This window comes from Thermobia domestica, chromosome 16 (genome assembly GCF_964235325.1).
Source record: "Thermobia domestica chromosome 16, izTheDome1.hap1.1, whole genome shotgun sequence".
NCBI lineage: Eukaryota > Metazoa > Arthropoda > Insecta > Zygentoma > Lepismatidae > Thermobia > Thermobia domestica.
The window spans coordinates 1,583,984-1,728,162 of NC_137469.1; the positions used below are offsets into that span (position 1 = coordinate 1,583,984).

The 144,179-nt window shown below is 36.4% G+C and overlaps 3 protein-coding genes across 5 annotated transcripts; 2 read left to right on the forward strand and 1 right to left on the reverse strand.

Moving 5' to 3' along the window:
- Positions 1 to 10,190: 10,190 nt before the first annotated feature.
- On the forward strand, positions 10,191 to 24,312 carry LOC145672871 (uncharacterized). 3 transcript variants are annotated; one of them, XM_081742047.1, is made up of 4 exons: positions 10,191 to 10,275; positions 14,015 to 14,206; positions 14,830 to 15,268; positions 21,172 to 24,312. In XM_081742047.1, the coding sequence occupies exons 3-4, from the start codon at positions 14,940 to 14,942 to the stop codon at positions 22,145 to 22,147; spliced, it is 1,305 nt and encodes a 434-aa protein (XP_081598173.1). In that variant the 5' UTR covers positions 10,191 to 10,275; positions 14,015 to 14,206; positions 14,830 to 14,939; the 3' UTR covers positions 22,148 to 24,312. The 3 variants fall into 3 exon arrangements, with proteins under 3 accessions (XP_081598173.1, XP_081598172.1, XP_081598175.1); XM_081742046.1 differs by lacking the exon at positions 14,015 to 14,206 and having other exon boundaries at positions 10,220 to 10,275; XM_081742049.1 differs by lacking the exons at positions 10,191 to 10,275; positions 14,015 to 14,206 and adding an exon at positions 10,297 to 10,456.
- Positions 24,313 to 24,534: 222 nt separating this feature from the next.
- Positions 24,535 to 99,588, reverse strand: LOC145673328 (pickpocket protein 28-like). The gene is made up of 11 exons (XM_081742927.1): positions 99,526 to 99,588; positions 95,397 to 95,593; positions 94,033 to 94,239; positions 79,476 to 79,581; positions 72,588 to 72,736; positions 53,225 to 53,417; positions 52,087 to 52,357; positions 50,222 to 50,281; positions 41,766 to 41,946; positions 28,846 to 28,937; positions 24,535 to 25,308 (listed from the first exon to the last, which is right to left on the reverse strand). Exons 1-11 carry the CDS (start codon positions 99,586 to 99,588, stop codon positions 25,157 to 25,159), a joined length of 1,671 nt encoding a protein of 556 aa, XP_081599053.1. The 3' UTR covers positions 24,535 to 25,156.
- LOC145672872 (uncharacterized) lies at positions 86,021 to 89,996 on the forward strand. Its single transcript, XM_081742050.1, has 2 exons — positions 86,021 to 86,699; positions 89,747 to 89,996. The coding sequence occupies exon 1, from the start codon at positions 86,111 to 86,113 to the stop codon at positions 86,564 to 86,566; it is 456 nt and encodes a 151-aa protein (XP_081598176.1). The 5' UTR covers positions 86,021 to 86,110; the 3' UTR covers positions 86,567 to 86,699; positions 89,747 to 89,996.
- Positions 99,589 to 144,179: the final 44,591 nt, after the last annotated feature.

Genomic DNA, 144,179 nt, shown 5'->3' on the forward strand with positions numbered 1-144,179 from the left:
AGGAAATCCCTGCTGGAGATTATAACACTTTTACAACAGGACCTGCAAAAATTCAAATTGAAGACGACAAACTTAAAGAGCATAGTAGTGAAAGGCCTATTGATAATTTTACATAGAATGGATATACGGACACAAATAATGGGCATAGAAGGTGGGAGACTACCTCTAAAAAGAACACATGCAAAATCCAGCTTTATAACTACATTTCTCCTTTCCGGACTCAAAATAGGTTTAAGTTACTACAAGATGCAGTAGACGTGGATAATATAGTTACAGTTCCGAAACAAAATGAGGTTAGCAGAGAGCAGGACGGACTTAGTAGAAACAGAATTTATAATTATGAAATGTGTGGAGATGTAGTAAGTAATTAGTGTCAAAAGAAACCTAAAATTCAACTGTTCGCTGATAGCCAAGTCAGAAATATTGCCACGGAATTGACAAGTAGAGGATTCAATGCTACCGGTGTTGTAAAACCGGGGGCAAAATTTATGGCGGTAACTGCAAATTGCAGGAGAATGTGTTCAAACATAGGTGCAAATGATGTCGTGGTCTTGATGGCGGGAACAAATGATGTGGCGAAAAACGAAACAAATGAATTGAGGTTGTCTCTTAAGCGTAGATTGATAGAACTTCGGAATACAAATGTAGTGGTTCTTTCTGCTCCCCATCGTTATGATTTACCAAGTTGGTCATGTGTTAATAATAAGGTTGACAGTGCGAACCAAGAACTCTCCATCCTTTGCAAACACTATACTAATGTGAAGTTTGTAGATACAAGTATAATTGGTAGTAATTTTCATACAACTCATGGTCTGCATTTAAATAGTTTGGGTAAATCCTATGTATGTGATAAAATAGTAGAAATAATCCTAAACCAAGATTTTTGTAAAAGTACATTAGGTAGTGTTATACCGGTACTTCCAAAAAACGAGTAGTAGTAACAGAGGTCGATCGGGCAAGAATGGTACACCCTATCGTGAATAGTAAATCTAATGTGTCCAAGAGTATACTAGGTTTAAGAGATAACTACAATTATAGTATAGGATATATTAATATACAAGGTCTTGATACGAAAACTTTGGTCATAAATGAAGTGGCCAATGAGAATAATATCGATGTTATCTGTTTGTCTGAACATTGGTGTCACGAAGATAATATTAAATTTAACAAATTGGATAATTATCACTTAGTAAATAGTTACTGTAGAAAGCGTTACATACGAGGAGGGGTAGCTATATATCTAAGTACCGAGATTAGAAGAAATTGTAATTCGTTAAATCTTGAACACTTTTCTGACGAACTAAACTTTGAATTTTCAGGAATCGTCATTGGTGATATAAAACTAATTATAGTATCTCTGATAGATCCCCTAATGGAGACTCATATAAATTCTTAGACAAACTTGAAAATTTATTGAATTATCTTAGCAAGCCTAATTTTAATAACTATAAGATTATTATTGGGGGAGACCTTAATGCAGAGTTTGATGTAACCACCAATAAACAGACAGTTACTGAGTTCAAAAATCTTTTAAGACAATTTAACTTTTACTACGTAAATAGTAAGCCCACAAGAGGTACTGCATGCTTAGATAACATAATAACAAATATTAATAGAGCTTATGCTACTAGTACAGTTATAGTCTTTGCCTTTTCCGATCATAATTTGGTTTTACTTAAGATAGATAAGAAGAATTTCGAAACTCTCAATATTACAGATGTAAGATATGTTACCACTAGGCCATTAACTGAAGATAAACTTAAATTTTAAAAGTGCCTTATCTTATGCAAATTGGGTCGATTACCTGGGCGGCTCCAACAATGTTTATGGAAATACTATCAGCCAATGAGGTATTCAAATGTTTTCTTGATGTGTTCCTTCATATCTTCAACTCACAAATTCCAGAAAGGAAATGTAAAGTTATTACTAAAAACAATAGAAAGGGAAACAGAAACAACAAAATGGAATGGTATACTTCAAAATTAGCTAATATGAAATGTAAACTAATGATACTGTATAATCGATATAATAATGTAAAGTCTAAAACAAATAAAGATGCATATATAAGTGCTAAGAAGGAATACAAGCTTGCTATAATTACAGCTAAGAAAACACACATCATGAACAACATTGAAGCATCAAGTAATAAATGTAAAGCCGCATGGAAGGTAATAAATTCTGTTGGAAACGAGAATAAGAAAGAAACAATTTCTATAACATCCGATGAATTAAATATTTTTTTATTGAATCTGTTGACAGAATACGTAGCAATGTAGCATGCTTAACTACACCAGGGTCAAACACCACTATACCAAACGTGTATAGCATACCAGCTATAGATTTAGTTTTGTAAGTGTTACTCCTAAGGAAATATATGATATAGTCAACAAAATGAAGTATTCTGAAAATACAGATATATTGATTTGTCAAGTAATATAATTAAAAAGTAATAGATCATATATCATTTCCACTCACTTTTTGTATCAATAAATGCTTAATTGAGGGATATTTTCCAAGTTTGCTCAAAGTAAGTAAAGTAGTTCCAATCCATAAAAAAGGTGATAAGAGTGATCCAAGTAATCACCGACCAATTTCTCTAGTCCCTATTTTCTCAAAAATAATAGAGGCAGCTATATATTCTCAGCTAAGTAATTTTTTTAATAACTTATTAAGTAAATTTCAATTTGGTTTTAGGGCAGGCCTATCAAGAGTTAACGCCCTTGACGTGCTGGTGAGAGAGGTTACACAAGCTTTTGAAAATAGGTTCTTTGCTCATGCTACATAGGTTCTTTGTGTTCTGAGCAAAGGTTTTGACTGCGTGTTGAATAAATTAACTAGTTATGGCATAAATGGCACTGGACTGACCTTAATTAAGACCGAAAGCAAGTTGTCTTTACAAACGGTATACAGTCTCAAATGAAAAATCTAAAGTGTGGCGTTCCTCAAGGGTCGGTGCTTGGTCCACTATTGTTTACCATAACGATTAACGATCTACCAAGTTGTGTACAAGCTCAATCAATATTGTATGCTGATGACCCCACTTTTGTGAACATAAACCACGATGTAGATAACCTTGTACAATTGGCAAATAGCCTTTTAACTGAAGCAAGTAAGTGATTTGAAGCTAATTGTTTTCATCTGAATAGAAGTAAAATACAACACATGTTATTTGGCTTGAGAGAAGTTTCAAATATTAACATCACAAATAGTGTAAATTTCTGGGTACTTGTGTCGATAGTAGGTTATCATGGGAACCACATATTCATTATATGGCTAATAAATTATCTAGAGTTGTCTACCTTCTGAAAAGACTGAAATATTATGTATCGGATGGTTACGTAAGAACTGCATATTTTGGCATCTTTCAAAGTGTTCTCTCATACGGTATACTCTTTTGGGGAAATGCTACACGTATCAATGATATCCTATTAATACAAAAAAGTAATTAGAATTATGACAAATTCTCATCAAACAGCGCATTGTAAACCTTTATTTAGAAATTTGATAATATTAACACATTCGAGACAGAGCCCGCCTTGAAGGCGGGCTATTTTTATTCTTCAGTGGACGGAGCCCGCCTACCCGGCGGGACTACGGTTTCGTTACTTTGAATGGCAAACGCATGTCCGTAGCTGGGTTTCGACTTCTTAGTAACACTTTCTGATGCCTCCAGGACAGGAGCGTCATTTCAGATTTTGCTTCTGGGGGAGAAAGACCCCTTGATATAAGTAAAATTTCGCGTCTTTCACTGATTTACTATTATTCTATTGATAAAATATATATACATCTCAAACTCAGGGGGAGGGGCAAATGCCCTTCCCTTCCCCCCTAAATGACGCCCCTGCTCCAGGACTTGTAAAAAATCGAGATGGTAGTGCGACCAGTCCAGAATAAGGGAGGATCGTTGGCCTTGAGAGACTGTTTCCGCGCGAATTTGTCAATTGTGCTTCAACCGAAACAGCTGTGAATGATTGCTCTTGCTGTTTAGTAGCTTCTTTTCATTCATAATGGACAATTTGGGCGAAGAAGAGATACGAAATATACTATATCAGATGGATTTAGATTATGGATCTGAAATCGATGACTCGGACAATGACCCGGATTACGTGGACGATGATAATATGCGAGGTAAGTTCTTTTTTTATTTACTTGGCAATAATTGGAGCAATAAAGTTTTGGCATGGGGACAAAAGTCTGTCTTTGTAATATTCCACAATATACAGCGATGGTGTGTTCAAATGTGGCACTATCCACAGGGATAGACAGTGGCGTATTTAGAAAAATATTTGGGGGGTTGAATTAGAAATGTTATAGAAGTCGCGGATATTTTGTCGTACCAATGTTTCGAGTTTACAGGCATTGATAGAGTTTCGTGCATCTGGTTGTTTATAGCATTTTCTCTACATAGTTACTGGCGTATTTAGAAAAATATTTTGGGGAGAAATATATTTACCGCGAATTAAAATCTGTGCAGATAAAGGCAAAGTGTCCACAGGTAAAAGAGTACGAAAAGAAAGAAGCAGGGACTGTGCTCAATGTTGTGTAGCACTATGTATGCCAGATTGTTTCAACAAATACCATCAGAGAACCTGATATGAAAAGTAAAATGACATCAGTTTATAAGCAGCCAATTTTGTGCATGTAATGCGTGTAGCAATCAAGTGCAAGGGTAATAACTAAACTTTGAAAATAAATGCCTTGTACATGAAATCTTTTCAACCTCCAAATTTATATAGGATGTACGGTATCGGTTTTGATTGATTACTAATAGGATAAAAATAAGTATACTCCAAATAAATAATTATCCTTGTATTTGTAAAGGCAATGAATGTAATATTATAGTGCAAGACGAATTCCTGGTTTGTTATAAGGAAAACATTTTAAATTTTATATACAGAATGGACCTTATCAACATGCAGTAGGGTATATAGAGATTCGACGACAATAACATACATAACTTCTTTATCTTAGTTGTATCCGCTTGATTGATTTGCAGCACAAATCAGCCTTGCACTAAATTCTTAGTGTAAACTAATATTTTGCAATTTCATGATATCCAATCACTGTAAGGTTCTTGTATTTCATTATCAATGATGTAACTGCTTGTAAAAGTTATTATATGTACTTCAGTATTCAATTGTATTGTTCGTCGGATTCTTTTTATAATTGCAAAAAGGCTCATTTATAACAAATAAAAATATATAGAAGTGAACAAATGATTTGAGATTTGTGTATTAAATAGTCCTAAGTGTATATGCTCAGAAATAGAAGATTTTGTAATTGTATTCTTTATAGCAGATTTTTTACAAAATTCCAAAACCATGGTAAAACTGCCGTCCTGAGGGAGAAACCACGCAAAGAGGGCCTCCGACTCGAATGTGTTAACTGTGATATATATATATATATATATATATATATATATATATATATATATATATATACAGCTATTTTGTTTGTGAAAAACAGACTACCTGAATTACAGTGCAGATACAACTTGCATTCGTACAATACAAAGTACAATAAATTCATAGATGTATCATATAAGAGACTAAATAAGTCGAAGAATAACTATGATGTACTAGGCATAAAATTGTATAATGGGTTACCAAGCGAATTATCTTCAAGTCCCATGAGTGTGTTTAAACATAAATTATACAATTGGCTACTAGAAAGACCGTTTTATACATTAGATGAATACTTTACGCAAATTAAATGTGAAAGTTAACATATTGTAATTTTGATGTATATTTTGACGTTGTCTATTGCCATAATTGGTTCAAGGACAATAAAATTATTATTATTCAGGTATTCAGAAGAGACTTTTTTTTTAAAAAAAATCCCGAACCTTCTATGTTCCTTGCAGTAGTGGTTCACTAAACATTGTCGTTAACGATGCAGCCACAGCATCTCAGTATGTTGTTTCTTTCTTTTCTTTCTTTTTTCTTTGTATATTTAATGATTTTTTTCTACGTCAGTTCAACGTTGGGCTATACTAAAGGAACGTAGTAACAGTTTTACTTTAAAACCATTAAGCACCACAAGGTGGGAGAGCCGAAATTGATGCTCTGACTCCACTTAGATATGAAATAGGGAAGGTTTATGATACCTTACCTCAAATAAGTAACGGCAATATACAGATAGAATGGTCGCCAAAAATGCTCTGTGTATAGCAAATCAGCTGCGTGACTTTCCTTTCCTTTGCTCACTCGTTATCTGGTATGACTTTTTACTCCACATAAACATAGTAAGCAAAAGTCTCCAAAACATTGATTTTCATGTGTTGGATGCAATCGGATTTTTTGAAAATATATCTGAGTATTTTGAGATGAACAGAAATGATTTGAGATTTGTGTATTAAATAGTCCTAAGTGTATATGCTCAGAAATGAAGATTTTGTAATTGTATTCTTTATAGCAGTATAGGTGCAAAGTTTCGATCTTATTTAATTGATGTGTACTAATTTAGATGATGTGTGCTTACTTAGTTGGCATCAGCATTAGATATGGATGATCCACGAATAGATACTACAGTCGAAGCTCGAAGTCGAAAGAAGAAGAGAGAGTTTCAGTGCGGGGCAGATGATGAAGCTATTGAAGATCCACAAACAAGATCGATTTTTATTACAAAATTCTAGACGTTATTGTGTTAGCATTAAGAGAAAGGTTTGAGCAACTTAAACGCCACAGCGGGTATTTCGATTTTCTTTACAATATAAGTAATCTTAAAGATATACCACCTGAACTTTTGTGTGATGACATCATTTTAACACTCAAAGAATCGGATGATATTAACCCTTGTGATTTGAAAGACAAACTGAAAGTGTTATCCGCTATAATTAAGCCTAAAAGTTCACCAAAAGAGACTTTAAAATTAATTAAGGAACATGCTTTTGCTTCCAATATTAGTGTTGAACTTAGGGTTTTGTTAACCTTACCAAATGCCTGAAACACACTTGAGTAGTGTAGCGGTATCAGTGGAACACGAATTGGCTGAAACATTGAACTATGCGAATGTGATAAATGAATTTGCTCATATCATAGCAAGAAAAGTTTCTTTCAATTAAAATAAGTTAAATATATATGTATCTCTATTGTATTAGTACATTATAAGGCTTAGGCTAATCTCTTCAATATTATCTTCACACTCCATTGGAAACACCTTTTGATATAAAATAAGCTTAACCTTTTAATTACGGAGCCTTTTAAAAAATAAAGCCTGGGATACGGCGCCAATTTTGAAAAATATGTAGGGTCATTTTCAAATGGCTGTGGATCAGGCCCTAATAGTCGTAGCCTCACGAAAGTTGAAGCATTTTACAGAAAATACATGAAAGTTTCATAATTAGAATGGTTTACCCCCCGACCACTCTAATCTAGGATTACGGGGTGGGGGAAAACAGAATTTTTACAACTTTGCTAACAAAAATTTTGAGTTCCGTCGCCCCTCTGCCGCTCTAGAAATTGACGATGCGTATAAAGTGTACATCAAAATGTTCTTTGGTATATTCTCAATAACATATGACAACAGTGTTAACATAAGATACATACAGCATAATTAGGAAATTTCTCAAAATTATAATGTAACTACGCCACTGATTAGGGCAAAATGACAAAATGCAGGGTTATTTTCAAATGATCGTAGCTCAGACTCTAATAGCAGTAGACTCACAAAAGTTGAAGCATTTTACGGACAATACATGAAAGTTTCATAATTAACATGGTTCTCGCCCAACCACTGTAACCAAGAATTAGGGAGTGGGGGAAAACAAAATTTTTACAATTTTTCTTATAGAAATTTTGGGTTCCGCCCCCCTCCGCCGCCTTAGAAGTTAACGAAGAAGATAAAATTTACATCAAAATGTTCTTTGATATATTCTCAATAACATGTAACAGCATTGTTAACATACAGTATAATTAGAAAATTCCTCAAAATTATAATGTAACTACACCACTGATTAGGACAAAAATGACAAAATGCAGGGTTATTTTCAAATGATCGTAGCTCAGGCTCTAATAGCAGTAGACTCACAAAAGTTGAAGCATTTCACGGAGAATGCATGAAAGTTTTATAATTAATATAGTTTTCGCCCAACCACTGTAACCAAGGATTAGGGGTGAGGGAAAACAATTTTATTTACAATTTTTCTTATAAAAATTTTGCGTTCCGTCCCCTCCGCCGCCCTAGAAGTTGACGAAGATAAAATTTATATCAAAATGTTCTTTGATATATTCTCAATAACATACAACAGCATTGTTAATATAAGATACATACAACATGATTAGGAAATTCCTCAAAATTATGTATCTACGCCACTGATTAGGACAGAAATGACAAAATGCAGGGTTATTTTCAAATGATCATAGCTCAGGCTCTAATAGCAGTAGACTCACGAAAGTTGATGCATTTTACGGAGAATACATGGAAGTTTAATAATTAGTATGGTTTGCGCCCGATCACTGTAATCAAGGATTAGAGGGGTGGGAGAATCATCATCAAAGTCATCAAAATTAAATTCGTCTGTCTCTGAGGAAGGAAATTCAATTTGTTCTTCATCCCACTCCGAATCTGTGTCCATTGCTTCCAACTCGTCTCGAATGTCTTCTGAACGGAGAACATCTCTCGATGCCATTTCTACTAATACACGCAACACCAAAGTCTCACAAGTAAAACCAACGGTAAAGGCGGATTTTCATGCATGCGTCCGTTGCGTTCTTTGCTTGCGATTTGGCTGAATAGCCAATCGAAAAAGTTGTTTAAATACAGTTCTACGTACAACATAACTTTCTGTTGGCTAGATATAGAAATCGCAAACAACGCAAGCAATGGACGCTTGCATAAAAACCGCCCTTTAACAAATTTTCAAATTTTAGGGTCCGTAAAGGTAGATTCTACTGTATGTTAAATTAAAATTTGTCTGCAGGAAAGAATGCGCTCACAACACTTAGTTCAGACTAACAACACACATATGAAAAGAGGAACAACCTCTACGTCCTACAAGGGCTGTAGAAGCCCAGAAACCCAAACAAACTCTCTTATCACTCTAGGTTGTTACCACGTACAGAAATAAATCTTTCTTTCTCAGCCAGGTCAAGACCTCTCCCCACACCCTCTATTCCCAATTACGTCCGTGGCACCAAGATTGGAAGGGAAAGGTCTCCTGACAGATTATTTATATTTTCTTTCACAACAATTAACTTATTGTTGTGTTAAACCTCTGAGAACAAAACTGCGAACTTTAAAAAATTAAATGCGTTTTAAAGAGCATGTATGACAAATACAAACAGTCACGTTCGTTCACTTTAAAAAGCAATAACAACATAATTTCTGTATTCAGCAGTTGCCTAGTATGTCTCCTGAATAAAACACATGCAAGTGCATATATTTGATACCCAGAAAGTTAAAAAACAATTAGGTTTAATGGGCAAACTGCAAGGTATCTATAAATAGTTACTTCGTATCCCAAGCCTTATTTTAAGGTAACTAAATATAGTTACTTCGTGTCCTAAAGGTTAAAAATTAAAATTCTTAGTCGTGACTAAAACTTAAGGAGCCGTTTAAATATTACTACTTAAGCATTTGAGAGAGGCAGTTTCTTTTTTTTCTATCTTTTAATTTTACTTTTCCATTTTATACATACTTTTAAATGGGGCATCTTACTTTTTCGTGACACTTGAACGTCTTTTGTCAAAAGACGGTTTGTAGATTAAAGGGGCGACATGTGAAAGTACCGCCCAGGGCGGCAAAACTGCTAGCGCCGGCCCTGTGTGTAATATTCGTAATTTGAGCTATAACGGGAAACAAATGACGCTAGATTGACAATTTCTTCCTCGTTTTAATTTTTTTTTTCATATATGGCTATTATACTATTTTGGTTTATTGATCACCTTGAAATAGAGGCGCGTTTTGTTTCCTCACAATACATACCGAGGATGATAACTGTTTTCCTTTTTAATTTGCAGTCTCTGTTGTACTACGTGCGAGAGAAGTTTCATCTACTTCACGGTCGTTCGGGGTTCTATTTAGGATGTTCTTAGAAAGTAATTTTTAAAAAGAGCACGTTCTTGTTTTCGACTCTTGAAAGAGGGGGGTGAGAAGTGTTCTAGGACTTTACCCTTTTTAGTTTCATGTTATAGAGCTATGTATTATAATGGTAAAAAAATAATGAATTCAGCCCTTTTTGTTTCAATTTGGTAATATTTTTCAACCCACTCCAGAGCTAGGACAGGCAACACTGTAAAACACTAAGAATAATTGCATCTTTACAGGTCAATATATGTACGTTTCTGTATGGTTTAACAGTTACTTCATTATTGTATTTGGTGGAGATTTTTTTGCCATACATGAATTTACTGCATAAATGCTTATTTTTAAATATATTCACCCTCTCTGTATCGTAATAACTTTTCGAGTGTGGACTTGCTCCCTATGTGCGTATTCACTTCAGGAAAGCTTCAGTGTGTGTACACTATTTGAAATATTGGGCAAGTTTTCACTATGGTCATTTCATTCCTTATACGTAAAGGTTTACTTTCGGCGAACTACTAGAAAGAGTCGTTGAAAGATAATTGTTTGACTAGTTTCTGTCTTATTGCCCTTTATAATGTTTCCACTGGGCGACATGAAAATATCTCACTTGGCATAGATAAAATTCAAGGGGCCCATCAGAAGTAATTGATGAAAAATCAGAATTCTTTCACAATTTACCTATTAATAGAGCTTGCGGATGTGTAGCATAAAAACTACAATGAAAAGATCAATTCAACTTCTGCTAGGTAGTCACTAAAAGCACGAATGCTATCTAAGCAAGCCAGGGCATGGCGAAGCCTATGGTGCAGCTAGTGATGGGTGAATTCCCGGGAAAACATTTTTCGGGAAGATTCCCAAAAATGGGAATTTATGTACAATCACAAATAAAATTGCATTCTATTACTATATTATGATTTCAAAGTTAAATTCGTTTTTATATCACAGTATATTATTACTTTTGTCCCCAGACGAGTGTTTAAAATGTATATTCTCAAACGTGTTATGTTATTTTATTATATTTAGAGAGTACGCATAAATGGATATTTATTTACAATGTCTTCTATGAAAGTAAATATGTTTCAAAAATGGTATAGTAAGTCCACATACGTTTAAACTGCTAAAAATTTTAAATTTACATGTAAGTGGATTTTCTAAACTTGACTCTACTACTGATATAAACATTTTAAATTTTATAAACAAATTAGGTTGGGTAACTAGCAGAAGACACATGTCCCAGCATTTTGTCAGCATATGCGCCTAAATATGTATGTTCGCAATATTTGCAAGATACTTTCTTATCTTTATGATTTTGCATGTAATATGGCCATACACGACCTTTCTTCCTGCCCACTTCTCGAAATTTCATGCGTTAATTCACATGTAAGAGAAGTCCGAGTACTTAAGAAATTCGAGTCAGAGACAGGAGAAAGACCGACGTCTATTACTAACGGTGGTTCAGTGTTTATTAATAGTACTTCGTCTCTATTTCTACGTAACTTTACATTACTTTACAAAATGGTTCCTTTTCATCTTTGTAAATGAGTACTTCGCTACTTTTGTCTATTGTTTAGCTTTTGGGGGGGGGCACCTAATTTTTTGCGATATTCTATTCCGATGCGGTTGTTTTATGGTTTCTTAAGTTAAATTACGTTACCAACATTAAATTTAGCCAGCACTGCACAGCGAGCGTTAGCGAGTGAAGGCGGGTTAGAGCCCTGCAGGGCACGTTGTTTTCTATCTTCGTTACCAGCAATTCACTTTCTTTTCTCATATAAATCACTTCCACTTAGCTTTACGGTTTGTACAAATCCCCTACTGCGCTAAAAAAAAAAAAAAAAAAAAAAAAAAGTGTTCGATACTTTCTTTACTGCTTGAAAACCACTATCAACTCGATTGTTCCGTAAATCATCCTACTTTTTGCTAGTTTTGGGCCTCCAATACTAAACAATTACCCTACGTTTTAGCGCAGTAGGGGATTAGTGCAAATCGAAATGCAACTTAAAAACTCATGTTATTAGTTATATAAAGTACAGTCAAAGAATTTTAAATTTATTAACCTCCAAATTCTTTAAAACTTAGAAGTAAATCATAATATATTAATGTAATTAGTCATACGGTTCTTATAATTTGGAACATAAAGTAAGAAAATGAAAATAAATCCCTTCCCGGGAATTTATAGGCCAAAGAAAAACCCGGGAATATTCACATTTTTTAAATTCCTTCCCACCGGGAATATTCCCACTGCCCATCACTAGGTGCAGCGCGTCCGAAAGTTGCAGGTGTGTCACCGGCTGTGAGTATGCCCCCAAGTGATGGTAGTGGAAAGAAGTGGGTTTTGACATGGAAAATAGCATCTAATAGAGCCATCTTTCATATGTACTTATTTATTTTATCCGTTGCGAAGCACTTGTTATGATTTTACATTAGTAACCCTACACTTGTGAACCTAAAATACAACTCTATTATTTTTTATTTAATTCTACTGCCTGCAGAAATTTGTTCCTTAGAAGCATGTATTTCCTCCAAGGTATTAAATTTTACCTGTAAGGTTTCCAAAATGTGGCGCGTCAAAACTACACCTGCACTACATTTTATTTGATTTCGATCTTTTGGTTCCGGTTTTGACAACTTATCTATTTCTCTAGGTTCGTTTCTAGTATCGAGTCACATGGTGACTTATTGTTGATGTTGTTGCTTGTCTGTTTGAGCGGAAGTGTGGTTGATATGACTTTACGTCATGTTCTGATATTTTTCTTCTCGATTTGGTCTTGCTTGTGTTTTGACTTTAAGTGCTGTGCTTCCTTGTTACAAGAACATTTCGCTTGAGTTGCTTTCTATTGTGTGTTAAACTGTTTCCTGGTGGCACATGTTTGATGTGGATGTTTGTTTTGAAAAAGAACAAATTGAAAATTTGAATATAGATCGTTTGTCGACATTAGTATCTGTCAATGAACTCTTTTTCAGTGGTTGTTCGTCCGTATTGGTTAATGGAGACATTTATGTGTGATATATTCCTCTAACTTGGTCAATCTTATTAGTGGGGTATACGTACAAAATATTGACAATGTTTGGTGCCATTCCAGGAGTTTGAGGTTTGCGCATGATTCAGAAGGAATGATGCAATTCTATTATTTATGGAGCAGGAATTTTTGGTCTCGTTATAATATTGGGGAGGAATATTTATTCATAAATCAATTGCCGAATTATATTGGGTGCAATTTTACTGTATGGATCCATACATCTGCAATTTTATTACATATATATTTTATTTTCAGTAAATCGACCTTTTGTAGCTCAATCATTTGTGGGGTGTGGTTCGACTTGCATTTCTCTCTACTTATTTTTTAAGGAGAGCTTCAGTTTGCATACATGATAAGAAGTATTGTGCAAACCGACCAACTTGTGGTAAATGTCCACTAATAGGCACGAATGCTATCTAACTGAGTTGGAACAGGGGCCCAGCGGCAGCGAGGGACTGCGTCCGTAGGTATTCTCGTCAGCGATGGTGCGTACATGTATAAACGAGGCTAGAGCTGACTACTGCTATAGCATAAGATTACTTACATTAGTGTGAATTATGTATTTGCTCGTTACTAAAGACATAATAGGTAACATTTCGATATGTTTTCATTGCTTGCATATTTGTGTTTCAAAGTAACATCACATTACTAACGTAAGTTTCACAATTATGTGGATCCTTTATACCTCCGAAATTTCTATGGTTACCCATCCCGAGCTACTACGCTCACTTCAAATACTTCACTGTACTTTGCATACTGTGCTTACTAGCCACTTTATGGTGAAATTCATGGATAATATGTTTGACTTTCAGTAATGTATTTTTACGTATATGTGCATCTCACAGGCAAGAACACAACATATTTCGACCTTTTACACGCAACTTTATTAAAATTTTATTACAAATATGTTCTGTAAATTTTACAAATCTGTGAAACTGCACTGTATTTTTACCACACTATAATTTCAGATATTTCCACAAGAAAATGTCGAATCCTTAAAGGAAGTATCCGCTCTTCTACATGAGCAGCCAATCACGCTTGGTAAAGAATAATTTGTGCGAATAGATTCCCGATACTCAATCTCCTCAAGGGCACTTCATCTTGGCGATTAGCACGCGAGGATGTCTGTTAATGTCACAAGACTAGCTTCACAGCAGAAGGTTGGCATTATTCTTATAGTACTAGACTTCTTGCTTTCAAGTTTTCCACTAGAACAGTCAAATTCTCTACAGTCTGCACACAGCAGCTCAATACACAACTGAATATTCCTCAATGTAGCAGTAAGCAGACTAGAGCAGGTTTGAACTAGTTCACACCAGCTGACGGCTTAGTACTACAGAGCGACGATATCTTAATGGCTCTCAACCTGGAAAACAATATGTAATTTGAGTGAAATGTACCACACTGCGCAGTATGAAGTCACTTGTGAAAATAGAATGTATTTAGATTACAAAATAGTAATTTTATACTTACATTTAACATCAGATTTCATATGTATTTTTCTCTAGTCTTCTCATTGATATCTGAAATGCAGAGACTTTAGTCTTATTAGAGTGTCGCAAATTAATATACCTTATCATGAAGTAAGTCATACTTTCTTTAAGCTTCTTTCGTAATGTATAGTTTATCTCGATAATGTGTTTTTCGCCTGTTTTAGCTTCGAGGCTGTAGGAGCTCTTAGTTCCCATTAATCAAAATTATTTTCAACAAACTAATTAAGTCTTTTTTTATTGTAGAGTATAATGACTAAAACATATTGATTATAATATTTTTATGGTTTCAGAACTGTTCTCCTCTCAAATAAGTGGTGAAAATTCAATTCCACATTGTAATCAACTATTGAGTGAAATAATTACATTTGATCGTTCTAACATTACTTCGACTAACGTTGAAATGGAACCAGAAAATGGAGAGGTTGTTTGGATCAAAACTGAGAAGGAAACAGAAGATGAACTTCTTGTTGAAGATTACCAATATGAGCTATATAATAGTAATTCCAGTGAATCTAAAATTATGGATCCTTTCTCAGTATGTTCAGTGTCATTGGAATGTAAGAAAGAAGAAGAAAATGAAACGGAGACACAGAGTGTCATTAGTCAGCGCTCTTTTAAAAGCAAAGAGAACAATGCAATATCCGAATCAACCAATCAAGTATCTGGTGTTATTGGGGATCGGACAGACGAAACCTTCAAAGAAATGGATAGAAATTCTCAGAAACTCAGGTACGTTTACACGCATATACTATTTCTTCAGAGTTATGCTTTATATGATTTTCTAAAACTCAATATTCTCTTAACTATCCGAGAATACTGAAATTAGTCTCATTTTCTTGAAATTAGTCTAATGAAATCACAAATAGTTGCATAAATGCAAGAAAATAATCTAGTGCTTATTTTTAGGTATTTCTCTTGTGCTTCATGATGATACTTTACATTCACGTTTAACCTTTTAAGGACTAGTCTCTGGCAAGGCTATTATTTGTCGTACAGGAAAAAATAATTTCACATGTACGCCAGACATTGAGGACAGTCATAGAAATGAAGGGCTTAGGTACAGTAACAAGAAGGAGAAAATTTCGGAACGTCGTACCTACGATAATCACCCTATATATTCATATTTTTCGATGGACTGTAGTCTACCCTCTTGTTGGAAGGCCTACACATGCCCCTAATGTTCACAGGGACATGAACGATACCTCGTTGGAAAGCTAACGAAACGCAGATTCCAAAGAGGTAACTTTTATGCCCCTATACCTAAACCGTAAAAGACGAAGAAGAAAGTAAAAAAAAAAAATGAAAAACCCACATGTACGCCAGACATTGGGGAGAATCATAAAAAATGAAGGTCGTAGATGCAAGAGCAAGGGAGATATAAATTCTGAACCTGGTACCTACGAGAGCAAATGTGATGCATTTGTTCTTCAGCTAATATTGTACATGGAAAGATTATTTCATGAAAGTAAGATTTTCTGCCCTTTGTGGCTTCGAAACAGGAGGATTTCACGTTCTAGAAATATATAACTTATCAATAAAGCGAGACAGAGTTAAGATTTTGCATCCTTTATGGTCTGGTCCATTGCTGGTGTGTAGGTACTATTAGCAGCAAAAATAGAACACTAGGGGAGCGCGATGTCTTCTCACTTATGAATATTTGACATTGTGAGTCAAATTTCAGGGAGGTTGAAATACAAGGGTGACAGAACGTGTGGCCTACAACTTACTTTCAAACTCGTGAAACCAGCAATCTATCCCTCTCTTGAAATCGCTTTTCAGGTTGTGTACGGGTCGCACAAAAATTACCTCTTTGGAATCTGTATCCCATAAGCTTTTCAACGAGTAATCGTTTATATCCCTGTGACAATTAGATGCTTCTCTAGGGCTGCAACCTGAGTGTAGACCACAGTTCATTGAAAGATATAGTATGACTACTTACGACGTTCTGAATTTTTATCCATCGTGCTATTGTACGTTCGCCCTCCATATTTATATGATTATTCCCAATGTCTGGCGTACATCTGCGGCTATATTTTCCTGCGTACAACAAATAATAGTGTTGCCAGAGTAGTACAAAGGACAAATCAATCTCCGGGGCCCAAGGTTACCTCGTTGAAATCTATGCCCCATAATTTTTTCAACGAGGTATCGTTCATGTCTCTGTGACAATTAGGTGCATCCCTTGGGCTACTAACCTGAAAGTAGATAACAGCAGTTCATCAAAAAATATGCATGGACATATCGTTGGTACGATATTCTGATTCTTGAATATATCTTTTGATATTGTATCTTTGCCCTTCATTTCTGATATGATTTTTTCCAATGTGTGGTGTACATGTGAGACTATTTTTTCCTGCGTATGGCAAAAAATAGCAGTATCTCTATTATATTATAGTATCAAATAATAGTGTCTCTATTGATACTAATTTTTATGCTTGTAGCTCCTTTGTAGGGGAGTTTTTCCCAAACGCTATAGAGAGGAGAGGGAACTGAAAAGAAATCTGGTCCTATTAACAGGCCAAACCCTTTTTGCCAGTCGATGGAGCAAACTACAACTTTTGCTTTACCTCAAAAACTCGTTATATAATCCTCATCAACCCAATAGTATATGTGGTGTTTCTTCCTTTACGGAATGCAACGGTGTCACGGTGGCTCAGTGGTAAAGCGTTCATCTCTGTTGCATGAGGTCCCCGGTTCGATCCTAGCTCGCGCCAAGTGAACTTTGTCGTGGACAAAGCGTGTGCGTGTGTTTCCTGTGGATTCTCCCGTTTGCTCCCACTTTCATTCCACCATTTCATTCATTTCTCATCATCGCCGTCTCCTTTAGCCTAGCCGGCGTAACCATTGGACGTAAACTCAAAAATTTCATTTTCTTTTCCTTTCCGGAATCCAAATTGATAACTCCATTATCTCTTTAATCGTGCTTTTTAATTGCTTATTCAACATAATCTTTCGATTGTGGAAAATGAAGTTAATAGTATTTGTGATTGCTGCACTTCTTTACGTGTTTTTTCTTAGATAATGCAACCATTGTAACACCTAGAAAATTTCTCACCGTTCTCTGCTCAGGTAGATCTTCTTAGTAAGTGAAGTCTGTACTTTCATTGAATCCTATTGCATAGTCTCCTATTTTGTTGACCCAATACACTAGTATTTCGTTGTCTTCAGTGGCTTTCCTCCTTCTTTGATGGCTTGTACTACTTCACTTTTCAGTATACTAGGAGTCCTTTGTCTTCTTCATCCACTTCTTCTTTTCAATTTTCATGAATTTAAAGCAGTAAATAATAATGAAACCACTTTCTTCAGTAATAAATTTTTCTCAAGTTTTTCAGTGGGGTAATTAATATTACGGACGGACTGGTTTTGTCCCGTTAGACGGGCCATGCTCACACTGCACCATTCTTTTTTATTGCTTTGCAACGACGAGTGACGCTCGCACCTCGTTTTGTGTTTGTAAATTGTGATTGCGTAGTTTAGACTGCAAGCGCTACATGGCGTGGGTTTTGAGTTATTCGGAACAGTCTGTAAAATGTAAGGGGAATCAACAGCAAACAGTAAAGCCCGATGCTGTACTAGATTATAATTTCAATAAGAGTGCTGTTGATCGGAATGACCAACTAGTGAGCTACTAACCTTTCAAACGAAAGACATTGAAATGGGTTAAGAATGTTTTTTTTTCACCTCTTCATAAGGTCAGTGGTGAATGCATATATAATTTTCAAGAAACTATAACCAGATAACAGTAGCATGCCTCTTGAGTAATTTATCATTAAAGTGTGTGAAGCTCTTGTTATAAAAGAAGGTGAAGATCTCCAAAAATCAACCTTCAACCTCATCTACAGCTGATAGATTCACAGGGTGTCACTTCCCACACAAAGTACCACGTACGGACAACGAAGCAAGACCATGCAGATCTTGCAATGTTTGCGGAGGCGGACATAAAAATTAAACATGCAAGGAGACTATATTTTACTGTCTCCAATGTAATGTCGGTCTATGCGTTCCAAAGTGTTTTGAACTTTTTCACACTAAGGCTAATTACCTGTGATTTTTCAGTTTTCATGTGCAGATAACAAGCATCATTGTTGTAATCTCGCAAATTGTGTATTTTTTGGGTGTTTTCCAACTATACTTACATAACTTTTTGTTACATTGTAAAATTTTTTCTCTATTTGCGTAATTAATATACACATTAAATAAGTGAGAAAATAAATATGAAGTGTTACATGTAAAATCCTGTGTAAAGAAGAAGTTCTGTAAATTATGGAATGGTACAATCGATCACCTTATGTTGAAAACTACGAGTATTTTCTACGAATTTTTAAATTATACCAAAGAAAATAGTTTGCAGAGAAACCCCCGGTATTTAAAGGCTCGTCAGGAATGTGTTAATTACTCGGATACATACAATAATTTTTAGATCTTTGCAGTCTGGTTTCGAAATTCTAATCAGGATCTTTCTACGTTTTTAATTATTTACAATTTCGTCCTTTAGTTCGCTAAATGTCAACTCAGTACCGTTATTATTATTTTTAAAAAGTTTAATTTATTTATGTAATTTACGTTAAAAATTGAAGATTCTACTCTCTTTGTCTTCTGTACATTCCAGTTGTTTGACTCCCAATGTTCATAAACTAATCCACTAAAGTAAATGTTAATTTTGATAAATGATCATAATCATAACTTACGAATACATTTACAGTTGTATGCATCTGGAAATACCGGTTCATTACTTTGGTGTTCATTTCTTCTTACCATCTTTGTGATTTCGATTTCATTAGTTATCTCTTTTGTACTTTACTCGTTGTTTAGTAGCCCGGATGATGTAAAAAAATTTTCAATCAATCCATGTTTGCTTAATATATCAAGTCTCCAGTAACCTATTAGACTTATTGGCGAATATAAAGAATCTACTTTTATGTTCCGTAAGAATCATAGGAATTCAAGTAAACATTAATAAAATGTAAACTTTAATTGCATATAATATAAATTATGTGCTGTTTAAAAAATTTTGCAAGCTATTCTTTTACATGAATGATATACTTATTAAAATTATTTATATTTGTGTACTCTATTTTATCGGTCTGGAAGCAATTTCGCTCCCATCTTTCGTTGTAAAAGGAATTTATAATCATTGTTAATAAGTTTACTCACATCGGAGTTTATCGGAATCTTCGTGAACCCACATAATATTGTTCAAGGTACTAATTTAATACTCTTATATTGTTTACAATAATACATCAAAAGACTTTATGCGTTGTTGTATGGTTACTTCACTTCGGACTTCGGTGTTAGAGACTACTGTTCGATTTGTAATTAGAGCTAATGGTTCGGATCTTACGTAAGCTTCAACTCTACATCTCACAAACCATCGTTGAGACAGGGACACGAGCTGTTATCCATACAATTCGTCAAAGAATTTAAATTACCCAAGTTCGCTGGTTTTTTGACGGATTCCAGTTCAATTTTTCTAGATTTTTGAGATATCAAATCTTTATTTCAATCAAAGCAAGATGTGCTTAACATTGCTCATGTTAGCAAATGTGTTGTAAGATAAAATTATATTATTTCCAAGCGTTTTGCTATTCTTACATTTCAGTAATGTAAATAAACACCGAACCCAAGAAAACGATAATAAATTCTTCGGTACTGAAATTATTTGCAGTTTTGTTCCTTTAAAGGTGTAACTTTAGAATTAGTTTAGTATAGCTTCCTCGTCTAAATGTTAAATTGACTGTAGCAATCGAATATTATCAACAGAAGATTTTTTTACTTACATCCTATGCATTTTTATGTTGTGCTGGTGTTGTCTAGTCCGTTCTGTCTACTCTGTTATCTCAGTCTGCTCATTTGCTTGCAGAAGGTTTAAGGATATTTTTTTATTGATATATTTAGGTATAGTGTCGCAACTATCCAACGTATGGTAATTTTATGAGACATTATTTTGTCAAAAGTGAATTGCAGAAATCATATACTGTTGAGCTCAGCAACAGAATTTTCATTGAGATCAAGCTGTTTTTCGAAGGATAATATTTTTAAATAAGGTACTTTTACGTTTGCAGGCGTTTGTGATACTGTTTGCGACACTACTAGCTTGTGTCGCACAAGAATACACTAGTATTTTGTGTTGTCCTTTGAAGTTTAGATTTTTGATAGTTTGACGTAAGCTGTTTGGAAAAATAGATTGACTTGATTTAGTAGTATCACGGAGTAAGTAAAACAATGCCATTTTCTCGGAATGTGCATTGTAAAAATTTCAGTTTTTATCCTTTATTTGAGGTTTTATGAGATATTAAAATAAATGATCTATCCTATATATGTATATATATAAACTGAATCTTCTACGTTATTCATATATAGGAGAAAATAAGATACTTCTGTCTAGAAAACGCAAATGATATGAAATCAGTCGACAGTTTTTGCAGTCATAACTGCATCACGAGATACCCAACGTATGGGTTACTCAGTTGTGTGATGCAACAATGACTATCTTCAATGGAAATTCCATCGTTATTTTCCTGTTCAATTATACAGAAGCAGATGTGTCTTTTACGTGTTAGGTAACGTTTATTTCAGTCTGTATTTTCAAAATTATTTGAATTTGTTAGTTTCCATGACTATACTCTTTACAGAAACGGGAATACGATGATTTTCCACGGTGAAAGAGAGCCTTACATGTACCAGGAGTTTGGGATGGGAACTAGTCAGACAACAGATTTGAATACAGTTTTGTTAACACACACTACTGAAAAACTTTATACATGTCAGCAATGTGGAAGCAGCTTTAGTAAAAAAAGCGAATTCGATACGCACATTTTATCACATACCAGTGAGAAGGATTATTTGTGTCTCGAGTGTGGGAAGTGGTTTGTTAATAAATCAACTTTAAGAAGACATGTGCTAATACATTATTATGACAAAAATTATGTATGTCAGGAGTGTGGAAACAGATTTAGACTGAGAACCGATATGAAAAAACATATGCTAACTCATACTGGTGAGAAACCTCATACGTGTCAGATATGTGGAAAGGGATTTAGTCAAAGAAATAATTTAAAAACGCACATTTTAATACACACCGCTGAGAAGCCTCATGTGTGTCCTGTATGTTTGAAAGGGTTTAGAGATAAATCAAATTTAAAAGTTCATGTGCTAACACATAATGCTGAGAAACATTATGTATGTCAGGAGTGTGGGAAAAGATTTAGTAAGAAATCCGGTATGAAAGTTCATATCCGAATACATACAGGTGAGAAGCCACATACATGCCAAAGTTGCGGGATGCGTTTTAGCAATACTTCTAATTTAAAAAGACACGTTCTTACACATTCTGGTGAGAAACCTTATGCATGTGAGCAGTGTGGAAAGGAGTTTAGATGTAGAAACCATTTGACAACTCACATTCTAATACACACAGGGTGTAAACCTCATATGTGTTCGGTATGTGGAAAGGGTTTTACTGTGAATTCTAATTTGAAAACCCACATGCTAACTCATACAGGTGAGAAACCTCATAAGTGTGAGGAATGTGGGAGAGGGTTTGTTAAGAAAAAACAGATGAAAATACACATGTTAACACATAAAGAGAAGCAGCCTGAAATGTGTTAGAATTGTTTGCTGTATCTAATTCAGGGAAGTAGAGGTTAACTGACAAAATTTAACAAAAATTTGTGGTAGAGAGTTTCTGAAAATCAGAAAGAGAGTGTAAAGAAAGAGGCAATTACAATATTAAAATGTTTGTATGAGAGACTAAGTAGTATGCAATCAAATATTCACTTTCAGAATCTTTATATTTTGTATAATAGAGGAATGTCATGCTTTCGATAAGTGTGGAAAAATATTTAAAATATTTAGTCATACAGTATTGAGGAAAGATGAAATTTTTAGTTTTACTTCCCACTTTTATAGCGTGTAGACTTAAGGTGTCGATGGTGAAAATGAATGTAAAAATAGACAAGACAGCGTTTGTCTGTCATAAAGTGTAATTGGCGCAAATGGGATAAAGCCAGAAATCGCACACATCAGAGGGGTGTTCTATTAGTGAATCACCACGATCCGATTCCGATGGGGAAACTATATATTCAAATATACAAATAAATAGGAATAGAGAAAATGGTAGAATGAAATATTTGTTGTAGATATAGATGTGGAATTTACAATTTTTTACTAGTGAGTTTAAACGTAAAATGAGTGTATGCATCTACATGTGTAAGTGTTGTGGAATTATTTATTTATTTATTTATTTTTAGAATACTTTGTTCTTTAAGCCATAATGCAGTGCCGGGTGGAAAATAAGTGCTGATGTGTCGGACAGATCTCCCGATAATCACAGATTAACTGTATTAGAGAAGAGTTTGTACCCCTGGGATTGTTCTAAAAGTTTTATTGAATGACCTTACAGTATGTCAGTTTATCTGATAATACTACACACAATGGACATTTTTTTGACCAAAGGTAATTTAAAGACATCATCATGTAGAACTAGTCTTCAATATATCACATACTAAAGATCTCAGAAAATTCTTTTTTACGGATGTGAAACGCTTCAAACAATGCAAAAATGAGCTGCTTACGTCACAGGAACAACAAGAGGCGTGTCATACAGGTACTAGAAACACACTTTTCTTCTTTCAATGTACCAAGGGCCAATACTTTATATGTAATGATTACTATTTGCTGTAATAATCCTATGATTAGATTTAGTTTCGAAGCTAAAAATTTTTTGCAATAAATAATCCAGTAAAATTCTAATATACGGGGTGTAAAGAAAAGGTTTCAAACTTCGAAAGGTGATTCCTAAGATCAGAACCAGAGATAAAGTCCTGTTGCAACTTCTCGATTTTAGCTTCGGCTTGGAGACACAGGGTTGCCAACTTGGATTGACTCCTGACAATTGGAACTGAATACAAACATGTGGACAAACTTTGGAAGGTGGTTCCTGATATAACAAGCGAAAGAATCCTGTTGCAATTTCTCGAGTTCAGCTTCGCTTGCGAGATACAGAGTATCCAACTTGAACATCAAAAAGCAATTCTGTTCAATGGTAATATACGGACTATATAATCATAAATAACAAGCTAAACATTATCAGAAAAGTTGCTTGTCAGAAGGTAATGTGTAGCAATACGCTGGAGGTTAGGGAAGAACAAGTGATTCCATCAGGTCAGTGCTGCCATCCTGATTGATTGAGTTTGGTTTGCGTATTGCACTATCATATTATTAGGCATCCAAATATTCGCTAATGAGCGTATGCAAGATATGAAGCAGACAACAGAACGTCTTTTATTTTTATTTTTATTTATTTATTTTTTTTTTACAGCACACTCGTTTTTGGAGTCGATTTTAGGTTCCAAGTGGCCAACCCTTTGTCTCGAAACCTAACCTCAAATCGAGAAAGTGCAAGAGGACTTTTCCTCTTGTTTTGATCTGAGGAATCACCTCCCGAAGTTTATAACGACCTTTTTAGATCTCGTAGTCGTTTTCAAATGCACATTGTGTCTTGTTCATTTGGCAGAAGTGTTAAAATCAGGCCAGCCATCCTGAAGGAGATTTTCCTCATTTACCAGCCAAATGCTGGGGTGGTACCTAACATATAGGCCCCAAGCAGCTTCCTTCCTTCCCCAATCCTTTCTTCCTTACCTTTCCTGGGATAGTGTGCTCGCCGAAGTACGTCATCTCTCAAACGTGACGGGCTAAACATGGGCAGCGATGCCGAAAGCCGAGAAATCTTAAATCTTTGTGTCTCTTGTTAATAAAGTTAGTTTCTGAAGAAAAAAAAATTATAATGGGAAAGAGGAAACAGGTTATGATTTGTGGATAGTATTTTTTATCGTTTCTTCTGTAACAAATAAATTAGTAGTTGCAAACAATTGGTTATCATCTATTTAAATATTATTTCTAAGTACTGCAATCACTGTTCCTTAATTCATACCCAGTGTACAGCAAGGGACAAAATGATCTCCCCTTCCAAAAAATATTGCTCTGATATTGTCCTATATGCTACAATACCATTGTAACTTTTACAATGTGAAGCCGCAATTGTATAAGTAGGTCGTTCAATATATAAGTTCCCCTAAGCTGTGAAAAATTTGTTTTTTTAAGATACATGTGTAAACTATATGTAAATGTGTAGTGGGTTTCGGAACGTTCAACTTGCAATGCAGACTTTAACACCGAAAAAAAGATGGAAGTAATTCGACGCTAAATTGAGGCTATGTGGAGAGTGGGGCAGCCGTTCCCACCAAAATTCTTCAATTTTGTGTCTTGTTTGAGTGCTGATTGGTAGTGTGCATTATCGTCAAGAAGCTGCACAAATATACACATTTTAGTAAGTCAAAATAAATTTCCCTAGGTTGAGTAACTTCCCCTATAATAAGACCAGCACTTTTTGCGTGGAAGATCCATGTTTCATTCCCAGTGCGAGCTTATCCAATTCTAAATGAAATATGTTACATTTTAAATTACTTAATACTTTATTTATGCAGGACGCAAATACAAATAAAAGTAACGAATATCTTTAGAAAAATATTTATTCATTGACGAGTATAAGTTCTTTATCCAGTTCTAGAATGTTTTTTTAAAAAATGTGAGTACCATAGGATATATAATTGTCCTAAATTACTGAAATGCAAGATTACTGTCTGCTTGCACTTTGTTTCTGCGACGAGCAATTTGGTTGCAGATGCAACGAAGGGTGAAGAAGTACACAATCTCCACGGCACTCAGAAGGCTGAAGCCCAGAAACAGACTCATGATTCCGCCACTGTTCGCTGAAAATTATACAATTATCAAAGATACTTATGCTAGTACAAAATAAGTATATTACACAAGCTATGAGAATATTTAACATTTTTTTTTTCTTGTTAAAACTTAATACGGTAGGCCGAAGAAACATTCAAAAGAGTTATCGACTACGGTAATATGGTAGGGCCGAGGGTTGAGCGATTCTTACATGTTGTGCCCAAATAACTAAAATCACGTCAGATATAGAATGACGTTTACAAATGAGTTTCTAGAACTATTACACCAAATACACTAAAATACTATAATGTAAATACTATATATATATATATATATATATATATATATATATATATATATATATATATATATATATATATATATAATGTAAAATGTTCGGCGGTTAACCGGTTTTACACTGCTGGATTGATTTTGATGATTAATGATACACTTATGGTCACATAAACCTACAATCCCTTCCAGATAATAATAATAATAATAATAATAATAATATTATTATTATTATTAATAATAATAATAATAATAATAATAATAATTTAAAAGCAGTTTTTAAAGTTTTCGGGAAGGAAACCAAAATTTTTCGGTTTTGTCAAGCCTAAAAGCACTAGCTGCAACACATTTTTTTGACTTTGTACATCGTAGCTGCCCCTCTCAAAAACGACGGGCCCCTCTTACATAAATCTGCTGGCTATACCCCTGTTTATATATATATATATATATACAGTATATCGGAGGTGATTCCTGATAAGACAATATCTCTATAAAAATGTTGTGGAAATGCCGCAGGATTCTAAAACATGGATATTTGGATAGGGCACATAATAGTTCCTAAGTGAAGTCTTGACCCGACTATGGTAGGTCCCATAGTTTTGGAGCTATGGACCTTTAAAGTTTATTTTTTCATGTTTTCGACAGCCTATAACTCCGAAAGGGAGCATTTGCGCACCCAGATTGGTCTATACTTTTTGTGTTATCTTGGTGTTTGTTAGGAATCACCTCCCAAACGTCGCCGTTGTTTTGAAACACCCTATATATATGAGGATAAGTAAAAATATCCACAATGTAGCTATAACTTTTCTTACATTGTTTATACTGACCCCTGTCTTCGTTTATTTTATTGTTATGCTGTTGTGGTCATGCTACGGAAGTTCCATCCTAATTTCTCCATTTGTCTTCCTTTTGTTGTAGATAGATCATGGCCGCTCAATTAGAAGTTTGCACCAAAGACGAACAACGAATGGTGATCTGGTTTTAGTGGTTGGAAGGTTTATCAAGGGCCGCAATCCATCAGAGACTTTCGGCACAACAGGGGAACAGTGTCACCGCAACGGAGTGTCTATGAATGAATTCAAATACTCAAAAATGGTTCACACAAGTCAGGAGCCGGCCACATAGCATGACCGCAACAGTATAACAATAAAATGAACGTGGACAGGGGTCAGTATGTACAGTACAATGTAAGAAAAGTTATCCTGATACACTATTCTAACTTTTAAGCTAATGGACCAAACGAAATCAGAAAGTTCATATCTCGCAATGTCGGCAAAGAAACAACTGTATGTCGTACTTTGTGATATCACAACAAGATTAAAAGTTCCCAACCCAACGTCAAGTTTTGCTTTTAAAACGGCACATCAGGTTATTCAGGCACGTAGCCAAGGGGGGGGGGGTCCGGACCCCCCTTCGAGATTTTTCTTTATAATGTAAATATCAAAATTTATTTGAATTTTAAAATATATAAAACAAGGTAAATTTATATTTTCTCTAAAAGTACACTTAGTTTGTTTTATTGTTACGTATATATTTTATATTATTACTTTATATATTGTATTATTATATATTATTTTTTTTAATAATTGTAATACTAATTGTAGCGTATCTCTTGCAATTATTATTATTATAACTTGTAATAGTAACTGTATCTCTTGACGAAGCCATGAACGCTAAGTTCTTACGGCGGAAAATGAAATAAATAAAAGAAATGAAAAAAAAATTAAGCAAAGATGAAACAAAATGAAATGAGAAAAAGAAGAATCTGCGTTAAAATTAAAAAAAAAAAAAACTACAGGAAGCTTTTGGTTACTCTTTCTTATGAGTAGATTAGTATTACAGTAGGACGTCGATAATCCGAACGTGGTCCCTACAAGCTTTTTACATTTTGTCTTAGTTCTAGTGATAAACAAACAATAGGGTTGTCCGTCAGCGTTGTGTGAAATCAGTGGTTTTACAAAAGCTCATTAATATGTAATTGTTTCTCATGCATATATTTATTTTTATTTTCCCTTAGGCCTAAACAGGTTAAGTTTTAAGTGTGAGTTACAAGAACTGTGTAATTCAGTGTACGAGCAGGTTCTCCAGGAACATTAAAAGTAAGTAGCCTTAAGTACGGTATTGTAATTACTGTATGTACTGTATAACCACTGTATTGATAAAAGAGCATACCGTACGGTATATTTAAGCCTAAATAGCATTTTCTTGGTAATTTTAGAAAATCCGAACAATTTGTAAATCCAAACAACCTGTTGTTCCAATTAGCTCAGATTTTCGACTTCTTACTGTACTTGCAATACATGGTGGCGAGGCGAGCGAAATATCCTGGATGAGTCAGGGAATTTGAAATTTCTAGAAAAGTTACAGAATTCTCAGAATTTCTGCTACCAGTCAGGGAGATTTCAAGCTTCCGACAGCATAGTGCCGTTGTGTAACAGCCGTTGTGGACATTTTTGAACGTAATTTTTCTTCATCGCATCCTTGCAGTGTCAAACATGTTAGTTCAAAAACCATTTTCTACTAATCCTTTAACCTGTCATTTGGAACCGACAATAGTTGACGGGATAATAAAAACAAAAATTTATGTGTTAAGAAAGTTAGCATTTGATTCAACAGAGAAGATATTGTAAAATATTTTGCAAGACATTATTGAGTATGCACGTTTTATAATAGTGAATATGTACTTTTTATAATAGTTGAGGTCATAATGAAAGGAAAATTGTTATATTTGAATAAACAGAGGAAGGACGAAATATTATAAAATCTTTTTCAATACTTTTTTTTTTTTATATATATTCTTTTACTCGAGATTTCTTCATAGTTTGTTATTAAAATACGTACCAACATATCCTCATTTTATTGTCCTAACAAACCATCAATAGTTTAGATTGATCAAGCTCCTGGGCCTTCAGAATTTCATGTCCCCCCCCCCCCGTTAAGAAGTCCTGGCTAAACGAACCAATATATGTTCCAGTAAAATAGCCTAGAATGATCGAGCTCCTGGTGTGATGACCACAGTATTTCATGTCACGGACCCCCCCCCCTTCACGAAATCCTGGCTACGTGCTGGGTTATTACACATTTCAAATTTACAATGTTACATTTATTAATGAATTCGAAATCTTTGGACCTTGCATTACCACGAACATCCAAATTCTGTTAAGCTTTACAGCAGTAATAACGCAAATGAGCCAGACAGAAATATTGTAATTAATACTTTTACGATTAGTTTGGGCGTTTGAAAAGAATTATTTAAATACAAAAGTGTAACTTACATAAGAATTCCGTCAGACCAAACATCTCCCCGCGGCTGTAGCTGATAAATTGTCGATCCTTGTAGAACACTTGGACAACAGCAAGGTTCTCGCTAAAAGAAAAAGGGATTCACATTTACAAATAGATACATGGTATGTTATTCAGGTTATGTGCTATTCTCTATCATTACCGTTACATGTTAAGCAAAGTTCTAGGTGTTTGGTTAGATGTCCTAGGTTCGAGTCCCCTTAACAGACTCTTCAGCAGTTCTATCAGACTTACTGGAAACCATGAAAATTGTCAGGGTAACCGAATGAAGGACTCCAGCACCACACCTTGTAGGCTAATGATTGGCATGGTTGGAAACTGCTAATTGTAAAGTACGTTTGTCCAACACAGCATATGGTTGAGTATTGGTAATTGTATTGAAAAATACATTGTCCCAACATCCACGTAGTTTTAAGTGTATGTTGGCCAACCAACAATTTCCCGTCATTTATCCAACAGTTTGTACTTCGCACTCCCAACAGCAATTTAACTTGCTTCGTAAGAGTTTCATTTGCAATTGAACTGGTTCGTAAATAATCGACAAGGGACCATTGACATATTACGTAACACTATTTTTGACCAATTTTTATCCCCTCAGTCCCCTTTGTCACACTTCGAAATGTAAGACCGAACCGCTTCCCCCCTTTGTGATGTAACGCTTTTTGATTTTTTGTTTCTTCACCAATTTTGCTTATTTTGGGGGTTATTACAGTAAACAACTAATTTTAAAGGCACAACTTTTTATTACAAAATGCTTGTATTCTAAATAAATTTGTAGTTTCTTTTCCAACGAATCAAAGTATTAGAAAATGGTAATACCGTAATAATATTTTAACCCTATAAGGTTATTTAATTAACTAGTCTTCATTTTCAATATTACGTATTGTAAGTTCGTTTAATTACCAACCACTTGGCATAACCCTTTTTGTGGGCTTGAACGGAGCTGCTCCAACGCCACCTGTCAGCGACTGGCTGAAGTACGTCTAGCCCAGCGACGAACACGTAGTCAACGCGTTGCCCCTTCTCTAACAGGGATTATCGCGAGCTTTCTAGACCTAGTGGTCGTCACGTCTTTTATTCGTTTACGTCGTCACTCCCCAGTTTGCCTCACGACGCTGGGAGCACGCCTGAAATTGGGAAGCACCGGTCGGGAATCGAACCCAGGAGCACACGGAGATGAAAAAATGAAATCTTTGAGTTTTACGTCCCACGGTTATGCCGGTTAGGCTAAAGGAGACGGTGATGATGAGTAATGAATGAAATGGTGGAATGAAGAAAGTGGGAGGAAACGGGAGAACCCCGAGAAAACCCACGCACACGGTGTTTGTCCACCACAAAGTTCACTTGGTGGGGGCTGGGATCGAACCCGGGACCCCAAGCACCAGAGGTGAACGCTCTACCACTGAGCCACCGCGGCCCCACACACACACGGAGATGAGTCTAACCACCAGACTAAGTTGTGCCCCCAAGATTGTTTAATTAACTATTAACGATATTACATATTGTCGTTCTCCCAAGCAGATCGCAAGCATCCTTTTAGGTCACCGATAATTGGCAAGAAATACTGGTAAAAGATGCACGTGAAAGAGGATCTAAAGAATTGACATCGACTTCTTCTTACGAATCCAATATGCTTTCGCCAGATAAAGATCTCCAGTGTCGACGATGGGAAGAAGTTCTCTTCCTCGTCGACTACAGATTTCGACGTGGCTGCACACGTGGAGGAGCAGGGGCTTCTCGTTTGTGAAGAAGCTTTGGAGCATCTTCTTTGGACTTCAGTTTATGCCTTTTCAAATTCTTTCCTCAACTCGATTTCCCCAGGAAAACTGAAATCTACAGAGCAAAAAAAAATCAGTACAAGATGAATATCTGACGAATTTCGGTTTTTAATACCTTATTTTGCTCTGCAAATCGTGGGTCGTTCCGTCTCGAAAATTATTATCTCACTAAAAAGAGTTTCTTCTTATTTCACACGCGAAACTCTCTAGAAGAATAGAGTGGGTAATGGTTCAAATCAAAAGTTCTGAATCATATTCGTAGAAATAGCGATACAAATGAGAACGCGAGGGCGGTATTTAGGATCGCTAACCACTAATTCCAGAAAAGCTTCGTGTGCCGTAAATGCAATGTGGCGAGAGCCACAAAACGGATTTTTATCGTATTGTAATACACGCAGGGTTCGTCATACTGGTGTCCAGCAGCATCTTCGAATCCCATCTGTATGATTCAATTTATATACGCTATATATTTGCAATTTCCCAAAACAACAGAAGTATTTATTTATTTTTTTTTTAAAAAGAACTCAATATAATTATTTGTTAAAAAGACTGTATATAAACCTGAGAATGAACATAAATTCACAGGATAAAACATGAATTTCGTAACGAAGGCGCAAACCCCGTCCTCCCTCCTTGTAGCACTACGTAACGCAAGGTCAAACCCCTCACCCCCTTGCCACGTTACGTGATTTGTGGGCCACCCTCTAAAACGTCTAATTCCAACGTACGGCCAACATTTGCCTAGCGTTCTCACTGTTTAATCTACTGTTAGTGCTGGTTGAGGAATTCTTGATTCCCAGCTACGAAGCAAGAACACTGGTTTAACAAACAACCGCCAACAGAACTGAGTTCCCGTCTAAACTATTAAACTGAAAAATGAAATGAAATCTTTAAGTTTTACATTTCACGATTATGCCGGCTAAGCTAAAGGAGATAGTGATGATGAGAAACGAATTAAATGGTATGAAGGAGCTGGAAGAAAACGGAAGAACTCGGAGAAAACCGAAGCACACGGTGTTTGCCCACCACAAATCTCACTTGCACGAGCTGGGATCAAACTAAGGACCACATGCACCGGAGGTAAACGATCTACCACTGAGCCACCGCTGCCCAAAAAGCTATTAAACTGTTGTCTCCGTTGTTAAGTTAAAAAAGAAACGCAATTTTAGTTTTTTTAAAAAAATAAATAAATAAAAGTGGAATTTAATAAATTACAACTACACTGGCTTTGTTATTTCCCTCAAACACCACTACATGAACGACTTAATAGAACTTCAATTCACTTTAAATTCTGATTAATTAGGAGTAAAATGCCCAACACAACTTTTTAAAAGAAGAACATTTCAATTAATCACTTATTATACTTCCAAACTATGCTATGCGTAACCGTCCCAAATATTACGAAACGGCTTTGTCCGCCCATCCATCTGTGTGTTGACAGGTATCAGAGCAAAAATGGGAAGAGAGATCGACAAGCTGTTTTCTGCAATCGATTCATCGTTCCCAGGATAGGTTCCATCTTTTCCATTAACCTTTTATTGAAACCGGAAGGGGTTCAATTTAGCCATTTCCAGTTACAACTCTTATCACCATAGAACAAAAATGGCAATAGATAGCGTCAAGTGGTTTTCTGCAATTGATTCAGTGTTCCAACAGAGCGTATCGTCACAACCTCCAACACTCTACCAAAACCGGAAGTGGTTGAAATTGTCTGCTACTTCTGGTTTGAGCAAAAATCGTGATAGATATTAAAATGCAGTTTTTTTTTTGCAATTGATTAAGTGTCCCAAGAATAGATTCTATCTCCTTAGTTGACCATCTATTCAAACCGGAAGTGATTCAAATTTATTATTTCCGGTTTCAACATTTATCACCATAGAACAAAAACGGTAACAGTTAGCGGAAAGCAGTCTTTTGGAAAGGATTCAGCATCTCAAGGCATAAGGTACCATGAATATCCTGAACACTTTACCAAAACCGCAAGTGGTTCAAATTTAATATTACTTCCGGTTTAAATACTGATTTCCGTAGAGCAAAACCGGTAAGAGATATCGAGATACAGTTTTTTGTAATTGATTCAGCTTCCCAAAAGTAAGTTCTATCTTCCCCCTTAAACGTATTCAGTCAGGAATTGGATCAAACTAACGATTTCCTGTTTAAACCTTTGGCGCCATAGAACAAAAACAGTTAGGCACAGCAAGTAAATTTCTTTTTGATATGGATTCTGTGGCTATAGAAGAAGTTCCATATTTGATCTTATTAATCTATTGCAACCAATAGTTAGAGATACACCACTTCAAGTTTGACTATTGAAAGTCTACCGTTCAGTGGTCGAAGTGGAAAAAAGTAGAGGCGGTATGTTTTATTACGATGTTGCCTTGACATACTGGGTACCTAAATGTTGAAATATAGTGAGGGTATGTTGCTTAAACGATTCCATTTATATTTACATAATGACTGGAAACAATTGGAGAGTTTCTCTGTAGTAACGCGGGGGGGGGGGTCATTGAGAGACTTCGATCTCCTCCAACATTCTGAAAAAAAAATATCCCCTTATGTTGTATTATAGAGAATTATACATCAAAATGCTCAAAAACCGAATGAGGATATTAAACTCCCGGTCTCCCACTTGACTGTGAGGTATTTGAAACACCTGGAAGGTCTGCTCTCACAGCAGACAACTCCTTAGCCTATCCATGCTCAAAACACGGCATTTATATGCATTAACGCAAGAAGACACACTGTTGTGTGATTAAATTTATTTGTTCAGAGAAAAAAAAAGTCTCAGCAGAAGTAAACTTCTTGGATAGGAAACTATCCTAGAGGTTTGCGAGCTGGCTATCCTGTTTTATGACTGATCAGTGGTAGGTGCTGCCCTCTACGAAATTTCGTGGTTGTGCAGCAACCCTCCCCTCTTCAGTTGTAACTAACAGGTAAGACTAGAATTACCTACTTTTTCGTTTGTAGGCATTTTCTTTCATAGAAGCATGTTATTCTTTATTAATTCATATTATTTAGTGTTGAATGAAAAGTCAAAAGTGCATAGTGATTTGTTATTAGAAAATGAAAAGTGAAAGAAAGATAAGTTTTGTTATATTCGAAATTAGAAACGAAAATGTGCAAAGATCCTTTTTGACATAACCGTATCTGAATTGAATTGGACTCATAGATGTTACTTGAAGAAGACTTTTGGTATGTATTTCTTCATTTTCTATATTTTGGCATGCTGACTAATGATGAACATTTATTTGGAAGTATTGAAAATTCTGATAACATGCTACTTTGTTAATATTTTCTTTAATGACTGTTTCGACTTAATCGCGGATAGTCTAAATTTCCTGATAGTTAATCTACATTTGTTTGAACGATTTATTTCATGTTTGAGAAGTTATTTTTACATATGTTTCCGTTTTTGGTTTACCAATAAAATTTGTTATATTTGTTTAGTTGGAATTCAAATCTTTAATTTAATATTTAACCTGAGAAAACACCGTAAAACGTTCTATCCGAGCGGTTTAGTAATATTTTACTTAGATACCGCAACAACACACACACACATACCGGTACATAACAAAGAAAAAAAAAATCAGTATGGCACATTGAAATATAAACTAGGTGACTGCTTTGGAGACACTTCATTTTAAAATCAAAAGGTAGGAAAAACGTGAGAAAAATGTCCGTGTTGTCAACTTAGAAATTATTTCTATATAAGAAATAAAACCTTTTACGGGCAAAGCTATTTGTCAATTACTGTGCATACTAAAAATGGATTTATTAAAGATATTTAGCATCTACTTTCGAGTGACGGTATGTTTTAATCATTGATAAACCAGAGGCGATGTCCTTCATCACTGAAAAACCAGAGACGATATGCCTTCATCACTGAGAAACCAGAGGCAGTATGGCATACAACCGCATACCCTCTCATTTCGACCACTGTTACCGTCTTTTCACCCACTTGTGTATTTTTTTTTTTTTTTTAATTCTCGTAGCTCATGTTAGCTTAAAGAAGACAAGCGCTTTCTTATTCAATGACCTGTATTTCAGAATTTTCACTGCAACGCGATCCCTCATTCAACAAATTCCTTAATTAATTTGAGATTTACTTTTTTATTTTATTTATTTATTTAAAAATAACCAGATGCAGCTCAGAGGCCATTTTATACTGGATATCTGACAACAACAACAAATGGAAAACATTTGGGAAGGTAGGTATCGGCCAGGGCCTGTTTGGTAGGTATCATCCTCGCATTTGCCTGGTAGAACTGAGGAAAGCCCTGGAAAACCCCAGTCAAGATGTTCGGCAGTGGGAATCGAAACCACGACCTCCTGAATGCGAAGTCAACGCACTATCACTTGAGCTACTTAACTTCAGCAGAATGCGCAAATTAAAGTAAAATACTTCTTTATTAGAAGTGTATACAATTTTAACATGTTTTCGTAAAAACTTCATCTTATGAAAGCTGTAATAGTTGTCCCACATCGTTATTGACTAGCTACGTTCCGTGATACACATATACACACACACACCCAATGATTTTTTTGTTGTTCTAGGTCTTTCGATGTCAAACATAAGAAGTAAATGCAGTCTTTTTATTGATATCTATTGAGCGAAAATTACCCGTAACCTTCAACTGCTTATTTGCAAAGTATTCAATCAATTAAAAAAATTAATAACAAGAGATATGGAATATTGGCTTACATTACAACCAGACCAGTATCTTATTCTTCGTTTTCTGTTATCCCGACGTGTTTTTCTTGTTTTTTGTTTTGTTTTTCTTTGCGAGGAAGGCAAATACGTGAAACAAAACACAACAAACACTTCGAACAGTTTAAATCAGTGGTTCTCAAACTTTCCGATACGCGGAGCCCCTGTTCATTCGAAAAGTGATCTGCGGATCCCCTTGCATTGCTATCTGAAATTTCACATGATATTAAAAATATATACTAATTAGAATTACCACTGACAAGAAAAAGATCAAGAAAAATATTGCAATAAGTAATTTATTCTAAAGATACATTATCGTTTTCTAATGAACGACATTTCAATTGAAAATGCAATAACTTTCAACACTGAAAATCAATGTATTTTTTTGTTTAAAGAAAATAATTTAATCAGGAAAGGAAGAACATTTGATAAATAATGTTCCCAAATATGAAATCACTAATGTGAAGAATGATATATAATTACATTGAAATCTGGAAGAAGTTTTGTCACCATCAATGCTGGGTCTGATTCTACATACAGACGATTTCGCTTTAAGGTTTTAATATTGCAAAGAGCAGAAAGATCTGCTCACATAAGTAAGTGATCGGCAAATGCATCAAATCAGTGTTGCCACAGTCCTATCTCAGGAGTGGGCTGAAAAATAGTACCAAATTGAAACAAAAAGGGCTGAATTCATTATTTTATACCAGCGTAATACATGGCTCTGTAACACGAAACTAAAAAAAGGTGAAGTTCTAGAACACTCCCACTTCCCTCTTCCAAGAGTGCAAACCAAGAAAGTACTCTTTTTAAAAATTACTTTTTAAAGATATCCAAACAGGAGTAATCCGAAAAACTGTGGAAGTAGATGAAACTTTTCTCGCACGTAGGAAGTATAACAGAGGCCGCAAATTAAAAGGGAAAGCAGTTATCATCTTCGGTATGTATTGTAAGGAAATCAAACGCTCCTCTATTTCAAAGTGACCAATAACAAAAAAAAGTATTATGACCATACACACTGAGAAAAATCCATTCTCCGGACAGCGTTATATTGTACAAATATACGGAATCCTGCTGCTTACTACAGAAATCAGTATGGAGCATACGTTATCCATATGCTACATACGCACTGCCCTTAGGTGTTACATCATGCCGTTGCAGGATGTCTGACATCTAACAATTTTCCGTATATCACATGCATATACTTATGTCACACTCCCCAGCTATATGTTATATACGTCCACATGTGTGTAAGATCTTGACCGCCTATATTATTTCATATGGAAAGCACGTATAGATGGAACACTTATACGGAAAGTATTATAAGACATATATTTTCAGTTACACGTCTGCTGTACGTTAAGTCCAAAAACTACAGGAATTACGCATGTCACTTAAGTTTTTAAGTACGCCACCTACAATTTTTTTCGAGTTTGTGTAAATAGTACGTTATAATAAAATATTAAAATATAAATTATTGCTCCTTATTCTTGCTCATTTCACTACCGAAGGAGAATAATAGAATGTAAGAAGAATATAAGGTAAATAAACTGCCATTTGTAAATAAATAAATAAACAAATAAATAAAATAAAATAAAACCGGTCCAGGTATGACGGATGGGAATTCCAAGCTGGTTACCCACCGACACTAACGGGTATCCGCGGTCCGTCGTATAGGGTCCTAGAACCTTCCCTGAAAGACATCAAAAGAAAGAGATGTAGGGAAAGTCTTACTGACACATTTGAAAATGTGACAAGTATTTGTTAAATGGTGCTGAATTGGGTAGAATAGTACCAACTTTTTCACAAAAGGGGCTGAAAATGCCAGCGTGGTACCAACGGGCCGATGAATGACAAAAAGGGCTGAATTTGGTACAATTGTACCAAGTGTGGCAACAGTGCATCAAATGTTAATACCTTTTGAGATAACACTTCATACCCACAGCGCACATGCACCAAAAGCTACAAAGTTCATTTTCTTTGAAAACGTTTTTCCATGAAGTATTGCAGAATAGTTCCAATAGCTGTTCTTGCTCTGTGTTAGAGAGATTTATATCCAGAGGCGTCATTTAGGGGGCAGGCAGGGGCTTTTGTCCCCCTGAGTTTGAGATGTATATAGATTTTATCAATATAGTAGTAGTAAGTCAGTGAAAAACGCGAAATTTTACTTATATCAAGGGGTCTTGCCCCCCCCCAAGCCAAATCTGAAATGAGTCTACTGTTTATATCTTGTATGTTATTGATTTCTACATTAGTGAAAAGATTTTCAATTCAACTATTACTCGGTTGTGAGGCAGAGAAATATTCTCGAAAACTTGCAGCTAATACTTTCAAGTGTCCTACAAGTGTTTTGTGGATTTCAGCAGAGAGTTTTTCACCTGAAGAATCAATGAAATTCTTGAGCACTTGAAATGATGAATAGTTATTGTTTTGTACTCGTACTGCCCACAACTGCAGTTTCTTAATCTTAAAAGTACTTCTTGCATAACAGCTATGCATTCCATTTTATTACAACACATATCAAGTTTTTGGCGTCGCCGACCCCCTGGCTAGGTCCTGCGGACCCCCAAGGGTCCATGGACCCCACTTTGAGAACCAATGGTTTAAATAATGAGCAAAATATCGCTTTCTTAAAGCTTTCCTTGTCTTTTTTTTATATTGTTTTTGATTCTGTGCATGCCCAAAACCTGAAAATTCGATATCTGTAGACGTGATAGAAGGAAAGCAGAGTCTTTAAATTCGATCTCTCAAAAGCATGGTGGCTCAATGGTAGAGCGCTTACCTCTGGTACTTGGGGTCCCTGGTTCGATCCCCGGCCAAGTAAGTTTGTGGTAAGAAACGTCGTCTCCTTGGAAGTATTCTCGTTTCCTCCCGCAGTCTCACTCCACCAATTATTCCATTATCATTCATTTTCCTTAATTATGCATCTCCCTTAGCCTAAAGGACATAATTGTGGAAGTTAAACTGAAATATTTCATTTCAAAAATAGGTTCGAAAGAAAACAGGACCATAAAGTTCAATTACTCAAAGAACATAGAAGGAAAACATGGCCATAAAATTCGACCCCTCAAAAGAGGATGGAAAGGGGAGAAAAAAGTGAGAAAATTCAATCGCTCAAAACAGTGTAGAAGAAAAATAGGGCCAGAAAATTCAATCTGTAATTCATCGTGATACTTTCCATAAATCGAAGTATTTTGCTTTGGAAAATTTCCTTCTTTTTTTCGTATTGTGAATGGTTCGATTGCCTCTTTAGCTTGTCAGACATCAAAAAGAACAGACACACACTCTAAAAGCGAATTGTGAACTAATAGATGGCAAATCCTATAAAGTAAGAATTTCTCGAGAGATATATACCACTGGAGGAATAGAAAATGCCAGTAGCACTTAAGGTTGTTCCCACTGCTTTTTAAGTATTGAATACCTTATACAGCAATGAAGAATATGAAAAATTTAGGCATAAATCTACATAGTGTCTTGGAAGTATTGCTAGTGTCTTGAAGTAATAACTGTGTCTAAATTAGATCTTTTCTTAAGACTAGAAATCTGGGGCATAATTTGTGGTCCAATGATTGTAGGACATGGAAAGTTATGGACCATATAAAATATGTTAAATCAAATATTATTTAATTAAACTACTTTTCGTATGATATATAGGTCTACACACCATGATAAGTTACATTCTACCATAAAACATATCTTTTAATGTAACAGGTATTTCAAAAAATGTCTTCAGTTCTAGACTAACTACACTCTTAGGCGAGAGATTTTTACACAGGAGGTATACAGAAAATTGTGCCACACTGCCAGAAATGTCTGAAGGTTTTTGGTAACTACGCCGAAAACTAGCCATTTATGTTTTGAAAATCAAACAATAAATTTCTCCTCCTATCATTTTCTTGATGTTTTTTTTAAATATCGGCATTTTTTTTATTACATGTGCCTCGTATCAGGTAAGATGGCTGACTGACTTTGCAGTCCATCTGGATAGTTGTTTCCTTCCTTTATTACAAATTAGCATCCGAAACCAAGCCCTAAATACTCATATTTTTACAATATATTGAGTTGTACTGACTTGTGTAACACCCTCTATATATACATGACAAGTTTATGACATCCATTTGTATCATTGATTTGTGGTAAATAGGTCATGAACCTTAGAGTTAATGGCAGTGAAGAAAATGAGAATCAATGCCAACATAAGTCACCTCAAAAATCGTTGAATATTGATGTTGGCATTTTTCCTTCAACGAACGGCGTATCTCCCAAACAAACTATCCTTTTATATAAACTGTATGTAATTTAAGAACAAATAACAAAAAGGCATTGTTTGGATAAAAACCTGCTACGCTAAATTTATCTATTGCTAGCAACATGTTCTTCTGCCAATATGTAGTTATTAACTCTTTTTCCTTATTTAGGTAAGTACAGAACAGTTCCTGACAACGCACTGCAATTGAGAAATGATAATCAAACTGTGTTATATATAGTTTTAGCAATATAACGATGTCTTTACAACCCACATTATGATATACCTTTATCTGAGAAGAAACAGAATGCTACGAGAAAACACACGCCCACCAATTCATCCAGACCGTCATTTGTTAATGTTTCAAAATGCAATACGATGTTCTTTTGTTTGCATATTTAATAATAATAATAAACGAAACCTAGAAACAGAACTTTCTCCAAGAAAAATTACTTATATTCCTCACAATACACTGCTGAATGTTAAAAATGTAACACCAAGAAGAAATCATCGGATTGATGCACGGGTGTCGTTAGCGGGTAGGTCGTGGTGACGCGTCCCCCCACATTTTAGTCAAATATATTTAAAGAAACTGTACTACTTTCTATAAATAACTTTTGTTGGAAATAGGATTTTGATTTTGATTCATCCGATCCCCCAGATTTTAAAAGCTAACGACTCCAGTGATTGATGCCATATTGACAGAATGTGTAGTGGGTAGAAGGACAGTAAATCAGTACTAGTGGCGTATTTAGGGGCGTCTTCCGGGCTTAAGCGCCCCCAGAAATCTTACTTACTATAGTAAAGTATATGAAATACCTTGCAGAATTTTCACATTTTCAGGCAAAGCCCCCCCCCCCGAATGTTAGCAAAGTCCCTCTCGAAACAAAATCGTAAATACGCCACTGATCAGTACCAGTGAATCATGTCTACTGGCCACGCTCATTGAGATATACCAGTCAAAGGTAGGCTAGAGAACTAAAGTTCAGTAATAGCTGAGTGTTAGAGTGACGTATAAATGGTGTCCCAAAATTAATGCAACTTTTGAGAGGTCGTGAATGCTAGCAAGCATAATATTACATCATTCTGTGTTCCGGGAGAGGTTCGAGGCGGACGTCTGCGCTAGTTTGTGTCTCCAAAACCCACCACAAATGTTTATGCTCAAATCCAGGGATTGGGTTGGTCAGGGAAATTATTTAACTTTATCTCAATGTTCCTGAAACCACGCTACAAAAAATTCCAACTGTGTGAATGAAAGCATTATCAACCTGGCGTATGCCGCTATTACCCTAAAACAACAACTGGACCATAGGATACACATGGTTCTTTAAAATGGCAACATAATCAGAAGTGATGGGACCGGTAAGCGTCAGCATAGGATGCACCGAAAATCAGGGTATTACGGCTCACATATCACACAGTTGTTGCCATGTTTCACAGTTGGACAGAGATACTGCAGACTACACGCCTTTTTAGATGTCCGCCATAAACACCGAGTTGCTTGCAATAAGGTGAACGATGATCTGATAATACTGTTTCAGCCGTTTTTAGTCATAGGCAATGTATGTTGCATGTTCGCGGCATTATTGACGTCCGGCAAAGTTACGATGTTCTTTTATCAACTACTTCGCATGTAGGAACCAACTCAATATGCCCATATCATGTAACTCGCGGCAGTCGATGATTGTCGACACAGGCTGTGAGAGGTGTTGCAGTCACAGGAGCGATCTGAGTGACAATCTGCTTTCATGTTCGTCGGGATCTGTCACCGAGGGTTTTCTTTCGACCTCTACTCCTCTTCGCCGATATGTTTTTGCTGTGAATTTTGTGGACTGTTATAATCTTAGATACTTCCTTTCCCGATATACCCAATACACTTGATGATTTCTTCATGCTCGCTTCACATAATCGAATACCAACAATTTGCCCTCTTTGAAAATCAGAGAGATCATTCATTTTACACTACCATCATCTGCTCAGTTCATTGTAGACTAACGTTCTGCTGCTCCTCACGTAGTGCGGAATTTGCTCGAACACCACTAAGAGCCTGGTCGCCAACTTAATGTAGCAAACCCAGAAACCTGAAATCTTTTCAACTTCAGTAGTTTCTATTATTTTGAAACAATTTCTAAAGGATAATAGAGGAGAACATATACTAACCTTGGATGCGAGTCTGAGAAGTTATGATTAATGAAGAAATCGTGAGCTATTTTGCAATCAGACATTTCGTGGTCATACTTAAGTTCGTTGCAGCCGGGAAGACAGCCGCAGTCAGCCTGTTGAGGGTCTCCAACGTCATTTGCCAGTTGGTTGATCACAAACGTCTTCTGCCGCATCCACTCTGCAACGGAAAAAAGATAAATCAATGCATGCAGTTCTTTAATAGATTCAAAATACTAGCATTATTAATTATGTTTATTATACTGTATCTGGATCAGGGACGTACGCAGGGGGTGGGTCCTGGGGATCCGGAGCTCCCCAGAAATTTCGACTTTTGTGTAAATTTAGCCTAATTTTAGGGGCGATTTTAGGAATTTTAAAATAAAATACTCTCATATGGAATTCGGACCCCTCCCGAAATAAATTCCTGCGTACGCTACTGATCTGGATACAGATAGATAGCTATCTAAAAATGCTACATTTTTGTAGGCAAAAGTACTTAAACTGGGTAGCATAAATGCGCAGCTAAGTATCACAGGAGGAGTGAAATGGTTCTTCAAACAATGTGATCAGTACCTATATCAATGAATGCTCTGCCATACTGTTCACAAAGTTGGTAATGAGTAGAGACATGATTTTCTGGTAAATAAGAATTTGTTATTTCGTTATAAAAAAATGTGTAAAGCGGGATAAAATCGGTGAAAAAAAATTAATGTAAAAACACTATTTCCCTTGGCAATTACAATTAGTTATCTTTTATTTCACCTTAATTTCCACTCGTCAATCATCATGACATGAGCTCGTGCATGACTATAGTAAACAATATTTGAGGTTTTAAAAAATAACACTAAGCACTAAATTGAGCTTTGACCTTGACCGTCACTGAACCCAAAATATGACAAGAAGAGTTGGGAAAGTTTTGCCTGTCGCTAAACAATATTGCCATCTTCACTTTATGCTTAAAAAAAAAAAAATCAATTAAGTTAGATTTTTTTTTTTTAATACAGGAAATGGAGTTTTTGTTCTCTCGACGACAGGCAAAGTTCTATGAGGTTGTGAACCAAAGTTTCGAAAATGTTTCTGAGGGTTAGGTCAAGTTTAATACTAAATTTTGAGAAAGATTGGGGATCTAGCTAATTTGTGTATATATATATATATATCGGGCCGGGGTCGGGAAAAAACTTTTAAAATTTATTGGACCCGGGCTGGGCCGGGCCTAGGTACATTCGGGCTGGATTGGGCTCGGCCCGAAATTTGGCCCGTGCAGGTCTCTAGTTTGCAGTCAACTGTGACATGAGGCTCAGGAGAAACAAGCAGTTGTTGACTGAGCGCCACCTGTCGTTACCGTCAGCTCACTAGAGGAATCAAGGTTAGCCAACCGGAGCGTTTACGCTATCTACCGAAAGTGTTGCCGCGAGCTACTAATAGCTCACGATCGACAGTTTGGCGATGACTGATCTATATAATCGTACCTTGCAATAAAGCATTATCTTAGTTGACCACAAGTTCCTACCAAATGTAAAGTGTTACTTTTAAAACTATGATTTTGGCAGATTTTATCCACATAAGGAGACAAACAGGGCCGCTCTCGTTCTAGAGAACATTTACCCAGTTTCATTAGATTTACCCAAGTTTAAAAGATGGACCAATGTACCCTTCCCAAATTTTTACATAGGGAGCATCAATATACCCACGTCTTATGAAAGAGAATTGACACTGGATTCATCTATAAAATGCATTTAACACTACGCAGCCTTATCAAACAGGATATAATAGCATCCAAATTTGCAGAAAGTATATAAGCAAGTCCAAGAGAACAATTATGAATTTTTATTTTTTGAAAACTCCAAAATTTAAGGGTGGACCAAATATACTCTCCGAAATTTAAATAGAAATGAAATGAAATATTTGAGTTTAACGTCCAACGATTATGTCCTTTAGGCTAAAGGAGACGATGATTAACGCAAGTGAATGATGATGGAAGAATTGATGGAATGAGAAGAAGGGAGGAAACGGGAGAACCCCGAGAAAACCTAGGACACGCAGTTGTTCACCACAAACTTTTTTGGCCCGGGATCGAACCAAGAACCCCACGCACCAGAGGTAAACGCTTTATCACTAAGCCACCGTGTACCCCTCCCCGAAATTTAAATAGAGTATCTCAAGGCACTCATGTCCAGTGACAGAAAATGAGACCCTTTTATTCATTCATATGATCATATCATAAGAATTTATCTTCGTGAATATTATATATAATATTCAAAGTTCGTACCTCATGCTAATTCAATTTCACCGCCAAAATCTAAAATTACCACCAAATACTTGTATAATGTGTTATTTTTGACGATTTTGTAGCCATAAAAGGAGACAAGGAGGATCAGCCAAATTTACAGAAGCATTCAAGTCTTAAAGAACATTTACCGATTTTTTTTGACAATTCCCAAGTTGAAGGATTGGGCCAGTGCACCCTTCCCGAAATTTTAGATAGGTGTGTCAATGTTGCCATGTGCTATGAAAGACAATGGGCCCCTGCACAAAACATTATTATCATATAATGTGATTAACACTCATCAAAGGGAATAAATAATATTTTGAGTTTTGATAAGATTTTGGCCATAGATGAGAAACGAGATGGACTTTAAAATCAGAGGTACGTACCATGGTCTTATACTACCATACCAATTTTTAAATAATCTGGCAATATCCAATATTTAAAAAGTAGTTCTATCTCTCCAGAAAATTGGAAGGGTGGGCCAAGGGACTTATTGCCATAATTTAGATTGGGTGGTCTTAGTTATCCCTAGATCATTGACACTGGGGCAGGGACCATGACCCCTGACCCAGAGATCCAGGGGTACAAAGTGTCCTCAACTGACGCCCATAGTACCCATACTACTTTCAGGAAAGTTGTTGCAAATAGGTGTTTTCTTCAATCTAAAAAGATGGAATTTTTCCAATCGCAGGAACCGTTTCGGCTCTAAGCAGGATACCCTACGTTAAATAATAATAATAATAATAATAATAATAATAATAATAATAATAATAATAATAATAATAATAATAATAATAATAATCTATTTCAACAAATTCTTCGAATGGAACGTAAAGTCACGTGAAAATGACACGAGGAACTTCCCTAAGACATTTGTTATTTGAGGACCCAATTTTAAAATTTTAAATGGAAACATGGGTCGAGTGATATCTCGTTCGATAGATCTTCAAACAGTAAACAACGCTGTGGCAAAATATTTTTCATATCGGTCACCGTATTCAAAATGGTCACCAAGACATGGTGTCTGCATCAGATAAAACGTCCAATACCACTAATATGAAAACGGTTGAACATAAATGAACCGAATGAAAACTCAAATAGGAAATGCCATGGGCCCATCGAATGGTATTGTCGCGGTAACCCCAGGGCTGCCCTTCATGGGGGCCCAGGGCTCAACTTCGAAATTTTAAAATGGAAACATGGATCGAGTGATAACTCGATCGATAGATCTTTCAAAACAAAAGAGCGCTGTGGTAATAGATTGTTCGTATGGGTCACTGTTTTCAAAATGGCCACCAAGACATGGTACTTGTATCAGATAAAACATCTAGTGCCCATAAAATGAAAACGGTTAGAGATAAATGAACACAATAAAAATTCAACGTGCCTCATGCCATTTTTCTGTTTCACTTTTATGTTCTGTCCACTTATCTCCAACAGTTTTTATATTAGTTGTACTAGACGTTTTAACTGATACAGACACCATGTCTTGGCGGCCACTTTGAATATGGTGACCAATATGAAAAATCTTTTGCCACAGCGCTGTTTAGTGTTTGAAGATATGTCGAATGAGGTCCTGGGCCTGAGGGGGTACCGCGACGTGCCCCATGACATTTCCTATTTGAGTTTTTGTTCAGTTCATTTATGTTCAACCGTTTTCTAGATATTTCCGTGGAAAGATTAAAAGGGCCACTCTGTGTATCTCCAATAAATTTTCCCTCTTTCAATTTTTCCGTATCATTATTCTTTGCAGAGTTAGACTGTGGCCCCGGGCTTTTGGTACGCCCTACGTAGTCCAACAGTTAACAGCTGCTGATATATTTGCTCATTAGTTCATTGAAGCTTAGCGTTCCATTTCAGCATTCAGGCTATATAAGAGGTGAAGTCAAGCTTAATGCGGAATACAAATCATCCGGAATGCATTCAAATTTTATTTATCAAATTTTATCGGGAAGGTGACATGTCAACTCGAAAGTGACCCTTTTCTTATAGTATGGTCTTCTAAGTAAGTTTAGCTGTTACATATTACATCAGTGCTGAGTACATTTTGTTTTGTGGAGTCTGCGGTGGCTCAGGGATAGAGCTTCACCTCTGGTGCATGGGGTCCTTGGCTCGATCCCAGCTCGCACCAAGTGAACTTTGTGGTGGATAAACACCGTGTGTGTGGGTTTTCTCTGGATTCTCTCGTTTCCTCCCAGTTTCTTTATTCCACCATTTCATTCATTTCTCATCAACAACGTCTCTTTTAGCGTACACGATATAACCCTGGGACGTAAAACTTAAAGAAAGATTTTGTTTTCTCAGTATCACTTTTCTTGACAACTGATTTTGAAGATAAATTTGTCTCAATATTATAGAAAATTATCTGCATGGTAAAAGCAACGCTTGAAAGTAGATTTAAATTTTCCTAAACTATTTTTCTCCGTACATGTTAAGATAATCGCTAATCAAAGAGCATAGTGAATATACGGAGGCAATGCACTTTCGAATGCAGCTGTAGCATGAATATAGCCCAAAACTTATTGTCTGATTTTTGGTGGACTTTAGAATACACCTGAAAATGAAATGTGTTAGGTCTGAAGGGTTCGCTTTCTCTTCGTTGAGAATCATAAGGTTATTATGGACTTGCTACAATGCCTACAGTCAGTGGCGTATTTAGGATTTTGTTTCTGGGGGGGACTATGCACATTCTCCTGAGCGGGTATGCATATATACTGGGTCTATTTAGGTATACAGTTATTATTTCGAGGGGGCTTGGGCCTGATAGCCACCCCCCTAAATACGCCACTGCCTACACATATCATCTATCAAACATTTAATGTAGTAGCATTATCTTGAACGAAATTTATACACTGTGAGAAGCTCTGTTACCGGTATTAATTATATAAAGAGACAAATTACAGACTTTTGATTGGTCTCTCACAAAACGTAATAATCTATTGGTTTGAGCTTTATCACAAAATTTTATTCTAGAAAATTATTGATTCCCTTTACAAATACTCTTTTCCTTCTAGCATTTGCAACCACAATTGTACATATGTTTCCTTCTGATATTTGATGTAATTACGTTAGTTATACGTACATTTGAAGGGACAACGTGTATTTCCTTCTGGTAGTAAATGATATAATGATTTAATCTGTTTTATTAGTTTTATACCTGGTTATTTCTGCTTTTATTGGTGGCACCCAATAGGACATTCTGACGGCAGATCATTATCTACAGAGTAACTACCTATTGGAAGTTGCTTGTAACTTTTCTCACAGTTAATTGATTGCGTGAAATGAATGTTGATGGAAACCTCACTATGGTACATTTCTAACAACCAAAATTAAACTTTACCGTAATATTGTTTATGAGCAGTGCCGACACTAGAGGGGAGACGGGCGTGACCGCCCCCCGGTGGCACCGTCTGCCTCCCCGACACGTATTTTAAGGTATGTCAACGAATATAAAATTATCATTTACGGTAGACGCAAAAATAACTATCCCCTTAAGTATTTTTCTGTTTCTTCACTTGCCCCTCCTACGCAAAAAAAATAAGTAAATAAAAATAAAAATTAAAAAAATAAAATAAAATAAAGCTGGAGTCATCAGTAACTATGAGTCTCTGGAAATTAGATCGATTGATTTGTAATTATATCCCTTGTCAGAAGCAAGCTATGTAGGATGAGATCTACTGTTTAAAGATGCGATCTGGACCACTATATTACTTTTCCTTGGGAATCGAACTCGGAGCATCGCCAATCAAACACATGCACTAGCAACGGAGCAAGGAAACCACCAGATGAGTAGGAGTGCAAACTTCAGCAACAGAAGCGTCATTTCAGGTTTTGTCTGCGGAGGGGGGAGAGGATATCCACGGACGTAAGATCTTTCACGTTTTTCAATAGTATATTAGTATATGATTTATTTAAATAATGAAATGAATTTAGCGTCCCACGATAATGCACTTTACGCTAAGGGACGCAATGATTATGGAACAATTGGTGCAATGAGAGACTGACAGGAAATGAGAATATCCCAAGAAAATCCACGTACACGATGTTATCCACAAAAAACTTACGTGTCCAGGGATTGAACCAGGAACCTCTCTCACCAGCGGTAAGCGCTCTACTAATGAGACACCATGCCCACCTACAATTTATTAAAAACCATGTTTCTCAAACTCAGCATCCTCCAAAATCCATATAGCAAAAATCAAGTTCCGAGCGTACTAGCGCAATGGGATAGTAATTATAATTGCTTTTGGTGGGGATTCAAACCCGGGCCAAGGAGTTTTATATTTTTATATTTTATTTTTTAAATTTTCCAAACAGTTTTTTCATTAAAATAAGATTAAAATAATACTCAAGAAAGTGATTACGTTACATGAGCAGTTTCGTTATACGAATCCACAGTATAAGTAGTAGTAGTATTAAAAGTAGTAGTATTAAAAGTAGTAGGAGTAATAGTAGGAACGGGTTAGAAGTCCCGCAGGGCGCGTTTTGTTCCACCTTGACTGCCATTATATAAATTTAACTTCAACTGCTTCTTCAATTTTCTTCTTCTTCAATTCCAACAAAGTGACAACTTTCTTCTACTACTACTATAATACAAAATACATACACCAGAAGGTTTGAACAATCACAAGCTGCAACCAATCAGACACATATTTTTAGTTTCTATGGCTAGGGCCGAGGGTGAAAAAAATATGCTGTTCAGAAAATGCTATCTACAATGCAGTGAGCAGAGTGAGTCGGTGGGTCAGAGTGGGTGGTGGGTTGCAGTGGGTCACGGTGGGTGGTGGGTAGCAGTGGGTCACGGTGACTAATAGGTAGTAGTGGGTCACTGTGGGTGATGGGTCACATGCTATTGACTCACGACCCACTCAGAAAACTCGATCCATTTGACCCACTGACCCATTCCAACTCTGGATTTGACAACACAAAGAAGATTGCATGTTCACCATATTTTATTGTTTTACTTCAGACAAGGGAAGAACGCGCGAATAGTGTTTGAAATTTTTACTGTCCTCAATGTTTCTGTGGTTTTGTTCCTGTTCTTAAAGAGTTACTGCCAAAAACTGTAAAAGTGAGTAAAACGCGTAAAAATAGGAAACAAAGTACTAAGGAAGGTTCGTTAAATTAGTTAACTTTTAAAAAGATAATCCATGCCTTGAAACTCCAGATTCCAATCAATGAGTATCTGTCCAATGGCGTGCCGTGAAAAAATCAGGGCGCAATACGAGAGCAGTGGCAGCTCCTCCGTATATATGAGTTGTCAATTTAAAGTTGAATTCTTGTTACCAACTGCTGTCAGTGCCGAGAAAAGTTACGTGTAAGTTGGGTTGCATCTGTCCACGCGTTCTCAAAACTGCAAATTACCTGGACCCCAAGTAATGGAATTATAAGTGTCAGGGGTCCAGGTATTTATGTAAGTGACTGTACATATTGTCGTATATAGCATACAGCTGTCGTATGTAACATACGTATATGTATATAATATAGGAAGAGTGTTAGATATCACACATCCTGTAGCGGCATGATGCAACATCTAAGCGGTAAAAAGTAGTATGTATGTAGCATAGAGATAACATAAGCTCCGTACAGATTTCTGTACTAAACATATGGATTCCGCATATTTGTAGAATATACTGCTATTCGGATAACGGATATTTCTCAGTGTAAACATTTCAAATCCCTGAAGTTAGTTACAAATAACGAACTTGTTACTTTTTTCTGCTGCATCACTGTCTCCTCCTGGGGCACCCCCGCAATCATTTGGCCCTCAATGTTGGATGTAATCAATATTTTCTGTCAGTGTTGCCTGTTGAGAACAGAAGAGCTCAAGTATTAAGTAAAACCTTTGATAAAGTTATTTCAGAGGCTTAAGGCCCGATGTATTCAAAGTATAAGGTCGAAGCCAAAGATAAGCAGTTCTGACACGTGCATTTTTTTCAGAGTGGAAGCATATGGCCAAAATAAGACATTAGTTGAAAAAGTTACAAAAATTCAAGAGCTAGAATTTATTTAAGGTGTATTAGATATGATAATGATGTAAATTTATTATTATTATTATTATTATTATTATTATTATTATTATTATTATTATTATTATTATTATTATTATAGAACTTTCTTACCGAAATTTTCAACGTGATTAAAGATCATGTTAAATAAATCATAAAAACTGAATCTCTCCTACCTCTAACCCGAGTTGCGCATTCCATATTTCTGTTGCTGCAAACTGGTGTTGTAGCATTTTCTGAAAAAATAACAGAAATTAATGTAAAACCAATGGTTAATTGTATCTTCATTCAGGAGAGCACGTATATCAACAATTATAAAGGTAACCAAGAAAGTTCTGTCTCTTTTTGTGGAAGTCTGTGTCCAATTGTCCCTCACACTGTGAGTTCAATGCGAATGGACGTAAAGCGAAGTCAGTGTTTGGTGTGGGTATATCCAACATACTACATGGTTGTGGCAGTTCAGTTACAACATGCACTTGCGTAAGGACAGAGTGAACATGGGACCTCCACAGAGCGTCAAAAGGGTGTATATGATGTACAAGTTCAAACTGAGGTCAAAGGAAGCTACAGCATGGCGGAAGTTTTGCCAGGCCTTTGGTAAGGGTGCCATGACTACGCAGACAGTGCAGCGGTGGTTTAACAAGTTTAAAGACGGTGACGAAACACTCGGAGACGCACCACGCGATGGAATACCAACACATGCACAAAATGAATATCTTCAGGCAGCAATTGAGGGGAACAGTGGACACACATGTGAGGAACTGGGACTATAATTCAGTGTGAGTGTTCATCGGGACTCATCAACAGCAGTCACGACACCCTCACCAAAGGCCTGGCATATTTTCCGCACCGCTGCAGCTACGTTTGACTCCTGTTTGAACTCATACAGCATACACGCCCTTATGACGCTCTGTGGAGATCCCATGTTCACTCTGTCCTTACGCAAGTTCACGGTGTAACTGAATTGCCACAACCAAGTAGTATGTTGAATATACCACACCAACAACTGACCTTCACCTTATCTCAGAGTTTCCCAACCGGTGTGCCGTGAATGGGCCGCTGGTATGCCGCGAGAAAATCGAAACAAATTATTAATTCTATAGGAATCAAATTGCAAGACAAAGGAAAAATGCATATTTGTATTTCACATTACTATGAACCTCTGCTATGAATCTACTACTTTAAGTTTCATACCGCGTTACTTTTCTGTACATCTTTAATGTTGAAAAAAGTATTTGTTATTATTGTTATTATTGCTTCTTTATTGCTGCACACTATTTCGTAACTTGAAATTTTAAAATATCTATCATTTAATCCTTTCGACAAAGCAAACATGCATACAAATTACCTACATTTGTGTTTCAAAACTAAAACAGATTTGTTTGTTCGTTCGTTCTTTAATGATCTTTCTTCTTAGTGAAAGATTGCATACAGTTTTCGAAAAAGAAAGCTCAGTTTTAAAAACCTGAGTCCAATATTTCATTGGAATTGTTTTCTATTTTTGAATTAGAATGAAAAATAAGCATAATGATTTACCACGGGGAAAAACAGTGATCGAGCTTTCTTCTCTCTGAAAAAGAGATCAGTAATCACAGAAAAAAATACCACGGTATTTTATACTTACAAATAATAATATATATGAGTGTGCCGCGAGGATTCAAGTTACACCGTAGTGTGTCGCAAGTTGAAAAAGGTTGGGAAACGCTGCCTTATCTCCATTCGCATTCAGCTCACGGTGTGAGGGTCAATTGAACACATACCTCTACAAAAAGTGACAGAACTTCGTTGGTTATTTTTATAGGTGCAGGAAAGGTTACATTATTTGGAAGAGCAGTTTACAACCATTGCTGTACATCACAACAAACAATTTTACATATTTTAAGTATGAAATCCGAGCCAAAGAGTGGCAGCTTCAACTGAAAAAAAAAAAAAAACTATATAAAAATTCTAATGTGGAAATCAATCTAATTTATACCTGGACCAGAGGCACCTAGAGAAACTGAAATCTAATGTACCCGTAACAGATTGGACCCGTACTTACTAGGCAGGTAGAGAGGAACACATCCACAGACAAGCGCTGTGACATTTGATTCACACTCCATTTGACAATTCTGCTGTGTGTAGAACCGAAAGAACATAAGATGTCTTTCGTCACTGAAGTAACAGAGTCGCTTGCTGGGTTTGATGCTCTGAATTCCTCGAGCTGCCTGCATCACCCGCGGAGACACTGCAATTGCTGTCTTTGTTTCAGGAGCTATCAGAATGCCCACTTGCGATACCAACGGCGTCTCTACTGGACTATGAAGAGACATCTGAAATAAAAATGAAATGAAATCTTTAAGTTTTACGTCCCACGGTTATGTTGGCTAGGCTAAAGGAGACGGTGATGATGAGAAATAAATGGAATGGTGGAATGAAGAAAGTGGAAGGAGAACCCCGAGGAAACCCAAGCACACAGTATTTGTCCACCACAAATCTCACTTGACGGGAGCAGGGTTTGAACCCGGGGCCCTATGCATCAGAGGTGAACACTCTACTACTGAGCCACCGCGGTCCCCAAGAGACCTCTGAAATATACAACATAACTTATAAATAATGATAAGGATTTATTAAAAAAAAAAAATACTGGTCAGTTGAGTTCCAGTCATAATAAAGTATTTCATCAAACATACCGTTCAATTTAATAGCCCATCGATTTGGAAAAACAAGTAGATAATTTATCAAACAGAAACAGTTGTTTCTCCAGTGGTGGATCGCCCCGATTGCCCCCCCCCCCAGAAGAGAAAACTTTCTTATTTCATGTATAAATAAAAGACATTCCAGAGTTTGGAGCTCTTAAAAGTAGCAGTGTTACAACCCACCGCCCCCCCCCCCGGGAGTCCGTCCTGGATCCGCCCCTGTGTTTCTCATTGATGCTATCTGTAATATTTCGTCTTCTGTGATAGTTGTTTGCCGATTTAATCTGTGAAATTCAATAACAAAATTTGGATATCCTAATAAGCACATACTACAGCAGAAATATTGCGGAAAGCATACGAAATAGCCAATAATTAAGACTTGTGCGCGAAGTGATACAACTTCGAGTTGCGCGGTTTGTTTATGAAGGCTGCAAAGCTTCATGAAAAAGATTTTAGTTTTGAATAGTGGAAACTATCAAAAGCAGGTGTAGCCACCCATACCTTGAAACCTAGGTCGCTGTGAGAGCAGAAAGTATTGTAATCTTCGAGGCGAACATCTAAGATTAACACCAAACCGTAATTCACTCCTTCTCCAATAGAGCGACGAGGAACAGATGTTGGACCTGCGCGTTCGGGATATCCTTCATCTGGAGTCCAGCCATGCCATTGAAGTTCAGGGAGAATTGATTCATTCCTGTAAAAGAAAAAATATGACAATTAGCTTTTCTAAAAGGAAAGAGCGGGTGCTCCTGTTTTAAATGTATGTCCTTGAAAACTTACGAGGTGTCACCAAAATTTTCTGAGAATTTTCTCTGAACAAAAAAGAAAAAAAAAAACATTTAAAGTTGTTACATTGGGTTTATTCGCAGTGATTCCAGCTATCATCCCATTGTTTAAAGCACTGATAAAAGTCCACTATGTACAAGATCTGCTCCGATTTCGTTTGAATGTCTTAGATGGATTTAAAACGCCAGCCTTTCAAATGGAATTTCATTTTAGGGAAGAGGTAGGATCACAAAGGGAGGATCGGGATAGTAGTCATGTTTTTTTTTTTTTTTTTTTTTTTTTAATGTGAACTCATAGTCTCTATTATTCTGGTTCAAAAAACGAGGAACAAACTTCCTGGGATTTGCTTATTGTTCTGTTTTTCGCTAGAATGCGTTTAAGTGTCCCGTATTATAGTTCAGCACATTCCCGCAACCAGCCACAGAGGTTTGGGGGGGACATGAATATGTTAGGGGGGCTAAATCATTAAAAATTTTCTTACAAATAGCTAAATTGTGTTTTTTTTTGTATTAATAATAGCATTTTGTGTTAAGGTCTGGAGGGGCCACGAAAAGTTTAGGGGGCCAGGCCCTCTAGCCCCCCCCCTCTGGTTGCGGCCCTGGTTCATCTCTATGACAAATATGTCTTGTCTGTCTCTCTTTGTCATTCTGCACAGATCCCAGGGCATCTTTGAAACAGTTGAATCACTCAAACGTTCTTGCTTAACTTAACTGTTGCTCATTTAAAGCCTCTTTCAGCATTTGGTAGGTTTTAGCTTTTTTTTTAAAAAAAAGTTTAAAATAGTGCAGATCCTTTGCTGCTTCACGTAATCTATCACAAAATTTGCGACACAGCAGAATATGGTGTAACAAAACCAGCAAAAACTACAGAATTTTGGAACGCACACCAACGCAATTTGGTAGCTGTCAATTGAAGTGTACATCAAGCAGTAACCAGTGGTGGAGTCTCTGGTTTGTGGTCGTTCAAGGAGACGGGGATGATGAGAAATTAATGAAATGGTGGAATAAAGAAAGTGAGAGGAAACAGGAGAACCCCGAGAAAGCCCATGCAAACGGTGTTTGTTCACCACAAAGCTCACTTGGTGCGAGCTGGGATCGAACCAAGGACCCCATGCAGCAGAGGTGAATGCTCTACTACTGAGCCACCGCGGCCCGTTTGAACGTTTAATATAATTTTGGAAGATCCTTTAAAAATGTAAATAAACGTTGGTTTGTTTATTTAGTTGCTAGCAAACAAGTTTGGGAGCAATAAATAAATACAGGCATCGCCGATCACGTACTATCTGTGTAACTTTACAAATGCTTTAAATATTAATTTCACAAGTTGCTGCGTTAACAGCTTAATAAACTTCATGTACTGTACCTACAGCTATATTTTACGATTGTACGGAAAAATGCTTCATATTAAGAACTGGTTAAAATGTTATTTTGACCGAAATTTCAAAATTGTCATTACATTCTTTTATCAGAAACGAAAGGTTTTTCGAGTTTCTTCGTGGCTAAGCGGTTAGCATACTCACTTTTGGCGTGGAAGGCCCGGGTTCGATTCCCGGCGGGAGCTCATATGGTTTGCATTTCACGTTAATCAGTAGGTCCCGTTTCATATAACCTCGCTGCTGAAAGGGAAGTTAAACTCAAGTGAACTCAAGTCAAGACAGCAAAACTTCATTTAACCTCTCTTCTTCAATGGGTTGCATTTCGCAAAAGCGTATCTTTTACGTAGCAGCGCATCTTCGCTGATCCCAAGCGTTTCGACTCAAGAGGTCTGCTATTAGATGAGCAAATAGTGACGTCTTCACAATAGTTCTCGGTTCCTACTAAGTCATTGAACTTGAGACTTTGTACTCGCTTCTCTTCGTAATGGAATCATGTATTAGATAAACTCTTGGATTGAGCACATATCAATGCATTTTTTAAGAAATCGCTACTGGGTATCCAGGCACAAAAGGGGGCCTTGTAGGGATGCGCACGAGACAAGATTTGAGGCTGTCTCGTCTCGAAAATGTCCTGTAAAAGCGATGTCTCGACTCGAAAAATGTATTCTTCGCTATTGGAAGAGTTGTGTCTCGACTCAAATTTTGTCAGGAAAATTCTGTCTCGACTCGTCTCGTGCGCATCCCTAGGGCCTTGATACACATAGCAAAATTCAAATACACAGAGATGTTTTAAAGTGCATTTTTGGACAATGTACACTTTTGAAATAATGACATACAAAATGAGGTATTTGTCGTACTTCTGCTGAACCGTTTCATTTCCGATTCAACACATCGCCATCAATATAGAAGCGGACATATCATTTCTACATTTTGGCTCAGATCCGCCTTCAGGTCGGTACTTAAAGATAAAACCACAATTGGATATTTTCCTTCATTTATTTATTTTTTTAAAAAAGAAATTTTATAACCATATTTTAAAGTTCGACGTAGACAGGACAAAAACAAAGAAACGCGACTGGTACAGATGAAGAGGATACAAAAGACACAATACAAGACACAAACTACTTAACAAGGGAATAGCACGTGATCTTGACTAAACATTTTCCTAACGAAATCGTTCTATGTGTATACATATGTATTCAATACTAAATATTACTACCAATATATATCAAAAATGTATCTTTATGGAATGGAAATTAACATCGAAAAGTCGAAAGACATGAGAATATTCCGTGGAAATACGCCCTTACGGATCAGAGTAGAACAAAAAGAACTTGAAGATGTCGATAATTTCAAGTATCTGGTAAGATTTTGACAAGAGACGCTTACTGCACCAAAGAGATCAGGTCAAGAATTGCCATAGCTAAAGAAGCATTCAACAAGAAAAGGTCAATCTTAACTAGCAGGCTCAATATTGGACTTAAGAAGAAGTTGGTTAATGGACATTACGGAAGTTAGAGAAGAAATATTTAGAGAGCTTCGAAACGTGGTGTTCGAGGAAGATGGAGAAGATAAAATGGACAGAGAGAGCAATAAACGAAGATGTTTTAAAACGGATAGGAGAAAAGAGGACACTTCGTAGAAAGGCCAATTGGATTCGACACATCTTGAGAAGAAATTATCTTCATACCGCCATAGAAGGAAAGATGGAAAGGAAGCGAGGAATAGGAAGAAGAACACAGTTGATCGATGATTTGAAAGATAGGAGAAAATATTGGGAGTTAAAAGAGGAAGCTGAAGATCGACAAAAGTGGAAGAAACATTCCAGGCCCAAATCTAAAATTAAAAAAAAAAAAAAATCCTCATTAGTCCTAGGACCTGCCGAAAGGCAGTATAGTTAATAATAATAATAATAATAATAATAATAATAATAATAATAATAATAATAATAATAATAATAATAATAATAATAATAATAATAATAATAATAATGGTTTAAATCATAGCATGTAAGCCTTTTTGTTAGTGGTTCCACTTCTGCTATAATTTTTACACTTTAAATCTCAATTTGTTTCACATTGTTTGTTTTCTCTCCTGTTTTAAAGCGTGTTATTCCACTTGTAACTGGTTAATTTCTAGTATTATTTTCACACTTCAAATTTTTAACCTGTCCCGTATTATTTGGTTTCTTACCTGTATTAAAGCATTTTAGGCTATTTGTTAATGGTAATACTCTTGCTACTATTTTCACACTTTAAAGCTGAACCAGGGGCGGATCCAGGACGGACTCTTGGTGTGGCAGTGGGCTGTAATACTACTACTTAGAGCTACTTTTAAGAGATCTAAACTCTGGGACGAGTTTTATTTATATATAAAATAAGAAAGTTTCCTCTTCTGGGGGCTGATCGCCTCCACTCCTGGATCCGCCCCTGAGCTGAACCTGTTTCACACTGTTTGGTTTCTCACGTGCTTTAAAGCCGTGTTATCCCAGTTGCTATTAGTTACACTCTTGCTATCATTTTTACACTGCATCTGAATGTTTTTTGCATTGTTTGGTTTCTTACATGTTTAGAATATAGGTAATTGAGTATGTTTCTCATTTAGTTACAATAGGCTTAACAGAGCCGTTAATATCATTAGCAGTCTTAACACCTGTATACAAGGACGCCCATCAGGAGGGTAAGGTGGGGCTTTTGCCCCCTAGAGGAAATTGTACTTCAGAATATCGAAAACCCAATAGAATTTTTACATTAATTACAGCAAAATTTGAAACTATATTTGAAACGTGACCTCTACCTGCCCCCCTTGGAAACCACAGCATGGGCGCCTTTGCCTGTATTACTGTCATGGCAATTGATACATGATCTACTATCAACGAATAAAGGATACTGACTGATAACATCGCAACAGATGCCTATGTGACACAAATATATTGATTTTGAATATAACAAATTATTCAACTGTGAAAAACTTTTTCACTAACTCCTTGCTTTTATAGATAGCACTATTAGGACTGCTCCCCCGTCTGTCATCTTGCTTCAAGAACTCCGCTACAGCCGGTCTTACGTCGTAGTTTGCAGTACCTGTTCTATTTAGCGATGTCATAAGTCGGTCATTCGTCATGTTTTCACTCATCGATAAACGATGAATACTTCGAAGCTGGTTATAGTGTGAAATAGTTCGTACAACTGACATGTTGTGAAGTGATATTGTAAGTAAGGCAGCAAGAAGTTTCTGCAGCATTCTAGAAGAGACTGGTAATAGTCTTCTCAGTCTCACAGAATATTTCATTCCTGCATCAGCACTATCCATTAGTAATGGTACTTCTTCATTTCCTGGCTAGTTGTCGCATACATTTGAGGCAAAAGTCAGTACTTTAAAAAAAAATATATTGCTTAATATTGCTTCTACTAATGGACGAGCAACATTTATCATCGACTATGCTGAGACGCGTACAAAGTAGTCTGATTGGAGCTGAGAATGCTGCCATCTATGTTCAGTGGAACACCAAGGAATTTTAAGCAAGATTGTACTACTTCTGTTCGAACAGCTTCCCAGTTTCTGTTCCTACGAGTCACATGCACATTATGATTTGTACGGCACTGTAGCCTCTGTTCATCGTCATTCACGTTGTCGCTAACTACGCAGTCCTCCTTTCCACCGAGAAAGGGATTCTCCAACATTAAGTTCAGTTTCCTTAATGCTGCATCTCTTGTTGTAAGAACATCAATCAGTAGAAGATCAGAGCATTGAAGAATTCTCTGCATCTTCTGGAAGATTCTAGTGATGACATGCATGAGAACTACTATTAAACTGCATGGAATTTTCAGCCCACGCGTCTAACATCCCTTTGGCAGCAGCTCCATCCTTCTTCTCCCCTTCCCTGACAATTGCCTACCAAACATCCAGGTAAGTTGTGGACTACTGCGGTAATCAATGTATGCAAATGTTCAGCAAATCGTACCTCGAGGTACGCAGGAATCGTATTTAAATTAGCCATTGTTTTGTGCAGCATTTTTGTTTTTGTTTTCGAAGTTCTGAAATACGTTGCAACATTTTTCAAATTTGACAGAAAATGTGTCATTTCAGGAACAAAGTCCAACATATGCTCCATTACAAGATCGAATATGTGGTAAACACGTCAAACAGTAAGGACGTCGGCGTCGACACTCTGAATCAGCAGCTTCTCGCTCTTAATCTCACCGTTATCAGAAATAATGAGTTTTAATTGTAACAAACCAAAACAGTGTTGTAAGCTGAAGATAAGTAAAAATTCCATTTGATATAAATTAAATATCTAAATAAGTTGTTTTCTTCTGTTTTTTCTTCTCAGAGATTATTCAAAAGGTATATAAGCCAAACGTCATTTGGATCGTTACAAGTGAGAGTTTAGCTTCAACCTTTCCCCCTTTACCTCTTTAGTCGGTCTATTAACTTTCTCTTTATTAGAGTAGAATGAAAGTGCTAGGTATACAAATGAGTACGCAAAACGAAGGAAAGAGAAATATCTGAAATTTTAAGAATAAAGCTCTCCAATTTTATATCTATCCACAGAATACAAGCTAATACATATAGTCACAAAACCTAAGTACATTGAAGTAATTTTAAATTTACAGTAGGGGAGACCGGGGTATTCATGAACACTTAAGCTTTGACTATAAATAACTCTTTTGTTTTTAGAGATAAAATTAAGATTTCTTGTAGATAGAAAGCTTGGAGTTTTCCTGTTTACTAAACTTTAGAGGAAAGTCAAAAATAACATTTTTTTAACAAATCAGTGAAATGCTTTTAAAATGTACCTATGTTCGGGATTGCCCCGGTGGTCGGGGTAATCCCGAACATACTGTTTACTTTAAATTTTCCTTTACGAAAGAAGCGAAATTCATTAAAATACATTCAAATTATACCGTAATTTAGTATTTAAATCTTTATTAAGAATTATAATTACAAATATAACTCAAGTTAATGAGAAACATGACTAGACCTCATTATCTTTGAAACTATTACAAATGAAAGGTAATAGGCTAAACAAAATGTACTCTTATGAAACAATGAGCGGAAGATCATTGGATTCCATGTTAATCAGTAGGTCTACATCTCCTATAGCTTTGCTGCTGAACAGAATGTTAAATTTAAAAAAAACAAATAAAAATATCCCTTACTATTAGAAAGAAGAAAAGACATTTTACGAACTGTCAATTTTGTGCAATTAAAAAATGACTTGTGAAAGTTTTTTTTTTTTCGAAATGTTATCTTAATTAGTTTCAAAGCGGCTGATTAACTCATATTGGACTTATATCGAGCTCTTGTAAGAAGAAATGAAAGTATGCTCGAAATGTTGCGCTCCAATAGGTAAATTTTTGGACAATTTTTTGTGGCAATTAAAACGCAATTCTTGTAGCTTTCTGAACTCCACGGGAAGACAACCGGTGTGTACTCAAGCAACGGCAAATATTATTGAGACTAGTGCACCATTTTTTCTAAATACATACAAAAACTTTACATTTCCATGAAACTATATACATTAATAGGCCATTTCAGAAAAGTGGGGGAGCAACTGACCCCCCCAATCGCCGCCCATGTGTGTAACGATACCAACTGAAGCAGACAGTGTAACGTTTACTCAAGTATATTTATTCTAAGAAAATCAAGCTTCACTTTACATTCCATGCTCCAGTTCGCATTCTTCAACAGACACGAACAATCACACTATTTCCTACAACGATAAGCTATATAGGAAATATTGGAACAAATAAATCTTCATTCATTTCCATAACCATTTTCATTAAAACGTTAAGTCCACTGGACCCTCCTGCTTCACCTTGTCCTTACTCGGATTGAATGTAATACTAGTTTGTAAAGACCACCTACCTCAAGTTCAACTATCTTTCCCCGCCCTTTTATATCCTTTAGACTAAAGGAAATGAAAAATATATTATGAAATTAACCGGCGAAGATGTTTCCTGCACATGTACCGTTATCAACAACAACAATTATCAAAGCGATGCCGTTAGATGTCAGACACAAATGAGAATGGTAAGTGGTTGCTTGAACAATGTCGATCAATGTGTTCACGAAGATTGTTGCACGTGCCACTGTAATGTCTTCACGAATAATCCCTTCGTAGATGGTTTTCTACGGCACACAACATTCTTGAACTGCCCCAAAAGTTAAAACTCAAGTGCTAAATTTAGCGACATTATAGAACTTGAAATTCCACTTTATAACGGAAGTCCGATTCTCAAATATCTAGCGTGCACCGGCCATTTTGTTTTACTGTTATACGTACATGTTACAGTCATCTGTTGAGGAAACATTATATCGATATCTGTTGAGGAAAGATCATATTACGAATTGTAAGAAAATTTAACTTCAAAAGCAATACACAGATACCGTTATTAAATTGTGTACACATTCTCTGATGGTTTCTGTGTATTACTCAGTTACTCTACCTACTTTACTTTGTCATACTCTCATTAATATTAGTAATGCCAATTCGTTAACCACAAAACACCAGGAAATGAAAACACCAATGTTTTTTTATTCACCTCCTTTCTCTGGGAGAGCTATTTCCCTCCACCCACCTCACCAGTCCCACCGACCAGTTCCCACCCTCCCTATTCCCTACCAGCTTTCCACCCCAATTACCCACCGGCTTTATAGGGTGGCTGAAAGAATAGATAGATAGGAGGAAAGCAGGCAGAGGAGAAGGCTGGCTTCAGGGCGGGTATAAGGGCACAGAGGGCATCAGGTCGGGATCAACATTTAGGATTCAGGCGTCAGGACAGATATCAAGAACCCCAGCGTCAGGTCAGACAGAAGCACAGACACCCAACCAGACAGACAGATAATATGTCGTGGTAAGGCTTCTTCTTCTTTCTTCTTCGTCGAAAGAACTGAAAAAGAAATACTAACTGTTTGTGGATGTGTTCGTGAGAGAAGTCGCACCGGTAAAAATTAAGTTTTTTTCGCTTGAAACTAAAAAAAAAGATAACTTTCTTAATGCACTAATTGTTGTATACAACAATTAATACATTAGATAATATTTATTCTTTCAGTTTCAAGCGATAAATCTAACTTTTACCAGTGTAACTTCTCTCTCGAGCCACCTCCGTGTATAAAAAGTGTTTGTGTGCTATCTGCAGGCATAAAAGGTACTATATGTGATGCTTATGAAGAAAAGCATATTGGAAGAATAAAGGACTTAGCTTTCAAGATTCACTCTCTCGTCATCAGAATGTATCCAAGACCGAAGAAGAGGGAGAATACTAGACAAAAGTGTCACTATCATCATATTGAATCATGTGCTAGAAGGTTAATATGAAAGAACGTGAGGCGAGGTCAAAGTATTGACTAGATATTCAGAGAAGAGAAAACATTAAAGATGAAGGCACGGCACACAAAATGTCATTAGATAACCATGAGACACAACAACTGTAAATTGAAATATTGCAGAAAGAGAAAAGATTCGGGTGGAAAGAAACTGGAGGCAGTGTGGTCGGTGATTAGGGTTATGATGGTGATGATGATGATGGGAGGAGAAGAGTTATGATTAGTTAATTAAATTATTTATTTATTTAACTTTTTATTTATATTTTTTACCTACTGTAACTTATCTATTTAAGTTATTTATTTTATTTATCTATTTATATTTTTTATTAATTTGATTTACCACACTGTCTCCACCCTTTCACCACCTCTTCATCCTAATGATCTTTCTCTTTCTCTAATATTTTACATTACAGATGTTGTATCCATTGGGTTCTTTCGAGTGATTTTGTCGCAGACGTGTCCACTATTCAACTTTTTCTCATCTCTCGATTCTAATCAGACTTTGACCTGATAGCACGTTCTCCCAACATAACATCCTAGTAGAATATTTAATATGGCAAATAGTGGCACTTTTTTCTTCATTTCTTCACTCTGTTCTACATTCTGATGGAGAGACGTCCTCATGGAAGCTGTAGGAAACGAAAGAAATAATATTGAAGGGTGTGAATTGAGAAGCGAGTGGTTGTAATCACAATGTATAAAAGAAATAGTATTGGAACAAATATAAATTGAAGAATCAATTATTCTTACAATACAGAGAGAGATTATGAAGAAATAAAAATAATTGGATACAGAGAAAGGAGAACGAAGACACATTCAACACATATTGAACAGTGATGCCCACCCCCCCTCATGTTCATGACGCACCCCCCCTCAAATGTCTATCCGTAGGTGTTCTTCCATGAAAAAAAAATCTTTTCGATTAATTTTTACACCCTCTCAAACATATTTATATAGATTTTACCCCCCCCCAAATATTTCAATGACGCAGTTTGCGTCATAGCCCCCCCTTGTGGGCACCCCTGTATTGAAGAAAGCAGAAGAATTATTTGAAGAACAATCTGAAAGCAAAAGAATTTTCCGAAGAAGATCAGTCATTTGTGTAGAAGTCTGTAAATGCTACAATACTTACCCATCTGGATCGAAGCGCGAGGTCCCTCGCTGCATCAGTGTTTGTGATGATGAGGAATGTAGGCGTTTGGATGTGCGTACGTGTGTATGTTGTGTATATCCACCCGCCAAGCCAAGCACCCACACCCCCACCCTCCCTTCTTCCAAGGCCCCCTCAACCCATCCGTCAGCCCATCTCCCCCTTACCGGACCGTCTGCCCAGCGGCCCAAACACCCGACCTGTCCGCCAGTCTACTCCCCTGCCTGCCCATCCAGTCACCACCAATCTTCCTAAGATCTCTAGGAAGATTGGTGGTAGACATACCCCATCCATCTATTGATCCAGCCACCCCACTTAATCAAGCACCCACCCCTAAAACCCCAAGCTAATTCTTTTAAGGAGGGTTTTTGTATATTTTTTTTTTCATTTTTTCAAACAGACATTACATTTTAATAAATGAGACAGTACAATAATTGACTTGATGTTTTCTTCTTGGCTCCAATCCAGCGGTGAAAACAGTCATACTGATAGACACTCATCAATCTTCAACTTCTTCGTACTAATTCCAAATAAAACATAGCATCCATCAACTCAGCTTCTTTACGAGAACCAAACAGTTAGTGTAGTGGTATTGCGTTCTCAGAACACTCAGCTAACAAAATTTTGAACTAGATGACATGGGCGTGACATTGAAATGTTGGCTTATTCTTCTGCCAACTCTCTTTCCAATTTCCACAGCTTAGTTGGTTGATTAAATTCACCAAGAGTAGTGTCACCAGCGATTATTCGAGAATCATAAGATATTTAGATGCTTTCTTGTAGCTATTGATTCTTTTGCAATTTTATTTCTGCTCTCAGAAACAACCAGAAACAGAAACAGAGAAAAACTTTTTGTATAACATTTCGTATAGTTGGTGGGTTAATATGTGTCCTTGAAATTCCAAAACAACTTGCATATGACGACATCTCTGAATCGATTTCACTCAACAATTTGTTCATTTTACATCTTTACAACTTATTTTTCCGACGACAACACACTCAGTTTTATTTCCTGCAGAATAGCAGTTTCTATCTAACAGCCTCCAGTTAGATGTCAATATAAAATAATTCAGGAACTGTGAATCACTTATAAAGATCGTATGAAGAAAACATTCTACATTCCTTGTTGAAATTTATTACAATTCCAGCCACTCTGATCATGGAAATTTTATACTCTGTTTACACAATGCTATATATGATTCCATATGGTTCATCGTCAGTCAGCAGTTGGTCTATCTAACATCTTGATTATTTCATTCAAACCTCAGTACAAGAAAAAAGTGATTTCCAGTGGTAGACAAAAGGCTCCAGATCTGTTGAAAAAGAGAAATTTTAAGAAATGAAGATTGTCAAGAACCTTTTATAGTTGACGGTCTTCAAAGTAATCAACCAGTATGTAATATCTTTATGTACCGTATGTAATCTTTTGGTGACGACTGTACTAAGAAATCAAATTCTGGGTTTAGAGGGATTTAGGATTTAGATTTCTGGGCTTTCGGCATCTAAGGCCATTTAGCCTGTGACGTATGAGAGATAACGTCCCTCGGCGAGCACACTATCCGGAGAAAGGGAAGGAAGAAATGATTGGGGAGGGAAGGAAGCGGCCTGGGACCTATAAGTTAGGTACCACCCCGACATTTGTCTGGTGTGAATGAGGAAAACCCAGGAAAACCTCATTTAGGGTGGGTGGCCTGAAAAAGCGTGTTACACTTTTACGACCGAGTGACCCCACCGGGAATCGAACCCGGGACCGCTAGCACTGAAGGAGAGAGCGTTAGCGACTACGCTACGCGGGGCCACAAATGTTGGGTTGTTAAGGAATGATTTGAAACCGTGAAAACGATACTTCCTCAAGAATCAGAAATGGATGTAATCAGGGGCGTCATTTGGAGAGAAGAAAGAACGAAACAATTGCTTACCACTTAGTTTGAGAAATGCATGTTTGTAATCAATATAATAATCTATCTATTAAAATGGTAGAAAAATTTATATCTTTGTGGCCAGTCCTTTCGAACATGAGATCTTGAAAACCACAAGTACTAGTGCTATTTTCGCTGGTCGATTCCAAATTTTGTGTAGTTTTCCAGTTCTCATTCAAATTTTCAGAAAACTTGTCTTTATTTTATTATTCCACATTTTAGGCGTCGTTTTGAGTATTAGTTTAATATTGCTACTAGAACGTTAAGGTTGATATCCTTGTGAAAGGCAGCCAGTAAAGGAGCTACGTATAGCGGGTTGATGGACATTTCAGGCGCTTTCCTTTAATCTGAATGACAAAACCTATTGCAAGGTGGCAACTTCGAAGGATTGTGGACCCATAGTGAGGCGTACTCGGATATGGAATTATAACAAAAAATATTGCATTTGATAACATCTGTCACTTATCCAAGTTTGCCACAAACTCCCCCCAACATTCTATATATTAAAATACTACATTTAGGCAATATGTTCGTCTATAGCAATTCACTCCCTTTGAGAGTCTTCTTGTCCTTTACTAAGAAGTAGGAAGGAGATTCACGCTCGTACTAGAACTGTGCGCTGTGTAAATAGCGCAGGTTCAACTAGTAATAATAATAATAATAATAATAAAAAGTATTTCATGAACGAAATAAACTGTGAAGTTACGATATACGTATATCACGGAAATTTTGCGTACGTTGCACAGGTAATACATCCTTTTTGAAAGGTTCTTTTTATATATACACAGAGGTTGATTCTGCTATATTGATCCGAATTTGAATGTGTCTCTTGCCTAGTAAATGCCATGTTTCCACCAACAGATGTATTCGATCTGTAGACCACCTCTACTGACAATTACCCGGTATCAAAAGTTTTCACTGCAGGTGGCTGTGTTGCATCTGGACCATGGGTGTTGCATCCTACATCTTTTTTCAGACTTTCCATAGGCCGATGACGGTGCGGACTCAACGATGGGATAGGCGCCGGTTGAGGAGTCGAAGAGCACAATAGTTTATTGGGCTGGCATCTCGATTTTTGACAAGAATGTCAGAGAAGGAAATTGTCGCAATTGCAGTTTCTTGCTCCATACGGCGATAGAATTCCAGCAATGTTTTCGCCGTGTGCCTGAATACCCTGTCTTGTTCATGGTTTGTTCTTACAATGCTGGGATTTCATGCTCGTACATTTCAGTCAGGACATGAGTATGGTAGGTAATACACAGGATTGTTTTTGACGTTTTGCTCCAACTTTTGGAGACGCAGTTTGCCTCTGTACGAGAAAGCGGTTCATGAGCGCTTTTGGGAAACTCTGTCTATATGTAATGTTACGAACTTTACCACAATCTGTAAGATATATCCACGCTTCACCAAGAGTAACAACGAAGTTTCACCGACCACCCGCGAGATGACATTCATATAGCCCCCTTGCAGTTCCTTCTTCTCTCAACCACATGACACGGTTTCAGAGCGTGCACACTGCTTTTGCAAACGACTATGAGACGTGAATGATACGATTGATAATCGCATGCAATATGCGTCATCTGTTGGCCATCATACACTGTGTGTGGGGGATTTTTTGGAAGATCGACGTACGCCAAACCACACGCAATAGCGGTCAGATCCTCTCCACTGAAGGTCAGTTTTCAAGTGTTCCCGTCAGTGTGGTGGACCCAGGGCTCTGTGTTGCATATTTATGTATAATATGATTCAGAGTGGCACGATTTACTGTATATGTAAATCACACTCTTTACACATTTCTACCATACACGGCGCTGTGAACGGTCGGCATCGGAAAAGGACAGAATGGACCTCTCACAGAATCTGTTCAGTTTCGTTGGCATCAGACTACGGTCGATCACACTGCTCTACAGCATGACTAATGCGATAGATTGCTTACCTCATGGCAATCTCACAGGGATGAGTTGCGTATGCACGGTTCAGATGCACACTGACTTCGGCTTAATATAAATGAATCAACCTTTGTATATGGATTGTATGTGGATATTTTATTTCAAGTTATATGCTTATTTGAATTCAGTGATTTACCTATCACAAAAGGATTCACTAGGCTGGAAACATTGGACCGTTGCTTCTTACCCTTCAATTTGCCGTTGAAAATAATTTGGATGATGTGTAGAAGGAGGAAACAAATACAACATCAACTACTACTATTACGGTACTACTACTACTACTACTACTACTACTACTACTACTACTACTACTACTACTACTACTAATAATAATAATAATAATAATAATAATAATAATAATAATCTGGACTTTTCTTTGGCAATGCGCACTCAGTGGTCGTAGTTTAAGGGAAAATGCCCTAATTTAGGGAAATTTCATAGATGGATTTAGCAAAAAGGGAAATTTTCGATACAACGTTGAAAATCCAATGAAATTCTGGCACTGGCTGATTGACCAATATAAATGCTTACATTTTCCTTTGGTTTCCAGAAATAAAACAATACAATTGCTATAGTTTGTGTGTGTGCGCGCTCAAAGTAGCATAATTTGCACCCATTGTTGGTTGGGTATATTTGTGTGTATTTTTTTTTTTTTGGTAGAAAAAGGTAAAGGAAAAAGTAGAAAAATAGAAGCAAAAAGCAAATGAATACATTAAATGTGGTTTGTGTATTGCCTTTAATATAAATTAATCTTATCGCATAACTACTATCATAGAAATTGAATACTCAACAAACTAGAGAAAATTTGATAAGAAAAAGGAAAATTTTGGGGTAATTTGAGGGAAATTTTCTTACGGAAACCTACGAAACAGTGTGCGTACTGCAGCACCCATTTTTAAAAAGCTATTTCTTTGTCAATTTTATTTATTTATTTATTTTTGGTTTACGAAATTAACATTTTACTTTAAATTGATTAGAACACCAGAACAAGAGTGTATTATATGAATTAAAAAGGTAATAGAACAACAGATAGCACCACACTAATTTTTGCATTTCTTAAATTTTGACGCTTGCCTTTGCAGCCAGTGATAGGTATTTATGGTGGGTACACACATTTTTTCTAAGATAGGAGCAATAATAATAATAATAATAATAATAATAATAATAATAATAATAATAATAATAATAATAATAATAATAATAATAATAATAATAATGTGAATTTACAAACAGTTTGAATTATTATAGTGGTTACAATCAGAAACTGTTGCATTGTAAATGACACCGAACAGTGAAATAGTGTAGAAATTGTTTTCAAAAAATATATCTTTTTATGTTAAGTGAAAAAATACTCACCAAAATGTTGGTTTCACGGAGCACGGACCCCAATGGATCCAATGTGAAACCAGTCTTCACTTTTGAATCATAAACTGAATAGTTTCTGAGACCTTGTAACAGACATGTAGTTGACATATCACAGCATTTAATAACGAACAAGGAATAAATTATTCAAGTATATATGGTAACGATTATATTTAGCAATGCGCTATTGTTTGATTGTAAAACAATGCAAAAATTATGAAGAATCTTAAATACTGTTAAAAATTATAAAACATTTCAATGATATCTTTCATAAGGACAGAATTAATTTTTTTAAGACAATCTAATTGCGTCTGAAAGCTATTATTCTGCACTGATATTCAACTTCAATACCTATACTGCATACTTCATTTTCAACATTTTATTGATAAAATAACAGTTCATCCTACCTCTTCTATTTATTAAGACACAAAACAAAATTTAGTTATTATATTTAAAAAACAGTTTAAAAATTTCAATAAGTAAAGAACATTAGCCAATAGGGAAGAAAAAGGATGAATATGTGGACACAGAGTATTTAGATGAAAAAAAAATCCTATTGGAGTAATATTCAATGACAAAAAATATTATCGTATAAAGATTAATAGTAGCAGCAATAGCTGTACTGAAAATATAATGGTTAGATTTCGTCCAAGAATTATCATTTACAATTTAAACTAAATCTGTAGTTGGCTGTGTGCGAGAATTCAGGTGTATGATGCAAGAGGTTTCTGCTTCAATCCCAGAGTAGGCCTATGTGGGTTTGTAAAGGATAATATCGTGTCTGTAGTTTCCTCAGGATTCTCATTTACTTCCACATTATCATTCCACAAATGATTACATAATTATTCCCTTTCATTACTTATTCGTCTCCTGTAACCCAATGGGCAGAACCGTTGGAAGCGAAACTTAAAAAAAAAAAAAAAAAAAAAGTCATTTCATTCTGAGAAGTTCAGTTAGTCATGTATTTTAGGAGTCAAGTTGCATTTTATATGCGAATATAGGTGTGATAAATCTTTCTATCGCGTTGATAGAAGCCTTTAAAATTCGAGGTGGAAGAATGTCTTTTGCACCATTACCAAAATTTTAATGACTAGCGTATTGCTCGACGCTAGTTCAATCATTCTATTAGATGGATTGACACCGTACGCAGATGAAATTATTGGAGATCTTCAGTGCGGATTTAGACGAAATTGATCAACCATCGACCAAACATTTACCATTCGCCAAATACTCGAAAAGAAGTGGGAATACAATACCCCGGTACATCAACTATTTATTGATTTTAGAAAGGCATACTACTCGGTTAGAAGAAAAACATTGTACAACGTTCTTACAGAACTTGGAATACCCAGAAAGATAATTAGACTAATTAAGTTATGTTTAAATAAATCCCAAAGTAAAGTCCGAGTAGGAAAATTTTTGTCCACTAGCTTTCACGTCGAGAATAGCCTGAAACAAGGAGATACGTTATCGCCATTATTATTCAACTTTGTTCTTGAGTACGCTATAAGGAAAATCAAAGATAACAACCAGGGTCTAGAGCTGAATGGTATTCACCAAATTATGACATATGCTGATGATGTAAATGGGGGGATGACAGGAGAATAGTAGAAAGAAATGCAAAGGTCGTATTAAACGCTTGCAGGGACATACTTTTAGAAGTAAATGCAGAGAAAACTAAATACATGGAAGTCCGTCGAGACTGTAATATTGCAAATTATGGATGCGTTAAAATATCAAACAATACTTTCGATAAAGTGGATGCTTTCAAATATGTAGGATCAATATTTACAGACCAAAACCATATTCACGAAGAAATTAAATGTCGACTAAAAGCAGGGAATTCGTGTTATTATTCAGTTCAAAACCTTTTGTAATCGCGAATTTGTCGAGAAATTTGAAGCTTAAAATACAGTATATCATGTCGGCGATAATCATGTGTGTTGTGCTGTATGGTTGCGAAGCATGGTCGTTTACTATGAGGGAAGAGCGGAGACTGAAAGTGTTTGAGGACTAGATCCTAAAACGAATATTTGGGCCCAAGTGAAATGGGAATGGGGAATGGTGCAAACTTCATAATGAGCAACTAATTCATAATGTTCGGTAATTTATATCATTTACCGAACATTGTTAGGGTCATCAGGTCTAGGAGGTTTAGGTGGGTAGGTTAGGTAGCGAGAATGGAAGAAAGTAGTGACGGTTTCAAATTTTTAACTGGAAGACCAACCGGGAAACGATCATTAGGAAGACCTAGGCCCAGATGGGAGGACAATATTAAGATGAATCTCACAGAAATAGGAATACAAAGTAGAAAGTGGATCCAGTTGCCTAAGGATAAAAGTCAGTGGAGAGCTATTGTGAACGCGGCATTGAACCTTCGGGTTCCTAGATCATAGAGTTAGTTAGTATTGACCCACGGCAGTATGCATAAAGTTACTTTATACCCATTCTCTTCTTACTGAATACCTACAGATGGCAGTTTATTTCTTCAGTTTTGTAAACAGTACTCACATTAGATTTTTACTGAGAAAAACAAAAATACAAAATAAATCATTTTTTAATTCAAAAAATACATTTGAATTTCAACATTTTCAGGAGGATCTTTTTTTTTTTTTCCTTTCGGGGAAAATTCCTGTATCTCCTGCTAAGCCTGCAGTATATCCATACTGGAACTCTCCGGCTGTGTACTATTAATTAGAGTACAACCAATGATTTTCATAACCGGCGCCGGTAACCTCACCCCAAATTAAACAATAGTTCGTAATTTACGCAAACCTAAGATCGTTTGGTGTTTTCCAATCTTCAGAAAGTCCGTATTATAGTCTTATTTAAATAAACACGTGTTTAAACTCGAAATCTTGTAATACACATTGCAGTAACAAGTTTTCTTTAAATTAATATCGGAGCCATGAACAATGGCTCCCACGGCTGACATATATAAATTCGGGTAGGCGATGCTCACAATAAGGTGTGCTAGAGACATCTATACTATCACTAGAGTTATTCTATTTCAAGTGTGCTCTCGGAAAATACGTGAAACATACTTCGGCCCCACCCCCGCCGCGCTCTTATGGAGGAAACCTTCCGTTTACTTTAGGAAAAGAAGTGAATGACGTCGGCTGTGTTGTCAATTTGTCATTCAGTCGTTTGGTCTTGACGAGTGAAGATCGTAGGCTACTTAGAATGGTTAACAAGACAGAGCACAGCGAAGTACGTGAAGCAATTCAATGTGGCAACCCTGTCCGCATCCAACCATTCAAGGATCTCGGCCACAGCAACTTGTGCCTCCTCTTTCGAGAGAGGTAGGGAATATCACCAAGGATTTTAGAAAATAGAGGATCTGCCCTTACAACAAAATCTTGAAGCCATACGTCACAGTTTCGCCACTCCTACTCTGCCCACTCTGCCCAATAAGATCGCAATGTTTTGTGCCAACAATCATGACGGAAACGAAAGTAACCAAAGAGAGTAGCTAATCAGACGTGCCGATGCTCGGTTATTTTTTGGCTTCATCGATTTAATAGGATGAAGATACATATGGGCAGATCCTCTATTTATAATATCCTTGACACCAGAGCTGTTTAAAATATTGAGTTTTTATGCAGAGATTTCTTATGGCTCCGCCAGAGTGTCATAAAGTAGGTCTAATATTGGATTTTCTGAAATAACGTTGAAGAAATGGAAATGAAGAAAGACATAATTACAAGTTGTGCAAAAATTACAATAAAACAGAAAATGTTTTTATCAGATGAGCAGCGATTCGGTTAGTGGCCATATTATTCCCACTGAGTGAAAAACTAATAGGGTTTCTTGAAGATGACTATAATATTCTTGATATATATTTTGTAATATTGAATTCATTTACATTACACGAATAGAAATAGTTAACAGACATACGACAAAGCATAATTGGTTGTAAAATGAAACGAGAACATCGTTTCAGGTATTATGTTCATCTTCATCTCCTCGTGCAATACAAATGTACATTTACCTGTTGGTGAAGAGTATTTCCTTAGGCATTAAGTTGAAGGAGCAGCAGAGTCCTTCGTCTGTCACGAGTTTCGTGAAAAGTTCGCCACAGTTGGTGTCTACGTTCATCCACTCGCAAGAAATCAACATACTACTGCATGGTTGAGCCGTCTGAAAAAAAAAAATGCACTGAATGATATACATTGTAAGTAATAGTCAAATTTGCATAAGTAAAAGCAAAGATCTAATTTGTATTACAACAATCTAACAGCTAAATTTGTCCGAAGGAACATCATGACATTAGAAGCAACCAACCTGTCATTAGATTATAGAAATCCCATCACGGTTGTCCACCTTTGTTCTCGTCGTCCCTTTCACCAAGGGCGCAGATTTCTCTGTGAATTTTGGAGCCCCATTCAGATGCAGAAGGTATATGTATATGAGGATTTTAAGACAAATTGCATTCAAATTATGCCAAATATTGTATATTCAGAAATACAATAGGGGGCCCACATGACCTTTGGGGGCCCCTGGACACCCAGGATTGGCGCCCCTTCACTACTTAACATGCTATTTTGTCCATAATTTAAAAAGTACTGAAAGTATACCTAGTGCGATTTAAGTTTCTGTGTTTTATGTCCCACAAAGGATCACAAGCACAGGATCCACTTCTTATGGCGTTTGCATCCGGTAATGACGGGTGCGCAGATCAACATAAATCAACTCTTATGATCCCCACCAAACAACTGACTCGCTTGTGAGTCAGTTGGATTACAAGGTCATGCTGCCACTTCCGGTCAAATGTAAATTTCTAATAGGATTAGTTTAGTGTGCCACGACATGATAAATTATGTTGTGAATAACAGCCCATCCAGGGGCGTAAATAAGGGCCCCGCAGACCCCGCATTGCTGGGGACCTCAAACCATAAGGGGGCCCCAAATTGTAAATTGGAACCTAGAGAAGGGGCCTCACTCCACGCTGTTTGCGGGCAGCCCCCAAGCCTTTAGTTACGCCACTGCACCCATCGCTATGAATACGAGAATTATATTTTGCAAGATTCTATCCACTTGTCCTTGGAAACTGTCCGAATTTCTTGGATAACGTTCGATTTCAATGCGATCCTGTATCGCTGCGAGAAACTACATTTTTTTAAAAAAAAAAATCCATAATGCTATCTGTACAGGATCTAACAAAGCTTGATCAAGACTATTCAAGACTATTTAATGAAATAACAGCAGCACTGACATCTTTTTGATCTTGAATGCAATAGTTTTCCCAAAGAGATTTTGTTTCGGTCCTCTTCTAAACAAACCCAGTTCTAGGGCTTTCAATAGCCAATTAGCGCCTGAGTTGATTTCAGGAAAATACAAAACAATTGTTTGCGTCGTGGAACAGAGCGGTAGTTGTTGAATTAGTATATTTTTTATGAATCTTTTCCATGTTTATATGATGTACAAAGTGTGATTTAACAATAAACAAATGCAAATATCCGTGTTGGAAGATATTGCATGTAATATTGCTGATAATATACACGATTTATGTAATTTAAGAGCTTACATGCCCATAATTACTGTTAAAATTAAGACAAGATAGGTTTAAATATTAACTTGAGAATTTAATATACAGAAATATTTACTGTAGACTAAGAATAGTACGTCAAATATACAACTATGGATATATATATATATATATATATATATATATATATATATATATATATATATATTACTAGCTTTAATTCTGGACTGTTATTACCATGGAACATGCCCGAAATAATTGCGTACAGATTTGTAATATGCGTGCAACCTGAAGTACCCTGGAAATAATTAGACCCCCTACATATTATCCTAATTATAATATATGCAATTATTTCACCACGGAATTCGTTTAGAAGTTGTTTCTCGGAGTAGTTCAGTTCATGGGTGGAGATTAACTTTACGAGGGCTTATAAATACGCACCCAGACGTATGCCATAGAAACGACTGACCAATGAAAGCGATAATACTATTTAACCGAGTCAGGGCAGGATAACAGCAATGGGACTCACGTGGAAGCACATCCGTAAGGATCAGGCGCATTATCGACGAAGCGTATACACATAAAGGAGATTGGTGCAACGAATACTTGATATCGCATTCTTTCATTTTAACTTTATCACAGCCCTTATTATGGTTTGATACTAGTTGTAATGGTTTCATACTAATAGCATTAAACTTAGTAAACATAAAATACTGGTTTCCTACATTGTGCAGAAGTGGTCCGACAATGAAAATTAATATCCCAGACAATCTTATTAATATCCCACTCATTTTAACCGTACTAATTACCAGTTTTATGATGGACTATTCTTAACCAGTACTCAATATCAGCTAGGTCTGTGAAGAATCTGATGCATATGTGAGTGGTAAGTCCAGAAGAAAAAAAATATTGCTTCGCTAGGTATTGGCTGTTTAGTTTCTTCTTTAATATAGTATTCGATGCCATAGCATAAATAGCATTAAAAGACCTCGTTGTCTCGTGGTATTGATCTCCAGAATCTTGAAAACGTTTCGAGATTTTTTCTTAGATGTGATTCTGTTACCCCTATGCCATATGATGAATAAAATTTTGAAAAAAAAATCTAAGTACATGGAACTATTTTGTACCTAAGCAGCACTCTACTTTTTAAACGTAAGCTAACTTGACCTACATTTAAGGTAAAAGGACCAAAATACTTACGGAAAATCTGATCGCGTAGCTGCAAAATCAACTGCGATATTTAAGCGGCCGCGGTGGCTCAGTGGTAGAGCGTTAGATATGGTGCTTGGCGTCCTGTTTCGATCCCATTCCCGCTAAGTGAACTTTGTGGTGGACAAACACCGTGTGCGTGGTTTTCTCGGGGTTCTCCCGTTTCCTCCCTCTTTCTTCACTCCACCATTTCATTCATTTCTCATCATCACCGTCTCCTTTAGCCTAGCCTGCATAATCGTGGGACGTAAACTCAAAGATTTCAACTGATATATTTTGTAACAAGTTTAATTTACCGTATCTATTAAATTTGAAATATCTGTACCAAGTTAGAAAAGAAACGCTTATATTGCAACTATTCATGTGCAAGTCTGAATTGAAACAATACGCAATTTCGCTTTCGACTTTTTCATATTTTCGATAACTTTTGATGCTATCACCTACCAACAAGTAGATAAAAACATGATTCAATATTCCTATGATCGTGTAAAAGTTGTTTTAATTTCATTCGAGACTTGTTCAAATGTCTTGAACAATATTTCTTTGAACGTGTAAATTTGAAGTATTAAATTGTCTTGTTCAAGCTTTTTTTTTTTTTTTTTTTTATTGTTTAGAATAGTATAAGAAATGTCAAGCTTGCAAGCACATTGTTACAGTTTGTGTCAACAGAATGCGAAATTTGCGATTTAGTTTGCGAATATCGACATAGCAGTTATAAGTTTTTGAGGTTTTCTTGCGTTCCTTTGCTATATGTAGAATTTTGCGAAGACTGACTCGTAGAAGCGTCCTTTATATATATATATATATATATATATATATATATATATATATATATATATATATATATATATATATATATATATATATATATAACAATAGCCATATGGATGGTATCTCATTAGCCAATTAATCAAAATCTGGAAAATAATTTTATGAAACACTAAATCCTGTCTCAAACGGGACTGAAGTAAGGCTGCGATTCACGATCTAAAATTCACGACCTTACTTAACGATCGTGTGAGAAGTAACTTGCCCTTAGTTCAGGTTGAAATTTTCTGCTGTCCTTATTTGGATCCTGACTTGGAAGAAATAGAAACAGTTTTCTTCTGGACTTACATACAACTACCAATCAGAAAAGAGTAGCGCCTGACGACATTCAACTTTATTTCCGGCTGTAATTTTAAATTCAAAACAATGTTGCCTGGACAAGTGATTTTTTGTATAACATGAAGCACAATTTATATTATTAAAAAAATGCAAGAATAAAGACCTTAGACAAAATATGCAGTGAAGGAATCCGCCCGAACACCACAGATGTGAACAAATGTAATTACATCTTTTAAAAGAATAAAAATAGGTGATTTAAGTAGCCTATATTGTGCAATTTGTATACCAAAAAATATAACATGTTAAAAAAAAAAAGCGTGCAGGTTTACTTTTGGCGCACAGTCGAAATAATTGTTCAAAAATTCAAATTCTTTCACTAATTACCTTCTTATTGTTTTCTAAATGATTTATGCTGGACGACATGAAAATATCTTCATGGCACAGTTAAAATTCAAGGGGATATCATAAGCAATTGTTGAAAAATGATAATTCTTTTACGATTTGCTTAAGTTTAGCTTCCGGATGCATGCATAAAAACTACAGCCCAAAAAGCACAAAACTACCTGCGCTAGGTCGCCACTAAAAAGCATGAATGCTATATAACCGAGTCATAGCAGAGTGAAGCTGTAGGGCCCGAGCGTTAGCGAGAGGGTGCGTCTGAAGGGAACAGGCGCGTCAGCGAAGATGAGTATGCGCATAAGCAATGGTAGTGAAAACGAGTAGATTTTGACAATGATACGAGTTTCAATAGCATTTGTCTTTATTTCGTATTAGTGCCCTTTCACTTGTAAATAAACTACAACTTCTGTAAACAGTGCAGAAATTCACCGCCGGTGGAAAAGAGTTTGTATACAAGCATCTTTCATATCAGCTCACCTATTTTATCCGTCGTAAAGCACTTATAACAACTCTAGACTAGTAATCCTACACTTGTAAACATAAAATTCAGATGTGATGGGCCAGAAGTAAACCAGCGCCAAAAACAGAAACAATGAGAGTTAATTGTCATCAGTGTTATGTGGCTTTCGTGAAATTTTAGGGAACAGTTCTACAATGCTGGCACAATACAAAAATTCCGGGTGTAGTGCATGAGATGGGTTCCCGGCGCGGTATAAATTTATTTTATGGCCCATGTGGGCATTTTTTGTGGGTACTGAGCTGAGCGGATGCACTGAGTACCTATACCAGAAAATTGCTCTTTCTTCTTTATTTTAACTTTCCGCGAATGATAACTGCCCTCATGTACATATTTGGACAAGTCATTTGATTTTCAATTCTGGTGGGTCCAAGGATCTTTAGACCATTTTTCAGCTTATACAGACTCCAGACTCGTATCTCACTGCTGAATTTTCGGAGTTACTAATTTCAATAGCATATGGAATTCTGAATAATCCATTCTGTAGATTTTTTTTTTTTTTTTTTTTTTGTAGGAACGAGTATCTTCTGTAAGTAGTTCATTATTCACCATTGAAAATACGGTGCTTTCTTGTGCATTATTGCGGCGAAGAATTCACTCTCTGCCCACCAGCTCCTCTTTACTCTTTCATTCTCTCTCTCTCTCTCTCTCTTTCTCGTTTTTTTGGGGGGAGGGGAGGGCGGATTTTGTGTCAGCAACAGAGCAGATATCGCTGCTATGGCTATTTCATCCTCTTCGGATGAACTCATATTGTGAAATAGAAAAACAATAATATTTACGATTACGACAGTTGATTGCCCTGTGCGTAACACGTTTTTCGTCTGTTTAATACAGCGACCACGAGAGGCTCTGCTGAGGACTAGCTCGGGAGAGTAATGCTCCCGGAAGTAGAAATGAGAAACATAGTTCTGATTGGTTGGCGTTATCCACTTCTTGCCACCTTGCATTAAAATAGCAGAAATCAAACGCCGTGTGGGCTAGCGCTGTATGTTAGTAATAAAAGTCTCTTTTGGCGCGAGTTCAAACTCGGCCCGAGGAAAGTTTTTTTTTTTACATTTTATAACACTTATTAAATTACAATAATATGAAAATAATACTTAAAAAAGTTATTTATTTATTTTTGTGCAGATAAATAGTAGTAGTACTTATGCCCTTGTACTCCATGATATAGGGCTCGTTTTGTTCCCCTTGTACTTCATGATATAAATTTTGTGACCAACTTAAAACAACTGGCTAGCTAGGATAGCGCGTAAAACAGCTGGCTAGAGTAGCGCGCGGACAAACGTACTTCCGGGAGTATTACTCTCCCGAGCGGGTCGTCTCTGCTGGTGAAACCTACCTGGTTTTAAGGATTGTCTGATACCCCTACATCACGTAAGGATAAAAGAAATTGTATGGAAGTTTGAGTTAAGCAACACTGTTAAGTTGTAGCCTGGGTTGAGGCCTTAGTTCAGATCCGTGTGAGACGGGCTTAAGCCTGATTTCAAATCAATATTCGGAAAATTTGCGTACTGCAACGCAATGATTTTTTTAAAAAAGAATTATGGAAGTGAATCTGTGAAAAAAAAAAAGTTGCAGAGGATGCATTATAACAAAACGGAGCAGTAGCGTCATTTCAGATTTTGCTTGGGGGCAAGCAAAACTCCTTAATATAAGTCAAATTTTGCGTTTTTCACTTATTTACTACTATTCTATTGATAAAATGGATACAAATCTCAACCTCTGGAGGAGGCAATCGCCCCTCCCTGCCCCCCTAAATGACGCCCTTGAAACGGAGTTACCATAACAACACGTGATCTTAGCAGTAGTTTTGAGCCCACGTTGGCCATAGACCTCTTCCATCATAACCTTGGTGTTTGATGAAGAGACAAACCTCAAAAGATGATTGAGTGATATATTTCCAATGCTTCTGAAGCAGAGCAGAAAGCCCCAAAGAAAGGGATCTCCCGACACTGGTGGCAATCTGTATCTTTCTTACTGCTCGAGCCAAAAACTATAAGTAGCATTTTATATTCATAAGAGTTTGTTGATTAAAATTAAAACAAATGAAATAAAAAAAATATATGTATATATATTTGGTAGCTTCTAAGTCTTCTATGGCACTTGCATACAAAGAAAAGAATTCCCAATTTTCAATCTTAAATTTTTCAAATCCTTACCTTTTCCATGAACTGTAAATAATCCTTTTCAAAGACATCGGACACATTCCTTGAATTATTACTTTCTTTTACTTGACATATGGTGTTGAAAATTTCTAGGTTTTTCCTGGATAATAATAATAATAATAATAATAATAATAATAATAATAATAATAATAATAATAATAATAATAATAATAATAATAATAATAATAATAATAATAATAATAGCATGTTATGAAATTAGCATTATTGCATTATTGACTTTACATGATAGATCAAAAAGCAATTTGCCTTACTCAGGTATCAGAAGTGTAGTTTTGTTGTTGTGTTATATCTGCATAATATAAAGGCTCGTAGCAGAAGGTATTAATAAACCATCCGTGCTTGTCTAGTTTCTAGCGTCCGCGTCTTACGTATGACCACTGTATGACGTACCTCATAGTAGCACTTGAACCATATGTAAGTTAAGAGGAAAACCTTGGTGCTTTCATTGTCATTAAATATTTCTAAAATTAATTTGAGTGTGTGTCAAATTAATTTTTGAAATAATATCTGACGTTTAAATTTGTTACTTTTTCGACAGTCTGTTTTTTTGAGGAAAGACAGAACGTTTCTAGGAAGTCCCCTCTTCCCAGTGACGTAACTAGGAGGGGCGCAAACGGGACTTGTGTCCCGGGTGCCGTATTGGGAGGGCGCAAAATTGGGCAAATATTTGAGGGAATGTTTTGGTTTGGTTTTTCAGGGGGTCGCCAAAGTGAGTTCTTGCTCCGGGCGACAACTAGCTTAGTTACTTCGTTGCCTCTTCCTCAAAGGTGCTCCTGATTTTCACTTTACAATTTTTCATATACAATTTGTTAATTCTAAACAATAAATACACAATTTACATGGAAGTATTGTTTCTTTATATTTGTAGTAGCGTGCAGGATATGGAAACACACAATGGTACATAGTAAGCCCAGATGCGGGAAATAAGTGCATTTGTCGCTGAATAAATTGCTGTTTGTTGTTAGTCATTAAATTGTTTAAATTTATATTTTATTTGGTTATTTTCATTTAAAATCAAACATATATTTCAACTGAAGAAAATCTCTTATATTATTAATTATTTATTTATTAGTATCACGGACATGATGTCCATCATTTGGCATGTTTACTATACTCTTTTAAAGTTATGGTTACAAATTTAATCGTCATTTTCTCGTTTTTTTTTTTTTTTTTTTTTTTTTACAAATTTAGGTCTTTTCCCGTGTTTTAGGGCATTTTATGCGTCATATATCTATATTTTTAGGTCATGAACTTCCGTCCCCTACGTAACGGGTTACAACTAAAAATCTGCACAAAATGTGAGGTAAGATAAAAGCAACCAGACGACAAATGGAAACTATGTTTTAACGTTTATTTACAGTATATACATAGGCAGAAAAGAAAATGCTAATGACACATTGCAAATAGTGCGTGATCAGCTACAGTCCGCAAACGTGTTGGAATAGACGCACAGGCTGTTTGGACGCCAGTTGGGTCAATTTCTTTTAAAGATTTGCGTATTCTTCTTTGAAGTTGCTGAACAGTTTTTGCCTTCCAATTGTGTTTGTACACCTTGTCACTCAATTGTCCAAAAAAAATCTTCGATTGGGCGGCACTGGGGCAAGTTAGTTGGATTTTTGGTTTTGGGCACAAAAGGGATGTTTTGTGACATGAGGTACTCCTGAGCCTTTCTCGCATAATGAGAGCTGGCTTTGTCAGACCAGAAAATAAAATTATTCTCAGAATGATTTTTTCGTATAAAGGGAACTAAGATCTTTTGAAGACATTGCTTCACGTACACATCTTGATTAATTGCTAACTCACTAGGCTTGAAATAAGGATGCGACACACCTTTGTCCGATACAACTAAATAAAGCATCACTTTGCTTTCAAATAACTGCTTGCCTTTATATTTTATATTAGAAGGAGTGTGTTGTTTGTCTGAGGAATAATAAATGTCATTTCCGGGCATTTGGGATTCAGAAAGGCTAAAGTAACTTTCATCATCCAAAACAAACGATTTTCCTTTGTAATTTCTGACCATCCAACGACAATTTGATTTCACAGTTTTTGTTTGCGTGGCTGTGTAAGATGGGGCTTTTTTCCTTTTTGCATGCTTTGATTCGCATTGATTTTAATGTTTTAGATATATATTGTTGTGAACACTTAAATGTTTTTGCTGCGTCCTTCTGACTAATGTTGTCTTTCTTGTCAAACATCTTTTTCAGTCTTTGTTTATTTTTATTCGTCATAATTGCTGCCTATCGACCACTTCCTGCTTTTCTTTCTATAGTTCCGGATTTAAGTATCGCATAAATTGTTCTTTTTGGCACACCTTGAGCAGCAAAGTGTTTCACACAATATGATTTCCCCGATTCGTGATGTTTTTCGTGAAAATTTACAATGCGTGCACGGAGGACTTCTTCTTTTGACGCCATTTTCTACCAGTTACTTTGCATCTGAAAGAAAGCAAACATATTGTGAATTACACAAAGGGTGTACTATCAACATACCAAAGAATAGCGATGACTGTGTCAATAGGTTTTATTTTATGACTCCGCACATTTTGTGCAGATTTTTAGTTGTAACCCGTTAATATGCCTTTGTTGAAATCAGTGATGTGCCGTAAACTATAATTTTACGTCTACGCGATTGTCTACTGTAATCTATACGTAATCTACATTACACCTTTTCCCGTGTAGACTATGTAGACAACCACTATCAAATGTAAGGAAGAATTTCGTTGCTCGTTTGTTCATATTTCCTCATTCAGTTGTTTTGCTTCGGTGCAGCGAAAGATTAGGGAAACGACTAACATATAAAAAGTAGAGGGAATTATCTAATCTGTATGTTTACTCTGCTCTGCACATACCACTTCCTTAGATTTTCCACTTCGAGCACTGCTTTTATAATGAAATTTACAAAACTAATTCTCACCTGTGGGCTTTCAGTCTTGAATCTGCTGTATTTGGCAATTTTTTCTTGCATATTTTACAAAATGCATAATATTAGCCAATTTGTTCTTGCATATTTTACAAAATGCATAATATTTTTCATTTTCCTTCATCAAGACGAAACTAAGTATTCGAAAGTTACTATTTGCTGGTCTAGGCATTTTATTTTGTACGCAATTTCGCAAGGTAACGACAAAATAAAGCTCCTTTATTGTCCACGACGCCATATTAAATTACGTGTTGTTGACATATTCTACATAGTCTACGTTGTTTACATTGTCTACGCATAGTTGACACGTAAACGTAAACTATCGTTTTTTACGCGTAGACGCACATCTCTGGTTGAAATCAAGACATTTAATGAACTAGCTTTTTTTGTTTTATTGTTTTACTTGTTCATAGTGCCCAGGACGGGACCAACCATTGCTGCAGGAAGGAACCCAAACAAAGGAAGGTCCCAGAGAATCGGGGTACCATATATATATATATATATATATATATATATATATATATATATATATATATATACAGATAGATAGATAGATAGATACATACATACATACACACACAAACACATACCTACATATATACATAAATTAAATGAAGAGGACCGTAATATCAGCTTTAGGTGAATCAGGTGTAGGACTAAGACTGCAGTGATAGATTTCACTCTTTCAGAAATCGGGGATTTTGTCACTATCACTTTTATGACTTATTGTATGATAATCCTTGGAAGGAAGCAGGTTCATTATTATATCAATTTGGTGAAACAGTTACAGGTTCGTACCCAGAAACTTTTATAGGGCGGGCAAGCTTTGGCCTCGTCCAATACTACAACCACTATCAGAGATAGAGTGGATCAGTGAGTCAATATTTTTGAGTGGGTCAACAGGACTTAACACACTGCGACCCACCACCCACCGTGACCCACTCTGACTAGTAGTCCCCCTTGACCCGCCGACCCACTCTGCTTAGTGCATTGTAGATAGTATCTTCTGAACACTGATAAATTTGTCTACGTTTTACTTTCAAGGCCTCCATTTTTCTTCTTTTTAAATTTGTTTCTATTTACTTACCTGAGATGAGTAGGCCCTATATCTAAATGAAAAAAGAACTTCAGGCACTTTTAGATATTGATATATCCAATTTTAATAATAGCAATAGAACTTTCTACTTGTCTTTCGAGACACAGACCAATTTTACTTTTTTTTTTTTTTACTTTTGCCTACTTTACCTTGATTTGAGACTCAAATTTCACCCTATTTTTCACTGAAAAGTATCTGTAATTCAAGAAGGAAACAATTATATATGATAATTAAATTGAAATTTGTCGTAATATAGCCCATGACAAACACGTTACCATTTTAAATTATAAGTCAGATCCACCAGTATTGTAATACAGTGGTGCTTGAGCGAATTAGTGTAGAAATTTGAACTCCAATTAGTGATAATTCACAACATTGTTTTATTACCTTTTAGTCAGTGCAGAGGAGGGCGTGGATCATGGGTCAGAGTTGATGACTATGGATATTGGTGGGTGGTGATTATCGGTCAATTTTTCGTTAATCCACGCCATCTCTGGCTAGGTTTTGTAAAATACTTCCACCTATATTTTCAGAAATATATATGATAGAACTAGATATTTTTAAAGAGAAAGAATACAGATGAGGTATTAAATTAAATTTTCATGCTACGTCAAGCATTTTCCTGTTAAACAAGTATAGTTTTATGGAAAAAATGTATAAATGTAGGTTGAGTTAGTAAGTTCAGGGGGCGGGGCAAACCCGGTGGACTCACGTGGATGCGCCCCTGGTCGTTTAATACAGGTTGTTTAAGTTCTGGAAATGTATCTGCAAACAGGGACACAAATTGTTTGGTATGTGTCATTGAATTGCAGTGCATGAGAATGTTGAATTTCGTTTACCAGTTTATTCGAAATTTAGAAAATGTCATTTACCATTCACCTTCCCCGGGCCTCTCAATGTATTAAAAAATGTGTGTTTCTGAAACTGAAGGACGGCAATTGCTCCTCAAGCCCTCCCGCAATGACGCCCTTGATTGTAGAGTTAGGTCTACGTTACTTCACGGTGTTAAGTACCTGCTACTACAACTTTCTTTTTAGTTTACTGATTTATATGGGATTTTTTTTAATGAACTGGCATTTTAAGTCCATTTTACACTAGTATCTCAGCCCGAGCTAGGATACTTTCGTCAGTACAAAACAGGGGCGCACCTAAGGGAAGGGCCCACCAGGTCTGTACCCCTCAAAAAAAAAAAAACTTCGTAACTCAACATACAAAGTCCTTAATAAAACTATACTTGTTTCACAGGGAAATGATTGATGTAGCTTGAATATTTGATCTTACACTTCATCCGTACTCTTTCTTTTATAAAAACTATCTAGTTCTAGCATTTTTTAAGAAAAAGAATATAGGCCTAAGTGAAAGTATTTTACAATTACTTATAGTCTTTTGGAGTCCAGAATACAAACTAATGCCGTTTAATACTACACAGACGCAGTAGCTTCTAGTATTAAACTCTCCCAACAAAAGATTCTGGGTACGAAATCGCTAGGGGTGAGTTGTGTAAAATCAGTCCAATTCCAACAGCGTTTGGTCCAGATATGTATGCTAATCCACATCGGAAATATTGAACAACGTCATGTTGAATTTTCCTTGTATTCAATAATCGAGAATTGATTTATTGCTATTGTAGAAATTTACTTTGGAAGGTCCACTTCATTCATTAACTAACAACAGTCTCAAAATAATACGTCGTTAAAATATTTTTTGTTGATTTCCAAGGAGTTTTCTTCGGTTATTGATCGAGCTAATTCCGCAGATAACCAGGAGTTTTACTGTATTCAAATTTAATATAACTGATATTGAATGTATATACCATGCAAATTATTTTTTTAAAAAAACTAGCACACATTCAAATAGACTTGAAGAAAATAGTGAAGGCAAAACTTTACAATTCTAGTTTATTTGAAAGGAAACACAAAACTAGTTCCCCGCGCTATAATTACAGACCCCGTATGTTATCAACATTAAAAAAAAAAAAAAAAAAAACCTTTGCAACTAGCTTATCAGATTACTTCTTAGGAAACTAAAATCATTTCTGTAAATTAGTTTCAAAAAGAATGTTATAAGGACATTATACATCTTTATATAATCGGCCTACTGTATTTAAAAGGTTGCAACGAAAGTCCCATCCATGTCCTTCATGAGCAATAGGAAATCCTAAATTATATTCATAAAGTTTATAGTATTTTTATTTTCCATTTCGGATTACTAAATAACCTCCGGGAATTTTTATCTCATGGCTTCAGCATCTCCTTACTTAAACAGAAACTATTATCGTTTCTCACGTTAAATTATATTTATTTCACACAAGAGTATTTAATGTTATAGGTTACCTGAAAAATTACTGCATTAATATTGTTCATTTACATGGATAAAAACTAAGCAGCCAATCATATTGTGAATATGCAAAATGGAAACAAATGAGAGCTTCTGATTGGTTAGTTTCCGCTATAGCGAAACTTTGCAATAATTCCACTTCACCCCCCTGGTGAAAGTGAAAGCTCTCCAAGATATAAGGGAATGTAACTCTTGCAATTGACTTAATTGTCGTGGTAGAGTGTTCATTGATTGTTGTGAAGTGCTATATCTCATGGAGCCAATTGAATTGTTTGACTATGTAATAGTGAGAAGGTTTGAAGCCACTCTTCAATTGCTGCATCCTAGCTGGCGTCTTGTCCCGCACGACGCTGCTTATGGTTGGACTGAAAACCACGAGATCATATACCATTCGTTACTGTTGAAAGTGGAACGCGGTGTTATCTCGTCTCCTTACTATCAGACAGAAGTGCAATATGATATAGCAAGTGAAGTGGCTCGAATGAACGGCGTGAAGTTTCTGAACGCTCCAAGAAGTGCTCCTGTACAGAGCTTGATGACTCTGTGGTTGCAGAAGTTGAAGTTGCAGTGTTTTCCCTTTGACCAACCGCCTGATTATGATGGTGATGATGAATGGGAAGAAGGAGATGAAGAGACCTACAGCTGTTGGTCTGACGACTCTACCCTTGATGAGACGGCACTCGTCTGGGACAATGTCCTTAATTTTTGATATCAGGGAAACGCAGTCTTCATTTCATTGTTTTGACAAGTCCTGTGATGGCGGCCAGTATTTGAGTGTTGCTGTCTGTATGGAGCGACCAAAGCGAGTAATTGTTTACGTGTGAGGGAAGAGGAATGTAGTGGTGAGTAGTTTTCTTTTTTTTCTACGTTAATTGTTTTTATTTGGATGTAATGTTGGTGGCATTCTTTGATGAGGACCTACTGCTTATTACTGCATGCTGTGATGCTAAGGTATTTTTCATGTAGACCTACTGAGATTACTGTTCTTTTTAGTATGGTTTGTGACCAGTCAATTTTGAGGATGGACTTGGCTAAATTAAGGACTTCACGGTTTCTAGGTAGTTACATATGGATGTGTCCCTTTCAACCATATAGAAAACTTCAGTGAATTCTTTCATATTGCAGTTTCTTACTGTTAACTGCAAATAAGTTCAGTGGCGAAGTGAGAAAGTAAATGAAGCGTTTTCTGTATATAAAGATGACGTGTTTAATAACACCTGTTTTTTTAAGTTTAAAATGCATTAAAAGGTCATTTTTAATTTTCTATCATTACTTATATTTTAGATACGCCCCTAAGCAGGATTACTTTATTGTTGTATTACATTAAATGTATTAGAAGTCTCAAGTACCATGTCGATTTACATTAAATCATGCGCAGCTTTAGAATATCTACGCCACCGTATTATGGCCTCTTTTTATTTTCAAAGGTTACTCTCAATCCTATTATACTACGACTAGAAATAGGCGCTTTCTGCACCAGAAAGCTCTTTAAAAAATCCGTATCCTGCTGCATACTTACATTCTTGTTTTAGCACTTGCTCATCGTAAAGGAGATTTAAGTGCTCTAAAATTTTCCTTCTGACCTAGGCGCCGATTCTTAAAACTAGGCACCGTAGTATAATATAATTCCACACGTAGGCCTACGGAATTTTATTTTGAATTTGAATTATTTAGGAGTGAAACTCGTATTTCTAATCATCTTGCTACCTGCAGTCCGGAATTTTTTAAGCCTGAACAACAGTGGCGGTTATAGCCTGGGGCCGAGCGGGTCTAGGACCCCAGTTTTTTGAGTGTTAAACGTACTTTAAACGATTATTTACATAATTTTGCAAGTTTATGTTACGTCTAGGTTCTGACTGCCCCCTCCAAGTTTTTAGCTTCTAGATCCGCCTCTGCTGAACAAACGGAATATCGGCAGAAATTCGTTGTGTATTACATGCGTTCTTCCTTTTAAACTTCATCTTTTTCTTTTCAACAACCTCACACGAAATAGTGTTCTAAGCATACGGACATAAGTGATTAGTGTTTGGTATATGATGGTACATTTGCAAGAGATTATGTCGTGAAAGTGTTGCGTTTTGTATGTTTTCGAAGCTGCAAAAGGAAAACAATAAAATTATGGAAACAAACATTTGAAGAGCTCAGCTATTTGTTAGGTTTCGTTCGTGTAGACTGTTTTCCCTTACATTGCTTCACTCATTGGAACAGAATATTGTGTTTCTTACTCTTCATCACGCGGATCAATAGTGCGAGGGGTGTTCGGTCCGATCCCAGGCTATGAGTTTGTGGTGGACAACATGGTGTCCGTGGGTTTTCTCGCGATTTTGACGTTGCCTCCAACATGACCATTCCACCGATTCTTTTATCACCATTCACTCTCATTATTCGCTTTTCGCTAAGCCATTTTTAAGCTGAGCGACGTCGACACCGTCTCCTGGACCGACATATGATGCACAAAGTGGCGTTCCGGAATTCAATCCCAAATTTCGACTAGTTAGAATAATCACGAGAGAGGGCAAGAAAGTGTTCTCAATGGTCGGTTAACCCTGAAGTATTTTGTAGCGCAATGAAACAAATCAGTGGAAAGATGTATTGAAGTATGTTGAAGATAGTTAAATAAGACGATTTCCATAGCATCATAACGACTCTGCCTATTAATATTTTTCAGAGTGCTGGTCTTTCTTAGCATTTTTTTTTTTTTCGGGACGAATTCATCCATACGTCTTTGCTTATGAAATGTCTGAAACTAAGTTGTCAGGTACACTTAAAGTTAAAACGTAAAGCCAATGCAGGGAATTTGGAAAATGATTTTTTGATTTGGGATTTGGTAACACTTTCAGCACCAACGCTATATAAGACGTGGACTTGGAGCTTAATTTTGGATTGAATGTCGTGGGTTTTCATCGGGAATCCTAGTCTACCGTATACCGAAGACCCATAGCTTCGAAGAGGTCAGATGCGGAAAATGTGCGGGAACGGTCTTGATTATATTAAGGGCATGGCTTCGTATATGCTGATATAGGTATGGTTTGCCTGGGAAGTTTTTCTTGGAGGGCCGTTTTTTTTCTTCTTCTTCAGGGATCCAGACCTTTACATGCAGTGAACCGCAAAGTCACTTTTAGAATATAGAGGCATTAGTAACTTCCATGCATAGACTCCATATACTGGTATATTACACATATGTGCGGTTGATACGTGGGTTTTGTCCCTGCGTGAAAATAAGTGCTACAGGTTGTGCCAATGGACTATTCAAAAATGAATTTAAAAAAAGTTTGTGAAGAGAGATTCCCCATATCCCCCAATGTGTTGAAGCTGTTTAATTGTTTTTTTTTTCTGTCATATCTATTTTATTATATGAAACAGTAAAAGAACAGTAACCATTCATTAGAGGCCTCTACGGGCCGAATTTTTCTGAGATTTTCTTTTTTGAATTTGATTTGAAGTTTTTTTGAGATTTTCGGCCCAGGCTCGGCCAGATAAGTTTTTAAGGTTTCATTTTGTAACATTTTTCACGGGCACACTTCTCCCACGTTTGCCTTTATTCTAATTATCGTTTAACGAAAATCAATAATTATTAAAGAATTGCAATTAATCGGTCCCAGCCCTGAAGAGAATTCAGTGTCGGCCCGCGGGCCGGGCTGGGCTTAGGGCCTCGGGCTGAGCCCGGCCCGTGCAGGTCTCTACCATTCATGTATGAAGTTTGTAACTTATTTGCTAGGTTTTCACTTGCTTTTATGATTTTTAACATTTCTTTCTTTCCTTAAGTGATTACTAAGTAGCTGATACAGAAAAAAATGCTGTGGGGCGTTGTCTGTTGAGCTGTAGTCTAATTGTGATATATTTCTGTCCATTATATTAATTCTCTGATGACTTTTTTTCTTTCTTTCAGATGTGTTTGCTCTTGGGGATCCTACGTAGTTTAGAATCTGTTCGAGATGCAGCGCCTGTTTCCTTTACTCGACGATTCGTGATTTGGACGCCCTACCATCATTGGTGCTATGATTTATATACACACATTGACGCTGGAGCTCTGATATCTGTCTTTGTATATGTAATGGATTGTGTATATTTCAGTAGCTTGTGTTATGTGTGAAGTGTGATTAAATGTTATTTTTATGGGAATATCTTAGAGTCTTTTTTTCTCTACTCTAGGGGCCTTGTTCCTTACAAGTCTCCGTAAGATTTGCGAAGGGTAGCGAAACGCAAGCCGTATGATTTGTTTAAAGAAACCAAATTCAAAATCAGTGGCGGATCTAGCTCGGGACCGGGTAGCCTGGGCCCCCAGTTTTTCAGTCGCAAAAATAATTGAAGTTATTATTTTCATATTTTTGAAAGTTTATAGTAAACTCATGATATACCTATTATAGTCTGAATTCGGCTGCCCCTCCCTAAGTTATTACTTTCTAGATCCGCCACTGCTCAAATACCATTCTACAATTTCCGGCTTGTAGTTTGGTGTTCAACTTTTAGACTCTTTGCTTGCTTGGTTCACCTTAAATAGATGCTCCTGAAAAGTATAAAATACATAAGATTACGTACTGTATAAGATTTTATTTTTATTGTGATTGTAATTTTTTAATCAACCTCTAAGAAGCTGATAATATCCATCGTTGTAATGTTCTTGTGTGCGCTCAAATTCCACTTTGATCTTGTACTCAGCACAACATTTTGCTTTAATATAACAACTTTTCCCGAACGCCAGGTGTCAAGATCAATATCAATGCTGTAAGCGTTCTGGATTACTTTTGGCACATCACTAGAAATGATTGTTTAAAAATTATAATATGTTCACTAATTTCCTTCCTTATTGACCTCTAAAGGGTTTGTGGGGCCGACATTAAAATATTTAGCTTGGGATAGGCAATATTCACGGGAGCCAGAAGTAATTGTAGAATAATTGGAATTTTACGATTTGCGTATAAGTACGGCTTTTGGATGTATGGCATAATGACTGCAATGCAAAAAGAAACCAACTTGTGCTAGGGGGCATTGAAGTGACGAATGCCATCTGGCAGAATCCTGGCAGGCGAAGCTGGTGGCGCGTCCGGACGGAGCAAGCGCGTCAGTGATGATGGGTGTATGCGTATGCGAAGGTAGCGAGAACAAGTTAGTTTTGGCAATGGTACGAATTTCGATAATACTTATCATGGTTTCATACTAGTAACGCTTCGCTTGTAAATATAAAATACAGGTTCTGTACACTGTGCAGAAATACACCGCGGGTAGAAGATAGCATGTAATACAATCAGCTTTTATATGTGCTCATTTATTATATCATCGTAAAGCACTTGTAACGATTTTACACTAGTAACCCTAGATTTGTAAATCTAAAGTATAGCTGTGTTATTTTGTGTTTAATTCTGTCGTCTCTTAAAATTATTTTCTTATAAATAAGTGTGTCTTTTCTCGCAAAGTATTGAATTTTACCTGTAGCTCTTCCAAAATGTACTGCACCAAAACTAAATCAGTACCGAAGTAAGTTCATTTTTTTGAGGTACTCTGTAGATTTAAAAAAGAAAATGTGACCTCGTGAGAAGAATAATCGGACTTGTTTGTTAGACTTAGGCTGTCGAAATTATCGCAACTTATACAGAAAAAAGTTTAAAATATGTTGGGTTGTGTTCTCGCAAACTAAAACGTGAATTTTTGTTGAGTTGACGTCAACCGTTACGAAACGTGACCCTAGATAATTTGATGAATTCTCTCTAAGCATGGACATTTAATATTGTGACTGTTCCAGCTGCTAGAATACTTTGTACCAGGAGTGGCATCCGTATTGACCACATTGTAAGAGGGAAGCCTTTCTATTATAATCTCGCTCTATCCTCACTTCAGTAGGGTTAGTAAAGGGGTAACTAAGTAGCCAGGGGTTTCTGAAGTGGAAAGTAGCTATATATAAAGAAAAAATGAACCACTCCTATTATACAAGTTGAGTTACGGCTTTTTTTGTGTGCTTTTGGAGTATCGAGGGATTTATTGTGGCAATCAATATTTGGGGATCGGTTTGGTTGATTTCTTTGGTTAGTTGCGGGTACCATGTGACACGGTTGGATTCCTTTACGTCTAGGGTTGCTATATTTGTACACTGGAAATACATAATGCACGTAGCCAAGATAAAGCTTTTTTACATCCATGCGATACGTAAGTTGTTTTAGTGTAACTTCTTTACTAGCACATTTTATGCTATAATAATTTAAATTATGTACTTTTGCTTACCTTGTTCAGTGAGAATTGAAAGTTAAGGAAGGTAGAAGAGAGACTGCTTTGAGGCGGTTCCTGAGGCAGTGAGATAGATCGCCAGCCCTGAACTGTTATTAAGTGGTGTTTCCATTTAACTTTTAGGCCCTCAATGCCACGCGATTGCACAAAAATGAAGGTTTAATTTACTCTTAACCTCACCTTTGACATGACAAAATATACTTGCGTACGTCACGTGCGACAAATGATTTGTTTTAGGTTCACTCTTTTTGTCATAAAATTATTACTGAATTGAGTGTTTTGTTTTTCCTTTTTTCATTATGCTATAAAACAAATTTATTTATTTATTTATCTAATTAATGATATTTATCAAAACCAATCTGGGCTAAACGGTGTTACTCATGTTTTACACGACAAGTCTTGGGAAAGGCGTGTAACTTTTTTCCTGTGATTATCATGCGTTTGATATCTGATAGCTCTTGCAATTATCTTTCATTGTAGTGTTTTGTGAAAAAATATGCACAAGGAAGAGAAGTAGAATTAGTTAGAAAGGACAGACTTATCCCGTTGAGGATTGAATTAGGTGTCTGAAGCTACGTGTGTATATAAACTAGTGGTCCCCAGATCACGAAGTTAACTGTCCCATTACGTTTCTCAAAAATACAAAAAAATATATATGTTGCTGCTCAACTATGGACAAATCAGATTTTGCCAGTAGTTGCAGGTAAAATTCAACACTTTCTACCGAGAGACATAGTTATTAGGAGCAAGTTGAATATATTAGATCCAGGGGCGTCATTTGCGGGGGGCAGGGAGGGGCATTTGCCCCCCTGAGTTTGAGATGTATATAGATTTTATCAATAGAATAGTAGTAAATCAGTGAAAAACGCGAAATTTTACTTACATCAAGGGGTCTTGCCCTCCCCAAGCAAAATCTGAAATGACGCTCCTGATTAGATCACTGATCAATTCAATTCACAATTCTATCTACGCTACAAAAACGTATACGTAAAATTAATTGAAAAAAAAAAAAAGAGTTGTAGTGTGTGGTCTGGAGAGTGTAGTCTGAGGAAGGAAGTGCTATACTTCCGAAACCGTTACTTTTCTAGTTTAATTTTTCATAAGAAGTATTAGCTGGTTTTTGTTTATTAAAAATCATATGTGTAATATTAATTTCGCTTTTATCAATGGTAGACTATATATTTTTTAAAGTTTATGATCAATTTCACTTCACCGATATTTAAAAAATATATAAAAACAAAAGTGGAAGTCTACAAAAAAATCTTACCCTCACTTAATTTTACTCGCGCTTCTAGAAATAATCAGCTTGTTATCGATATCTCTAACCGGAGACTGCAAACTAAAGAACATTATTGGTTGGAGTTGGTCTGTGTTAGAGGGCTACAGGTAGCAGCATTAAAAGCGAAAATTTGGATATACGCTGTGTACATTCCCAGCTCGTCAACCCTTGCGCGGCTTCAAATAAAACGAAAACGAACATATCTAAATTGATTCGAGGTAATAATGTTTCATTGCGAAATTATAAATTACTCGCAGCACAAAGATCACTAACTTCTTTAAGTCGTCAAATTATCGTTCAAAAATCACCCCAAAAGTCGCTAATCGGGAAAGTTATATTTTGTCGCTATCCTCTAAGCCGAATCCCCTAGATTTAGCACAATCCCCTGGGGAAACTGTGACTTCTCCAAAATCGGCAACACTGTATTTACCTATTTCCTTTATTCTGCTGAATACATATGTTTCGAAAACCTCTAATATTGCTTTTGCGTGCCTGCTTGGAGAACAGTCCTTCGACAACTGCTTTTTTCCTCCTTTAGCGTAAAGGGCATAATCGTGGAATTTTAAACTAGTACTTCTTTGTGAAACGGGCGAAGAGCTTGAACGCCATATTTTAAATATTTTTTTTGATATTATGTGCAGTATTTTGTGAGAAAAGTGGTAAGTTGCTCTGGTTACCTGTTTCCGTCGATGAGGTTAAGAGCTGATTTGAGGACCCTGTTGGTGTTGCAGATAGTGACACTTGGAAAAGGTATGTCCCACACTGGAGTCGAGTCTGAATCCAATGACACAATCACTGGGCACTGCTCCCATTTGTCCCACACTCGCTTGATCATAATAGCTGCTAGATATACTGCGACGCTGAATGCCATGAGCCACATTAATCTACAATTAGAACACAAAACAGCAAAGGATTTAAGATCATTCTACAGTTAAGGCAAATATTTTAAATCGTTCAATGTTCTTATTGGAAGTATACTGCAAGGATTTGTATAAGAATGTGTTGAATTCACCACAGGGCTTAGTGTGCATGAAGAGTGGTCCCAGAATAGGATTTTTTTTAAAAAATAAATCTTATCCCAAGAATTTTCACCTTTGTATTATAAATGTTAAATAAAATCTATTGACTTCGAACGACCGCCCCCCAAACTTTCAGCCTGGATCCGTCCCTGCTACCACCAGACTTATATTTGTTCTTTGCGAGTTTATGTTTTGTGAATAACTTCTTTCTTCCAGGCGTCTGTATCTCGCTCACCCTATCAATTGAGTCAAGCGCTGCTAAGCGGAGGAATTCGTAACTATTACAGAAGCTGACCAGTTGCGGAAAAAAGGCAACCGCATGAGACCAATACGGGAAGATAGGAGCGATGCAAGAATAAATCCACTTCCCCATGTTAAGAGATAGGAGCTCGCTGCCATATGCTCAATGTTACTGCTTCCAGTGGCAACGTTCGCTGCCACCGGAAATGTAAATCTCTCTCTTTCTTTCTGTTTTTTTAATTGACTTTTTTCACAAATGCATCAATACTGTTTTGCGCTCAAGAGCAGAGGTTTATTTTTTACTGATACACTACTTTAATACTTAAAAATAGTTTTAGTATTAAAAAATATCCGGTTGCACAACCATGCAACATATAGTACCAGCCGCCGCTGGTAAATAGTTATGAGAGAATTAGTGAACGACAACGTGGGAGGAATCGGAGAACCCGAGAAGTTTCCCTCTACTGATCTTCGTTCATGTTAATGCAAGGATATTATGAAATAGAGGATCTGCCCATACAACAAAATCGTGAAGACATACGTCACAGCTTCGCCACATCTACTCTGCCCACTCCGCGCCACTAAGAACGCAATGTTTCGAGCCAACAATCATGGCGGAAAGGAGAGTAGCCAATCAAACGTGCCGAATCAGACGATGCTCGGTTGTTTTTTGGCTTCATTGAGTTCATATGTTGAAGATACATGTAGGCAGATCCTCTATTTTATAACATCCTTGTGTTAATGCCTTCTATTTACTAATCACACAATATTTATGAATTTACCTTTCCAGTAGACATCTTCTTTTTTCGCCAATGTACTGCAATCCATGAAGGGTACTCTTAGAGCAATATTCCTGGGCATAAGATGAGCTGGCTTTCCAGCATTTCTCCGCTCTCCCTTCCTCCACATTCTCCAGTTGGGGCTTTTCTTCTACGCCGTTGGACGAGGAGCTTCTGTTGGAGATCCATGCCAGCGGCTTCTGAAAAAAAAAAAAAAAAAAAAAAAGTATACATCACTCAGTTGTCCATATCCTTACTAACATATAAAACGACGTGTATTGTCTGTGTGTCTGTCAGTTTGTCATCGCATTTTCGCATACAGTAGAAAATAATCACCTAAGTCACCAAATTTTGTACACGTATTTTCAGCAGATTTAAACATGTATAAAACATGTATGTTTTTAATTTTGGACTCGAAAGAGGATTGGAAGGTCACACGTTCTGGAGGTTCGGAAGGTATAGGTTGTCTCACAAGCCATTAAGTTAGACAAAGTTCACTACTCCAATGTGATGCAAGTTGCATATTGTTTACTTTGTGCTTAAACAGACACTTCTTATACGGTGAACTGAATGTTTGTCTGGCCCCTACACCAATCCACATGGTTGATTTGATATACTTCTTGGAAACTACAGCGAAGAGACGTAAGTTATGTGGATTTTTATATGTAAATCAGCTTTATAGTTAAATATTATCAGGGTGTCTATCGGTCACGAAAGTCATGAAAAAGTCACGAAGTGTAACTTTATGGTCACGACTTTTTTTTTTTTTTTTTTATCTGTACGAATGTAAGTACAGACTGGAAAATGTTATTGTATAAAACGTCAAAATTCACCGCTCAAAATATTTATTGCCGGCTTTTATTAGTGACACTATTATTTTATTCATAATTATTTTGCTAATAATTTTAATAATCTGCATAATTATTAGAGATAAATGGATTTTTCTTTAACTAAGACGTAACTAAGTGCGATTTTTGGAGTTTATTTTGCCATTTTTGGAGTTTATTCTGCCATAACTCCCGGCCTTGATTGATTGCTGCAAGTGTTCCCACCAGTGATCGAAAAATGTTACAGGTGGCTAGCCTCTGTTCGATTGCATTATTTAGTAGAGTTGAGTTCAATTTGAGTGTAACGTCCCTTTCAGCAGTGAGGCTATATGAGACGTGGACCTACTGATTAACGTGGAATCCGAACCACACGAGCTAACCACTTAGCCAGCAAGGATCTCGAATTATATAGTAGCGTTTAGCGTCCCTTTCACCAGCGACAGTATATGAGGCGTGGACCTACAGCTTAACATGGGATCTGAATCACATGCGCTCGCGCTAGGAATCGAATCCGGATCTCTCGCACCAGAGGCACGTATGCTAACCATATAGCCACAAGGGAGCTAAATCTGTTCGTTTTAATCATTGTTCAATCAATCTGTTCGATTGACAAGGAGTATGTCAAGAAAGGGCCGATAATTTTCTACGCGGAGTAGGATACGATGATAAGTTGGGCATTAGTATTGTGATATGCTTTTTGAAGAAAAGTTAAATTGTAATTTTATATATGTAATACCTTTTAAGTGAAAGCATATCTTGCGGTAGTAATAGTGTTGGTATCCCTTTACCTTATTAGAGATTTGGAAAGAAAGATGATATTCATTGCTCATTATTTATTACAAGTAATTTAATGTGACAAGATGCAGACTTCTGATAGTAAAGGAAATATGCTTAACAAGACAAATTGTAAAGTGCTCTTTAAATTGGTCTGCATGATTAATAGTTACTTCAAAGTTTCAAAGCAATTTAAATACATATTAAGGTAAGCCTTAGGAGACCACCAATTGAGATACAATTCTTAAAAAGACATATCAATAAAGCAAAGGTAAAAGAAAAACTTTCTCTCAACTAAATAGCGGTTTCTTAAGTTCTCTCATGTCTCTGAATATTAAAGTTCAGTGAAACTATTAAGAGAGAAACGTCCATGTATGTGTCCACTTGAGTCGTAGTTTTCCAAGACGACGATTGAAGAGAATGAGATTGAGTGATACAAAATGTATATTTTCCAGACTATTTATATGATTCTACTTTTTGTGAATAACATGTTTGTCTTGATAAAATCCAAGAGCTTAACTACGTCAGTGTTATTTTGTAGAGTGTTTGTGTCCTTGGATTTTCCGTTCACTTTTTAAAATAAACTTATTTTTCTACCTGAGTACACACTCAAGAAAAAGTTCGGATTCACATACATGGTAAAAATTTTAATATTCCAACTAAATGAAATAATTAGTTCTTTTTGATTATACAACACATAGCCAGCTCTTCTTTTCGAAGAAGTTCTCTTATTTGTATAATATTTTATCAAATTATAAAGAGAACGGCTATTTTAATATTCCAACTAAATGAAATAATTAGTTCTTTTTGATTATACAACACAGTATTGTGTGCTTGCAACGGCGATAGAATCGTCGGAATGGGATTGTGTATGTGCGAGTAGCAATAAGGTAAGGTAATGCAAAATCCCGCCAAATATGAAGTGAGATCTGCCATAGATTTCTGAGCACTAAAGGACAGATTGCAGTTGTCATCCTTCGGGAATTGTGTGCCATTTAGGGACCGACAGTAATGAGAGAAGGGAAGGCGAAGCAATGGTGCAGAGAGTTTCAGGAAGGGCATTCAAATCTTTATGATAATTAGCGTGGGCGAAAGCTTAGTGTTCCAACAGACGATCTAGTGGAACGCGTTAATGAGAAATCCAGTCCCCGGTTCATACTAACTGAACCTTGGCACTGAATTTTCAAAAGTGTTTGCAAAAGCAATGAGTTGAATTATGATTGACAAACTTCTGTTTTGCAAACAGTGAAGCGCAAAAATTCAGTTCTGGAGTGGCTGTACTCTCAGGCAGCAGATTTTTACACAGAGGCACAGGCGGAGCTATGGGGAGCATTGCCCCCCCCAACTTTTTAATAAAAATAAAAATGCCACCTATAAGATCCTTCATTTCTCATTTGTAAATACCGTGCCCCCCCCCGGGAGGAAATTCCTAACTCCGCCCATGCATAGAGTGTATGCGGAAGCTTGTGCCACGCTATCAAAATGTCTGGAGGTTCGTGGTAACTGCGTCGAAAAGTAGCCTATACATTTCTTCTATGGTTTTTAAATGGCCCTTTTTTACATGCGCCTTGTTTACATTGCTTTATTTCCTTGTTGCTTTTTATGTTGGTACTGCAAAATATACTATGTAAATTGCAGACTACCACTCGTAATTATGGTCTGTACTTTCAAAAGGAATTGGCATTAAATGTAAGTCTATAAATGTCCGTCGGTGACTCGATTCATTTGATTCAATGTTTCTGTTTAGCTCTTTTTTCCAGCACCAACTCTATGTATGTAAGGCGTTGTCATGTTCACACTGCAAAGTAAAATGAGTTTATATTCTTGCTTTTTTTTTTTTTTTCAGAAGCTCTAAATCCCGGATTTCAACTGAATACAATTCGCACATTATTGTTTGAAGAGTTGTATGTCGTGGCTCAGCAGAAACTCAGGTGATTACTTTGTAAAATTTCACGACCTACCAAGTTTGAAACTTTCTAGTAATATTCATTAGATATTACACGTTGGCACAGCATATATTCTATATCAGTTTCTAGATAGAATTGCACTATGTAAAACCTTCGGACGGATCCAGGACCGACTTCTGGCGCGGGGGGGGGGGCTGTCATACTGCTACTTTTAACCAATCAAACTTTGGGATGGATTTTATTTATATATATAAAATAAGAAAGCTTCCTCTTCTTGGGTGGCGATCGCCCCCCTGGATCCGCCCCTGACACTACGAAAGTGACAGTCAGTGAAGGATCCTGAAAAACAAATTTGAGAGAAGTTAATATCTACGTGTTGTTGGGGCAGAAGACATCCATGTACTGCGAGAACATCAAGTCAGAAATAATTGATGTACGAGGGAAATTCAAAAAAGTAAAGGCACATTTGCAATTTCTCTTTCCAGAGATTGCAACACTGCTAGTAGCTAGCGCTGAATGAGTGTAGTTGGCAACACTTCGAGACAACGTGTCGCACGTATTCCTGCATTCGTCGTTGGAGTGCAGCAGACAGTTAAACATTTCTGCTCCATTAGCGATCTATACCAAGGAGGAAATGAGAGCAGTGATTCGCTTTTTGTTTGCAGAAGGTGTGAAACCTGCGGACATTATTCGTCGAATGCAAGCACAGTATGGTGACAGTTGTTTATCGCGAAGAAACATCTACTTATGGATAGAGCGTTTCAAACAGGGAAGAACTTTATGTGACGATGGAAAATCCGGCAGGCCATCGACCTCAACGACTGAGGAACTTGGGTACATCATCCCGAACCGGAAAATAAGACTGCGAGCTGGTTTGGAAACACCCATCATCACCGGAAGTTAAGAAATTTAAACGTCAACCATCAGCTAGTCATTGATTACAGATGCAACCGAAGAACTTTTTTTTTCTGACGGAATAATAATAATAATAATAAAGAAACTTGTAAAAAGTTCGGAAAAGTGTATTGAAGTCCAGGAAGGTCACGTAGAAAAATCAGGTATGTTTCAGTTTTCTATCATTAGAATAAGTACAGCTTTTCTCAAATGTACCTTTACTTTTGGAATTCTCCTCGTATTATGAGGGCTGGAATGAATATAGAAAGAATCAGTTCCATATTCATTGTACTTGCAGCGGAATCTGCGCTGTCTACTCAGTGCATCATTCTGATATGACCATCATTCGTCTTCCCATTTCCTCGCTATTTCTGTGCATGTCTGTTTCCACACATAACTGAAGGACAGGATGACTCAGAAAGTGAGTGAATTGCAACAGACAAACATATCAACGTAGCTTTTAATGTATAGATGTTGGGTTCAGTTTGTGGTAAACTTGGAAAACTGACAGATGATGTCAAATGGATATTCCCCCTTATAAATCCATATCCGTCTGGGTACGCCTCATTGTAGCTCTTGAGGTCTTTGAACTTGCAGGATGCAACAAGTTTTGCCATTCAGATTCAAGCAAAGTGCCTGCAATATCCGTCAACCTGCTCTACGTAGCTCCTGTACTGGTTGCCTAACACAAGGATATGAACCTAAGCTCTACCTTGCTGACAATGTTAATCTTATGGGCTCAAAACGATCCATAAAATGTTGATTAGAACAACAAAGGCACTTTTTTTTTTTAATGAATGAGAACTGGCAGGTCTACACAAAGTTTGAAATAGAACACTGAAAACAGAATGTTTCTAGAGCTTGTGCTTTCCGAGATCTCATTGTAAATAGGAATTGGCCATATTAACAAAATTGCCCACAAACATCTAAACGTGGCATTTTAATATGTAGATGCTTAGAAGTCATCCTCAAAGGAACCACATAGTCCGGAAGGATTGCAAGAGTGACGGATAATATTATGAAAGGACATTGAAGTGGATATATTGCAAGAAGTTATTGGTTGGATTATGGCCAAGCGTCCTTTGCAGAATCAAGGTTGTAAGATGTGGCCATACGACTTAACGTGGGATCCAAACCACATTCCGTGGTTTTCAGTTCCCACCGGAAACCGAACCGTATAGCACGAGGGAGTTCTGCAAGAAGTTATGATTGGTCCATCAACAAGAATAATACTTAAATATATAATAAGAGACCATCCGTCCTTAAAATTTTCTTATGGAGAACAGTTGGGGAAACCTCAATACAGTAGTGGATTGACAACGGTTGATTTTATACTAAATTTAAGTATAGATGCCACTGAAAAGTTAGGTGGGCTGCTTTCATCTCATAACTGGATTTTATTGACGGGCTTACAAGAAGAAATTAGTTTTTTTTTCTATTCGACTTGACAACTATATATGTATATTATGCATGTAAGTTTAAGGTTCTGTCTTTATATGGGGATCTTTTCGGGATTCAATCCACAGTTCAATAGCATTCCTCTCCCTGTCTTTTTTTTTTTTTTTTTTTTTTTTTTTTTTAAGATGTGTGATTTTTTAAAAATCGGATTGCGCTGTATTTTTCATTATTCGTGTTCATATGTGTTGTGCTTTCATATAGTTTGGAGAACTTCACGATGACGATAAATAGTGGCGCCATTTCAGGTTTTGCGTGATGGTGGTGGTGCTGGGTAAGATACTTCAACGAAAATAAGCAGTTCACATTTTTAATTAGTTTCTTACTATATCATACTATTGGAGAGAACAATTTTTCCCACTTCTCCCTTTAATGATACCACTGCTTATAATGTCTCTTTCACTTTCTTATACATGTATATACATTACAGAATAAGAGACTGATATTCTGTTTCGCATATTTATCTACTGATCAAAAGATCGAGATTCTCAGTTGAAAGAGTGTTTAATGGAACTATACAGATACTTTGTATTTGATATACAAGGTATAATTAATTAGGAAACATCATTTGTTAAAAGGTGACTTTTGCGTGATGATAAGCTCTGTCGTCGCTTAATGTAAGTACCTGCGTGCTGTTGCTACCATAAGCAGATGTAAGCGATACGTGTACGAATTATTGACAAAATAAAATACTTTGTGGTTCACGCTTCATTGTACAATATAACACATATCATACTTAGTACGGTGTGTATATATATGTGTGTATAGAGCAAGACCTTGATTTTCCATTAAAAATGGCGACAAAAACCTTATTTTTATAGAAATGAAGTAATTTATTAAGCAATCCTCTTATTAAATAGAGTCCATAGTTACTGGTAACTTCCGCCACGAGGCGGTATTAGTACACTTTGTAATGTTAACAAAGGTATGTTGTATTTTTTTTTTATTGTATACTTGTATTCTCTTCGAGCAATAGTTGGTTTATAAATATGTACAATTCAGTTTATTTTATAGAAGAAGAAAAGGAAACAAATAATATAAGATTATTATATATATCTTTAATATAAATAATTGAATGTAGATACGTAACTAAGAACGACGAACTGAAGGTTGTCATAGAAACAAACAAACAAGTTATAATGTGATGTAATGTCATGGACTCGCTGTTAGGTTGTATGTGAGTTAACTTTCTACGAAGCTTCAAAAGCAGGAGCGTCATTTCAGATTTTTGCTTGGGGGGGGGCAAGACCCCTTGATATTAGTAAAATTTCGCTTTCCTCACTGATTTACTGCTGTTCTATTGATAAAATCTATATACATCTCAAACTCAGGGGGGGCAAATGCCCCTCCCTGCCCCCTCTAAATGACGCCCCTGTTCAAAAGATAATAAAAGGTTTAACAAGGTAATTTACAGTCGGTCAATTTTGCTATTTACGAACCATAGATATATATTTTGTTATATTAAATGGTGCCAAAACGTCGGGAAACTGTGATTTAGATTAGAAGAATAGTAAATCTTTATCATCATTGACCGAGACGTAAATTTCAGTTTGCTTCGTAGTGGAACTAAAATATACAGGAGCGTAAAGATGAGTGTAGGAGAAATGACTCTATTGCGAATACAAATAAGGAAGATGGAACGAATACTTCTGAAAATGTGATTAATAGAATGCCGCAAGAAACAACCCAACCGAATGTTACCTTGGAAGTAATTCTTCAACAGTTGAAACAAATGTAATAACAAAATAATCACATGAACCAACGATTGGAACAAATGCAACAACGAGATGATGAACGGTGGAATCAATTGAACCATCGATTGGACCAGATGCAACAACGAGGTGATGAACAAAATAGTCACCTGAACCAACGATTGGAACAAATGCAACAACGAGATGATGAACGGTGGGAACAAATGCAACAACAAATGCAACTACAAAATCAACAATTTAGTGCGAAAACGGAGTTACAAGAAGGTTTGCCAATTATTGAAGAAACTCTATTATCAGTCACCAGGAATGCGATAAATGAACCTGATCATTCTACAGATCCTGAATTTACATCGACGAAGAAATATGACATTATTGATTTGAATGTGTGGATGAAATTAGCTGAATGTTCGCAAAAACATACTGCGGTATTGGTTGGATAAGATTATCCTAACTTCTCTCCTCATTCGAATGTTTTTGACTGCTTTACTGATACTGTGTGTAATGAAGATTCTGGTATGTATCAATGTGCGAAAAGTTATGATCACTTTCGTCTTAGGAACGCTATTGACTGTCTGTATTCCCAGTATTTTCAACATGATATTAATCCTGTGGTTCATGTAGCAGGAAGAAAGTTGATTCCAGTATTCGTGAAATGCAGAAAGAAAACGTGTGTTTCTACTAGTGTTTGTAGTGATTGGCCGATTGAATTGAATTTGTTGAATTGTTCATTCAACGAAAAAAACCAAAATGATGTTAGTAAACAATCCGATGATGTTTTCACAGAATCTGGTGCAGTGCATTGACTTTAATAATCTAAGCATGATATTGCAAAGTTTTGAAAATCCATCAATGGTGCAATACAGTACTAACCTGACTGAAACTAACATTAATCGAAACCAAATTCGAAACATCCCTGTGAGATTAAATTTAATCCGAATGTAAAAGGTGATGTTAAATCCATATGCACCGATAATGTAACTGAACCTCATTACAGAAGAAACAGAAACCATGGCAAGACAGAATACCGTCGATGGCATGTAAAGAACAAGTACAAATCCATTAGGAGACGCGATATTTCAACACCAGTGAAACGAAAGCGAACTGAACCTAATTTTACCGGTAATACTACGCAATCTAATCACAACAGAAATAATATGGCTTTTCAGAAACGCTGCGTAGATGGCAGGAATTACGGTAATAAATATAAGAAACTAAGAACTGTAAAAGTAATGAAAGCGGAAAACCGTATTCCGATTTATGATTTTCAATGCAATTTGGTAATGTAACTTAGGCTGGAGTTCCGATGTCCGATAAGACCGTATTCAATTGATTTTGCTTTAAATATCGTTATGATTTTGTTTGTCATTCGTACCTTATTTGAATTCTATAAAGTTAATGTAAATGATATATAACAGATCTCATTTTGTTACAAAAGGAGAAAACTAAGAGTTGTGGAGATACATATATATAACGCATAATGTTATATTTTAATTTATGTTAATGTACGTGCTGATGTAATGTCTTGTTTTCGATATTATCAATGTTTCGTCTTCGTTTTGTATTTCTTTTGTATATATTTGTGTTATGATTGTTTCTTGTTTAAAGCATTACATAAAGATGGTCCGTACTTCACCGTAATGACAACAAATTGAGAGTCAAAAGAATAAATGGTATAATGTTTTAGGTATCAAATCAAAGTATAACTGGAATAATTTATAAAATATATCTGTGTCAACTTTCTTTTTGATTTGCTCGAACAATTTTGATTTGTTAATGAACATCTTTATGGCTTAAAAACGGACCTAAAATAATTTACAAACTCGACTTCTGACGTGCCCTATCGACGATATAAAATGTAAGAATGTAATTAATTACGAAATTGAAAATAAATATAATATTATTATTAATATAAAATAAATATAATGGATAATAATTATGATACGAAATATAATTTGTATATACAAGGGTCGTATAAAATGTGTAAAAGTTAACGGTCCAGAGTTCTTTTTCTTGTAATTGGTAAACTAATAAAAGAAAAGTCTGTTGAGCGCCATATACAACGGTATGTTGTATTCTTTATTGTATACTTGTATTCTCTTCGAGCAATAGTTGGATAAATATGTATAATCCAGTTTATTTTATAGAGGAAGAAAAAAATCTAGTAAAATTAATATATATATTTTAATAGATAATGGAATGTTGATACGTAAGTAAGAACGACGAACTGAAGGTTGCCATAGAAACGAACAAACAAGTATAATGTAATGTAATGTCATGAACTCGCTGTTATGTTGTATGTGAGCTAACTTTTTACGAAGCTTAAAAAGATAATAAAAGGTTTAACAAGGTAATTTAGAGTCGGTCAATGTTACTATTTACGAACCATAGATATATATTTTGTTATAATGTAATGGGACAGAAAATAAATAACAAGAAATAAAAGGTAAGGAGGTAACAATTAAAATACAATATTTGAGTGGTTATTGTGGAATCCAATATTGAATGGTAAATTTTGTCAGAATATTATGCTTAACCCTTTGGGGATCCTATGGTACAATTTGTACCATATGCACTTTTCATGGTACATTGCGTTATTTCTCTTCTATTTGAGCTTTTTCGTCCGGGTTTTTTTGTTTTCCAAGTCCAGAGGCCTTGTAGAAGACATTACGTATGGTTTCAGACCGTCCTGCGTCCAGACATAGGAGGTGATGACGTCATAAGTCAAAAATTTATTTTCTCATTTTCTAAGCCTATGTTCAATATTTTTTGGCGGGCTTATTTTTCTACGTAGAAGATTGAAATTTTGCACAAACATTCAGTTCACCGAGTAGTATTTACCAGATTTTTTGTTCCGATGTCAGTGCCAAAACAGGGGAAGAACCAGAGGGGAAAAGAGGTAAAAATAGGGATTTTTTACCCCCAAAATCCCGTTTCTCGTCATTTTCCCGCCTCACATACAAGATAGGACCACGTGAGTCATACCGTCTGAAAGGCCGTTCTATTCTGAAGAGAATGACGGTCGAATTATTATTCTAGGGTAATTAGGGACGTCTCAGGGATTTTTTGAAAAATTTACTTCTATATAGGGAAATATGGGTCATTGTCGGTATATATATTTTTTGGCGGGCTTATTTTTGAACGTAGAAGATTGAAATTTTGCACAAACATTCAGTTCACCGAGTACTATTTACCAGATTTTTTGTTCCGATGTCAGTACTAAAACAGGGGGGAACCAGAGGGGCAAAGGGGTAAAAATAGGGATTTTTTACCCCAAGAATCCCGTTTTTCGTCATTTTCCCGCCAAAAAAACATGATAGGACCACGTGAGTCATACCGTCTGAAAGGCCGTTCTATTCTGAAGAGAACGACGGTCGAATTATTATTCTAGGGTAATTAGGGCCGTCTCAGTGAATTTTTATCCAAATATACTTCTGTATAGGGTAAAAGTGGGGCAAAGTAGGGAAATTTTCTCTGGCAGGCCTATTTTTTCACGTAGAAGATTGAAATTTTGCACAAACATTCAGTCCACCGAGTAGTACTTACCAGAAGTTTTTTTCCGATTTCTGCGTAAAAACAGGGGGGTCCAGAGGGGCAAAAGTTGAAAAAAGGGAAATTTTGCCCTCAAAAATCCCTTTTATCAGGAATTTCCCGCCTTAGATACATGATGGAGACATATGAATGGTACCGCCTGAAAGACAGTTCTATTCTGAAGAGAATGATTGGCGGATTATAGTCCTAGGGTAATTAGGGATGTCTCAGGAATTTTTTTCCCTGAGATCATAGTGTTTTATGGTACTTTGGGGCACTGTGGGAATTTTTGATAAAAATGCTCCCGCCCTTACTATTCAAGATAGAAACTTGAAATTTGGCCCACACATTCAGTATACTAAGTACTATTCAGATTTTTTTATATGGCTACGATCACACAGGGGGGTCCAGGGGGGGCCAAAGTTCGAGAAAAAAATTTCCCTCCGAAAATTTCACTTTGACATTTTTTCCCCGCTTCTGGTATATGGTATGAGCACGCAAGTAGTATCATTTGAAAGCCAGCTCTATTCTGAAGAGAATGAGGTATGAACCATGATCCTAGGATAAATAGTGACAATACAGTAGCTGCTTGACTGAAAGTCTAAAAAATAGCCCAAAAAGCCAGGATCCCCAAAGGGTTAAAGTACCTTATCAATTTCGGTACTGCCGTTGGTTATAAGATAAGAGTGGAAACAAGAAGTGCATTTTCAAATGCGAAATCAGACAATTCTACGCAGCAGCGAATAAATTTGCTTCTACCGGAGTCAATGACGTCGTTCCAACTGCTCCGCCAATTAATGTATATCATTCCTTCTCTACAAAATTATTTTTATTTTTGTCGTATATGGCGGAAGAGGTAGACAAAAACTTTCAAGAGCTCTTTCGTAGCTAAATGGTTAGCGTACGCACCTTTGGGAGACCCGGGTTCGATTCCCGAAGGTAACTCATGTGGTTCGGATTCCACGTTAATCAGTAGGTCCACGTCTCATATATCCTCGCTGCTGAACGGGAAGTTGATTTCGAAATCAAATCAAAAACTCACAAGAGGCAAACATTGTCCAACTCTTAGTGATATAATGTTCATTGCTCTTCTCCCTCAATCGTAAACGCTGTAAGTGTGCACAAATATATGTTAACGATATCTGACATTGAACTGCCAGAAGTCTCACTTGCGCTGTGTATTTTATCAGAGTTCACAACAGAAGAGTAGTACATATGAAGGCATCTACATAGTACCTTAATAACACCATAGAGTTATTGATGAAACGAGAAGTACGTTTTCCAATTTGAGACAAGGAGACGAATATAACAATCCTCGTCTCGAAAGCTTTACGAGGCTACGAATTTCACGAGTCTTATTAACAATATTTGTTTACTCAGGTCTCTGATACCAGGGGCGGATCCAGGATCGACTTCTGGGGGGGGGGCGGTGGGTTGTCATAATGCTACTTTTAAGGGTTCCAAACTCTGGGATGAATTTTATTTATATATATATAAAACAAGAAAGTTTCCTCTTCTGGGGAGGCGATCGCCCCCCCTGGATTCGCCCCTGTCTGATAGTGTCTTAGTGTTAAATGACTCATATTAAAAACTTAGAACTTGATAAAGTGACTTTAGGAACACAATGAGGTGAAATTCTCAACGTTTAAAGACAATATGCTCCAAAAATATTTAAATCAATGTTTTTCACCCTTGAGTGAATGAGATTCTTCTGAGTAGGTCCGTCATCTTAACCCCATCCATGCATGCACAAGCCTGAACTTAAGACTTCGACGAAGCAGTTTAGAAACCAGAAGATAGCTTCAATTTTTATAATCAATTTTGAGGAATCTTTATTATTGTTTGTAAAAGTGTTTTATCTTTCAGTAATTTATAAAATACATAATGGTTTTTATCCAATAATACGATAAAAGGCCAGGTCGGGAAATCTAAAACCCTCCAGTTCCCCCTCTTTGTTCCAACAACCCCTTTGGTAACAAGATATGTATTGAGAATTATTGGTGTGGGGTTGTGTTACGTTCCAGAGAATCGTTGCGCTGTACTTTTTAGAAGGTGGAAATGGTAACGCACTAGCTGTCCCGTGCTCGATAACGGGCGATGATTCAAAAAGTTTTGCGCCCTGCATTGAAGCTTTCACGAAATGCTGATAATCCTTGGCCACGTGGATCGCCACAAACTTTTACCTTTGGTATCATCATATGGAAGGATATATCAACAAACTTTTGGAAGTGCGATGACGAATGTTGTGGGAAGAGCTTATGCGTGTAAACTGCATCATGGTGGCCATTTACATGAAATTATTTTTTCACACGTAAATAACAGAAATCTCTCATATGTAATGTATCTTGACAGCATTTCAATACATATTGATAACATGCGCGAGGAGTTGTGCTATTTTGAAACCTCTTCGTGACTTATGGTCCAACCTGTATGATTAATTTTGGCATTACAGCAAGAAAGAAATGCATAACTGTAAATGTATTGTCAATTTTCATACGGATTTTTAGCTTAGAAATTTGAAACCTTAACTATTGTGCATCTTCAAAGACGTATGCATTGGTGAGTATTAGGGGTACGAACTCCCTTCACCAAGAATCTCGACTTTCCTATAAAATTAGTCTAATTTGATGGGCGATTTTATAAATTATAATATAAATTATTCTCATATTAAATTCGGAATTTCTCCAAAGAAATTCTCCCGTTCGTACCTGTGGATCTTGTCGATACTGTATTTCATTATATAACGCTATTTACAGAAAATTCAATTTCAAAAGAATAAGTTTATCTGTCTCAAAGGAAAGAAGTTGCACAATTTAAACTCGTAGTTATTTCTGTTGTCTGTATATAATTACACATTAAAAGTACTTACTTGCAGTTTTATATCATCACGATACGGGAGCATGTTAATATCTGATAATCACGACCCAAGTTCCCGTTCTGAAGATAGAATCTACATCTTCGTATAATGCATGGCATTGGGTGTGATGAAAACCCTTTTGTTTACCTGTTGACATTGAGGCGGTATTATTGGATTAATGAAAATTTAATTATTGACAAGACGCTCTTTTCAGTACATGAAGGATACGCTTATTAATGGTCTCTATTATATTTTTAATGTCTTCAAAGGTGCAGCGCTTAGATGTTCAACGTAACTATGATTGATGTTGGTTCCCTGCAAGTTTTTCAGGGAACTCCATAGAATTTTGATGTAGATTTTTCTTCAATATTTACTACGAATAATAGTACTAACGTCACAAAGGAAAACTTCTTATTTACAAACTTTTTTATAATACGCTTTTCTTTAAGAGAGAAAGAGATTATCTTATGATTGTAAGCGTTATTTAGCAAAATCATTTTACGCGAGTTTTGTATAATGGACGTACCTATAATTTTATTAACGAAAATTAAATATTAAGACTTAATAACACCTCATCAACGATACCCTCCTCTGATAAACACCACCTTTACGATGACTTATGTGTCAGGTGGGAAGGATTACGTGCTACAGTAAATTTACAGCTATGTCAGCGGCAGTTCTCTACGAAAAGGGCCTCCCCTACCGAATTGATTAAATGGAATAGCCAGACGAAAAGTGTTGTCGGAGAAGGAGCAGTTCTCCAGTAGCCAACTTGACAGAAATTATAGTGATTGGTACCCCAACTTGGACATTAAAAGGTCGGTCATAATGGTATGATAGAAAAAAATCATAAGTTGTACGTCCCATCGTTATACCGGCTAGGCTAAAGGAGACGGTGATGATGAGAAATGAATGAAATAGTGGAATGAAGAAAGTGGGAGAACCCCGAGAAAACCCACGCACACGGTGTTTGTCGAACACAAAGTTCACTTGCCGGGAGCTGGGATCGAACCCGGGACCCCAAGCACCAGAGGTGAACGCTCTACCACTTAAAAAAAAAAAACTTCCTGACTTTTTTTTTTTCTATTTCCACCACTTTTCAGGACTACTAGACTCGACAGGAACACGAACACCGAAACATCGAGGACGGTTAAAATTCCACCCTTGCTACTACAGAGGGACTCGAACCCCCAATGGGCTTCACCTTACGATAATCAGCCTAACGCCTCAGACCGCTCGGCTACACCCACCGGCTCCACTGAGCCACCGCGGCCCCAATGCTATGATAGAGTTATAATGTTAAGACAAAGGAAAAAATAAGGATGTAGTGGTGATACAGACATACATACGGAAAACTTCGCATACGGCTGTAGAAGTAGAGGAAAATTATAAGAAAATAGAAGAAATTAAACACAGTAAGAAGAGGGGTGCATGGAGATTTCAATGCAGGACAGGTATCGGAAGATCTTGAAGAATGCGATGACCCTTCCCGGGGCCAACATTTTCTCTGATCATAACCTTGTGTTAGCCGAAGTGGATTTTGAAGTGATAAATGTAGGCAAGAAGATGTTGAATACTGAAAAGCTGAAAATCGAGGAAGTAAGAAATCTTATCGTTGAGAAATTCGAAGAAAAATACTCAAATGAGGAAAGGATTCATATTTGTTCTATTATAAGCAGTGTTTCTTCCAGACATGTTTTTTGCGGGGCACTGCTTCCCCGGAGCTCTGACAGTGCCCCCGGAGGAGACCAACAAAATAAGGCGTCTATAATATAATACTAAATAAAATAGTACCGGCAGTGCCCACCCAAAAATACTAAGTGTTCCCCCCTGGAACATTTTGTCTGAAAGAAAGACTGATTATAAGCAATTGTCATTACTTTAGCAAACACGCGTAAATAAACGTTTAAGAGTCGAACTGTATTTGGGGGTCCAGGAAGTCGTTTGGGGAGCCCGTCCCCATTTGCCACATCTCTTGGGTATACCCCTGAATATCTTTATCAAACTTTTTTTTTTAGCATGTTCAAAATTAATTTGTTTGGTTTCTTTATCGCTTTAACATAACTCATGTTATAGATAATTAAGTTTTCTCACAATATTACAAAAATATAATTTTACAAATTATTTTAATAATCATGCTTTGAAGTTTAAGTGTTATAAATTTAAAATTACATATCACTTAATAAAAATTATTTATTATTATTTAATTCCTTGCATTCATTTGTACTTGATCATGTTTTAAACAACTGCTTCTCTATACTACCAGTAAATTAACAAGTAAAATAATTTATTATAGTTAATAACATCACTAATGTAATATAAGGTACATTCAATCATATTTATGAATTCGTTTCAATATTTCACGATTATTACTGTTCAATGATTGCTCGTCATTGTAACACGTCATACAGTCTTTCACGGCTCTTAGGAGCATCTCTTAGTTTGGGACCCATTCGTCTATTGGATCTGAGACAAAAATTACGATACGAGAAGTTGTGATTTAGTTTTATGTACCGAATCGTGTATACTAGGGCGGCAGCAAGACCCATGCGAGAGGTGGGGCTGTAATGAGATGTCGAGGTTAAGGGGAGACGGATCAAGGTATTCTCTGATTTTAATAGAAATCAGCCTAGGCATAGTGGTGGCGATGCTGTGAGTGAACACGAAGGTAGGTCTTCTAAAGATGATTACAAGTATCCACACTATTCCTGATGCTAATCAAAATATATTCCTGATACTAATCCCATGAATTACTGTGCTTTTGAATTTGTAACGCGGCTCCTTTCATCATATCTGGATCACACGGTAAATGACCAATGGAGAGCCTGTAACAAGCAGAGGGAAAATGTATCCCTGTTACTAGGGATGCCACCTTTCTTAAGCAAGTTGTACGAACACTTCGTGGAGTGCGGAGAAATGTACCAGTGGCCTTTTGTTTTCAATAATTTAGCACACTAGTAGGTCTTTGTGATGAAGAGATAATCAATTCATTTTTATCTAATTGATAAAAGGAAAGCGAGAATTTATTTCATACAGACCTTATATCATATACTAATAAAAATTCGGCTAATTTAAATAGTATATAGCCTATGCATAGACTGATTTGTTATGTATTTGCCTCTCTGCGTGCCGCTGTTCTGAGGTTTCTTCTTATTTTGAATTCTGTTTAACAACGTAGAAACTAAATTACAATACTACTACTGCTACTACTACTACTACTACTACTACTACTACTACTACTACTACTACTACTACTACTACTACTACTACTACTAATAATAATAATAATAATAATAATAATAATAATAATAATAATAATAATAATAATAATAATGACCAATGTAATCAAACCATGAAAGTCATTGGTCTCTCCGAAAACGGGATTGTTCCGACAAAATTAAGACGGGTATTATCCCTTCCTGCTACAGCTGCAACCAAGTCTCTTCTAACTTCCTTAAATTAAATCTCTTCGTTTTCAGATATTGAATACTTCCCTTTATTCTGCTGCAGTGAAAATAGATCTGGCAATGGTGGATGCCATTACGTCGAGCATGATCGATGTGGTGGTGTGGAATACCATAAAATAGCAGCGACTTCAATTTGTTTTGTTTGAAATGGATCAGCCTCTGTAGAGTTTTCTAGTGACCTACAGATTATAAATCTGAACGAAAATTAAGTCAATCAATGAAAATCCATCCCTCTTTTATGAATAGAACTCCATTGTATATAATCTGTTTCCGTTTTAAATAAATCATAAAACGGCATCTTAACAGATGTTAATAGACTTTTGTTAAGTAAATGCAATAAGTACCATTAGCTATGTCTATATACATTGACCGACATAAAATGCGAAAGCAAAAATCGACTGAGAAGGAAAGTGTTCTCACGAGGAAGGTCCATAAACCGTGAGAGTTGAATTTTGATGAAAATTTGTGACAAGATTCACTTCGAGTTGCTAAGTAACGTAGTAATAGTCACTCGATGCGCAAATGCTTCGTTGAGCTGCTACACCGACGCCATCTTGAAATCCTGTAGGCAATGTCCAAGAATACCCTTTTAGCACAAAAATGAAAAAGCTTTTGATATATCTGACTTCAGTATTGTAAACCAAGGTAGAGGATCTATATGCGAGAGTACTTCCAGTGCATGACCGCCATCTTGAAAGGCGCCATATTGAATCGTCGTCAAATATGATAAATGACAAGGGGGTCATGTGGGATATCAAGTAGCACTGGAATTTACTCCTGAATTCATTTCCGTAACCAAAATTTAGATATCTGTTTTCACTTCAGAGTTAAGAGCCCTCTTACCCACAGGAAGATATAAAACTGTACGGTCGTGCGAGCACTGCATGATTTTAACTAATGCAGTAGTTTATAACACAATTGGTTCGGTTCCTGTTCGGGCTAGCCATTTTTATAACACAATTGGATTGTGTTAGGTTCGGTTCCAGTTCGGGGCAGTTATACTTACGACCTGTGGGGCTCGTGTCTTGATCGGTACGCCTGAATTATGATTTCACTAAGTATAATTATTTTATTTAGACACTGAGAGTTTCCATTTGTAATGAAAGTGAATGATGGAACGGAGTGTAAAATTCTCTTTTGTGCAGTAGTGGTTAGAGATTGTGGGATGAATTGCATGTAGTCATTAATTAAGATGGGTTCGATCCAAGTCAGTTTATGCGCGTACCCACGCTCAGTGACACGCCCGATGCACATCCGTACAATTTCTACACCAACCAAATATTCTTACCGTTCCAGTAGTGATTTGCGTGAGAAACTGGTATGGAGCAACTGAAACATAATGCATGTATGATATTGATTTACTTAAACACAAGTATTATACATACAACATACATACTTACTTCAACGTTTTAGTTTGATACCTCTGTAATTTTTATATTTTAGGATTTTCATTTGTCATTTACCATATTGAATACAAGCCCATGAATTTTATTGGAAAAATAAATAAAAATAAAAAAGGTATTTTGAACACTTGAATTTGAATTTTGAACTATAACGACGAAGCCGGCAAATTGCTTAACAAATCACCAATTCACACACGCACTGGGGCTTTGGAGATTTTGAAAAAGGAAGGGGGAGGCCAATAGATGTATTGGAGGGCAGTTTTCTAGAATCTTCTTCCCATTTTTCTTCGAAGGGATGTCCTGTTTTCCAACATAGTTTCTATTCTCATTATTCAGCTGCGTAGTTGGCAATGTACTGGCTTATGTTTCCACTGATTGACAATTTACAAAATATATTGATCTCTTGTTTTACCTATGTTCCTTTATCATAACATGAGTGAAATTCAACATTAGATTTGTTGTTTAGAACTGAACAACAACGCTGTCACAAAACTAAAAAGGTGTGCTCGTACTTAGTTGGAGCTGTTTTGAGGCATTTTGTATTATTTTCGTAGAACTTCACTGAAACTTACTTGAAATATAAAATAACACAATTTCTGCAGTTCACTTCGATTTATATTGATGCGATTTCCCAAAGGATTGGTGAACTAACTTAGGATTTTGATGCTGTCCCAAGTACCTCTTCTATTCATTGCTGCATCCATTATCGCGCACCGTTCCCGCCTTCTTCTTCTAGCGTCGGTTAGCTTACTCCAATCACACCAAAGGATTATTTTAAAAAATATATCCATAAGCAGTATTGTTAACAAAAATATGGATCACGGGTGATAAATAATCTTGCCATTAACATATTATACTTAAAATTCTGAAATCAATAAAAACAACTTAGGATGGCTTTTGAAACTACGGCACTATTTTTTGGAACATCACCACATCACGTCCTTTTTGTTCGGTCAACCGGAAATACAAGTTACTGCTCACAGCACTGCCAACTCATAAAAAGGATAAAACTAACACAAAGTTTGCGTCGACGTATAATCCATGCGGCCTCATTCCAAATCAGTCAAGGAAAACTGGGAGAATTTAAAATGGAATGGGAGTGAGGGGGGCCACACGCTCATAAATGGCGTGCGACATGGACGATGATCTTCTTTGAAGATTATCAGAACCCTGGGACCTTGGGTTTCCTCTTCTTAGAGTTATTTTTCCGGTTATTATTCCTCTTCTTTCTTCCGTTATTAATGTTTGATTCATTACGGTTCACTAACACTTTACACAAACGTAGATGGGCTTTTATTTCATGGGCTATATACTTTAAATGGGCTTCTTTTTTTGTGTGTGTGTGTGTAAATATAAGATTACATTTGTTTTTATAAGACAATATTTCAATATAAGTCGAGTAATATTGATTATCTATTACAGTTTCATTTTATATTATATCTTATTCATATTTTATTTATTAACATCAAACCAATATATTTCTTACACTATTACTTAAATCAAAATTTTCAATTTTTTTTTTTTTTTTGTAAGTATCTGACTCGTGTTTTAACATCTTACACTAAAGATAATTATCATACTGAAGACATAAAATTTTCAATATTTTGAGAAAAATGACACATGAAATGCAAAAATAACCTTTTCATCAATATATGCTTCCTTATAACTAATTCTCAGAATAACTCCTAATAATATAATATTTCCATTCTTCAAACCTTTAAAATACAACATATAAACAGCACTATTGATTAGTTAATTAACTTTAAACACAATACAATAATACAGTAACACGAATATATGAAATGAAATCTTTCATTCGTAAACAAATATTTAAAACATATTACATATTAAAAACTTTATTTCACACACTATTGAGTAATATACGTTTTGTCGAGATTTAATTAAATTTATCGGCGCCTTAAAGATTCACAGCTAAATTTTTACAACGTAATAATTCAGTTATGACTCTCTCTGATCACTCGACGGGATCTGCCTGGCTAAATTTCGAAGGAACCTACCCACAATGAATAATCTGTTCTACCACCCCGAGATGAGGCCGAATTAAAGAATACAAGGTTAAAAACTTAAAATAATAAAGAATGGGATTTACCAAAATAGCTTACTCCGAGCGTTAAAAACATGTTACATTACCCAATACACATATAAAGGGGGGGGGACCTCATCTCCATAACTTGGCATATTTCTTTGCTGGTTTTTCCATTGCTTTGGAAAAGAAATATCAACGGCCATCTGGAAGTCGCATAGCGGGTCACAGATGCCTGCATATATTATATGAAACGACTTTTTTTTTTTTTTTTTTACATTCCTTGCACTTGTTCATTTAGTGCCACATAAGGATTCTGTAGATTTACTAACGCAAATTCCAATACATCAGATGAACATAAATTTTTACAGTACAGAAAATTCAAATACTTATCAATATCTAGCAATTTCTCCAATATTTTATGTATTCGTTGGTTATTACTTCTAGATTGAACACTTTGAGATAAACATACTGGTGTTGTAGTTAATGCATTGCAAAGAACAGTTTCAACACTGCTTTCTAGATCTGAATTTTTAAATTCATTTGAAATTACATCATGGTATTTCTCAGAACTATGTTTTACTGCTAAATCTAACCAGATTTTACGAGTTTGTTTCGTAGGTTTCCACACCTTAAGTCTATCCACTGAATGTGAACCAATTGATTTACCAGTTAAAGGATCTAACAATTCGAACACCTTTTCTGAATGGGAGGGTTTGTTAACACAAAGATAGGGTCCTTTGAACACATTGAAAAATTTGGAAATTTTCTTGTCCGTTGCGGAACTTAAGTTTGTCTGTTTCAAAAAAACCAAATCATTCACCTGTATTTTGTGTTTACTCTCCTGTTGTGAATTATACCTTTCATTTCGCTTTCGGATCACTTCTTTTCTTTTAAAATCTGCCATTGCCAATTTATTGTCCCAACTTTCATTATCGTTTTCGTTCGTATCATTCGTAAAAATGCCAAAATGTTCGAAGACAGGTTTTTCAGCCTGTATGTTCAAATGTAAACTAGCTGGACTCGCGCCAAGACTGCTAGATATAGAATAGTTCAGCAACACAACGACTTGTGGTATAAATTTCTCCCAAGAACCATGATCATCTTTACAAAATAGTCTAAACAACCTATTCGTCTCCCGATGGATTCTCTCAACTGCGTTCGACGCCGGATGGTAAGGCGTTGAATAAAATATCTTAACACCATATTCCTCCATTTTCTGTTTGAAGTTTTTAGAGATAAAACAACTACCATTGTCCGCCAATATAGCTGAAGGTATTCCCAAGTGCACAAAGTACAATGTCTCCAAACATTTAACTACGCACTTCGTAGTAGCGTTCCGGATCGGATAAAGAACAAGGTAGCGAGTAAAGACGTCCAGAACTGAAAGTATAAATTTACACTTTGAGGGAGATGGCACAAGAGGTCCGATAATGTCAATCGAAATTAATCTCCTAGGGCCTTTCACCTGTATGGTTTCTAAAGGTCTCGCCGGGGGTCGAGTATCGACTTTAGTTCGTTTACACTCGAGACAATCGTTGATATAGTTCATCACGTCTCGCCGCATAGATTTCCAATAACAGATCTCGCTGATGAAGCTTACTGTTCTTTCGCACCCGAAATGTCCACGGTTATTATGCATTTCTTCAATAACCAGATTTACTAAAGATGGTGGGATGCAAATTCTCCAACTATTAGGAAAGTGAAAGTTCTTATACAACAATATACCATTTTCTAGTTTGTAAAATTTTTCTACATTTCTGTTTTGCATCTTACTATAGGGATCATTTGGTTTCTCTAGGAATTTAATGATTTTACTGTACTCAAGATGTTCCTTTTGTTTTTCGGTTAACTCTCCTGGTGTGAGATTTCTGAAGAATGATGGAAGTACTTCTAAATTGTTTATGTCCAAAATTTCACTAGGAGGAGCTAAAACTATCCTGGACAATGCATCACTAGCCACATTTTCACTACCTGAAATGTGCATTATTTCTAAATCAAATCCCTGTAGTTCAAGACTCCACCGAGCCAAACGAGAGTTCCAATGGCGAATTTTATTCAAAAACACTAATGAGTTATGGTCTGTGTAAACTTTCACGTGATGGCCATATAATAAATGTCCCCATTTACGTACGGCTGTAACGATTGCATACGCCTCTAATTCTGTAATAGTAAAATTTCGCTGTGCACTATTCAAAGTTTTACTGTAGAAACCAAGTATGTGTTTTTCACCGTTAACTTCTTGAAATAATATACTCCCCACTGCTACCAAGGAACTGTCTGTCACTAAACAAAAATCGTGATCTAACAGCGGATGATTTAACAACACTTCTTCAGCTAACGATGCTTTTAACTGAGTAAAACTTTGCTCACATTCGTCAGTCCAAACCCATTTTTTATTCTTTTTCAGAAGTTCAAACAATGGATTGGCTAAATGAGCGAAATGATATACAAATTTAGAACACCACTCGAACAAACCTAACACTCGCTTAAGTTCCTTTACATTTTTGGGACGAGGCAATGTTCGAATTGTTTCTACATACGACGGATCCTTTTTCACGCCTTCAGGTGTGACTACGAAACCAAGAAATTGAAAACTCGTATTGCAAAATGAAGATTTCTTTAAATTTACAGTCATATTGGCTTCTTCTAATTTTGTAAACAACAAATTTAAAATTTCTAACTGTTCATCAAAAGAAAATGTTGGTACAGAAATGTCATCGATGTATGTGACTAATTTATCAAATAATGCATGACCTAAAACAACCAAAAGACAAGCCATTAATCCTACACCTCCATTTGCATATCCAAAAGGAATAGATGTAAATCTATACATTTTGCCATTCCACGAGAATGCTGTGTAATCTCTACAATTTTCAGAAATTGGAACTTGTGTATAACTTCCTACTAAATCAATGTTTGATACGTATTTAGCACCCTGAAACTTTAACAACAGATCATCAATTTTATTTACCTTTAATTGTTTTATTTTTACATGCTTGTTCAAAACAGTTAAATCTACCACTACTCGCATTTTACTAGTGTTTTTCTTTGGCACGCAAAAGATTGGGTGTGAGTGGATTGACACACAAGATTCTATTACGCCACATTGTAACCACTCATCGATTTGCGAATCAATATGCTCTTTAAATTTATATGGTAATGTATACTGCCTTTTAACCAAAGGTTGATCAGTGTCTACCTCAATTTCATATTCAAATTTGGTACAACGTCCGGGAATATTTTTAAAAATTTTCCTATGTTTCAACAACAATTTGAACAATTTCTCTTTCTCAAAATCAGACAATTGTGCTTCCATAACCCTTTCCCGTATTTCTGACATTGGAACAAATTCACTTTCGATTTTACTATCAAATGTATTACAAACTGCAGCTCTATCTAACGATTTACAATGCGATTTTTCGATCTCACAGTCTATTTCTGAAATTTGCTGTGAATAGTAATCAAACAAAAATTTATCTTCGTTAGCAACTTCTAGATTTAACACTTTCATTTCTTTTTCATTACTACAAGAATTACGAACTTTATTATAAGCTTGATCAGAAAGAACAACATGATTAACCCATTCTTTTTCTAATTTTTGTTTTTCACTGACCAAATTATTTACTATGGGACACTCTGCATTTATCTTTCCAATTTCAAATAAAATTTCTGATTCATCCTCGCTGTCGCTAGTAACATTCATTTTAGTATTAATACCAACTTGAGATACGAAATTTACCTTTTTCTGTACATCACCTTTAGTCAGAATTTTTGTAACTTTTACGTTGTCAGCTTGACCACCTAGCATAGGTACGTTAACAATTTCTCCTTCCTTTTCAACCGTAATAGAATTATCACCAAAATCTATCTTTGCCTTGGATTGTGTGAGAAAATTTCTACCCAATAAGCATTCAGTATTCAAATCAGAGACAACTAGCACACGTACGTCAAAACTAACTTTCCCTATTTCAATACACAATATTGTTTCACCTTGCACCTGTTTCTTTTTCTTACCTGAAAAATCCACCAACAAAATATGTGGAGCTGGTCGCAAGTGAGGGTGTGATATGATTGACGCTATACGTTTCCATGTCTCTAACGACAAAATACTAACCGAAGCTCCAGAGTCACACAAGGCTACTACCGGTTGATTTAAAATATGTACTTTTATTTCAGCTGACCTAGCTTGGCTATTAAATTTCTGTTCTTCATCACTACTTTCAGATGAATCAGTGTCCCAGCTTACTACATTTACTACATTTTTTCCAATTACAATAAGCTCGCATTGCGAATCATTGAGTGCATTTTGACTTTCAGTACCAAACTTACCATTTACATTACCAACTCTGCCAACCGCACTCGCGTTGGAGAGCAACTTTAGTTTAAATGTTGATCTTTGTTTTGTGGAAACATAACTCTTGGGCTATAATACGGAAATTGTGGTCCAGATTGAGTATATGTAGACATTGGCTGTGTTCGGTTCATACCTTCATCATGGTTACTATTTACAAAGCTCACTCTTTCGTTTTGATTTGAATTTTCATACTCGTGATCATCTTCGTAATTACTACGATTATTACCCTGACCTTCATTGCGATCATTATTCCTTCTGTGATCATTCTTACCTTTGTTCCAATGGAACTTTCTCTTGTTCGGAGTTCCCTTTCTTCTGGGTCCGTCAAACTTACCTTTACCTGAGTTTTTGTGGTTTCCATTACCATAATTTCCCCTCTTATTAAAATTCTCGTAATTCCCTTGCACTTCGTCTACCTGATTGACACGTACAGTTCTACCATGAAAGTTGTTTCTATCGTTAGTATTTCTTGCTGTCATAATACAGTGCTTCAAGATTTTGTATGGCTGTTAAAAATGAACTGAAATCTAAATTTGGGAACAACGCTAATTGTCGTCGGTAAGAAATGGGGATCAACTGTTTAATCGTATTTACGATGAAAGTATCCGGTATATTAGGTGACAAACCCCGTATCTTATTAAACCTTTTGTGAACGAAATCGGTAACCGTACCATCAGTTTTCGGATTGAACGCTTGCGATTGCAACACTGAGAGTTTGCTTGCGATGACTTGTTCAGAACCAAATTGGGCTTTGAATTCTTTAGTGAAATCTTTAAATGAACGAAATGTACCTAGTTTTGACTTGTACCACTCACGAGCGTTACCGGTAAAAATAAACCCTAATACATCTAAATATTGTGATTCAGGTACGTCTACAGCGTGCGCTGCGATCTTAAACTGCTCTAAAAACGAAGTTGGTGACTCGTCATCTTCTAAACCAGAAAATTTCGGGAACATTTCGATGTCACCGTGACGCAATATTCGTCGTTTAGCCCTTTTTACGTCACCCCTGTCTGATTTTCTTACTTTAATACGCTTCTTTAGTTTTGTTGTCTCACTAGCTGTCGAAGAACTAAAATCTGTTTGGTTGTCACTACTAATTTCTTCCTTACTGCTGTATTTTGACTTACGGCTACTCCTATCATCACCGGATGTACTTAATCTACGCCAGTTACGTTCACTCCCCTCTCTGCTAGCATGTTCAGTCAATGAGCTTAACTTCGTTTGGGTTTCATCTACCTTAATTTCTAACCCTGACAACCTGTCACCTATCAAAGCAATATTTTGGTTCATGCTAATGATATCAATACCGGGAGGGATAGCGTTCTGTGACAAAATATCAACCCTACTGTGCAAAACTACGGCATTTCTTTCTAACTTATGGGTCGTATCATTTAATCCCACTAACATTTTTTCTTTGTTTTCTAAATTATCTTCAATCTTATTTACTGACCCCTCGATTGCTTCAATTTTCTCAAAAGCTCGGTCCGCCTTTTCTTCACATTTACCCAAATCGACCGTAATGTTCTCGAGTTCCTGATAATTCTGAAGTGTTTTCCCCCATATTTTCTCACATTTATCATTTACCTTTTCATATTTCTCATCTATTTCTTTGGATATTTGTTCATATCTACCTACGCATTCTTTTTTGAATATTTCTAATTGCACCTCAAGTTTATCGTCGATCTGCTGTTTTGTTGCCTCTGAAATTTCTAACATCTTGTTTTCTAAGGAATCATTGATCTCAGCAATTTTGCTTTCTAAAGACTCGTTAACTTTTTCAATTTTGTTTTCTAAAAACTCACGTACGTTATTAGTTTCTTCAACAACTTTTTCTATTTTTCCTTCCAAAGATTCATTTATTTCAACTATTTTATTTTCTAACGATTCACGTAAATTTTGCATTTCGCCTTTGATGGCGTCCAACAACTTGGCATTGCTTTCATCCATTTTGTACCATTACATACAATTTCTAAATACGAGTCAGATACTTTATACCTTTATGTTTCTACACATAAATCACTACTTTTTACATGTACGGTAAAGGAGTTCTGTTCCTGTTTCGGAGCGCCATTTTTATAACACAATTGGTTCGGTTCCTGTTCGGGCTAGCCATTTTTATAACACAATTGGATTGTGTTAGGTTCGGTTCCAGTTCGGGGCAGTTATACTTACGACCTGTGGGGCTCGTGTCTTGATCGGTACGCCTGAATTATGATTTCACTAAGTATAATTATTTTATTTAGACACTGAGAGTTTCCATTTGTAATGAAAGTGAATGATGGAACGGAGTGTAAAATTCTCTTTTGTGCAGTAGTGGTTAGAGATTGTGGGATGAATTGCATGTAGTCATTAATTAAGATGGGTTCGATCCAAGTCAGTTTATGCGCGTACCCACGCTCAGTGACACGCCCGATGCACATCCGTACAATTTCTACACCAACCAAATATTCTTACAGTTCCAGTAGTGATTTGCGTGAGAAACTGGTATGGAGCAACTGAAACATAATGCATGTATGATATTGATTTACTTAAACACAAGTATTATACATACAACATACATACTTACTTCAACGTTTTAGTTTGATACCTCTGTAATTTTTATATTTTAGGATTTTCATTTGTCATTTACCATATTGAATACAAGCCCATGAATTTTATTGGAAAAATAAATAAAAATAAAAAAGGTATTTTGAACACTTGAATTTGAATTTTGAACTATAACGACGAAGCCGGCAAATTGCTTAACAAATCACCAATTCACACACGCACTGGGGCTTTGGAGATTTTGAAAAAGGAAGGGGGAGGCCAATAGATGTATTGGAGGGCAGTTTTCTAGAATCTTCTTCCCATTTTTCTTCGAAGGGATGTCCTGTTTTCCAACATAGTTTCTATTCTCATTATTCAGCTGCGTAGTTGGCAATGTACTGGCTTATGTTTCCACTGATTGACAATTTACAAAATATATTGATCTCTTGTTTTACCTATGTTCCTTTATCATAACATGAGTGAAATTCAACATTAGATTTGTTGTTTAGAACTGAACAACAACGCTGTCACAAAACTAAAAAGGTGTGCTCGTACTTAGTTGGAGCTGTTTTGAGGCATTTTGTATTATTTTCGTAGAACTTCACTGAAACTTACTTGAAATATAAAATAACACAATTTCTGCAGTTCACTTCGATTTATATTGATGCGATTTCCCAAAGGATTGGTGAATTAACTTAGGATTTTGATGCTGTCCCAAGTACCTCTTCTATTCATTGCTGCATCCATTATCGCGCACCGTTCCCGCCTTCTTCTTCTAGCGTCGGTTAGCTTACTCCAATCACACCAAAGGATTATTTTAAAAAAAATATCCATAAGCAGTATTGTTAACAAAAATATGGATCACGGGTGATAAATAATCTTGCCATTAACATATTATACTTAAAATTCTGAAATCAATAAAAACAACTTAGGATGGCTTTTGAAACTACGGCACTATTTTTTGGAACATCACCACATCACGTCCTTTTTGTTCGGTCAACCGGAAATACAAGTTACTGCTCACAGCACTGCCAACTCATAAAAAGGATAAAACTAACACAAAGTTTGCGTCGACGTATAATCCATGCGGCCTCATTCCAATTCAGTCAAGGAAAACTGGGAGAATTTAAAATGGAATGGGAGTGAGGGGGGCCACACGCTCATAAGTTAATGCAGTACAATAGCCACTATACCAATCAGATCTTGAGACTAGTAAGAAAATCTTTAATTAAATTGAAATTTCTGTAGTGAAAAATGGAATACAGTATCAGCATGCTACAAGTTATACCTATTTCAAAGTGCGATGGAATAGACTGTTGGTCGATGAAACACATGCCTAATAGTACTGAAAGCAGAGAATACCAAAGGGATTATTCGGATATATATTAGAAAAATTATATAAACTGGTACATATAAGTTGAACGACCAAAATGGTTCGGATTCCACTATAATCAGTAGGTCACGTCTCCTTTAGCGTAGCAGGCGTGTGGGACGTTGAATTGTATCAAACCAAAAATTTCTTTTAGGCAATTTTACGTGGTCCATTATAGTGTGTTAAGTTTTATTCTCCAATCTAGAAACCTTACGCAAAGACCATCATTGTTGCAGAATATTGCTTTCCTTTCCAATACTCATATTTTACGACCTATAATTTACCGTGCATATTACAAAGTTAAAATACTTTAATGTATTTATTGACAGTTTCTCTAAATACAATCGATTTATTGCTGCCACATTGAACAATGAAGGAGATTTAAATTATCAGTTCACAGCCAATTCTTAGAAGATACACCTGGAAACTTAGAATTCACTTTTCTTGTGTCTGTTCTGCTATTAGTGATAAGAGAATGCATGCACAACTGCTAAGAATATGTGGCAGTAAAGTTTATTACAAGATTCAATCCAAGTTGCAATTTCAAGTTGCAATCCATAAAACAAGCCTCTTTCTTCCTTTTCCCTTCAATATAAAATAATTAAATATCTGCATCTTTCCACCTTTAACGATAAAACACTTGCTTATAAGAAGGGCAAGACTAGTTTTCATATCAAAACTGTGATAAATAACTGATAACTGAAATGTGAGTACGTAACAGGAGCAATAGTTGGTTCATTTACAAATGTTCTGAAGACTAGTAGAAAATAGTGTCTGTGGACATGAAGATTGTGACGAAAGTGCATTTGTTAAGTGTTTGCACTGCTCCATGATGCTGTGTGCTAATCACTACGTCACCACGAAATAGGTATGTTTTGGATCTCCATCATCACAATTGAAGAGCAAAAGGTTAGTAGGTTAATATTTGCTTATGTGCAATAGTTTATATTATTTTTCTAATATTTTTTCTATTAATTTTCTAATACGAGTAACTTCAAGACAGATTCTTTAAAACCATATGTGCCGTTCCACCTAACTTATATTACAGCATTTAAATGCTATGTATAATCGCAACACACACACTCATATACCGGTATATAGCGATTTTGAAATAGGTATAATTTGTTACAGTGCTGCTATTCCATTTTTCACTACAGGCATTTCAATTTAATTAACGATATCTCTCACTAGTCTCAAGGTCTGATTGGTATAGTGGCTATTGTAGATCAAATAACTACTATTGCATTAGTTATAATCATGCAAGTGTTTGCACGACCGCATTTCATATCACAAATTTTACTTGCTCAGTTTTTGTATGTTCCTGTGAGCGAAAGAGCTCTTAACTCTGAAGTGAAAACAGATATCTAAACTTTGGTTACGGAAATGAATTCAGGAGTAAATTCCAGTTCTATTTGATACCCCACATGACCCCCTTGTCATTTATCATATTTGACGACGATTCAATATGGCGCCTTTCAAGATGGTGGTCATGCACTGGAAGTACTGTCACATATAGATGATTTACCTTGATTTACAATACTGAAGTCAGATATATCAAAAGCTTTTTCATTTTTGTGCTAAAAGGGTATTCTTGGACATTGCCTACAGGATTTCAAGATGGCGTCGGTGTAGCAGCTCAACGAAGCATTTGCGCATCGAATGACTATTACTACGTTACTTAGCAACTCGAACTGAATCTTGTCACTAATTTTCATCAAAATTCAACTCTCACGGTTTATGGACCTTCCTCGTCAGTGTTGCTAATTTACTGACTTTGTCGCTAGCTTTAGCGATAAAATAAGAAACAAATAGAGCCTAGCTACAAATCTTGCTAATTTTTTTTAAAAAAAAGACGAAAATGTAGTATTGACGGCAAATATGCAATTTTGTCATTTTCAAAAATTTCTTGTAATATGATAGTCTCTAGGCTTGCCAGACGTCCCGGTTGACCGGGACAGTCCCGGTTTTGAGGGGTCGTTCCGGACGGATTCGTGTTTAGTTCCCGATCAGACGGAGAAATTTAGCTTCTTCGTGCCCAAGTTATTTAATAACTTCTAGCGCTTTTCCCATAGAGAAGTTGAATGGAAAAGTCAACAGTAAGAGGAGGCTTTTTTTTTTCACGCGCCAGCCTAGTCAGCTGTTTTAAGTTGGTCACAAAGAAGTGGGTGAGGTGAGATTTACATCTAAGTTGCACCGCGTGAGGGGTGACGTAATGTCACGTGGTATTATTATGGGGATCAAGGTGGAACAAAGTGAGTCTTGCGGGGCTTCTAACCTCCTTTGCTCGCTCAGCTATGTTTCGTAACGTAAGCAGGGGTGCCCACAAGGGGGGGCTATGACGCAAACTGCGTCATTGAAATATTTGGGGGGGGTTAAAAATCTATATAAATATGATTAAAGGGGTGTAAAAATTAATCTAAAAGTTTTTTTTTCATGGAAGAACACCTACGGATAGACAATTGAGGGGGGGTGCGTCATGGACATGAAGGGGGGTGGGCACCACTGACGTAAGTAAATCATTTGTTACGCATTATATATTACGTACAAGAAGAAATGAGTATTATTTTCATCCTATTTTAATGATAAAAGTGTTGTTAAAATTAAAAAAAATAAACTCCTTGGGCTGGGTTTGAAAAGACGAAAAAATAATTTTCATTGCTAGTCTGTACGCTAATGTGCTCGGCCTCGAGGACCGACAGCAGTTCGGGTTTGATTTGTGTTATATGTACGCTACGTGGCGAGAAACATATAACTTCAGCCAATCAGAACCGTGTATTTAAGTGGTTAAAATATATGCTGAGAGGGGTAATGCTCTGCAAAATGAACTTTGCAATGACTTGCAGTGAATTCTTTGATAAAATAAAAAACGATAAGTGATTTTACTCGTAGAGATAGGTTCATTCATGGTAAAAATGTAAATCTGAATAATGTGTAGTAATTCTTTGTTTCCTCCTCGTTTTGTGAATGTTAAACTAGTTACTTGTCAAATTTTGTCTTGCTATATATATATATATATATATTTCAACAGAAACAAATCTTGAGAGAAATTCAACTGCTTCAGAAATGAACAGCAAATTTTGAAACTAAACTACCTCATACTAATTTCTGCATTATTATTATTATTATTATTATTATTATTATTATTATTATTATTATTATTATTATTATTATTATTTGGTGCTACAAATCAAAATACTGTCTTTGTTTCCACTAATGTTTATACAATGCATAAATTTGTTTGAATTCTGAGTGGTGTGTAAGAATAAATCTTATATTATAATTTTTAAAAACGAGCTCTATCAATTTTCAATATGCATGTGTCTTGTTAAGTTGAGAATTTCTCAAGAGAATTTTTGATAAAATATTGGCACTAACTAGGTCTCGGTTTGAAGCTTCAGAAATGTGACAAATCTAGTCATATATCACGAAATCTACAAAGGATTATTACTATTTAAACTTCGAAGAACTCCCGTTTTAATTGAGAAGACAGCTAAACAATGACGTAGTATCAGTAATTTACAATTGGAGAGCACAGAAGATACTGTGTCGTGGATAGAATTGAGCAAATGCCACAATGCTAAACCCATTTGGCGATTTGGGTTAGCTTCTTCCTTCTTAGCTTCCACAGTTTTATCGTTGTCAAGTGGAAGAAGCATTTAGTAGTGTGAATGTAGTTTAATTCAAATTGTATAATAGGAAAAATCTTTAACGTTTCACGATTATGCCTTTTAGGCTAATGGAGATTATATTTAAGGCAAAGTCAATGATGATTGCATTATTGGTGTAATGAAAATGTGGGAGCAAATGGAAGCACCCGAGAATACCCACAAACTTACTTGGCCAGAGATCAAACCAGACCCCATGCACTAGAGGTAAGCACTCTACCAGTAAGCCACCGTGCCCCCCTCTTAAATTAAGGGTTGGTCTACCTATGCTAAATGCCATTTTAACCGTAGGTCATTCCTTAACCCTACAACGCATAGTGGAATAGATATAGAAAAAAAATGATTTATTTGAGTTTTACGTCCCACGATTATGCCGGCTAGGCTAAAGGAGACGGTGATGATGACATATGAATGAAATGGTGGAATGAAGACAGTGGGAGGAAATGGGAGAACCCCAAGGAAACCCACGTACACGTTGTTTGTCCACCACAAAGTTCACATGGCGGGAGCAGAGTTTGAACCCGGGACCCGATGCACCAGAGGTGAACGCTCTACCACTGAGCCACCGCGGCCCCCTGGGTCATAGTGGTAAATAATATGTGCTTTCCTACATAACGGTATGTAGTTGCTAATGCATGTTGAACAAGATTGGGAGCGTTCCAAGTTGTAATTCCACAGTTTCCGCATAGATGGTACTATTAAGCGTACCGGTACTTCCGTTACTCATTTTTGCTTTCTCTTTCAAAACTATTTTTTTCCCATCGAAAATAATAATAATAAAAAAAAAAAACATATGCATTGCAGGGTTAAAATCATTAGTACGGATCTGTAACACCTACGGACTTCCACAAGAAAGAATTTAATCTTTCCTGTCGACGTAATTCTAGTAAGTTTTCTCGGGTTAAAACAGTTATCAGATAAACAGACAGACAGACTGAAAATGAATACAATGTATTTAGGGGACTATCTGGCTCAAGCATCCCCCGAAATAAATAATATATATATATATATATATATATATATATATATATATATATATATATATATATATATATATATATATATATATATATATATATATATATATATATATATATATATATATATATATATATATATAGTATATATAATAACTGTATACCTATATAGACCCACTATATATAACCACTCAGGAGGTGCATAGCCCCTCCGAAACAAAATCCTAAATACGCCACTGATGCAATGTATACATTCGGAATGTCGAAAGTCAATATTTTACTTGGCTGATATTCCCCAACAAACCATTAAATTAATTGGAGCGATGGTTCATTCCTATCCCGTGTCTACTTCGAGTGCTGCAAACAGCAAAGATGTTGAAGAATTTTCGTTAAAAAAAAAAAAAAAAACTTAAAGTAGGTTTGTACTGTGTCATTTGTAATGGGCTCCTTTACAGTTTGCTTAGTAACAAATCTAGCAACTTCCCTGTATCTATCTAGCGACTGCACTTGGTCTACTGTTGGCAACAGTGGTGTCCTTGACACTTGATCAGGGAGCACAACAAAATAATATTTCTAATTGTGTCTTCTATTGTTACAATTATTTGTTGTTCGTTTTTTAACCATTCCTATTCTTAAGTAATAACTCTTAACAAAGGGTGTTTACCCACGGCCTCAAGTGTCGTAATTGAGTATTTGATATAGATTTTCCACCAAAGTGTTCCAACAGATATTTCAATAGTTGTATTATGAGATTCGATTTTTTGTGTGAAGCACGTGCCTTGAGCTACCGAATGTAATACAAAAAGACTTGGTAGTTGTCGCTGCTAATCCATTGAGTTCCAATCGAAGAGCTCGTGTGTCAGGTGATAGAACGATAGTTATCCTTCATTCCGTTCGGAACGCTACATCGGTGAAATGCACGTGTGATCGAAGGACGCAGAAAATAATCGCATGTGTTGGTAAACAAGTCTGTCTTTTACGCTTTTAAGATTGATGATCCAAAAAAGAGTCGAACAATAAACTTGACTCATTATAGGTTTATCATGTCGCATTATCGGAACAAACACGATGCGATTGTAATCAGTTGTTGCTGTTTTGTGTCTGTGTGACAGTTAACAACTTGCATTTTTTTTTTTTTTATTGGTTTCGTCCGGAGACTTCAAGAAGCATTCACATCAAATGTTAAGTGTATTCAGATGACAACAAAATCATTTCAGTTACAAATTATCATTTTTGTATACGTTTTTTAAAGTTAACGCATTCATTGGGGTATCCAGAACATGGAAAAGCGATAGCTTGTTATAAGATTTACTTAATTCTCCATTTTGTTTTATTTATTTGTTTATTTATTAGTGTTATGTTTGAGTGAGGTTAAACATATCAACAAAACTGATGGATAACACAGAAGAACTTCCAGTATTCATTGGAGTTTTTACGTTTATCTAGCATAACAGAACGGAATAACTGGAACCAGGTAGGACACAATTTCTCTTCCGAATACGGCTAAAAGTTTATATATTTAAATGCATCTAAACGGGGAGTGCTAATCATGAAACCATCGTTTCTTTGAAGTGATGTCTCATGGTTTGATCCCATACTGATATTGTGGTTGTGCTTGGCGATGCTATGTCTGTGCGTTTCCTCGAGTTCGTCCTGTTTCCTCCAGCACCTGGACCATGCCAAACGTAGGTTTAAAGGGAGTTTCCGGCCCCGTATTTTTCAACTGTTTCGGGTTTAAAATGTAGATTTTGATGAGTTGGATTCAATGGCACCACTTTTGATTTCTGGAACCGACCACTTCAAGGTCAAATTAGCAGTCAAAAATGAAAAGTGGGACCATTTGCGCAATGAGGACCAGTGACCGACTAGGACGAACTGGATGTCATAGTCATTCGATTCGTATTCACACGTATATGAATGACTGATATTCCATTTTCCCGAAAATTAACTAAAGTCTGTAATTTTGAATCTTGGGTTTTGGTTAATTTTCGGGAATTTTATTTTTTGTTGACCTGGAAGTGGTCAGTTCGATAGATCAAAAGTGGTGCTATTGAACACAGGTTATCGAAATCTACATTTTAAACCCAAAAAAGTTGAAAAATACAGGTCCACGGTAATTCCCTTTTAACCCCCCAAACGTATTCACAGCGACAGTTGTGTACGGTTTCGAGGTTTGAGCCTCGAAAGCAAGATATTATAGAAAAATAAACATTTACAACTTTAATATATAAATCATGCTTGTCGTGTAGAGATATTAGATAGAGTGTTTGAATCCCGCTGAGGAAAGTCTGCATACGCCATTGTAAAAGGATGACTTTTGAACGAGAGAAAAAAAGTAAAAAAAAGCAAGGATTTTATAAAGGTTCCTTTATTTAAAAATATGTTGATGATCCGTTTTGAGGACTGCACATTTTTGAAAAAATATAGTTTACAAATGTGTTTTTATAGCTATAATTACTATATACTTTTTGTTTGTGAAAACAAAACATATCTGGGAACTCTCATCCACAAAACTGCGATTGAAGACCACGGAAGCAGGACATCATGTTTGAGGGCGCAAGGCAGGGAATAGCTCAATTTTTCTATTTTGGGGACATTACTCCTCCTTCGCTGATTCCTTATTATAAGTACAGTCTTAATTTACAATACATCTCATGAACTGAGGAGTTTATTTTCAAAAGGGAACATTTCCGCTTTATTTTCCAGCTAAATGGATCTAAAATGTCTTCTTAATGCTTGAAAGGAACTCTGTTGGATTACGCAAAAGAATTTGTACAAAAGAATAGGTTCTTGGTGATCACAATGTAAAGTTAGTCTCGTATGTATATGTATATGTATATGTATACAGGGTTGGATTCAGGATTTTCTGAAGGGTGCACCATGACTACCAAAATAACCAGTCTCATTGAAACTCTTCAAAGTGATGTGTGACAGTATTCTTTACACCTGACAATGCTGATACATAGAACGAAGGGGAGGGGGAGTATTTTAAAGAGGGTCGCAAATGATATGCAGGAAAAATTGTTCTTCTCTCTTCCTAGGTTCCGTTTCTTCCCTACTTGACACACGTTATATTACTTTGCTTGGTGAATCGTGTTCCTTGAACCTTTAGAAAATCAACTTAAACAATTGCTTTTGCAAAAATTCTCTCTTTTAAGCCCCAGATGGAAACACGACGGCAGAAAGTTTTGGAGTGTTCTATTTTCAGTGCTAACTACTCATTTTAGATAGTGTATATTTACAACGAAGGGGGTGTACGTGAATCTGTGCACTCCCTAAATCCCTCCTTTATATATATATGTATCGGGTGTTCTAATAGTGGCGCCAACGGAACACAGAGAATTATTCTGAAAGTCTAACTTTAGAGCCCTAGTCTCGAGACACAAATTGCACTATGTAGCAACATCGCAAATAAAGAACCATAGATTTGATCTAGCAATCTATCAAATAGTTCTATCGATTCTTTCCAGATGACAGCTAAAGTCGATGTTCTTTGCCTACCACCACTTATTAGTGTAGCAATCGATTCACCTGCTTGTTGTATTCATAGAGTAATGCTAATGGCTCCAAGTTAATGTGCGACATTGCCACATTGTGAAACTTTGATTCCCCCATAGCAGCTGAAGGAGGCCTCGAAAGGCAAACCATCATATAAAATGTTCCTTTTATTTTGGCCTGTAGAATAGTGCTCTGTGATCCGTGGGCGCCATTTTAAAAACACCTAATATATATACATATATCATATATACATTGGCGGATCCAGGATATGATCAAGGGAGGAGCTAAACCATAGTTTGCAGCTTTATCCAGTGTAAAGCAGGATTGAAGGCCCATTTTATCCAGCGTATACCTAAGCGTCAAGAGTGAGCTATAGCCCTCTTGGATCCGCGCCTACACACACACACACACACACATACACACACATATATATATATATATATATATATATATATATATATATATATATATATATATATATATATATATATATATATATACAGGGTGTTTAATAAATAATGGTCATAAATTAAACCGTAGATAGTACATGCCAAAACTAACAAAAAAGTCTTAGTAAACATGTGTCCGCAAACGCTTCGTAACGGAGATAGGGGCTGTCGAAAGTGTGGGAAAATGAAGTTTAGAGACGAATATCTCAAAAAGTGTGAATCGGACAGAGGGTGGTCCAATGAATGACTATCGAAGTCAGATATGCGCTATGCAGAAATGCATGGTTGATAACTCTGCAATGTGCGCGCAGGGGATTCCCCAAAGAAACGGAGGGATTCCCGGAAAATTGTCTAAGGAAAGGGGGCTCGAGATGAACATCGAGGGCGAGTCTATCCACCAGTAATTCATAAGTCGTGGTACCAGGTCGAAAGCTCGAAAAGATACAAAATGGCGGACAATGTTTACGTTCCGGGTGTGGTTGCATAACCAGCAGGAAATGAGAGAGGTACTCGAAGTGTGGTGATGTACATTGTAAATGGCTCCAGGAAGAATTCCAACAACTAATGCATACGTACAAGTGTGGCAGCACTTAGGTAAATCAAACAGTATGCAAGGCACCAATGAAGCATTATGTGCTAAGCAGTTAACGTAACGAATATCCGCAAATTGGATTGCAATGGAAAAAGCATGACAACATTCGAGTATGTGGGAGGTGAATCAAATATTGCACGTGTTGAACGCGTAAGTGTATTACAACAAGCAAAAAATTATAGACATGTCGTGTTTGTCCGTATCAACAAACAGAAATCGTCATGTTGGTAATGTGTACAGTATTAACCATAAGGTAAACAGTAAATACCCAGATGTGTAATCACAGAAGAGATGCATGAGAAATTAACGTACCTCTATCATTAAAGTAAATGTTGGAAGTGTCGTCCATTCATGCGAATGCATGCTCGTACCCGTTTTCGCAAAGATCCACGTACTCGTGATAACATGTCGGTATCCTGTTGAATATGTCCGCACCATTGTTCCACCCTTTCTCGAAGGTCTTCTAATGTTGCAACAGGGGTAAAATAAACTTGCGATTTCACATGGCCCCAGAGAAAGAAATCTAAAGGATTTAAGTTTGGGGAGCGCGGTGGCCTAGCAATAGGAACCCCACGTCCTATCCACTTTCCGAATTGGGCATGTAAATGTTCTCTGACACGATTAAAGAGAGGTGCTGGCGCTCCATCATGCATAAACGACAGTCGCTGACGCCTATCAAGAGGTATATCTTCGAGTAGAAGCGGCAAACCGTATTGGGGAAAAAATCCAAACATGAGACTGCGGTTAATGCATTAGGAAGAAAGAATGGTCTTACGAGCTGATCATCTAAGAGTCCTACCCACACATTTAAGGAAAACCTACACTGATGTCCTAATTCCAATATTGCATGTGGATTCTTAGAGGCCCATACATGAGAATTGTGAAAATTAACAATGCCATTCCGGGTGAATTGTGCTTCATCAGTAAATAGGACGTCATCAGTGAAATGAGGATTGCCAGTAATTTATCTGCGAAGCTCTGACAAAACTGCATTCTCGTCGGAAAGTCTGTGGGAGGGCAGAGGTTGGACACGTTGCAGATGTTATTGGTACAACTGCTGTTCATGGAGAATGTGCCATACGAGAGCATTGGATACCACCACCTTTCTTCGATTGCCTCTCTCATTTCCTGCTGGTTATGCAACCACACACGGCACATGAACATTGTTCGCCATTTTGTATCTCTTCGAACTTTCGACCTGGTACCACGACGTATGAATTACTGGTGGATAGACTCGCCCTCGATGTTCATCTCGAGCCCCCTTTCCTTAGACAATTTTCCAGGAATCCCTCCGTTTCTTTGGGGAATCCCTTGCGCGCACATTGCAGAGTCATCAACCATGCATTTCTGCATGGCGCATGTCTGACTTCGATAGTCATTCATTAGACCGCTCTGTGTCCGATTCATACTTTTTGAGATATTCGTCTCCAAATTTCATTTTCCCACACTTTCCACAGCCCCTATCTCCGTTACGAAGCGTTTGCGGACACATGTTTACTAAGACTTTTTTGTTCAAGTCTTAGTATCATTTGACTCAGTATGATGTGCTTATTCCGTAAAAAGTACAAAAACTCAATTTAGGGGCCTTTCAAAAATGTTGTGGGCCCTGATCCATAAACTAATTATTGGTCAAGATTGCAGTTTTTTGATCTATTTTTGGACCATTTCAAAAATTCTTGTTTTCTCAACAACAATAAATAAATAAATAAATAAAACTCTTGTTTATGCGCCATAACTCGGGTACCAAAGACCTGCACAGCACCAACCTTACTAGTAGAAGAACGTGCCTATCTGTCATAAGAGTCTCACATAGAATAAAGTTACCTACAGCCACCAAAGTTTGTAGACAGATATATCTTCATCACATCTAATTGCGTACGAAGTCATTTTTCGATTTTTCAAATCGAGGAGAGACTGAATGGTTAGGAGCTCTTGAGGTTCAAAAAATATAGAATATCTCAGAAGTAATGTTGCCTATAAGACAATAGTCTCGACGAGAAATGCATTTTTATATTCCAAACGAGACGGGATGTATCAGAATTTTTTCGTCTCGTCTCGATCGATTCAATAAAAAAATATTTTCCTTCTTTTTTTTTAAAAAAAAATAAAAATGCTCTGTACACTAGATTTAAAACGAAAATGCTACTTCGTATTTCGAAGGTCTTCGGATATCCAAAGAAGAGAAGAAATTGAGTCTTTTTTTAAATGTGAAAAGTGATTTAAAAAGACACTAAAAGGCAGAAAAATAAAAAGGTGCTAAAAAGTAGACGATAGTAATAATAATAATAATAATAATAATAATAATAATAATAATAATAATAATAATAATAATAATAATAATAATAATAATAATACGTTTGAAACCAGAAAATAAATTATTTGTATTACCTATAACAATTTCTGAAGTCGTTCCAGACCGTACAAGTTATTACCTAATTGCAAGATTCGTTCGGAAAGTCACAATTTTCTTCAGAATATGAATGCTGTGCGATCATTTGTTCCTCGAATTCAAAGCTTGCATACGTGAATGTATCCCTCTCTGTCACCATATTTGATTTGCTCTCCCTCCTGTCTCTCAATGTCGTCCGTCACGACCTCACATGGCCTGTGATCAAACGTTCGACTTTTGAAACCAGATATAAGTCTCTATCAATGGCCATCGTGACTCCTTATAAGTTCGTTGTTAGTAAATTTCGAATATTTAGGCACTTTAAATAGAAAACATAGACACAAAAGTCAGTAAGACAATCATTTTCGTTCCGGAGATTTCGATTTCGAAGATGCTTCTCGCAATGGGCAAACAGTCGCAGAAAAAGAAAAGTATATGATATTCTCACAAAACTTGAGCAAGACCGGGATCTTAAGGGTCTTCACTACAGCGAAATTAAACTACCGCTGATTTTAGTTTTTTTTTTTTTTGGTAATATCTTCAAAATAAATGAAAATATTCTAAAATCAGAAACTTAGTGAACTAGACAATACGATTTTGCATGCGGTACCTTTATCACAATTCACCATTTATCAAATCGAAAGCAGATAGATGAGTTGTGATAACGGTATCACATGCAAAATCGTATTCACTACGTTTCTGTTTTTCGAATATTTGTATTTGTTTTGAAGATAGTACAGAAAAACTCTTTTAGCGGTACTTTAATTTCACTGTAGTGAAGAACCTTAACAGTGACGACATCGCCAATGACATAAACTTGTATCACCAATGTTAAATCATACGGAGAAAGATGGCTGAAACAGTGTATGTCCCTTCCTTGTATGCAACCTGTTTTACTTTTTCGAATTTCAGAATGCAGCACACTTAAGGATATATTTTTGCTCACATGTTGAAGCAATTGTTTTTTTAATTGATTAATTAATACTTTTTCAGTTTTTTATAGGTATAAACCTTCCTTGGAAATAGCTCGTTCGATCAATGAGAACCGCATCGAAATAAAACGAACGATTCTCAATAGAGTAGTGAACATACGTAGATACATACAGATATACAAATCGAAATGAGATTTATGTTTTAAAGTCGATTAGGTATAGATACCGTAATTGTTTTGTTTGTCGTGTACGAGGGTGGTCCGAAGAAAGCAAAAAATAGAATTTTGTGACTCTTTAGTACTCAAACGGTGACCAACCATTAGCTTAGTAACGGGTTAAATTTTAGGATTTGTGGGTTAATATGCTTTGACTCATCAAATGACTCAAATTTAAAAATTGAACTCCACCGTGGCTAAGCTGTTAGCGTACGCGCCTTTCGTGTGGACGACCCGGGTTCGATTTTCGACTGGAGTTCATGTGGTTCGGATCCCACGTTAATCAACAGGTCCCGTCTCATATAGCCTCGCTGCTGAAAGGGACGTTAAACTCAAAATCAACTCAACCCCACTCAAATTTGGAAATTATAATATAATTAGGTGAAAACCCGAAAAGTATCTTTTTTAAAAAAAATGTTTGCGTTTTTATGCTTTGAATTCATAAAATCATGGTCCTTGCCATCACTAAAGCGACGAAGAACTATAAATCCCTTAGCTGCATGAAAACAGGCTCCATACAATGGCAAAATATATCTGAAGTAGAAACAATTTCAAACATAGTAGCCATACCTCGAACTGTGATAATAGTTCAAGTGTCCACTTTCCCTTCTCCTCAAAAGATTACTTAGAACGACAAGGCATCTGAGAACGACAAGGCATCTGAAAATAGATGTCGGGAGTGTACTGTATATCTACATTTACGAAACGGCAAGATGAGATGTTTTCGAAAAGAGACGAGAAGTTAACCGAGAGTCGAGATGAGACGAGACTTCCATAAAAATTTGCGAAATGAGACAAGAAAACCTTACGTCTCGTGAGCAACTACTACTCAAGTTAGACAACGCAAATTACTCTGCTGTGTTGCAGGTTGCATACTATTCTGTCCATGCAAAGAGCAGGCACTTCTGCTAGTATTTTATATGTACTAAGCCTGCCAAACTCTACCTCCCACAAGGGTCCGCGGTGGTTCAGTGGTAGATCGTCCACGTATGGTGCGTGAGGTCCTTGGCTCAACTCCAGCTCGCACCAAGTTAACTTCGTGGTGGACAAACACCGTGTAAGTGGGTTTTCTTGAGGTTGTCACGTTTCCTCCCATTTTCTTCATTCCACTATTTCCTTCATTTGTCATCATCACCTTTGGCTTAGCCGGCATAAACGTGGGACGTAAAACTCAAAGATTTCTGCCTCCCACCATGTCAAGTTGAACGTCTCATGAGTTTCATTGATTGGGGAGAGAATTTATTTGCGGAAATGGCGCATAACTCTGGAAACAATGGCCCATATTTCATAATAGTTTATGCGCGTACTAAGCTCGCCAAGGTTTAACCACCATACCAAGCTCAAGGTCGATCTGTGACATGCTCGTAGTAGGTGATCTAGCGTTACAGGTAACCTATCCTGTATTCCCCATTGGTTTGAGTACGAATCACGTCATTCGTCCATTGCTGTAATTTAACTTAAGCAAACAACACAGAAGGACACTTGAATAAAATGAAATAAATATGGACACACAAGGGAATAATGCACTGAAATAAATTACTTGTGTCAGTTTCTTCGAAATGGGTACACTAGTCAACTTTAGTTATTAGAATGAATAACAATGTTGCTAGCCTAACTTTTTTTTTTAAATGCCTGCTTTTGTGTTCAATTAGTATTAGGTTTCTTCTATGCCTTTTCTAAAAGTGCCTAGCTTGAAACAAAAGCAACACACAGCACATTGTAAACATCACATTCTCATTATCCTTTTAAACATTGTTTTTTTTTTTTTTTTTTTAATGATTGACTTCGTAGAAAAGTTAATATATCTTATGACGTGCGAGTATAGACGGCAAAACTGCAAATTTGGAAGATAAAAGGAGAGCGATAAGGTGAATTGCTGCTAAAAGCAAAAGAGTGATCAAGTCTTTCCGTTACAATAATGTCTAGATAGGATAGTAGGAGTGCAATATAAGTGCATGGCTATTTGATGCGTTCGCAACGCGTTTTTCTGGCTCATGCGTACGTTTGGAATATGCTGACTATGTATTTAAATGTGGATGGCTAATCACAACTCGCTGCAAACGAGAAATCAATAAAAACGCGCAGAATATGCTGGCTTAAGCGTATTTGGTGCGTTTCGGAACAATAGACCGCCCGCTGTTTCGGAATAACTAAAAGATGTGTAAAGGAAAAAAAGGAAAGACGTGTTGCCAGCATAGATGTCCATTTTCCACTTGGCTCGCGCTCACCTATCTCAACTGGGCTCGCGCTCACTCGCGCTCGCGCTCACTTCTCTCAATTGAGCTCGCGCTCATCTCGCTGGACTGGGCTCGCACTCACTCGCGCTCGCGATTACTTCTCCCAACTGGGCTCGCGCTCACTCGCCCTCGCACTCAGTAATCTTATCTGGGCTCGCACTCACTTGGGCTCGCGCTCATCTCTCTCGACTGGGCTCGCGCTCACTCGGACTCGCGCTCACCTGTCTCAGCTGGACTCGCGATCACCAGCGCTCGCGATCACTTCTCCCAACTAGGCTCGCGCTCGCACTCACTAATCTTATCTGGGCTCGCACTCAGTCGGGCTCGCGCTCACTTCTGTCCACTGAGCTTGCACTCACTCGGGCTCGCGCTCACTTGTCTCAACTGGACTCGCGATCACCAGCGCTCGCGATCACTTCTCCCAACTGGGCTTGCACTCACCCGGTCTCGCGCTCACTTGTCTCAACTGGGCTCGCGCTCACTTGGGCTTACGCTCCCTTCTCTTGACTGCGCTCGCGCTCGGGCTCATTTCTCTCAATTGAGCTCACGCTCGTTCGTGCTCGGGCTCACTTCCCTCAATTGGGCTCGCGTTCACGTATTTCATTGGGGCTCGAGCTCAATTCCACTCGGGCTCACTTCTCTGGGTTGGGCTCGCACTGACTTGTTTCATTGAGGCTCATTGAGCGCAAGAGCCATGCTCGCGAGCTTGTACACCTTAAAAGGCTGATTAATGGCGTATGCCCCCTCCAATTTCAACCCCTGATGGAGTTGTTACAATTAATCGGTGTTTTCTAACTTTTCCTATTTTTGCGGCAGCCCAAACTATTATCTAAATCGATTTTTGTTAAAATAATATGAGTCACTTTTATATCGATTTTCATTGTTTCTGTTTGCAGAATCTATGTGGATAGGGCTATCATTTAGTTACAAAATAATGTTTTTTCTTATCTCATAGAAATACCTGACACGTTAATACTAAACTTCGTTAAAACAGGCGCTTTAACAAAATGAACTAGTCCTACAAGTCATAGGTTGTTTATGAAGCTGAAATTTGAAATACTGTTGATTGATTAATTGGTTATCTTTCAGCGTCCCCTTTCATCAGCGAGGCTATATGAGACATGGACTTATAGTTTTAACGTGGAATCTGAACCACTGTCGTTTAATACTTTCCCACAGGGAATCTATCATGAAAGTCGCGCGTGCTAGCCACTAGACTAGTGGAAGGGCTTGTAATACTGTTGTCCAATGATTTTTATTAGGAATAAATTATAGGTTATTTTTTTTATCGTTTAGTCAGCGTAACGAAGATGTCCAAACTGACTGTGAATGTGATATTGAACCATTATGTAGTCCACAATCCAGTATACACCTTCTGAACCCCTGTCACCAAGGCATTCAAAGTGAAAGTGTTAGTGCTCTGAAGAATGTTAACCCTCCCCCCGTCCCATCCCCATTGTTAAGAAACCAACTATCCAACCCCGAGTCAGTGGAGCAGAAATCGATCTTGGCCGATGATAATTTTGTGCTCAGGAACTGCATGAATTAGTAAGTACAACCAAATTAGTAAATCCCAGATATGCTGAAAGCAGACGTTCACCTTCAAGTTTTATTGTATTGCCAAGGCTCGAGGCTCATTCATTGTCGTGCTCTGTAGATAATAGCTATGTATCTGAGACCATGCTTCAATACCATACACTGAGAAAAAAGTGTACGTGGCGTATGTAAAATCGTATGTTACATTTGTAAATCCTGTAGTTTTTGGACTGCAAACGTATAGCTGAAAACGCATGTCTTATAATACTTTCTGTAAGTATTCCATGTGTACGTACTTTCCGTATAAAACAATATGGGCGGTCAGAATCTCATATACAAGTGGACAAACAAGGGAACGTATAGCCTGTTGGCCTCTATCTGGAATTTGAAGGAGTGAATAGTTTGTATTAACAAACAAGCAATATTTTCTGAAGTTAAGTCTGTAGTAGTTTCTTTATTTCTTTACGTTTCCAACTTCTGATGAAAACATAGGCCTATTAAGTGATATGACACCTCCATGAATACCGGGATGATATAGTCTTAATGCGATGTCTTTACATGTTTTTCTGAAACCTGGAGCCCCACAATAGTGTTCCCATTCGGGCCTGCATCTTCTAAATCCATTAGATTACTTTTTGCCCTTACTTTGAAGCAAGAAAACCTTAATTTTTTAACTTTGTGACTTCCCTCAGGAGCAACCTCTAATTTTAATTATTTATTTGAAAGCATATTATCCTGCTAAAATACATGAAATATGAATATTTGTTAATTTAGGCTAAGTTTAAGAGTATTAAAACTGAAAATTTGAAAATATGCGTTGATTATAGCATGTATTTTGTTAAAACACACCAAAGAAAATTAGAAGTTAATGCAAGCTCAATAAAGATGTTTATGAATGAAATTTACGTCATAACATCAGTTTGAGTCGAGAAGTTATGTGTAATACTTTCGAAAGTGGTAAGCATATTGTGGTTCTAGTTTTCAATTCATCTTTACATTTCCTTATGTATATTAAAAGCCGGTTCTTTAATGGCGTAACATAACGGAAAAATAGTACCTATATAAAATGAGGTAATATTAAGGACTGCGTTAAAAGAGGAAATGTAATTATGTCAATTTACGAAGCTATCGTGAAATTTAGAATGTTTTGTGTTTGTTTGTTTGGAGCTTAATATTCTTTTTCATCAGTGAGGTTATAAGAGATCTCGCTCGTCTGGAAGATAGATTTGATAAATTCGCAATGAAAATATTGTGTCAACAACATCAAAATTGAATTGTAACCAAGGGTAAAAATGGATTTGAAAAGGTTGGGGAACGCATGACGTTATGCTGTCCCCTGTGCCTATCTTTGCCCACTATATTTTTTTAGGAAGTGGAGGTACGCCATAGATATTTTTGGAAGTGGGGGACGACGTCCCTCGAGGGCCGTCTTTTCCCTCACTTTTAACACTGGTTGTAACAAACGACTCGCCATCGTTTCAGGGTAGCTTTCGAAAAAAGACTTTAATGAAAGGAGGTGTGTGTCTTATTTTTTTGGATGTTGAATTGCTATCTTTCTTTTTTTAATAGCCCATTGACTTATATGAGGAAGTATTTGTCTTTCAAATAGACGAGATTTTAATCATTCAATTTTACTAATTTCTTTTTCTGGCCTATTTAAGAGTTCCTTGCTTTAAAAATATTCAATGTAATATTGTTTTAGTTTTTATTTATATATATTAAATAAAATTGCATAATACCGTAGTTAAATTTCGCTTAGAATACATTTAAATATCTCAAGAAGAAGTAGTCAGTAAAACTAACAGGCTAAAATTCTTTTATTTCAAAAAATTAAAACAATGTTTCCTCATATAAATTAATGGGCTGAATAACCATTATGGTGCAAGTTATCAACATTCTTAAGAGCTACTCTTGTTTATTGGGATTTAAAGAAGCTACAATTAAATAATACATAATTATTTCGCTCGACTTTTCTATGAACGCACAGCTTCATTAGTTGCTAGTAAATAAATTTCCTACTTCGCAAGGTCAAGTAGTCTCCTTACTCTATGATCTAAAAAAAAAAAAAAAAAGCTTGGGTCATGGAAGTTGTTACTAAAACAACAAAAACAAATACCTACCTCAAACAAATACCATCCTCTCATAACCATAAAAAAAGTCGGTTCTCTATCGAAAGGTGTTTGAAGTCCTCTGGACAATAAAATGACAGCTCAGACTTCAAGAGTGTGCTTTTTCTTTTTGTAAAGTTTTTTCATTCTTCCTTTACAATTCTGCACATGGAATGAGTTTCCTTTTTTTTTTTTTTTTTTTTTTTTACTCTAAAGCAAATGAGTCCACATGAGTGTTAAGTGAGCGCGGGCTCGCGCTCGCTCGGGCTCACGCTCACTTCTCTCAACTGAGCTTGCACTCACTCGGGCTCGCGATCACGTCCCTCAACTGGGCTCGCGCTCATTCGCACTCGCGCTGATTTCTCTTAATTGGGCTCGCGATCACTTCCCTCAACTGGGCTCGCGCTCACTTGGGCTCGCGATCACTTCTCTGAACTGAACTCGCGCTCATTCGCACTCGCGCTCATTTCTCTTAACTGGGCTCGCGATCAGTCGGGCTCGCGATCACTTCTGTTAACTGGGCTCGCGATCACTCGGGCTCACGCTCAATTATTGAGCCCGAGCCCGGTTGAGCGCGAGTGCCGAGCTCACGAGCGCCGGGCTCGCGAGTTTGAACACCTATGGTTGCCAGACAAGGTGACTTTAGCAAGAAACAGCTGCTTTTAAGATGCTTCGTCTGGAGTATTGGGACTCTGCTATTATAAAGTATGTGCGTGTAAAACAAAGAAAATTCACAAAAATAGAAGGAAATTCCGAAAAATTAGCTAATCATAGAAAAATCTATGTAACACAATAGGGTTATTTCTCGTGATTCCCATGAATGAGAATAAATATGTGACAGTAAGGCCTGGAAACCCTGACTGGCCCACAGTATGATTTATTACTCTGGAGAAAATAAAATTATCGAGTAGCCACCTAGGTCGCGTTAGTTGCGTGGGGTAACGTTCAGAAATGCATCTTCGATTAGCCATAGGCTAAGCGACGATCCTATGTTGGAGGTCATATCATGTTTTATGAATCGTACTGCAGATGTTATCTAGTTTAGAGTATGCACAATGTACA

Coding starts and splice junctions, on each gene's coding strand:
- LOC145672872 (XM_081742050.1), top strand. CDS start 86,111: ATGGAGCCAATTGAATTGTTTGACTATGTAATAGTGAGAAGGTTTGAA.
- LOC145672871 (XM_081742047.1), top strand. CDS start 14,940: ATGGAACCAGAAAATGGAGAGGTTGTTTGGATCAAAACTGAGAAGGAA. Junction 15,269..21,171: donor AGAAATTCTCAGAAACTCAG/GTACGTTTACAC, acceptor TACTCTTTACAG/AAACGGGAATACGATGATTT.
- LOC145673328 (XM_081742927.1), bottom strand. CDS start 99,588: ATGTCCGCAGGTTTCACACCTTCTGCAAACAAAAAGCGAATCACTGCT. Junction 72,737..79,475: donor ATTTACAGTTCATGGAAAAG/GTAAGGATTTGA, acceptor TTTTTTTTTCAG/ACGGCTCAACCATGCAGTAG. Junction 28,938..41,765: donor TTCTCAGACTCGCATCCAAG/GTTAGTATATGT, acceptor TTTTTCTTTTAG/CGAGAACCTTGCTGTTGTCC.